Below are 140,208 nucleotides of genomic sequence, written 5' to 3' on the forward strand. Positions count from 1 at the left end.
ACATAGTGGCAAGCACCGAAGAAGCCATCCTGTCCCGCCGCCAACAGAAAGCGGCAGCGCTGCATGGCAGAGGGCTGCGGAAAACCTGCTCGGCCCTCTGCCCCAACCTCATGGAACAGCCGCGTCATAGGTCAGCCCAAGGGGCAGGGCGGTGGCCGGCGGGACGCCTGGGGCCTTGGCTCTAGTTGGCCCAACGCTGGCAGCAGGTTCTGGGGGCGGCCACACGGCAGGTCCCAGCAGGGACACCGCAGGGTCACTGCGTGACTCCACAGAGCCTTAGTGCTCACCCATGGACCGCCACAATCCCACCTGAGCTTTCTTGTCAAGAACAGAGCTGAGAGCAGGGGTTGGCAGGGCCGACAGCACCCCTTGTTGGGAAGTGGAAGTGGGTTCTCAACCTCCTCTGTACCTGGATTCCTCACTGTGTTTACATAAAATAAAACACGTAGGATGATGACAGAAACCAGTTACACTGCAGTGCATTCTGTCCCGCAGTCGCGAGACAGGACAGCACTCAGCATCTCCCAAGAATGCACGGTGAGGCCAGGCCAGCAGGTGGGCTCAGACTGCCCTCTGCCAGCAGCTCCAGCCCCCAAGGAGCCAGTATCCTTTTCTAATGGACTAGATTTATTTATTTAAGGCAATTAACATATTAGTTCTCGGGCCAAAGGATTTGTAAAACATTACACCAAAAGGAGAAAACAGGCAGTGAAAACCAGCCCCTCCTGACACGCCCCAGCCCAGTCCCCTGGGCGTGTGCCCGTCCCCAGGAGGCCCAGGAGGAGCAAGGCTCCATGCTGCGGTCTCCTGTCCTCCCGGGGCTGTGCCCGCAAGGGTGGCCGGGCCCCGGACACTGAAGTCTACAGGGTCCACAGCAGGTCTGGGGCCCGGGGGAGGGGCGCAGCCCTGGGAAGGGCCGAGCCGGCACCATGAATAAGTTAAATAAAGCCCTAAAATCACTAGCAACAGCGTCACTGCGTCCCGCCAGAGGTGGCAGCGACCAAAATGTAGTGCTTGGAGTACAGAGGAGACCCCACTTCTGGTCACCCACCAGGAGGAACGCGAAGCGATGTCAGTTCCTGCTGTAAGGGACCAAGCAGCAGTGCTGCGAGGACGGACTCCTCTAAGGCACTACGGCGAGCGAGTCCCAGCGAGTTTCGGAGTCTTCCAGGGGCTCGGTCTGGGCAGGGCTGTCCGCTCTGTAGCTTCCCCTCCAGGCTGGCCTGGGGGGTCTGGCCGAGTGGGTTCTGGCAGTTGGGCGAGCGCCCAGCCTGAAGGGGTGGCCAGTCTCCCCAGCCTCAGCACTCCAGTGTCCCTGCGGCCAGTGGGCCTGCCGCGGCGGCTCAGCGGCTCATGCAGTTCTGCACATCCACGAAGCCCAGGCGCTGCCTGCGTTTCCTCTGCTCCGTCATCTGGGTTTAAACAGACGCCAGCGGTCGGGTCAGGCCGCCCAGAGCCCACCCTCCCCGCTGTCCCCGGCAGCTGGCCAAGGACCCCCAGGGTGCAGCAGGGCCGTCAGCCCCAAACCCTGGTCCTCAATTAGCGTTTCGCAAACACTGATTTGGTGCAGCTGGGAGAGTGCCCCACCTAAAAGAGGGGCTGCCTGACCGTATTTAGTCACTGCCAGATGGTGCAGAGGACACTGGGCAAGAGCGGGTGTTGAGAAGCGGAAGGAGGCCTAACTTCCCCATCACCCTAACCCATCAGCGCCTGGGCCAGAGTCTAGCAGCTGCAGGGTGGGGGTGAGGGGGCATGCGAGGGAGGCCCCACCTGCACGAGGTCGCGCTCAGCCCTGCCCGTCTGCCCTTCAGGGGCATGGGGGTAGGGGCCGCCTTGTCTCCCCTCCATCCAGCTCTCCAAGGGTCCCCGTCTTCCACCCCAGACCCAAGAGGAAGACCAGCAGGAAGAGGGCAGAGGAAGCAGAAAGGCCCCACCACCCTCCCCGCCTCGGCCACAGCCAGGGCTGCCAGCGGGGGCCAGGACGTAGGGGGCGCACCTGCTCCTTGAGCTCGCTGAGCTGGGCGGTGAGGTGGGACACCAGCTTCATGGTGGCGCTGAGCTTGTCCTGGAGGATGCGGATCTCATTCTGCTCCCCCTCCCCCTCGCTGCTCACCAGGGACATGGCCCGCATCCGGGGGAACCAGTCCAGGTTCTTGTTCTGAAAAACATCCCCCGTGGGGTGAACGCACTCAAGCCCAGCCCAGGAAGGCCTCTAGAAAAGCAGTCATGTGGGGGAAGCCTGCTGCCACACCCACGGCCAAATTACTCCCCAGGGACGTGTCATGGGAAAATCTGAATTGACCCGGGTCCTGCCCGCGGGGCCCGAGTGACCCTGTGCGGGCGGGAAGCATGGCACGGAGACAGGCGGACTTCCTCCAGCCCGTGTCTCCTCCTGCTGTGGCGCTGGGATCACGTTTACTCCTCACACCCTGCGAGGCGGAGGACGGGCCTCTGCACTCAGACCCGTCTCTCCTTCCTTCCTTCCTCCCGCCCCGCCCTGCCAGCGGGCCCCACACCCCAGGAAGGCGCGAGTCAGGCAGATGGCATGTTGAGGGGGCGAGCTCTGCCGGGGGCAGTGGCATCTGACACTCAGGCGAAACCATGCTTCCCAAGACTAAGAGGTGGTGGCGGGGCGGGGGCACCTGTTGCAAGCTGAATTCTCAGACCAACAGACAAACCTGCACTCAAGACCAGTCCAAATAGAGACTCAAAACACATACAGAACCCCCTTCCGAGTTGTTTTCTTTGCTTTTAGAGGCTGCAACCCCAGGTGGCACCAGTGGTAAAGAACCCACCTGCCAACGTAGGAGACATTAAGAGACGTGGGTTTGATCCCTGGGTTGGGAAGATCCCCTGGAGGAGGGCATAGCAACCCACTCCAGTATTCTTGCCTGGAGAATCCCATGGACAGAGGAGCCTGGGGGGCTGCAGTCCATGGGGTCACAAAGACTCGGACACGACTGAGCGACGAGCACGCACACTGCTGTGCAGCAATCTGAAGGAAGACTCCCTTCACCCTCCAGACCTCTGCTTCACTCACTCGCCACTGCACTGGACGGCAGTGATGGCTGATGTCTCCCGAGTCTGACAGCATGAAGCTCATCCAGGCGCCCTCTCGGCCTGCGACCACCCAGGCTTCAGGAAGCCGCCCTCCCTCTCGCCCCCAACAGAAAAGGCCCCTCAGAAAGGGCCATAGAGCAGTCGCCACAAGCAGGGTCGCCTGGCACCGGGCATCCACGGGCCCCAGACACCACCTGCACCCTCTGGAGGCTTTTTCCAGAGGCCCCCCCCCCGCTGCAGCACAGCAGGGTTGGGGGGCTCCGGAGGATCCAGCTCCAGCTGCTACCTGCCCCCTGCTGCCTCTGAACAAGGGTCCATAGCCGTCCCCCCGTGCCCCTCGCCCCCCAGGCCCTCACCTTGATCATCTGGGCCACGTAGCTCTCCGGCCCCGTGTAGTCCGTCTTGTTCTTCACGCGGACCAGCACGATGAAGTACAGATAGTTCCACATGTTGTGCTCGAACTTGATGTGCTCCTCGAACGACACAGTCTTGTTGTCAAACTTGTCCCTCTCCAGACCTGGGGAAGCAGCGGGTGGCAGTGAAGGCGGGCTTCCCGCCTCCGAGAGACACCCCATCCGAGAGCCCCGGCGGGCGGGCAGGGCCTCCTGACGCCGCGAGGGCACTGTTCTCGGGCTGCAAGTACTGATGAGGGCAGGTGACAGCCTGCTCTGAGCTACTGAGGTCGCTTCCATTTAAAGCAGCAGCCCCTGCCCTGCCACAGTGCCGAGGGGACCCTACAGACGCCAGGAGCCCAGGGCCGGGGGTGTGGGAAGGGCTTGACGAGGGGCCAGTTCCCACAGGGGACCCTGCTCCTTCACCCACAGAGGCCGGGAGAGGATGGGTTGGTGGGGGTAGGAAGGCCAGGCTGGTTTCCTCATCTGAGACCCAGAATTTAAAGGAAGGGTTTCGAGGCCCCTCCCTGCTCCCTCGACGACTCCGCACTTGGGCAGGGCTCTGTTCTCCCCAGTTCTGGGATAAGCGAACAGTCACCAAGCTGCCAGCCCGGGGCAGGGCTCCCTGGGGCCACAGGACCGAGGAAGGGCAGACTGAGGCTGCTGACAGCCACGGCCTCCTGGCGGGAGCCCAGCCTCACCGCAGATGAAGCACGTGGTCTTGAGAATCTCTTCCTTCTTCTGCTTCTCGCTGCGCAAGTCGGCAAAGGTGTCAATGATCACCCCAAAGATGAGGTTCAGCACGATGATGATGACGATGAAGAAGAACAGGAGGTCGTAGACCACTCGGGCGGGGAAGAGAGACTCCTGTGGGAGGGAGGCAGGGAGGCTGGGCCCAGCAGCTCCCAGAAGGAGTGAAGGCCCTGAAGACGGTGGAGAGGACCCGCCTCACTAGAGTCAGAATCGCCGCCAGAGCACTTGCGGGGACAGGGACTCAGCGGCTGCAAAGAGGCCCTCGAGGAGGAGTCTGGCGTGGGGGTGGCCAGGCCTCAGCTGTGCCCACCCCTGACCGCTGGGGAGGGGACAAGTGGCTCTCAACTCCTCTGCTGCCCTCAGGACACGTGATCTCATTCATTCTAGGGGACCCCTGGCCAAGGAGCAGCTTCTCACCCTCGTGCCACTGGGGACAGACTCATCCTGGGAACACGTGGCTGCCTGCACATGCTGCGCCAAACCCCGAGGCCTCTTCCCCACCCGGTCGCCCCAGCTGCAGGCCCGCCCACTGTCTGACTCACGGCTTTCCCAGCCTGAGAAAGCCGGGCGCCAAGGCCTTCCCTCAGAGCATCCACTGCGAGCTAGAGGGCTCCCACCGCGAGCTAGAGGGCTGGTCTGGGCTGGTGGGGCCGCGACGCAGCACAGCTACCCCGTAACTGCCCGGGAGCAGGGGGCACGCGGTGGGGTGGGGATGTGAAGGGGGGCGACTCGCTCCCCTGAACATGGGGGAGACTGGGCTGCCCTGCTGGCCGGGACCTGGGGGCGGGGCCGGGGCACTCACGTCTTTGGAGGGCTTGCGGAGGATGTCCCCCACGCCACCGCCGTTGCGCAGCCCGTGGTTCATGACGGTGACGATGCACATGAGCAGGGTGTCACAGGCCCGCTCCGTGCTGTCCGGCTCCTCGTCCTCTACAAGTGGAGCACGTGCTCAGCCCCGGCCAGGAGTCTGCATCCACCCCCACTGCACCCCACTCCTGAGACACACTGCCCTCACCTGCCAGGACCTCAGGCACAGAGACTCCTGAGTCACAGTCCACGTTGTCCCCACTGCACGTGTTCACAAACGTGGCAGCTCCGTGTGGCATCCCCAGGGGGTTGGCTGGAGGGGACAGGGTCACGGTCAGGAGGTCCAAGGACCTGGCCTCATCATGTCCCTAGTTCTGACTCCAGCATCACCTCCTCCAGGAAGCCTGCCCTGATGCTACCAGCTCCCCACTGTCGGGCTACAGTGAAGGGTCTACGTGTACCTGCCCCTGCAGGGTTGCGCTCCAAGGACAGGGGAGAGGCTCTGCACCCCCAGCCCTGGCACACGGGCAGCTCCCACAAGTACCAAGTTTAACCTGAACCACAGGGTCTGCAAACCAGAGTGACTCAAGCCTCTCCCACCCCCCACAGTCTGTCCCAGGGAAGAGGGAGGCAGGCTGGTGTGAATTAAGACTCCACCCAGAACCCAAGAAGAGAAACAGGGGGGCCTGGCGGGATAAGTGCTCCACTTGTACAGGCCTCTCATCCCCACCCCCACCCAGGAGAGGTGCCACAGACCTCTGGAGTGGTTGCCGGGCAGCCGGTCCACCTCAAGGATGAAGTCGTCCTTGAGGAAGAGGAAGCCGACGATGGAGAAGAGGTAGACCAGGATGAGGGCCAGCAGGGCCGTCAGCAGGATGGAGCGGCCGTTGCGGGTCACGCTCTTGATGACGTTGAACAGCGTCTCTTCACGGTAGATGAGGTCAAAGAGCTGCGCAGCAGAAAAGACACGGCTGGACCCACAGGCTGCCTGCTTCCCACTGGGTCCCACGTCTCCCCCAAAGAGGTCTGCGCTTAGGCGGGTGGAACCAGGCCCACGGGCCCATCAGGGGCGACATCTCCGAGGAGCCCCGAGTCCTAAAGCCCCAGAAGGAGGGGCCCCAGGGAAAGCATGAGTGGGGAATGAACACCAAGCGCGGCCGAGGAAGACGGCCAGCTCTGACGGCACGCTCGCTACCTGCAAGGACGCTCTACAGGACTGTCGTCCAGCAGCTCACTTCATCCTCACAGCTATTCTGGAGGACAGGTGCTGTTAATGATCCACGTTACAGAAGGGGAAACTGAGGCATGGGCAGTTAAGAAACCTGCCCACACAGCTAGGAGGGGCCACACTTGGATGCAAACCCCGACGGTCTGGCTCCAGGGTCCAGGCTTGAACCCCCACTGTACAGGGGAGATGGGACCATGAGGAGCCATCAGGTTTTGAAGGCCAGGCTGGGTCCAGCAGATGAGGACACGGGAAATCCTCTCCTCCCAGCCCAGCAGCAAGAGGCCTGGTGCTGGGGAACTGCCAGCAACAGGCAGGAAGCCCCAGCCGCCCGTCCTCCCTGCCCAGCCCCATCCCCACCAGGGCCTCACCAGGATGCTGTAGAAGAGCTCGTGGGCGAAGAGGCCCAAGACACTCGTCAGGATGTAGCCCACATGGTACAGGAACTCCATGTCCATGACCATGGCCTTATAGCCCCGGATGAAGGTGCCACGGTTGCCCACGAAGCTCACCACGAACACAATCTTGTTCGTCAGCTGTGGGCAAGTGCAGGGCATGGGGGTTGGTGCCCTACCTCCCACCCTGAACCCCCCACTCCTGGGGCCAGGCCCAGAGCAGAGGCCAGGTCTTCAGGAGAGTGGGTCTGAGCTGGTCTTGCTCAGCATGGGAGACATGGCATTAATAAAAATGCTCCCTGAAATGCTTTTGGAACTAGAATAGAGGAAGGCCCCTGGGGGACCCCAGCTTCAGGAAGAAGTGAAAAGTGAGTGTTAGTCACTCAGTCATGTCCGACTCTTTGCGACCCCATGGACTTAGACCACCACCAGCTCCTCTGTCCGTGGGATTCTCCAGGCAAGAATACTGGAGCGGGTTGCCATTCCCTTCTCCAGGGGAGTTTCCTGACCCAGGGATCGAACCCAGGTCTCCAGCAGATTCTTCATCGTTTGAGCCACCAGAAAGAAAGATGCAAGAAAAGAACAGGTCAGAGAAGAACACCCTTGGCCTTTATGATAATTAAGTTACAAAAAGGTACCCCCCACTTGCTTGAGGCACTTTATTTCTTATCTGTCAGGAAACTGTCATAACACATAAATCTTTGATGTCCTCAATGTGCCTTCAGGCAGTGCACAACTCTGGGTACCCAGCAGCCCTGAAGCTGGTGCCCCAAAGTGGCTCCTGGCTGGCTGGCTCTGACTGTCTGCTGCCCTGAGTTGTCCAGGAGGATGGAGAAGACAGAGTGGTCCCAACCTCGGGTCTGTAATGATCCCGGCGCAGGGCCCGAGGGATGGGGCAGAGCAGTGGCCAGTGGAAGGCAGCAGGCCCGCTTCAGGTCCAACTACGTGATGAACCCTGAGGGGAGGGGGCTGGGGTCCTCTGGCACTCACGTTGAGGGCACCCAGGATGTTGAGGGTGGGCCCAATGCCCAGGTAGTAGATGGAGCGCAAGATGAGCGCCACGATGAGGGGGCGGATGCTGTAGCGCTTGGTGAACAGGGCCGCGATGGAGAAGCAGATGAGGATCCAGAAGAGCAGCGAGATGAGCGGGGAGCCCAACACGCCTGGGGGCCCGGGAGCAGAGACAAGGCGGCTCACTCACACCCACCCACCCCACAGACCCCAGGAAGCCTCCCCCTTCCCGGGAGCCTTCCCTGTAAGTTGGCCACCCGGCTGCAGGGCTCCGCCCATCACCCCTGCCTCTCGAGGAAGTGTTGCTACCGCCTCCAGCTGCTGCTACCAAACTGCTCTCTGCCTTACATGTGTGTGTGCACGCTGTCTCCAGAGCGCACGGGCCCTGTCTGCCCTGGTGATAAGGTGCAGAACCCAGAGGGCAGAGGCACTGCCCTGGTGATAAGGTGCAGAACCCAGAGCAGAGGGCACTGCTCCCCATGCTGCACCCAGTCCCCTCGGGGCCTGGCTGGCCCCAAGGCCCTGCTCACATCACAGGAGGGGACATGGAAGGCCCAGGGCCCTCCGCCTGCCCTGAGGTGTCCTCACCTGTGGATGCGCCCTCCACATAGGGGTAGAAAAAGGCAATGATGATGTTGATAAAAACTGCCAGGTTGAAGGAGATGCTGCCCCAGAGAGTCATGCGGCGGGAGAACCAGTAGATGAGTGGCATGCCTGGGAGGCGGGGGCAGGTAAGGGGGGGTCCTTGGTTAATATCATCTGCCCACCCCATGCGGGGCCCACCAGCCTCAGGCCACAATTCAGGAGCAAAACATGATTGGGTCCCTCCTTGGGGTGGTGATGGGGCCCTCACCAGCAGGTAAGGGAGGCGTCAGAGGAGTGAGGAAGGCGTCAGGGGCGTGAGGGAGGCGTCAGGGGCGTGAGGAAGCAGTCAGGGGTGTCAGGGGCGTGAGGGAGGCGTCAGGGGCGTGAGGGAGGCGTCAGGGGCGTGAGGAAGCAGTCAGGGGCGTGAGGGAGGCGTCAGGGGCCTGAGGGAGGCATCAGGGGTGTCAGGGGGGCGTCAGGGGCGTGAGGAAGGCGTCAGGGGTGTCAGGGGTGTCAGGGGCGTGAGGGAGGCGTCAGGGGTGTCAGGGGTGTCAGGAGCGTGAGGGAGGCGTCAGGGGCGTGAGGGAGGCGTCAGGAGCGTGAGGGAGGCGTCAGGGGTGTCAGGGGTGTCAGGAGCGTGAGGGAGGCGTCAGGGGCGTGAGGAAGCAGTCAGGGGCGTGAGGGAGGCGTCAGGGGCGTGAGGGAGGCGTCAGGGGTGTCAGGGGGGCGTCAGGGGCACGAGGGGGGCGTCAGGGGCGCGAGGGGGGCGTCAGGGGCGTGAGGAAGCAGTCAGGGGCGTGAGGGAGGCGTCAGGGGCGCGAGGGGGGCGTCAGGGGCGCGAGGGGGGCGTCAGGGGCGTGAGGAAGGAGTCAGGGGCGTGAGGGAGGCGTCAGGGGCGTGAGGGAGGCGTCAGGGGTGTCAGGGGTGTCAGGAGCGTGAGGGAGGCGTCAGGGGCGTGAGGAAGCAGTCAGGGGCGTGAGGGAGGCGTCAGGGGCATGAGGGAGGCATCAGGGGTGTCAGGGGTGTCAGGGGCGTGAGGAAGCAGTCAAGGGCGTGAGGGGGGCGTCAGGGGCGCGAGGGGGGCGTCAGGGGCGCGAGGGGGGCGTCAGGGGCGTGAGGAAGAAGTCAGGGGCGTGAGGGAGGCGTCAGGGGCGTGAGGGAGGCGTCAGGGGCGCGAGGGGGGCGTCAGGGGCATCAGTGAGCAGCTCCAGCCAGTTTATCGTGCCCGCCCGCCCCGCCGCCCGCGGGTCCTCACTGCGGAGCTTGCGCTGCCACTCCATCTCGTTGTGCAGGAAGGAGGACTGGTCGAAGAAGTCGCTCACTTTGCTGCCCTGCTCATCCTGCTCGGTGGTGGTGAAGAGCCGGTGCTTGGTCTCCTCCGTCAGGAACTGGCAGATGCCGGGCACGGGGAACACGATCTGCTCCATGCTGCGGTCCTGCCGCACGATCTGGACGGACGAGGTTCCCGGTCAGCCCTGAGCCTCGGCCCCGCCCCCGCTGAGGGCCCGCCCTCGCTGACGGCCCCGCCCCATCACGCCCCCGGGCCCCACCTCTATCTGGGAGGTGTGGTTCTCATAGTAGGCCAGCGGGTCCTCCTCCTGCTCCTGCACCGGAGCTGAGGACTTGAGCATCTGCGACAGCTGCTTGTTGTTGAGGCTGAGCTGGGGTGGGGGTGCCCGGGTCAGGCCTGACAGACCCCGCCTCCGGGACTGAGCCTGCCTTGAGCTACACCGCAGTGAGTGACCCCCAGCTAGACCTGACCCAGCCCCAAAGGGGAGACAGTCCTGCGGGACAGTCAGGGCCCTTCACAACCCTGCCTAGGTGCATCCTGAGGTCCTCCTCCAGGCTTCCAGACCCGCCCCAGAACCAGGCGGCAGCCTTGTCCCCACTCCACTGTTCCGGTTACATCGGGATCACCAGGGCTGCTCCCACGGGTTCTCAGCCAGCATCTCCACCCCACCCCACCCCACCCCCGCCTCCATCCCAGATTCCAGCCGGGCTCTGAGGTCTCGCTCAGTCCTCAGCCCTGTCCCTAGGTCATAGCCCCGCTCTCAATTCCTAGCCTCACCCCCAGATACTATCCCATCCAATCTGCCGCCTAACCCCGCCCCTAAATATAAGTCCCGCCCCAGCTCAGCATTAGCCACGCCCCCCGCCCACCCCTGTCCTCCGGGCCCCCACCATGGAAGAGATGCCCTCAGCCTCCTCCTCTTGGATGCGCTTCACAGGCTTCAGGAGGTGCTGCAGCTGCTTGTTGTGCCTGGAGAGCTGGGAGGGCAGCAGAGTCATGGGGAGTGGCCGAGGGGTGGGTCCACCTGCCAGGGGTCGTGGGGTGGGGCTGGTACCTGCAGCGCCAGGATGTAGATGTTGTGGCCCACTTCACGGGGGCTCACGTCTGAGTTCTCACGCTCCTCTTCCTGCAGGTAGGCCTTCTTGATGACATCCACCTGGCGGGGCAGAGCCTGCTGAGTGCCCTCTTCTTGGGGCGCAGAGAGGACTGGGCCCTGACTGCCAGCCCAGCACACCCACCTGGGCCACCGCCCCACCTGACTACCAGCCCAGCCTCACCAGCTCCTGGGGCCGTAGGCTGATGAGGATGCGCTCGGCGTTTTCACTGTCGTGCCGGCTCTCCATCAGAGCCAGGAGCAGCTTGGAGGCATTGTCCTGGGGTGGAAGACAAGCCACAGTCTGAGGGCCCCCAACCCCTTCACTGACTGTTCCGTAACAGCCTCTGCCCACAAGTCTCATGGCCTTCTTGTTCCCCACTGACCCCAGGGCTTGCTGAGAAGGGAGCTGTGTGTCCAGGCCGCCTTCCCCCACTCTGTGGCAAGCACACCCACGCCCACACAGCACGCATGGACACGAGGCCCTCGGATAAACCCAGAGCATGCCCGCTTCTAGAGCAAGTGTACACCCAGCATGCTTGCTCATACGTGCACCCGTGTGCACAACAAACATGCATACATCACACACCTGCACGCCACCCATGCTCACACACGATACCCACATGGCACACAGACACAGCAAGCTAACATCACACACACCAGCATGCACACCTACGCACGCTCACAGGGGCTGCCCCGGGCCGCACCTTGAGCTGCAGCACCAGGTCCATACGGTACTTGCATAGGGGGCTGATGTCATTGAGAATCAGCGCGGTGATGATGTCTATGCCATTGGACTCGTGCGTCACGATGCAGGTCTGGCGGGAGGCAGGGGTGGGGATGACACGGGGCCCTGGGCCTCTCAGAACCCGTGGGAGCTCCAGGGGCTTGGGCCTGCCCCCTGCCCAGCCTGCTCCGCCCTCCCCGGGGTCCGCGTTACCACACGCGGCTGCCACGGCTCACCTGGTTCTCGTGGCAGGGCCCCTGACAGTACTCGGTGAGGGTCTCCAGGGTCTGGATGACGAGGCCCACGTTGTCCTCGTTGATGTAGAGCCCCAGCAGCCCCAGGCCGCCTGTGGTGCTGCCGCACATGATGTCCAGGAACTGCAGTGTCTCGCACACCAGGTTGTAGTTTGTCTTATTGTTCTGGCAGCGCAGGAAGTTCTGCAGAGCATGGGGAGGGATGCGCATGGCGCCGCTGCAGCACGGAGCGGGGGCCTGCCCCGGGACCCCAATCACGCGGGCGGGGTGGCGGGGCGGGGTGGCGGGGCGGGGCGGGGCGGCGGGGCGGGGCCTCACCTGCAGGTCCCTGTTGTGGTTCTCACACAGCAGCTGCAGAAAGCGCAGTATGGGCTGCATGATAAGCACGGACGTGCCCATCTCGTTGCTCTGTACGCGTTCACCCACCTCATGCCCCCGGTGCAGGCTGGGGCCCAACGCATAGCGGGATGAGGAGCTGGGCATCGAGAAGGAGGCCACACGGCCTGCAGGGTGAGGCCTGGTGAGGCTGGGGCTTCTGGGAGTGCTCAGACCTTCGCCCTCACCCTCCGTTCCCAAGCTCACAACTCAGCCCACCCACCTTGCCTCCCGCCCCAGTCCGCATCCCCGGGCCCGTCAGTCACCCCTGAGCCTGACCTTTGGAGGTGGGGTCTGCCTGCTCACGGTCCTCACGCGGCTGGCTGCCCAGGTCGCTCATGTTGACGGCCACTGTGGACTTGGTCTCCTGCTGGGCCCGCTTCATACGGTCGTGCAGCACCTTGAAGAAGCGCTCTGACTTCTTGTCGCTCGTCATCAGGTTGTAGAAGGATTTCTGGGGTGAACGCGGAGATGGAGGGGCAGGGCGCCTCAGCATTGGGCCTGGGTGCAGTCCCAGAAGGCTCCCTCCTGTGCTGCAGGGTCAAGGTGGGGGAGACAGACTTCCCGGCACCCTGTGCCTGAGGCCAGGGTGGGGACAGTTGAGACCAGCAGAGGTCGAGGCGGAGGGCTAGCGGCTGCCATGTGGGAGGCCTGCACGAGCTTCCTGCCCACTGACACCTGCTCTGGCTCCCCATCAGTTCCCCACACAGCAGCCAGAGGGGTCACTCTGAAGTCCAAGTCACATCCCTTCTCTGCTCAAAACCCTGCAGTCACCCCATCTCCCCAGAGGCAAGCCCAGGCCCAAGGGGGCCAGGAGGCCACGTGATGACCTGCCACCCCCGACCCCAGCGCCTACCGCCCCTCCCCCACCCCCTCTGGCCACAGGAGCCACTTCCCCTTCACAGCTTCCGACGCCTGCTCTGCCCCCTGCCCCCTGCCCCGCTTCTCCACGTACTCACTTCCAGGTCCTCATGCAAACGTTCCCCTCCCAGGGGCCTTCCCGATGACTCCTCCTAAGACTCCCCTGGCCCAGCACCCCCAAAGCCCCTTCTTGCATTATCGCCGTCCGCATGCTCTCGGTATTACATGGGGACTGCAGGTAGGGACTGCTGTCCCCACTAGGATACAAGAACTAAGGGAACATAGGTTCTGGCTCTTTGGTCCTAGAGCCTAGAACACTGCCAGGCACACAGAAGGCATTCACTCAACATAAACTTATCAGAATGAATGAACAAATAAATGAACAGAGATAAGACCATCAGAGAGAGCTTTTGGAGAAAGCAGGTTTTTAGTTGGATACCAAAGGCTAAGGAGCATGTGGGAGGGCAGGGAAGGAGGCCTGAGCAGAGGCTGCGAGGCAAGAACGGTGGACATAATTGGGGCAGAGATGGTGGGCAACAGGCCCAGGCCGGGATGGAGCAGAGCAGGGGTGTAGGATGGAAAAGGGCCACGTGACACAGAGCAGACACAGGAGGCAGAGCCGCCAAGTAGTTGGACTGGCACTGCCCTCTGGGGCTGGATGCCCGCCCACAGGGCCTCAGCGACTGGCACACCTGAATCTCGGTGTTGCCGCCATCCAGCAGGCGGATGGCCAGGCCGATGCTCTCCTGGAAGATCTTCTCGTTCTTGGTGCTGGTGATGAGGTCACACACCAGCTTGGTGGCCCCCTCCTTGTCCAGCCGGCACTGGGTGGCTGCAATCGCCGACCAGTCTTGGTCCAGGCCTGGAGGCAGGAAAGTCACTTAGGGAGGAGCGTGGAGGGAAGGGAAGGAAAGGCCTGGGGTGAACTGGCTCCCCAGAGGCCTAGCAGGGGGGACACAGGACTGACCGGTGCCCATGGGGTCCGGGAGGTCCCCCCTCGAGCTGGACTTCCGGTTCTGGAGGTAGTTTTGTAGCAGCATCTTGCGCAGCTGGTTGCCCTGCAGGGAAGGGAGCAAGGCCCATGGCAGCCCGTCTCCCCCTTTACCATCCAGCCAGGCGGTCCTGGCCCTGAGCCCCCCGTGGCCAGGCCTGCCTGGCACCCAGCCCTCCAGGCACTCACCCGGTCCCCGTACTTGGTCTTCTTCAGCAGCATCTGCTGCAGCGTCCTTAGCACCTTGACGCACAGCTTCTCCTCCGACTCCATAAGGTCCTTGGTGTGCTGGATCAGCCTGGCCGCATCGGAGGGGGCCGTGCTCGGGGCAGCCCCTTACCACCTGCACGGCCACCGCCCCCAACCCCCCAGGCCTTCCCCACCCTGGGCCGTTGTGCCCCTGCACCCCCGGGCCCTGGATCAGCACTCACTTGGACAGGAAGCCCCCGCTCTCGCAGCGCTGGTAGGCCTCACTGCCCTCTAGGAAGAGCAGCTCGGGCCAGTGCAGGACGTCCACCAGCACGGACAGCTCGGCCTGCACCAGGGGCCTCAGCCGCTCCTCCAGGGCAGTGATGATGTCCTGCGGTGGGCAAGGCGGGGTCACCGCTGGGCGAGCTGCAGGCCACCCAGGCCCAAGAGATGACCAGGACGTCTGTGGGCCCAGCACCAAAGGGGCCCACAGACTGACCGCCCTCATCTGAGGGCTCTGGGCCCGCAGAGCCGCCAGGCACAGAGTGGGACACCTGGCTGCTCGGAGCCCCCAGCACACCCTGGCCTTTCCCCCAGCCCCTCCTCTAGCTCCGTGCGGACCTGGGCAAGCCCCTCGCCCTCTCTGGGCCTCAGTCTTCTGCCACAGGAGGACAGTGACCCACCACGCCCCGTCTGGAAGCCAGTGAGACAATGTAAGGGTGAGAGAGAAACACGAAGGTGCTATCTCGAGCAAGAGGCGTCCCAGCCCCCTTGGTGAGAGCCAGCCCTGGAACGGAGCCCCTGCCCCTGGCGGCCCCCAGGATGGGACAAGCTAGCCAGCTCCCTCCGGGTGGGAATGGACAGTCCAGAAAGGACACCCCGAGCACAGGCCCGTCCAGAAGCAGCCCTGCCACAGCGCCCCGTCCACCTGCAGCTTCTCGATGATGTTCTTGTAGTCCCACTGGTTGGCTGTGGGCATGACACGGGGGAAGGCCCGCGTGGCCGTCTTGTAATTGGAGGCATTCCGCTGGGCGGCAGCCACACAGCTGGCGCCACTGCTGAGCAGTGAGCTGATGTGGGCATCCAAGTCCATGGGCAGCGAGATGGCCCGGCCCTTGGCTGAGGGGAGAGGGGTTGGGGTGCTGGAGGGCTGGCGGGGGCTCAGCCAGAAGGGCCAGGCTCAGGGGGGCAGGGCTGAGGGTGCTGGGGCCCCCACACTGGTCCCCACTTGGACTGAGGTGCCCTCTTCCCTTTTGGGGATAAAAAGAGGGAGTTCTTGCCTCTGTTTCCACCCTGGCTCCACGCGGACCCCTCCCCTCCACTCTACCCACCTCCCTAACAAGCTACAGCCTCCTTCCTGCCTCAGACCATTTGTAAGCCCAAAAAACTGTGCTTGAGGATATCTTCCAGCACTCTCCTCTGGGGAACTGACTCAGAGCAGAAAACAGCTTCTCTGGACTGCCAGATGCCAGTTAGACACCAGGGAGGACTTACTGAGCACCACCTAGGAGCAGCTGATGGACGAACGTGGGGATAAGGTATTTACTGGGAGGGCAGGCATCCCCGGGGCGGAGGCAGGGGAGTGGAGGGGTGGTGGGGGCTGCCCAGCGCCCCGGGACACTCACCCACCATGGCGAGGGTCCGGATGCAGGCCTCTACGGAGCCCTTGTGCTGCTGCTGCAGCCACGGACACTCGAGCAGCCGCATGGTGGACTGCAGCAGCTGTACCACGATCGTCTGGTGCGTCTGCAAGAGGCAACGTGCCTGCTGCTGCAGCCTGGCCCGCCCGCCTCCCTGGGCAGCCCCGCACCCCGGGCCCAGGCTCACCGAGTCTGGGTGTAGGGAGAGGGACAGGACCACCCATAGCTACCATGGGCCTTTGTGCCAGTTGGAAAAAAGCACCCCCTTTCCTCTCAGCAGTGCACAACCTGCCCAACTGTACATGGCACCCCTGTGAGAACTCCCCATGGTCCAGGCCCGGGGCTTATAACTATTGCTGACTCTTTTCTTCCTTTAAAAAAGTTTCCAATAAATTAAATGCTGTGGAAAGGGGAACTATTTACATGGTTCTAAACAAAAAAGTTATGAAAAGGAACACTTCAGGAATTCCCTGGCCGTCCAGTGGTTAGGACTCCTTGCTTTCACTGCTCAAGACCAGGGTTTGATCCCTGATTGGGGAACTAAGATCCCTCAAGTCACATGGCACAGCCAACATAAATAATAAAATAAAAATTAAAAAGGATTACTTCAGGGAGTCTTGCCCCCACCCGTGAACCTCTCACCCCACTCTCTCATTCTCTGCCCCGTAGCTGATAAGAGACAGGGAAAATTGATACATATCACTAAGTCCCAGAGGGGTCCGAGGGACCAAACCCATGTGTCAAACAAGCCCGTCCTGGCTGGGAGAGTGGGACCCAGCGCTTTCTTGCTACTCTAAGACACACTATCCCTGCTCCACTCTCAGCCCCTCTACCTACAGGCAGCACTCTGATTGGTTTCCTGCATGTCCTTCCGGTGTTTATGACTTAGGTGGCAGGCTCCTTCCTCAAGGGGCTCTGGGGTTGTGACCTGGCTCGAGTCTGAGGACTGACTGGGGGCCTATGACTCTCAGACATCCAATCCAACACCTGTTCACAGCCTAGAGCTCTTCTGCAGAGGAGCAAGGCCAACTTGGAAGATTCTTCGCATCCAACTCCCCTGCTTCAGCTCTGCCAGCCACTGTGGTAAGCATCACACCTTGTCTTTGGTGGGTAACGGCCACCCCCTTTGGTGTCCCTGGCCACCCCGAGACCCAGGCGAATCTAGGAATTCCTGATCTGTGGCAGTTCCCACTGTAATTCCCGACCCACAGAAACTGTGAGGTAATGCATGTTTGTGGGTTGGGGGCAATTTGTTACACAGCATTGACAACTAATGCACGGCAAGGGAACGTGAGTATGCACACTCTGGCTCCCCCCGCCCCGAAGCGGCCCGCAGCAGGCGCCCACCTGCAGGGAGGTGCTGTTCTCAGAGAACGGGGAGCTGAAGAAAGCGCTGATGGTGTCCAGCACGACGGTCAGCACGTACTTCTCCAGGGCGGGGTCAGCCAGGCGCCTCTCACGCTTGCTGCAGACCTGGAGTAGAAGAGAGCAATGCCTGGGGACCTCTCCACTCTCGCCCCATGACGGAGGCAGCCGGGCCCCCCTCCAGGCCCAGCTCGGGCCCACGCTCCCACAGGCACACACCCGAGCCATGTCCAGGGTGAAGTTCTCAAAGAGGGTCCAGATGTGGTTGCTGGTGTAGATCTCCTTCATCTCCACCTCCGTGTCCACGTAGCAGTGGTTCACGAAATTCACGTAGGCCATTTTCACCTGCGCAGGCAGGGCTGCGAGGTCAGGGCGCCAGCGGCACCCGGCCCTGGCCCCGGCCAGGCTCTCCCTTCCGTGCTTCTGCCCGACCTCCCCCGGCTCCTCTGCCAGCCTCCCCGCCTCCCAGCCCCGTCCCGCCCCTCCCCGAGCGGGACCGAGGGGCTGCCCCAGCCCGGCCCCCCGACGCTTGCATCCCCACCTCGGTGATGCAGTCCTCGTGTGTCACCACAGACACCACATCCTCCAGGGGCAGCAGGGACGTGCACTTGATCTCGGTGTAGACGTTCTTGCCCTCGGCGCAGGCGGCCAGCAGGTCCACCAGGGAGATGTGGTACATGAGGGGGCTGTGGTCCTCCACGCCGTCGCGGGCAGCCTTCATCATGTCCAGCAGGTGGGCCAGCGAGGCCTTGTCGTTGTAGAACACGACGACGTCGTCGCCTGCGTTGGTCAGCTGTGGGCAAGAAGAGGGCATGTCGGGCCCCTCGGTCCAGCAGGCCCGGGGCCCCAGCCCTCACCTGCCCTCCCCAGGGAAAGACGGGGGCTCTGAGCCTGGCCTGCACCCAACACGCAGGAAAACTCTCCCCTGCCTGAGTGTCTGGGGTTTCCTGGCCCTCGGGGCCCTAGGCTGGTATCTCAGACCCTCTGCTATCAGCTGGGACATCGAACTCCAGACCCAGGAAGGGCCTCCTTCCTCTAAGGAAAGAAATCCCCCTTGGGCTTGTCTCAGAGGCGCCTCCGCCAGGAAGCCTGCTGTAAGCCCGGCTCGTGCTGTCCTCCCCTGTGCTTCCACCGCTGTAATTGAAGCCCTCCAGGAGCTGCGTCCCTGTCGCGCCAGCAATTCTGTTCCTCACAGTTAATATAACAAGAGCAGTCAGGAATGAACCCCGCACGGCACTCCCAGCTCACCAATTAAGTTCCTCATTCTCCCTCTGGCATTTGCTCCTTTCTCTCCCTGCCCCTCCCCAGGCTGCAAGATGCTCCGGGGCAGACAGCATGTCTGTTCCAGATTTAGGCTCAGCCCCTCATTCTTCATTTCTTTACTGAGCACCTACTATGCGCCAGACACCGGGGCCCTGGCCACATGCACGTGGTCGTGTTCTACAACGCCCTGGCAAAGGCTGTGACCCGGCCCCGCTGCGGCGCCTGCCCGCAGAGCTCATCCTGGAGTGGTTTCGCCCAGGGGTGCACGGCGCCTGGCACGCAGCAGGTGCTCCGTGACTTGTAAATCAACATCGAGGAATGACAAGCGAAGGAATGGACGCCTGAGCTCTCTCAGGCCTCTGACCTGAATTCCACCAGGCACCTGAGCTCCCGCGGGCCCAGCTCTGTTAGGCCGCAGCCCGAGTCCTGCTCCCCCAGCCTCAGCGTCTCAGTCCTGTCCCCGTGTGCCCCCAGCACCCCCCTGCGACCCGCCCGCCGCCGGAGCGCCGCGCGCGCCCTCACCTCGGTCATGACCATGTCCTGGCACTTCTTGACGTACTTGCCCTCGGCCTTGATGACGGTGTGCAGGAAGTCCAGGTACTGCACGTGGCGCCCGTGCGTGGCCAGCAGGTGCACGAAGTGCTGCAGCACGGGCTCCCCGACCTCGGAGCAGAGCTGGTAGTTGTTCAGGAAGATGTGCTGCAGAGTCTCCGCCTCCAGCAGCTGCGGGCGGGCGGGCGGGGCGGCCGTCAGAGAGGGGCGTCTGGCGCTCGCCCCCCGCCCGCCGCCTGACCCCGTGCCCTCACCCCCGGCGTGAGGAAGAGGTGCAGGTGCTTGTGCAGCAGGGCCTGGTTGCCGGGGTTGCCCGCGCAGAACTTCTGCAGGAACTGGTGTGTGTAGCGCAGGATCTCCATCATCTTGGCGTCGCCCTGGATGTGGAGAGCAGGGGAGAGGGTGCCCAGGCCAGGCCCAGTGTGGGGGTGGGTCAGGGCTCAGCACTGGGACCCCAAAGTGGCCAGGTTCAAGGTGGGTCAGGAGATGGAGATGTGGGAGGAACTGAGGGTCAGAGCCTGAGATGAGGATGGAGTCGGGGAGCAAGGCTAAGGGGTCAGGTCAGGTGAACACTGAGGGGGTGTCAGAGCCTTAAACCTGGGGGCGGATCAAGATCACCGTGAGTCATAGGAAGGGGTCTATGGTTGAGATGAAGCTATGTTTGGAGTCAGGGGCCAGGGTGGGCTTGGGGACAACCAGGGTAAGGCTAGGGTGAAAACTCAAAGTCGGGGGTCAAGGAAAGGCTGGGGTCAACGTTGGTCAGGGTAATGAAGCTGAGGGTGGGCTTCCCTGGGGACTCAGTGGTAAGGAGTCCACCTGCCCATGTAGGAGACACGGGTTGGATCCCTGATCAGGAAGATAACCACCTGCCAAGGAGCAACCCAGCCCGTGCTACCCAACTGCTGAGCCTGTACCCTGCCACCCGGGAGCCACAAACACTGGCACCCAGCGCTGCAGCTCCTGAAGTCAGAGCGCCCTGCAGCCCGCGCTCCTCAACTAGAGAAGCCGCCGCAACAAGAAGGCCGAGCAGCACTACCAGAGGGCAGCCCCCACTCACGGCAACCAGAGAAAAGCCACGTAGCAGTGAAGACCCAGCACAGCCAAATTAAAAAAAAAAAAGAAATTTTTAATGAAGCTGGAGTATGAGGATTAGCGCAGAGAGCGAAATAGAAGCTAGGGTCAAGGTCATGAACCAGGGCGAGGCGGGAGTCAATTCAAGGTCCAAGTGGATCAAGATGAACGGTGGAAGGTCAAAGGTCAAGAATACTAAGATTGGATTCAAGGGTCTCGGTATGTGGGGCAGGCCAAAATAAAAGGTCAGGGTGAGGCAGGTCAGGTCGGCATCAGGGGTCAGTGTGTGGTTTGGGTTGGGTGTGGGTTCAGGGTGCAGCTGCCCTGGGGAGTCAGAGGTCAGAGGCCGGGCTCACCTTGTCGTAGGGGACCTGCAGCAGGTCCAGCATGACTTTGTGGGCATCCATGTTCTTGAGCAGCCGCTGCTGTTTCTTCCTCATCTGCTCCCCCACGCCACACATCTTGTTCAGCCGCTCCAGGATCTGCGGGGTGGGGGGAGGGTGAACCCAGAGCCCCTGCCCACTTCCTCAGGCTTCCCCAGGGCCAACCGCAGCAGAGCCGCAGCTCCCACGGGGCCAGGAAGAGGGAAGGGGGCCGCAGCCACTGAACCCGATCGACACAAGGCCGCAAGCACGGAAAAGCCGATTCCACTCGCACAAGTCAACAGAACAACTTGACTGTGAAGTGGAATTTCACTGAACTCCTTCAGCTTTAAAATAATTCCCTCTGGACCTTGGCAGGGCTGTGTTTAACACTCGGGGAATGCTGGAGGATTTCCTGCAAGCCAGCTGGAGTTGAGGCAGGGGCGGCGGCATGGGGCCTCCGGGGCCGGGGGCCCACAGACCCACCCCCGGAACACAGCCACTCACGCCCTTGACGATCTGGTAGTTCTCGCTGCTCTTCTCCCCAGGCGGGTGCAGAAAGCCCTCCTCGTCTGTGGGCCGCTGGGGGAACGGGGGAGCGGGGTCAGCCAGGCCCGGCCTCCCAGGGCCCCGCCCTGGGCCCCACACCCCACGCACCTGCTTCTTATCTTTAGCGGGGCCGGCCTCCCCCTCCTCGCCCTTGCTGGTGCCCTTCTTGTCCACCCACAGCTCTGACTTCTCCACCATGGTCCGCAGTCGGTCCAGCTCAGACTTGATCACCTTGTAGTTCTCCACGTCCTGGGCCGAGATCAGCAGCTGCACCTGAAGGTCAACCGCAAGCGTGCCTGGTGAGATGGGCACCCCCAAGTCCACGGCCTCGTAGAGACGCCCAGCACTTGCCCTGTCCAGGCCTCTCCTCTCCACCCCTGCTCCTCTCCACTGAGCCAGATCCGACTTGGTGTTTATGGCTCTGCTCTAAGTCCACCGCCTCCAGGAAGCTTTCCCTGATTGGCCGCAGACTTCCCTGCATCCCTGGTCATGAGCTATCTCATCACCTGGCTTCAGTTACTCAGCGGCTCATGTCACATGCTGCTGTGGCCTGTCACCTGTTCACACAGAACAGAACGGTGCAGAGCAAAGCATACTGACATCACCGAGTGCTGGGACCTGAACCCTGACTCCGTCACCGCCTCACTTGCTCTGGGTCCATGGGTAAGGGAGGAAAGCTCCCCCGGGCCTCAATTTCCCCCATCTGTAAAGCGGGAATGAGAGTCAAAATCCTGCTGTCAGGCTGCTTGGAGAATTCCACGAATACAGACCCAGTGCTCAGCGCCTGGGGCCTAGCACACCTGTTAAACACCAGTGCCCTCTCACTGGGAGCTGTCAAGACTGCGTGACATCACAGAGACAAAGCCAATCCCCTTGGTAAGAGGTGACTTTGTGCCAGGCATGATGTGAAATAGCAAAGGTGCCCATGGTAGAGTTCGCAAACTAGAATGTGCTGTTTGCCTCATAAGACATGACATCAGGCCCGGAGTCAGGCTGAGAGGAAATCAAAGTTGTCAAGACTCAAGGCGGTGTTACCTGCAAGGAGCTCAGCAAGGCCAGACCCCAGGGATGTATCTCAAGCTGCCCCATCCTCGATTCCCCCACCCAGCGCTCAGTGTGTGGCCAGGGCCGGGTGACCCTCTGGCCCCCAGGAAGACTTCTCAGGCCTTCCTCCCCAAGGGCTGGGTGCTCCATCGGGGGAGGGGGGAGCACCTCCCTGAGAGCTGGGTGCTCCATCGGGGGGGAGCACCTCCCCAAAGGCTGGGTGCTCCATCAGGGAAGAGGGGGAGCACCTCCCCGAGGGCTGGGTGCTCCATGGGGGGGGAGCACCTCCCCGAGGGCTGGGTGCTCCATCGGGGGGAGGGGGGCGCACCTGCTTGAAGGTGTGCATGACCTCCTGGCGCTGGCTGAAGTGCTTGAAGAGCAGCTGCAGGGCCCCTGAGACCAGCGGGGCGTAGTCGTGCATGGTGAGGTGGATGAGCACGCGCAGCAGCATGCGCCCGCCCTCGTCGTCCACCTCCAGCATGCTGCTGGTCTTCCTGCGGGGAGGGGAGGGTGTGACGGTCAGGGGATATGCAGGCTCCCCGCCACCTGCCAGACAGCCAGGGCACCGTGTCCCCCTGCTGACTTTGCAAACAGCCACCACCATGAGCACCTCCGGGATCGCCGTGTCCCCTGAGAGCCACACGATGCCCTGCGGGGATGCAGCTAAGCCCAGGACTCTCACAGGAGACCCACAAACCCCCCCCAAATGATTCACGGAAAGAGGCTCAGGCCACAAACAGAGGTGAGGGGAAAGCTGATCTTTCTTTTCACCAACCTCCCACCAAAATGTAGTGTTTCCTTCAGTGAGAAAAATGAGCAGTACCTGTGACTCTGTCACCAATATAAAAATCACAGATGCTTTCCTATCACTTCAGAGTTGTTACAGAAATTGCAAAATATTTACATTCATCACGACTTCAAAGGAATGGTACTAATTACACCTCCGGTGCGGACTGTTATTTCACGTGTTAATAAAGAAGCACACATATAACTGTCACTTCAAATTTGTTTTCTCCAATATTTTGATAACTGCATCCCAATGCCACTGATTTCCTTTGTAATAATCCTATGTGCATTGCATTCTGAATTTTAAAATGCTACTCCAGGAACTCCCTGGCAGCCCAGTGGTTAGGACTCTGTGCTTTCACTGCCGAGGGCCTGAGTTCAATCACTGGTGGCAGAACTAAGATCTTGTAAGCTGTGCAGCGTGCCACAAATTTAAAAAAATAAAAACTCCCTGGGAAGGGAGCCAAAGGGTTCACCAGACACCAAGGGTACGGCACAGAAATAGTTAAGAGCCCCCAGCTCCTGGAGTGACGCCCACCCCCTTGAAGAGCAGCCTGGCCTCCCTGCTGTGGACACAGGGAGGCACCTCCGGCTACCTGGCCCAGCTCCTGACAAATAAACAGGCACAACTGCCCTGAGTGCAGGCAGGGGATGGCCAGAATGACACTGGGACCCAAGGAGCCCCAGTATCACTGGGTTTAGGCAAGCAAGGGAAAGTCAGAGCACAAAGCCGGGGAACCTCTACCCCAAGGCCTGGCAAGGGTCTGCAGGAAGATTAACCAAGGAGTGAAGGGTCTCCAGCCTGTATCCTCATCACCCACCCAACCCCACCCACACCGCCCGCTCACCCCCAGCCTCACCCCACTCCAAACATGGCCTCCGCCTGCTCCCCAATGCGGTCCAGGTTCATGTTGGCGGCTGCAGGGAGTAAGAGGGGGCAGATGGAGGCTGGAGGCTGTCCACATGCAGGACAACGGGGAGCACGGGGAGGGGGAGCAGGGTGACGCCAAGACCTCCTGTGCCTCCACACTGGCCGGGCGGCCGCCCGCCGCTCTGCCTGCCTCTCCTGGGGGTGGAGGCGGAACCGCCCAGGGCAGGGACCCGTGGGGCAGCCCACAGACCTGCAGGCGCGAGCGGGATCCTGGCTGGGGGAGCAGGCCTGGCTCAGCCTCTCACTGACGATGGTCGTGGGCAAGCCCCTGCCTCCCGTGGGCCTCAGTTTCCCCATTTAGGAACTGGAGGGGATGACCCCTGCCCTGCTCCCTCTCTGGGACGGGTAAGTGGGACAACGGGGAGGAAAGGCCCTTGCAGCCTGGGAAACGAGGGCAAGGTAGGGGCGCTGGCCAGAGGTGGCCCCAGACCGCAGCCCCTTGTGGTGCATCAAGTTACGCAGCCTCAGCCTGAAGTTGGGGTGAAGGGAGGGGCGGGGGCTCACTGGTGGAGTCGAAGGCAGGGGCCGTGCCATCGGCCCCACTGTCCTGCATGGGAAACACCTCCACAAACTCCTTCTTGAAGACGGACAGCAGGTAGGAGATGCGGTAATCCAGGCGGACGTTGAGGATGAACTGGAGAAGGGGGGAGGATGGGGTGAGGACAGGTCTGAGACCAAGCTCGTGGCAGGAGTGAGGGGCCACCCCGGACGAGCCCTGGTGCTGGGGAGGCCCTGCACGGAAGCATGGGACTCCGTGGGCCATCACAACCAGGGCAGCGAGACCCCTCTCCCCTGGGAAAGCAAGCCGGCACAGGCGCATGGAGGACTGTCTGGAGGGTCCTCAGAAAGCTACAAACAGAGCTGCCATACGGTACAGCAATCGCACTCCTGGGGATGCACCCAGACACAACTGCAGTTCAGAAAGATGCAGGCGCCTCTGTGTTCACAGTGGCACTATTCACAGCAGCCAAGACAAGGAGGCAACCAGAAGGCCGATCAACAGAGGGATGGATAAAGAAGATGTGGGTGGGTGTGTGTGTGAGTGTGTGTGTGTGTGTGTGTGTGATGGAGTACTGAAGTGAAATCGCTCAGTCGTGTCCGACTCTTTGCGACCCCATGGACAGTAGCCTGCACCAGGCTCCTCCATCCATGGGATTTTCTAGGCAAGGGTACTGGAGTGGGTTGCCATTTCCTTCTCCAGAGAATCTTCCTGACCCAGGGATCAAACCCAGGTCTCCCACATTGATAGACAGACGCTTTACCATCTGAGCCACCAGGGGACCGACTCAGCCATAAAAAAGAATGAAACGATGCCGTTTGCAGCAACATGGATGGATGTAGATAGAGATCATCATAATAAATGAAGAAGCTCAAGCAGACAAATACCATATAATACCACTTAACTGTGGAAACTAAAAAACACAAAGGAACCTACCTATGAGACCGAAACAGTCTCACAGACAGAACAGACTTGTGGTTGCCAGGGGGAGGGGAAGTGGGGGAGGGAGGGAGTGGCAGTTTGGGGTTGCACATTATATTATATGTAATATAATACTGTGTTATATAATACATATTACACGTATATTATACATTACATTATATGTAATATAATTACATGTAACATAATATATGATGAGAGATAATAGATGTAGATAATATATTATATACGTATATAATATATGGCAAACTATTATGTGTAGAACGGACGAACAACAAGGGCCTACCGTATTGTATAGGGAACTACATTTACTATCTTGTGATAAGCCATAGTAGAAAAATATATAAAAAGAATGTATATATGTACATATAACGGAATTAAGGAGAAATTAATAACATTATAAATCAACTATACTTCACGAAAACATATAAATAAAGACTCCTCCTCCCAGGGAGGTCCAGGGCGCCTGTCCCCGGCTCCTGCCCCACTGGTGGGGGTGGTACCTCCTCTCAGAACAAGGCAGACACCCCCCATCCCGGCCCACTCAGGCACTCCTTCCCAGGCTGGACGTGGACAGGGATAGGAAGGAAGCTCCCCAGATCCAGAGGACTGCGGTCCTCCCACCCCACTGTCAGACAGACCCTGGGCTTCCCAGGAGCCAAGGAATGTAGGGGAGCAGGGGAGGCCACTGCAGGGTGGGCTGACGACACAAGTTTCAGGCTCCTCCGCTGCCTCTTTCCTCCGTGTCAAGGGGCACAGAGCCTCAGGCCACGCCCAGGACTCAGATCTGATAGCCCCCAGCCCCCGAAACGAGTCAGAGGCCCCCTTTTCTGACTCTCCTAAGCAGACCCTGCCCAGACAGGGTCCCCAGGAAGGGCACATCACCCTTCCCACCCCCTGGTGGCAGCACAGCAAAAGCAAGGGTCCTTCTCCCTCCTCAGAACCCGTCAGCCCCTTCCCCAAGTGCTGCTGGGGACGTCAGACCAAGAAGAAGGCTGACTGCATCCACCCCACCATGAAATGGGCTCTCAAACCTCTAGCTCTGCCTCAAAGTCTGTGTGACTGCAGGAAAGTTCTTTCCCCACTTCCCTTTCCTCGTCTGTATGACAAGGGGACACAGCCCAACCTCAGTGCATACCAGGACCACCGGGAGGGCCTCTCACCACACAGACTGCGGGCCCGGCCTCCGGCATCTCTCATCCATAAATCTCGGGCAGGGCCCAAGAACCTGCATTTCTAAGTCCCCAGGTGAGGCTGATGCTGCCAGCCAGCGGACCACACTTTGAGAATCACTGGGCTAAACGGCTCCGTGTGGAGCCTCCCAGCACGAGATGCTGTACTCTGAGGGGCTCACCTCACCAACCCACCCAGACCTGCTCCCCGCCCCCCGGCCTCTTCCCAACACGCCCCACCACACTCCTGGCCCTGCCACCTGCAGTATTTCCAGGATCTTCAGCTTGGTCTCCATCACCACAATGTCCTCATTCTCCTCAAACTTGCTCCTGTCCAGCGGCTCAGGGGCCCCGGCGCCAGCAGGCAAGCTGGGGCCACCAAAGACAGACTGCTTGCGGTTCAGCACCATGGTGGACATCATGTGCCCCACGCCCTGGATGGACCGCCGCACATTCTTGCCTGTGAGACAGGGAGCAGGAAGGGGGTCACGGAGGGTGCATGACAGGGGCACCTGGTCTACCTCTGTCTCCATCATCTGCAGGGCAAAGCCACCCTAAGGCAGGGGCAGGGGTAACCTAGGAAGACTTCCTCGAGGAGGTGAGCTATCCCAAATCTGCGAAAAGGAGGGAGGGCTGAGCAAAGGTGAATTGTGTGGGGAGATCAGTGAGACTCCTCTGGTGGAAAATCACAAGAGCTCTTACAGAGCACGAGAGATCAAGGGACAATGTGTGGACAGCGCTAAAGGCTGGGCTCAGTCTCCATGCACTTGTTGTTTAGATGAGTTTATGCCCCCCTGACAGCAAGGCTGTGTCTCCTCTCAGATGGCTGTTCCTGGATAACAGGGTGCGTCTCCCCATCTGACCCGGAGCTCCCCAGGCAGGGCCTCATTATCTCCCTCAAGACCATATGTTGGAAGGCAACTCGCCCAGACCCCACAGCGCTTGCTCAGAGGAGGGGTCTCTCTGGGCCAGCCAAGGCTGGAGGAGACAGGGACCGAAGACGCCCCCTGCCAGCAGAGCCAGGAGACAGGATGCCCAGGAAGGTGAATGGGAGAGGACTTCCGTTGCTAAGGGGAGGCCGCTGAGCGCAAGGGAGCGAGGTCTCACCGCCTGGGTCTTCGTAGGCCTGCACGCAGTCGATGATGCCCAGCAGAGTGCGCGTGAGCCGCAGCAGCTCGCTGAAGCTGTAGAAGCCAAAGTAGATGAGGTTGTGCGCCAGGCTGACCACCTGCGGAGAGGGGGCGGGACCGAGGCCAGCATGAGCCCAAAGCAGTGATGGGTGGGACCTCGCAAGGGGCGTGGCCTCCTGGGGGCGGGGCCTGCTCGTGCAAGCAGGGCTCAGCCGGTATAATCGAGGGTCCCTCAGGGCTAGGATGACACGGAGCCAAGGGTTCCAGATCAGCGCCGCCTGACCCCAGAGAGTTACCAAGGAAGACCTGCCTGCAGAGGAGGTTACTGTGGGGAGGACAGGGCAGAAACGCAGGAAGCAGGGGCTAGGGGCTCCTGCCTGCGACCCAGCCCTGCGCTGATGGGGTGCGTGGACCAGGACGAGGCAGCCCTCTCCAGGGAGTCAGGACAGAAGCCTCCCTCCTGGGGAGTCCCAGCGGTCTACACGGTCTCCCCGCCCTGACAGGGACCTGAGGGAAGTTATGTTAAGGATCGCACCGCCCACCCCAGGGGGGACCACGCCAGCATCCCGCCGAGCCCCAGCCCACCTCAAAGGTGAGCTTGTTCTTCTCCTCGTTGGCAAAGGGCACGGCCTCGCTGACCACATTGTTGAGGTAGTCCTCCACGAACTCCATGGTGCTGGCAAACTTGTTCTTCTTGTCATCTCGGGAGGCGTTGAGGTTGGAATCGTAGCTGGAGGAGGTGGAGGTGGCCAGGCATGAGGGTCCCTGGGGTCCGCCCACTCCAGCCGGGCCCTGCCCACCCTCCTCCACCCAGCTCACTCCTTGATGGTGATGGCCATGGGGATCTCGGTCCAGAGGCGGGCGAACTTGACAGGCGTCACCAGCTCCTGGGGGTCGCGGTCCACGTGCACGTGGAGCATCAGGTGGCAGAAGGAGGCACGCAGGTCAAAGGGCAGCATCTCGTCTGCCATGCACAGGAAGATGAGGTCGACGCCCAGCTGCTGGGAGATCTCGTCGATGGCCAGGTACTGCCGGTCCAGGCACATGCGGGCAAAGAGCTTCAGCTGGTACCTGCAGGGCAAGGAGGACGGTGAGGACATGGCAAGTGGGCTCTCAAGGGCTTCTAGCACACACCTGGGCCTGCTGAAGACCGGTGCGTGCTGCGTGCGTGCTACCCAGTTGGCACTAATGGTAAAGAACCCATTTGCCAATGCAAGAATTATAAAGGGCCGAGGGTTCAATCCCTGGGTCAGGAAGACCCCCTGGAGAAGGCCATGGCAACCCACTCCAGTACTCTTGCCTGGAGAATCCCATGGACAGAGGGGCCTCATGGGCTATAGGCTATAGGGTCACAGAGTCAGACACGTCTGAAAGTGACTTAGCATGCATGCACACCTGTCCCCCTAACTTTACAACGTGGGTAATGACAGGCCCTGCCTCTCAGGGTTGTTGTAAGGCTGAACTGAGTGATCGGGTGAAGTGTCCTGACCAGTGCTGGGGACACAGTGAGCATCTGATGAGTGTTACCTAGTGTTCTTATTTTTTAAATATAGATGTTGGGAAAGGGGTGTGGGTCTCTTTCAGGCCACTGTGCCGAGCCTGTCCTCAGGCCAACAAGTGCTCCTCGGGCCGCCCAGTCACGCTGATTTGGCCTCTCGGGTGAAGGAGGAAAAGGAGCACCCGCAGAGGCCGCTGGGGCTCGTCCAGAGCAGGGCCCGACCGAGCCGGCTGGGGGGACCCCGGGCACCTGTAATAGCTGAGCACGTTCTCGTCGTGGGCGTTGCCGGCCCGCGCCTCCTGAGCCAGCTGCCGGACGCTCTTCTCGTGGTGCTCGTTGTTCTTGTCGGTCCACGTGAGCCACACTTCCTCTTCTGAGTACTCGATGCTCAGGTACTCGTGGGACTGCGCCATCTCCTTCACGGGCCGAAGCCTGTGGGCGTGCGGCACCATCGATTGGAGCGGGGCCGGAGCCTTCCCCCTCAAGCACCGCAGCCACACCGGCCTCCCCTCCCAGAGCTGGGCTGAGGGCCGGCCAGCTCCCAGGCGGCCTCCCCTGTGGGAACGACCTCCAGCTCAGGACCCCAGACAGACCACGAGCTTCGGGAAGGCCGGGGCCTTGGCTCCCTCTCCTCTGTGGCCCCACCCTCCCCCACACCGTGCCAGGCACTGAGCTGGGCACACAGCAGGCTCTGGGTTGTCTGCAGAGAGCAGGGCGCCTGTTCCAGCCTGAAGCCGACCAGCGCCCCAGTTCTAAGGCAGCCGGGGAGCTGGGCAGGGGGAGCCCTGGGAAGACTGAATCATGGGCAGGAGACGGTGCAGCCAGCTCACTCGGTCTGGATGAGAATGTCGCTGTTCTTGGGGTCCAACACACACTTGCAGATGAGCTCCTGGGTGACGGGGATGGCGATGTGATTGGACACACACAGGTCAGACAGGTAGTCCAGGAACCTGGGGTGACAGCAGGGAGGGGCTCAGAGGCGGGGCCCTGGAGGGGCAAAGCCCCGCCCCCTCCACCTCCCCAGCTGGCAGCACCAGCTCCCCGGCACCTGCCGTTTACTGCTCCTCCTCCCTTCCCAGAGCTCAGAGCTGGGGCTGTGGACTCCCCCGGGAGAGGGACAGCCCGCGGGCATCACCCTGGGGCTAACTGCCGAGGGGCAGAGAAAAGGACGCCCAGGGGAGGAGCGATATTCAAAATATTTAACTGCTTCACTGTGGGCACTGACTCGCCTGCTGGAAAAGGTTCTGGGGGCCTCCTGCTGTACCGGAGTCAACATTCTTTCTGTTAAACTGGGCCAAATTTGGGAGGGGACTCAGTGAGGGGCTGGGGGGACCAGGGCCTCAGAGAGGGGGCAGTTTACCAACAAGTGCAAAAGGATTTATTTCAAGATTTAACAGCCAGCGTCAACGGCTCTCTTCCCCAGGCAGTGCTGGGAGCAGGGAGGGGTGGTGGTCTGGGACGGCGAGGGGGCCCACCTGGGCTCCCGGTTCTTCCGCACCAGGCTGACAAAGGTCTCCACCTCTGTTTTGGTGATGTGCTTCTCCAGGAGCTTGCGGTTGTTGTGCAGCAGGGCGGTGATGGTGTCTTCAGCCAGGATGTCATAGCCAATCTGGGACTGCATCATCCCGAACTGCTTGGCGATGTGCTCCTAGGGACAGCCAGGCTAAGGGTCACAGGGAGACCGCTCTGCTCCAGGACGCTGCCTCCCGGGCCCCCAGACCCTAGGAAGCTAAGGGGTCCAGGAGAGGACACCAGCCCCAGGCCGAGGGTGGGTTCATGTACCACAGATATTTAGCTCCCATCCAGCTCCGTGCCAGAGTGAAACCCCCACGACGGAGGGACCCTGTTTGTTAGCAGGCCAGCTACATGATTGGTGGGGCCCGGTGAAAATGAGATAGTAGACTCTTCCCAGAAATAAACCCACACACCTATGGTCAATTAATATTCAACAAAGGAGGCAGAATATACAACAGAAAGTCTCTTCGGCAAGTGTCATTGGGAAAGCTGGGCAGCCGTATGTAAATCAATGACCTCAGAACACACCATCTCACCAAAAATAAGCTTAAAATGGCTTAAAAACTTTAAGATACAACACCATAAAATTCCTAGAAGAGATCACAGGCAAAACATTCTCTGACAAACTGTACCAGTGTTTTCTTAAGTCAGTCTCCAAAGGCAATAAAAATAAAAACAAAAATAAACAAATGGGACCTAATCAAACTTACAAACTTTTGCACAGCAAAGGAAATCATAAGCAAAATGAAAAGACAACCTACAGAATGGGAGAAAATATTTGTAAACGATGTGCCTGACAAGGGCTTAACTTCCAAAATATACAAATAGCTTACACAACTCAACAACAAAAAATGAACCCGATCAAAAAATGGACAGACCTACCTAAACAGACAACTCTCTAAAGAAATACAAATGACCAATAGGCACATGAAAAGGTGCCCAATATCACTAATCATTAGAGAAATGCAAATCAAAACTATTAATACAATGAGGTACCTCCTCACACCAGTCAGAATGGCCATCATTAAAAAGTCTACAAACAACAGATGCTGGAGAGGGTATGGGAGAAAGGGGACTCTGCCACATTGTAAGTGGGAATGTAGTTGGTGCAGCCACTATGGAAAATAGCACAGAAAACTAAAATAGAATTACCATATGATCCAAGAATCCTACTCCTGGGCACATATTCAGACAAAACTATAACTAAAAAAGATACATTCACCCCTGTGTTCACAGCAGCACTATTTACAACAGCCAAGACACGCTGCCGCCACCATCGCCAAGTAGCTTCAGTCGTGTCCGACTCTGTGCGACCCCATAGACAGCAGCCCACCAGGCTCCCCTGTCCCTGGGATTCTCCAGGCAGGAACACTGGAGTGGGTTGCCATTTCCTTCTCCAAACCCAGGGATCAGACCCATGTCTCCTGCACTGGCAGGCAGATTCTTTACCACTGAGCCATCAGGGAAACCCCACCGTGGAATACTACTCAGCCACTAAAAAAAAAAAAGCAAAAAACAAAATAACACCATTTACAGCAACACAAATGCAACTAGAAATTATCATACTAAGCGAAATTAAGAGGAGAAAGACTATCACTTATATGTGGAATCTAAACTATGACACAAATGAGCTCATCCATGAAACAAACAGGCTCACAGAGAACAGGCTGGTGGGTGCCGGGGGAGGGGAGGGGCTGGGGGAGGGAGGGGGGATGCTGGGGTTAGCGGATGTGAGCTTGCATACATAGAATGCATTAACAGTAAGATCCTAATGGACAGCACAGAGAACTCTGTTCAATATCCTATGACAAAGCATAGTGGAAAAGAATAGTTTAAAAAGGAACATAGCTATAACTGAAACACAGATGTATGACACTAATTAAAAACATTATAAATCAACTATACTTCAATGAATTCAACTAGAGGTAATTTTTTTTTTTTAAGAAAAGAAATAGCCAAAAAAAAAAAAAAAGAAATAGCAGGATTCTTATTCAAACATTAAGAATTTCAAGACAGTCATCGTGGAACATTAAACCCAGTGTGAGGTCCCTCAAAGGACAGAGCCAGGCTGTGTGCCTTGAGGACCGGCCTGCAGTCCGATCCCCTTGAGACAGCACCTGGCACAGCAGGGTGCGCCTTGGGGAGCACGGCGGGGTGCGCCTTGGGGAGCACGTACGGGATGAAGGAGAGCGGGAGCACGTGCGGGGTACGCCTTGGGGAGCACGTGCAGGGTGCGCCTTGGGGAGCATGTGCGGGGTGCACCTTGGGGAGCACGGCGGGGTGAAGGAGAGCAGGAGCACGTGCGGGGTGCGCCTTGGGGAGCATGGCAGGGTGTGCCTTGGGGAGCACGTGCGGGGTGAAGGACAGCGGGAGCCAGCCGGCGGGCAGGGGCAGCAGGCGGGGCGGCGCCCACCTGGTTCTTGCGGTAGTCCTCCTGCGAATGGCGCAGCACGCGGTAGCACAGGCGGAACATGTGCTGGTAGGGCGCGTTCTTCTGGTCCGACAGCTCCTCCAGCCGCACCAGGGGGCCCTCGCCCCCCTTATCGCGGAAGGGGGCCTTCAGAATGCCGAAGATCTGGAGAGCACGAAGAGTCAGGAAGACGCCCCACATCTGCCCGCAACCCTCATTACCCTCAGCCTCACTCTGACCCTGCCCGGAGGCCACCCTGACATTAACCCCCAGCTGGTTCTCCGCTGCACATGGCCCCAGCCCACCCCTCACCCGCTCCCCTCTCCTGGCTGGAGTCCTCAGGACACTGGCCTCGGCTGGCCCCTCCCCACCGCGAATCCTAGTCTCAACTCCAGTCCCAGGCCTGGCTCAGCGGGGAGAGGTGAGGGTGGCTGCAGCTCAGGGGTCTGAGGCTAAGAGAAAAGGCAGGCCAAAGCAGAGTGGCCAGAGCTTAAAGGGTCAGATGCAGGCCTGCCCTATCCAAACACAAGTTTAACTCAGGGACTGGGTGTGGGTGAAGAACTGTTATAGAACAGCAAGCAAAGAGCCGGAATCACACGGGATGAGAAATCCTTAGTTGGATCCTGATTCCCCCCATAAAAACGAGTTTTAAGCAGGCATTTTGGGAAAGGCCCAGAACGCTGGTCTGGATGGGGTGTTGTCGCTAGTTTCCTTAGGTGTGGTCAGGAGACTGCTTACAGAGAACGGTGCTTTTTCCCTTAGGAGATGCAGACTGAAGCGTTTAGAGGTGAGGTGCACCCTCCTTTGAGATGCGTGGACACAGGGGCGATGTGGAGATGGAGAGTTATAGAAAGCCAGACTGGCAAAGTGGTAACGAGTGCGTGTTCACTGTACTCTTCTTTCAATACTTGCTCAACATTTGAAATTTTTCATAATAAAAATTTGGGGAAAAAAAATTGTTTAAAGCACAAGTTCTCAATCTGACATCTGCATGAAAATCCAAGCCCTACTGCTTCCAAGCTGTGGACTCGGTCAAGTGACTCCAACCTCTGCACCCTCGAGGGTGAAATGAGGATAATAATTAATGAGACTTCCCCTGGGTCGGGAGGATTAAATGAGGACGGAGCCTGGCACACGGTAACAGTGCAGGAAGTACTTAAGAGGTGATGAGACCAACCACATCTCAGATTTTTAAAAAAATAAAAATAATTTTTAAAAAATGTTTAAAGAAGTGATGAGAAAACAGCAGGGAGACCACAGCTCAGCTGGAGAGGTGAAAAGGCAAGCACACGTCAAAAAGATGAGCCTTCCCTCGTGGCTCGGCGATAAAAAATCCGTCTGCCAATGGAGGAGACATGGGTTCGATCCTGATTTGCCACGGAGCATCTAAGCCCGTGAGCCACAGCTACTGAGCCTGTGCTCTAGACGCCGGGAGCCACGTCGGCGGCAGCTTGTACGCCCTAGAGCCCGTGTTCCGCACCAAGGGAAGCCACCCCAAGGAGAAGCCAGAGACAGCCCAGGCGCAGCAACAAAGACCCAGCACAGCCAAAAATAAAGAGAACACATATATATACTAAAAAAAAAATAGACGTCCTGCTCGCTGGCCACGGGCCCGCCCCGCCCCCGGTGTGCACGGCCACCTGTTTGAGGATGTTCTGCTCTCGCATCAGCTTCTGCCGCTCGCGGTTGGGCTTGGTGACCATGATGTCCAGCACGTTCTGCCCATTGTTGGGGACGTCACTGACGAAAAACACCAGGTCCTCCAGCAGCTGGATAACAAACCTTCACAAAGGGACACCAGGTGAGAGGAGTGTGAAGGGCTGACCCTGGGCACCCCGAGGACCCCCTCACGTGCCCCCGGGGGCAACCAGCCCTTCGCCACAGCCAGCCCGACACCTGCCTTCCACTTCTCTCCCAGCCTCACCCTGAGCTGCTCTCCACCTACACCCCTGCCCCCATCCACCCTGGATTCCAAAGTGCCCTCTAGACAGAGAATCCCAGGATACTCCGACCCGGACAAAAACCAGAAGGGCACACGTGGGGTGTCTGGTGTGAAGGGCTCTCTCTGCATTTCCATCCTGCCTGCCACTTACTAGCTGTGTGACCACGGACAAGTCTCCGAACCTCTCTGCGCCTCAATCCCATCATGAGTGAAACAGGGGTAATGATGACTCCATCACAGAGCCGGTTCTTGGAGTATGTGAGCAGTGAGCCTGGGGCCCAAAGTCAGCCAGGGCCCGGCAGGGACTAGTCCCCGCCTGTCACCCTGTCAGCCTGTCCGGCTTCTGCTTTGACACCTTCGTCCACGAGACGCCGACCCCAGGAGGACAAAGGCTCTCGGGGAGCCCCTGGAACCCTGCCCCTGTGGCCCACCTGCGGTCATTCTGGCTGATGAAGCCCTCATGCAGCTTCTCCACGGCGCTGGCCAGCATGGAGCTGGCGTCGTTGGCAAAGTCCAGGTCTCGGATCTCGGACACGGGAACTGACACGATGGCGAAGGCCTCCTTGTCCTCCTTGGTGGGGCAGGTGCCCAGCTGCAGGGACACAGGTCAGCAGGGCCTCCAGGGACCAACCTGGGCCCCAGCCCGGCCCCCAGTCCTCAGGGCCCACACCATGAGTCGGATGGGCCGCTCCTCCTCGACATCGATGGGCACGTTGGTACTCTGGATCCACGTGTTGGTGCAGAGGTGCCGCAGCCGGACGTAAGAGTTCCTGCGGGCGGGTCAGGGCCGAGCACAGAGAGCGCGTCGCAGCACCTCCCGGCCATCTGCCGGCTCTAACCCCCGCAGCCCTGCATCTTCCTCCTGCCTCCACAGCCAGCGGCCATGGGCCAGGGGCACCTGTCCCCCTCAGGTGAGGAGCCAGAGAGAAACCCCAGGCCCTGCGCTAACTGCTGTGAGTTCCCACGCCCTCACACCTCGCCCACTCTCCCCAGACCCACGCGCTCCGAGAGCCCAGGCGTGCGTGCAAGCTCGGGACCCAGTTTCATTTGGACAAATGAGGTTATTTACACTATTTATCCCGTTCAGTGTCAACATGCCTGCGTCTCACGTCAGAAATAGTCGTGTCTTTCATTGTGAAACACAACTACCTTTCAGAAATGAAAAACAATCTGAACCTCCAAGTACATCTGGCCTCAAGATGCAGATAAGGGATTAGGTAATCCTCCCATGAGCCCTTTGATGGGTAACTCGATAATCCCACTACACAGGTGAGGATGTCGGGGCCAAGTGACCGAGTCAGCTGCCTGAGATCAATGTTAAAGCCTGACTGGCACCCAGGAAGCTTCCTGATGTTCCATCCTAAAATCTCCAGGTTGGAAGACCTTGAAGGTTAGGGAGTCCATCCCCTGCACCCAGTGTGTCCTGAGCCCCAGGCCAACTGGCTGTAAAGAACACTGGAGAGAAGGCGGCACCCAGGGTGCAGGGCCCACGGCCCAGCACATGCCAAGTTTGGCGGTGCCTCGGATCTGGATCTCCAGAGGGATGGGTCATGGAAGGAAGGACAGAGAAGCAGGGAGTACTGGGGGTCCAGATACCAGCCCAGGCAACCCCCTCAACCCCAGGCCCACAGCGCCCACCCACCGGGGCACGAAGGAGTCGGTCTTCTGCAGCGTGGTGGGGTCCAGCTCGAAGAGGGAAGCAATGTCGTTGCCGTGGGGCACAGCCACCAGGCGGTACTTGATCTTCTCCCCAACATTCCGGCGACCTGAGCGGCCATGCACGCCCTGGGGGTGGGCACCCTGACTCAGGCAGGAGCTCTTCCCTCCTCTCGGCCCCCCCAAAACCACTCAGGATCCCACCCGAGAGGCCTTCTCCCTCCAGCCCGCTTCCCAGGGTCTCATGGCCTCCCCTACCCCGGAGCTGCGCACGGTCACCCTTCCCAGGCCCCCAAACCCTCCCCGGTCCTCACCGTGCCTGCTGCCTTGGGATCAGAGGCGTCACCCTTGTAACTGGGGTTCTCCTGCTCAGAGATTCAAGATGGGGAGCTATCCACATGATTCCCGCTCCAAAACGACCCTGGGTTGGGGCAGGCAGCCCCTACCCTCCCAGGGGTGCCCAGCCCGGCCCCAGGACTCATGCCAGCCCTGGAGGACACACCCACAAGATCACTGCCCTCCCCAGACCCACAGTTGGACGGACAGACACACACACACACACACACACACACACACACACACATACACATCCCGATACACAGAAGCCTGTGCGTCATGGACAAAGACAGACGTGGAATGTTAAGCTCCACGAGGGCTTGGAGTCGAGCTCACTGCTGTAGCCCCAGGGCCTAGAACGCTGCTAGCACAGAGCAGGAACATCATCATACCCGTGAGACTTATCATCACCCGAGCATGACTACAAATACCGGTTAAATAGATAAATAAGCACAAATAAACCAGGGTCCACAGACACGTGAGTCTGCGTGCAGGCGTGTGCCAGGCACACATGCTCGTGCTTGCCAGGCTGGGGCTCCCAGGATGCCCTCTGCCTCCCCACCCACCTCAGCAGCCAGGTAGTTGCCGGTGGCCAGGTGCTTGAAGCGGTAGAGGCCGTTCCAGTGGCCAGCTCCTCCACGGCATGGGTCGTGGTGGACCACCTGGGTGGGGCAGGAAGAAATGCGTGGGAGGAACACTGCAGGCCCGGAGGGCTCTGGGAGGGTGGCTCTGCGATCCTCTCTGGCCTATTGGCTGCGGAGGGGCTCAGAGGAGACAGATGCTGCGTTTGCGTGTGGTGGGGGGGTGACCTCCTACCCGGCAGGGGTGGGGAGCCCAGGGCCGGAAGCGGGGCTCTGACCTCCACCTCCCAGAGGGCGTTGGAGCTGGTGGCCGACGTGGCGGACTGGCGCAGTGTGGTGCGAAGGAACACCTGCAGCTTGCCCCTGTACTCGTCGCACGTCAGGAACTTCTCCTGCTCCGCGTGGAACAGCCGCACCACGTCTCCCTGCAGGCGGGCCGTGGGCTCAGGGTGGCCGGGGACACTCTCGGCAGACGAGCCCCCCGTCTCAGACGCCTTCCAGAGCCAGCAGGCACATGGAGCCCCCGCCCACGCCCACAGAGGGCGGCCACGGGCAGGGGAAACCCGGTGTGTTCGAGCGCCCGCCATGGCAGGCACAGGCCCTGACCGGGCAGCCTGGCATCCTTGCCGGAGAGGGCATGGGGCAGAGGGTAGGGGGCCTGGCTTGAACTGTGGAGAGGCGTGGGTGAGGGGACAGAGCGCTGAGAGGATCTGCGCCCACGGCCCCTTCCCAGAAAACAAAGTGAGCTCAGCCAAGACTGGGAGCGGATGGAGCAGGGGTTTCAAGCCCAGAGACAGATAAGAGGCCAGCCGGGGCGGCTGGGGACGGCCCTGCGGGGCGGGGGTGCTGGGAGGGGTGTGGAGCCAGAGAAGAGGGTGCATGGGGCAGGGGCCGGACAGGGAGCAGAGCCGGGTGCCCGGCAGGTGGGCATGGGGGCAGGGGGGCCGGAAGTGGGCGGGGCGGCAGGGGAAGGGGTGTTCCCAGCTCTTACCCCTTTCAGCACCTCCTCCAGGTGGTCTCGGAACTGCATGAACAGGTTGATCTTCCAGCTGGTGTTGCAGTTCACAGAGTTGACCTGGGGAAGCATGCAGAGACCCATGAGGCTGGGCAGGCCCCCAGCCCCCCGGAGTAGGCGGGGCTTAAGGCCCAGAGCGGGTGGGGGGAGACCAGCCCAGCGCCCACTAATGAGCATAGGGAGGGGGTGTCTGCCCCCAACCAGGGCCCCCAGGCCCCAGCCCAGCTGCCCTGGGGCGGCTGCCCTGTGGGCTGGAGAATGTGGGCAGACGCTGGGAGACAGGAAGGGGGTCAAGGAGGCCCACCCAGGCCCTCCAGCGGTAGACAGGACCAGAGGGAGCAACCCTGTGGGGAGGGAACGTGTAGACACTCCCCCACTGCAGGGTCAGCCCAGCGAGACTACCAACTAGGGTCCCCGGACTCTAATCTACAGAAATTAATAAGACGCCAGACAACCAGTTCAGACAAGGCTTTAGCAGGATTCATGCTGCAGCCCTAGGGAGCAAAAACAAGTCCCAGGTGCTCTGCTAGCTCGTCTTATAAAGGGTTAGAGTGGGGGTGGATCCATGGGCTGGGCCAGAGGCGTGGCTTAGGCGGCCTGCCGCCCCTCACTGGTGCCCTGTGCAGCAATCACGCCCAGTACCTGGCTTTTGCTCCCAGTATCTCAGAAATAGCAGTTGGTTTTGGGCCTTTTTGCATCCTACTGTTCCTAACTGCCCCCACTGTGAATGCATGCTGTTAAGCTTAATCTCATAGTTTCTTTGGATTTTGTTGCTCAAGAGACGTTTGGCCCTCCTCCTGCACCTACCTCAGCCCACCTCTCTCTCCCCCTCCCCGCTCACCTCCTTGCAGCCGGCGTTGTCGCTGAGCTCGTAATTGCTGGCGTGCAGAGGCTGCCCGGCGTTGACGGGATTCAGGATCACCTTGTCCCCCACAACCACCTACGGGGACCAACAGAGCAGGGTGAGGGTGCGGAGGGCGGGGCCCCCAGGCTTCTCTCTGGTTACTCTGCCCCCTGAGAAACGGGCCTGGGCTCGTGCAGCCCCCCTGCCAAGGACCCTGCAGAATGCCCCCCGGAGCTGCGGCCTGTGCCCTCCAGCAGGTCCCTCCCCCTAGGCCATCCTCACGTTGTCCCCGTTGCTCCGCAGCTTCCAGAAGGGCTGGATGAAGAGCCAGGAGCCCTCGTTGCCCGTGGCGTCCAGCGTCACCCTCATGGCGTTCTTCTCCAGCAGGGCCGGCAGCCGCTTGTTGACGGTCAGGTACTTGTTACTCTTCATGTGCAGGAGCTGGGGGGCAGGGCGGGAGTGAGGTCACCCCAGGAGGCCGGCCCATCAGAGCAGGGGACGCACAGGACACAAACACGACCACACACACACACCACACCCAGTCTGGCACCCAGGTGATCACACAAAAAAGCGCTGCTCTAGACAGCATATTCATATTAGCTCCTGTAACCCTGTAACAGCTGGAGAAAAGTATTTACTATTGCTGGCCTGATCGTCAGATGGGGAAAAGAGAGGTCCAGGGAAGGGAAGCAACTCGCCCAGGCCACAGAAGCACGACGTGAGCCTGGCCCCCAGGGCTCCAGGCCCTGCGCTGTGTCCCCCGTGCTGAACACACACACACCCGTGGACACGGCTCACAAGCACCGTGCACACGCAGAGGCGGGCGGGCAGTCGTCCCACGGGCCGGCCAGGTGGTGCCCCTCAGCCCACACCCGCCCGCGCCGCACCTGGATGACGCTGCCGTACTTCACGACATCCCCGTGCACCTTCTTGTTCTCCGTGTCGTTCTGCTTCTGCTCCATCTGGGCCGCGTGCTGCACAGACACACACCGCGGTGGAGGGCGGGCCCAGGACCTGGAGGGGCACGACCCCCCCTCACCCACAGGCCCTGCCACTGCACCCAGAGTGACCCCCTTCCCGCCCACCCTGGGCCATCTGCCCTGTTCCTCCCACTGCTATGGGAGAATGAGGCTCAGAGTGCAGAGGGGCTGCCTGGGAACCCAGCAGGCAGCCCGGGGCCCTAGGTCCCTCCTCTCTGCCCCCTTCCCACCACCTCACTCTGGTGGGGGCCAGCCAACAGACCCCTGAGCCCCCGACAGCCCCAACACCCCCAGCAGAGGTGGGGTGGGCCTCCTCCCCCGTCACACCAGAGTCCTGGGGCCCCGACTCAGAGCCCCTGGCCCAGCCCCGCGGGTGTGCTGGGCACCACGTCCTCCTCCTCCCACTCCTCTGCGACTCTCCCTCCCCAGCACCACGTGTGCTCCCAGCCCACTGCCTCCAGGGAGACTTCCCTGGCGGGGAAGGATCCAACTCTGAAGGATCCAGCTCCGGTCCTCCAGGATTTGGTCTGCCTCCCATTAAGGACGCCTTTGTAGGCTCTTCTGTCCCATTAGCCTGGAAGCTGCCTGAGGATACGCTGTGCCTCCTCCATCAGATTGTGGGGCCGGGGGCTGGGGGGTCCTGCTGGTGTTGGGGGGCGCTCTCTCCTCCATCAGACCAGCTGTCCTTAAAGCAGCAGTCCCTCTGCCCCTCCATCTCCTCAGTCCCGTTATCCGGGCCTCAGGCCTGGAGCTGCTGGGAGGGTGGCTGAGGGGGCGCCGTGCCAGGCACCACAAACTGACTTTGCACAAACCTCAGCGCCTGGCTGTGTGAGCACATGTGGTGCTGAGGATCTGCACACGCGTGAATGCCCCACCCCCGGCCAGACCCACAGCCCAGCCTGGGCCTGTAGCGGCAGCAGGGAAGAAGCTCACGACAGCCCCCAGCGGGGGTGAAGATGGTCTCCGGTAAAACAGAGCTCAGCAGCCCACACCCAGGCCCCTCTTTCCAGCACGGCTCACAGCTGTGGGGCGGGCCCTCTCTTTCCCCATTTCACACCCACCTCCTGGGGAAGGGGATACTGGAGGCAAGGCCGGCCTTGTGGTGGGAGTGGGTGGGGCCCCAGGCCCCAGCAGCATGCTACAACCTTGCTGACCCCAGTTAAGCCTCCCACTCGCTTCCACTGGACTGGGGGCCCTGAGCTCGGTCGGGAGAGAACTACCCAGGATGTGAACCGAGAGGCCTGAGGGCCACCACCGGGCCCTCACACAATGCAACAATGTCTGCCAGAGAACCAGGGATAAGCCCCATGCCAACTCGTAGGATGGCCCCAACGGCCTAGTCCCCACGAAGGGCCCCAGGCTCCAACTCTACAGAATGAGGGGAGAGGCTAAGACTAGTTCTCAAATCAGGTTCACTGAAACCACTTCTCTAGAAACCCCTGTAACTCCAGGTACAGTTGCCCGGGTTTCTCACTGCACTACGATGTGCCGCTGAAGGCCTAGCTAAGACCCGCTGAAGGCAGTCCACAGCTCACTGCACCACGGGTCCTGGGACAGGGCTGCACCGGCCTGGAGGAGGAAACGCCTGCCTCTAATGGCACAGAGCGGCGAATGAGTGGGCCTCTGGCCGGGCTCAGACCCCCCAGCTCCTTCACAGCGACACACACCAGTCTCTGGCTGAATGGGTCAAACCTCAGGACTCGGCCACTGGGCCCTGTCAGCTCTGATGAGCAGCAGCCCTGTGCGTATGCCCGGGTTCGAGAGACACACGGGCAAGTGGGCACCCGCATGCCCAGACCTGTAACTTCTGCAGCAGCACTACGTCAGCGATCTTCTCCTTGTCCTGCTTGGTCTGCTTGGCCTTCCAGTACTGCTTCTGGGCCGAGTAGCGGTTCATGGGACACACCTTGAAGAGGCAGTCTGGGAGTAGGGGAGCAGAAGGAGGGAGATGGGTTCACACGGGGCTCTGGGAAGACCCCAGCCCGCAGCCCTGCCCGCAGACCCCGCCTCTGCTCTGCCCCTCACCACTGCCCCTGGCCCCACCAGGGTGAAGAGGCAGTGTCGGAAGACCCCCGGAGAACTTGAAGCATCCTGGATTGTGCTGAGTAGGATGGAGGGGCCGAGAAGCAGGTCTGAGAACAGGCCCTCACCTGGGGGTGGATGCGTGCCCTCTTCTCCACGGGAAATTTATCAGAAGCCCTTAGGACCCCTCCTGTACCCGGTCTGGGTCCAGGTTTTGTACTCTGGCAGCCGACAGTTCACAGCAGCAGCCCTCTCTGGCCCACCACTATCTTGCCCCCAGTTCCCTGGGAAGCTATCAATACATCCCCCACCCCAGAGAGGTGGCCTCCATCCCACAGCAGGAGGAGGAGACTGTCTGTTGGTCCCTATGGGATCAACCTGAGGCCTCTCTTCCCCTGAAACCACCTCCTTGCTTGGCTCGTCCCTGCCCTGTAGGAGCAAGACTCCCGGCTGGGACCCCTTCTTCATAATTCTCCCTTTTAGGCTCTGATTCTAGCAAATTCAACCTAAGACAGAGCCAATTAAAATTCCAGAAATAGGTTCTTTATTAGCTGGTTTTTACTTTGGAAATAGATACAACATCAATGATTTTCATAAGCCCAAACTCCAGAAAGAATGTTCAGATTTTTCTACCTATGGAAAGGAGGCGTGAGTTGGAAAACCCTGAAGTGTGGTGGGAAGAGACAGAAGGATTTGGGGTGTGGTGAAACGCTGGCATGGGGACAGGGCCTGTCTGACAATCCCACAGGCCGTGCTGGGAGGCAGTGAGCTCTCCGTCACAGGAGGGAAGCCCAGGAAAGCACAGGACTGAGCTCACGGCCCCTAAGACCCCTCTCAGGCTGCGGTGCTATGCCTCCCTGATCGGCAGCAATATGGGAGGAAGACGGATGCGCTGGGAACCCAGACAGGGCCTCCGGGGAGGCAGATCACAGAGATGGGGCACCCCCCCACCGTCAGGCCCCTCCCTCTAGCCTCTAAGGGAAGGCTATGTCCCCACTCTGGTCAAAGCTAGTCCTACAGCCCCTGGAAACTAAAAACAAAACTGGGGTTTCTGCCTAGCCCACAAGCAGGCAGAGGCCCCTGGTCATCAGGAAGGGGAACCAAGTGAGGCAAAGTTCCGAGAACACAGAACTTCCTTGAACGCAGGGGGAAAAGACAGCTGCACAAGCAGACGGAGCCACCGAGAGCTGCCCCAGCTCGCCCACCCTGGCACCACCAGCACGAGAGGGCGTCACTTCGGAAACACTCAGTTCTTTGCCCAGAGTACGTCTTTACAGGGTTCTGCCCAACCTTCAAGATGCTGGGGGGTCACCCCCTCCACGAAGTCCTCCTGCTTCTCCAGGCTAAATAAGAGTTTTCAGGGCTCCTGGTCCCCCGGTCACCACATTATAGTTCCCAGTAGGAGTTGGGGGACCGCGGTGTTTTAGAAATGGGAGGGGGTGATCTTTGTTGTCCCAACCAGTGAGGTCACAGCTAGCCTGTAGTGGGCAGGACAGGGATGCTAGGCACCGGTGCCCTAACACAAAGGGGTCCCACCTGCTCACAGGGGGGCGCTGCGGGCGCACTCTGGGCCCAGCGTGGTGCGCAGAAACAGTCGTTTCTGCATTCTTTTAGCAAACTCTGACTTTCCCAGGAGTGCAACTGCGATACAAACAGGGATCTGCATTGTCCTTTGTGTTGTTCAAACCTCACAGGGAGGTTTGTGCTGTTTCAGAGAAGGTATCACATGGCTGCACCCACCAGCTACATTTGTGGCCGCAGTACTCGTGATTCAGAGGCCAGCTCTGACTGCCGCCTCGAATCTTCTAGTTGTGCCCAAGACTTCCTTCTAAAATCCGTGTGTTACTTGCTTATCACTGTTGTCCTTCTTTTTCTCTTGTCATGCTTGGGGCATTACACTGTCCCTGTTCCCTACCCGCAAACCCTGCACCCACAACGCTGCCCCCCCCAGGCTCCAGGCTCACTCAGATCCTAGCCCTAGACCCCCCATTTTATATTACATAAATATGCATATGAATCGGCTGTATTGTTTTTTAATTCCACTTTATAATATTAAACGGAGGCTCTGAGTCTGGCTGGCTGGTCAGCTTAGATAGGAGGGGGCAGTCCAGGCCCTGAGTGAGCCTGGAGCTGGGGAGGACAGCAAGCCCACGACCCTGGTGATGGGGTGCAACCCGCCCCTCCCCATCCAGCTGACGCCCGCCACACCCAAAGCAGAGAGGAGAAAAGGAGGGGAGATGGACGCTGCCCCGGGTGCCCGCAAGCAGAGTTCTCACTCTTCTGACCTGACTCACCGAGGAGAGAGATTGCGGGGTCACCGTTTCATGAAACAAACGAGGACTCCCTCTCCCTGGTGGTGATGAGCAGACTCTAGGCCTGCAGGGCAGAGAACCCTGGTTATAGTCCATTCTGGACCCACCTCACCAGAAAACAATGAAAGCAACCAGATTTCTCAAACACGTATTATTTTACGACTTCTTAAAGAACTGAGAAGGGCTTCCCTGGTGGCTCAGTGGTAAAGAAGCTGCCTGCCAACGCAGGAGACATAAGAGACGCACGTTCGATCCCTGGGTGGAGTGATCCCTGGAGGAGGGCGTGGCAACCCACTCCAGTAGCCTTGCCCAGAGAACCCCATGGACAGAGCAGCCTGGCAGGCTACGGTCTGCAGGGTCACAAAGAGTCGGACATGACCGAAGCAGCTTAGCACACACCAAGAACTGAGTGAGGGGTCACCCGGCCAGAACAGAAGATCGAAAGGGGAACCAAGGAGGTATGTAAACACCCAAGCGACTTTACTGGGCATTTGTTGAGTCCAGAGAACACAAACTCTTATCTGGACGGCTTTGCCAGGTGACAAGGCAGACATTCAAGCCCAGGCCCAGGGAAGGAGGGAAGTATAACAGGAGACCCTCCCTTTAAAAGCCGGAACTTCAAAGGGCTACACCCCCAGCATGGCTTGACCCCAGAGAACAGCTCCTTCCCAGAACTAGGGCCCCACGGAGTCCCTTGGATGGTGCCAGGAACCCCAAACTCAAGCCCGGCTTCAGGCTCGTGTCTTGGACAGGCAGTGTCCCCAGGAATCTGGGGACAGGACAGCCACACCCTCTCTGGAGGAAGATACCATCATCCTAGTCCACAACCCCTCAGACCAGATGTTCAAATGCAATGACCCATATACAGTCAAAGATCCCCAGGAATTCCTGGGAGCCAGACGCCACAAGAGAAGACAAACCCACAAAGCAAGACACTAGAAACAGACACGAAGACAAAGAGACTGCAGACAGAGCCACCATCTGTAAAGCTCTGCTTAAATCAGTAAAGGAAAGCTTGAGGGTCTCTGTAGAGACACAGGAAACTATAAAACGTGACCAACCTAGGCAGCATATTAAAAAGCAGAGACGTTAAAAAAAAATAAAAAGCAGAGACGTTACTTTGTCAACAAAGGTCCGTCTAGTCAAGGCTATGGTTTTTCCAGTGGTCATGTATGGATGTGAGAGTTGGACTATAAAGAAGGCTGAGTGCCGAAGAATTAATGCTTTTGAACTGTGGTGTTGGAGAAGACTCTTGAGAATCCCTTGGACTGCAAGGAGATCCAACCAATCCATCCTAAAGGAGATCAGTCCTAGGTGTTCATTGGAAGGACTGATGGTAAAGCTGAAACTTCAATACTTTGGCCACCTGATGCAAAGAGCTGACTCACTTGAAAAGAGCCTGATGCTGGGAAAGATTGAGGGCAGGAGGAGAAGGGGACAACAAAGGATAAGATGGTTGGATGGCATCACCAACTCAATGGGCATGGGTTTGGGTGACCTCCGGGAGTTGGTGATAGACAGGGAGGCCTGGCGTGCTGCGGTTCATGGGGTCGCAAAGAGTCGGACACGACTGAGTCGGACACGACTGAGTGACTGAACTGAACTGAACTGATAAAATGTAACACAGCAGAAAAAGAACCAAATAGAATTTCTAGAAATAAAAAAGCTTCACATTTAAAACTCACTGGATGTAGCAAGAGATGCATCCTAATGCTATTCTATCCCATTCTTTGAAGGATGGTTGACCCCATGACAGGGACTTAACAGCCCACAAGGGGTCAGAACCTGGATCTGAAGAACACACGCTACCCTGGAGCATCCCAGCAGAGACCTGACTCCCGAAGTGACCCCTCCCTGCTCCCTATTCCTCTTTATCTTTCTTGGAAACTTGCTACTAGAACTTGTCAAATTTGTCTTTTTCTCTTACACAGATCCTCCCTTAGAGCCTTGCCCACAATACATACCATATAATGCTTGTTGATCCCCACTCCTGAGCATATTTAGGAGAAAACTTTAATTCAAAAAGATATATGCACCCCAACATTCACAGCAGCATTACTGACAACAGCCAAGACACACAAAATCAGCCTAAAGTCCACCTACACGTGAATGGCTAAAGAAGGTGTGGTATATAGCCACAATGGAATATTACTCAGCAATGTAAAAGAATGCCGTTTACAGCCACATGGATGACTTAGAGATTATCATATTAAGTTAGAAAGAGAAATACAAATACCATATGATATCACATATTCTGAATCCAAAAAAGTGATATAAATGAACTTATTTATAAAACAGGAAGAGATCCACAGATACAGAAAACAAACGTACAGTTACCAAAAGGGGTTAGTGAAGATAGTGAGGGCTGGGGTGGAGGAGAGACAAGCTAGGAGACTGGGATTAACATACACACACTACTTACACAAAAACAGGCAAATAACAAGGCTCTACTGTAAAAGCACAGGGACCTATATTCAATAGCTTGGAAAAGAATCTGAAAAAGAATATATATACATACACATAGCGTATAGTGTTAGTCGCTCAGTCGTGTCCAGCTCTGCGACCCCATGGACTTTAGCCCATCAAGCTCCTCTGTCCATGGAATTCTCCAGGCAAGAAAACGAGTGGGTTGCCTTGCCCTTCTCCAGGGGATCTTCCCCACACAGGGTCAAACCCAGGTCTTCCGCATTGCAGGCAGATTCTTTGCAGTCTGAGCCACCAGGGAAACCCATACATACACATACAGATCTATGTATATGTATATATAACTGAATCACTTTGCTATACATCTGAAACTGTCACAACATTGTAAACTAACTATACATCAGTTTTTTAAATGGTTTAAAAAACAGGAGAAAAGCAAGTAAAAAAAAATGCTTATTGAATGAATACATGATTTGAGCCCAGGAAAACGTCTGTGGGAGACTTCCCTCGTGGTCCAGTGGTTAAGAATCTGACTGCCAACGCAGGGGACACGGGTTCGATTCCTGGTCCGGGAAGATTCCACATGCCACAGGGCAACGAAGCCCGTGCACCACACCTACTGAGCCCTAGAGCCGCAGGTAATAAAGCCACGTGCCCGAGAGCCTGTGGTCTGCAGCTAGAGAGTGGCCCCCAGTGACCACAACTGGAGAAAGCCCGCACACAGCCACGAAGACCCTGCACAGCAAAAGGCAAATGAATCTATAAATTAGTGCTTGAGGTTCACCCCTGCACACATCTCCCTGCTGTCACTCTGCTTCGCTCTTTGCCCAGAGGTGGCCCTGCCCAAACCTAGGAGGGGCCAGACCCTTCCTTTTCACCGGACTGCGGGGCAGAGGGAGGAGAGGACAGCACAGGACCCACACAGGAGCAGCAGCATCAAAGGCCAGAGAGAAGTCGGGCTGCAGGGGGCTTCCCTACAGCAAGGACTGTGTGCTTGGGCATGGGCCAGGGGTGCCAGGCACAGGGCTGGCGAGGCCGCAGACATGAGGATATTCATTCATCGAATAAAATCAACTGACATTCCCAGGAACTGACGGCTGTTGTTTAGTCACTCGGTCGTGTCCGACCTGTTGCAACCCCGTGAGCTGTAGCACACCGGACTTCACTGTCCTCTGTCCCCCAGAGCTGGCTCAAACTCATGTCCACTGAGTCAGTGATGCCATCCAACCAGCTGTCGTCCCCGTCTCCTGACTATGGCATGAAATACTCCAAAAACCACTGCGGAGAATCATCCAGGGGAGTTGGGAGATTTTAAAAAAACACAAACTCTCAGGTCCCCCATAGACCTGGGCAGTGGGTGAAGCCTAGAGAAATGCATTTTTAAACCCACACCCCACCCGCACCCCCAATCCCAAGTGGTTCTTCTGCTCAACCAAGGTTGAAAAGCACTAGCAGGGGACTCGAGGCGAGAACAGAGCACAGGGCATAAAGTGACGCAGCCACAGTTGTGCATAAGCTCTGTATAAAATCGTGTAAACACCTGTTTCTAATCTTTACCATTTAGACTCATCTTACAGAACACTGAAGGCTCCACTGTGGTTACAGAAGAGAATGCAAAGCTTATTCAGCCTTAACGATGTGAAACTTAAAGGGTGCGTGGCTGGTAGAAGGTGTATACCAGGCGGAGCACTGTAGGAGATGACGGGACGAGATACAAAGGTGTGACCGCGATACTCAGGTTTATAAAGGCGACAGTGGAGAACCTACACCAGCCACAGGATGCTGCTGGGGTGGGGGAGGGGAGAAAGTGGAGGGGTGAGCTCTCCTGAATAAGCACAACATCTGGTGACCTGGGGGAGCAAGCAGAGAAATGATGCAAAGGGTGAATGGGTTTGCCTTCTCTGGTTCCACTGCTGGGGGAGGCACTGAACGGGACCACCCCAGCAGGGAGCAAATGTGCAGTCTGGATCAGAACCCACAGACGTCCCTTCCCTCGGACTCAGCAATTTCGCCACTGGTCCTTCATTAAATCACCACCACCACCACCTTCATTCCTACAGCCCAGTCACATTTGTACAAAGCGACGAGAGGACTTCCCTGGTGGTCCAGAGGTTAGGAATCCGCCTGCCAACACAGGGGACATGGGTTTGACCCCTGGTCTGGGAAGATTCCACATGCTGTGGGGCAACAGAGCCTGTGTGCCACAACCACCGAAGCCTGCGCTCCCCAGAGCCTCTGCTCCCCAACAAGAGAAGCCACCAGGACGAGAGTCCCCGTGTCGCCACTGGAGAAAAGTCCATGCGCAGCAACAAGATCCAGCGCAGCCAAAAATAAATAAATAAACAAACCTCAGTTTTTAAAAACGTGATGAGAGACAAGGGTCTTGCAGCAACACTGTTGAGAATGATAAAGACTGGAAACAGGCATGTGCCCATCGAAGCGGACTGGTTAAATAAATTACAATGGAGCCGCATGAGGGACAGCTGTAGAGCTGTGGCAGGGGAGGGTCAGAACCTGGGTAAACCTTGGAGCAATCAGGCTAAGTGAGACGTGCCAATCCCCAAAGAACAAATACTGTATGATTCTGCTCATGTGAAGTACTTAGACTAATCAGATTCATAGAGACAGGAAGTCAGATGGTGGGGTGGGGGGAATGGGGTGTGAATGGGGAGTTATTATTTAATGGATATAGAGCTTCATTTTACCAAAGGAAAAGCAGTTCTGTGGATGGACGGTGGTGACGGCTGATGAGAGAGTGCTTAACGCCACTAACCTGTACACCGATACACTTTTTTTTTTTTGGCCAGGCGGTGCAGCTTGCAGGATCTTAGTTTCCTGACCAGATATCGAACAGGGGCCCTCAGCAATAAAAGCACAGAGTCCTAACCCCTGAACTACCACAGAATTCCCACGACCTGTACACTTTGTCAACAAAGGTCCATATAGTCAAAGCTATGCTCTTTTCAATAGTCACGTACAAATGTGAGTTGGACCATAAAGAAGGCTGAGTGCCAAAGAACTGATGCTTTCAAACTGTGGTGCTGGAGAAGACTTGTAAAAGTCTCTTGGACTGCTAGGAGATCAAACCAGTCAATCCTAAAGGAAATCAACCCTGAATATTCATTGGAAGGACTGATGCTGAAGCTAATGCTCCAATGACTTGGCCACCTGATGTGAAGAACCGACTCACTGGAAAAGACCCTGATGCTAGGAAAGACTGAAGGCAGGAGGAGAAGGGGATGACAGAGGTTGAAATGGTTTGATGGCATCACCAACTAAATGGGCATGAGACTGAGCAAACTCCGGGAGACAGTCAAAGACAGGGAAGTCTGGTGTGCTGCAGTCCATGGGGTCACAGAATCAGACACAACTTAGTGATTGAACGGTATAATACACAATACACTTAGAAATGAATAAGATGGTAAAGTCTGTGTAGCCACTCACCACAATTAAAAAATAAACATTTCTGAAATGCTTAAAAGTAGATCATCTGTAGGAACAGTTTTCACAGTTGTTCAGGAATACGGATACAAATGAGTTTTTAAAAGAAAAAAAAAGGGGGGGGAAAGAGAGTTCAAGATCTCTATGTACTAATAAAGAAAGGTCTCCAGTAGGATCTATCCACAGCAAGACCCACAGAGTAAAAAGAGCAAAGATATAGAACAGAGTCTTTAGAATACCACCCCAGGGACTTGGGTGGTCCAGTGTTTGACTGCAAGGGACCTGGCTTTGACCCCTGATCCCTGGCTGAGGAACTAGGATACAACTGCCTTGTGGGTATGGCCCCAGAAACCAATGCTTCCTCGGTGTGAAAAAGGAGGGGAGTCTAAATATACGTTTGCATTTGCAAGAAGAGCCAGGGAGGATGCATAAGAAGCTGAAGACAGTGGCTACCTAGAGGAACAGTGGAGATGGGAGAGGGCGTGAGAGCCAGTTCCTGATGGATGCTGCAGTGTTCTGACGTGTACCTGGATGAGTAAATTACCTAGTTGGACTCTCCAGCAGGGCAGTCCCTGGAAATGGGGACAGGAGAGGGTGGGGTGGGGGTGCCCGTGCCCTCATCTGGATCCTGGAGTCTGAATTGGTTTCCCTTTCATAGAAAGGAAAAAAAGAAAAGATGAAGAATAAAATGGTAAGTACCCCCATAAACATATGAAAAGATGTTCTGTCTCACTAGCAGTCAGAGGAATGCAAATTAAAACCACAGTGAGATGCCATCTCACACCCAGCAGGCTGGAAGACATTTAAGCGGGACAAAACCAGGATGGGGCTGCAGCAAGGGCACCCACAATGTGTCAGGGGTGAGTGGGGGTGAGCCTGCACAACCCCCAAGGAAGGCAGCAGGGGCCATTCCTAGACAGACAGAAGAGCTGCCACCCACTGGGGTCAACCGCCCTCGGAACACACCCGAGAAACCCTTGCACGCGAGCTCAGGGAGACACGTGTGCACCAGCTGCCCACTGCAGCACTGCTGGCAACTGTCAAAAACTGCAAACGAAGTGAAGGTTCATCACAGCAGAACCGAATAGAGGACTCCCGTTGGCTCACCCAGCGGAGTATTACGCAGCAATTAAACAGATGAACTAGAGCCACAGGGATCGATACAGATACACAAACAGTGCAGCAGGAGAAAGCTGCAGAGAGGCCTGTACAGAAGGCTACCTTTACTGTATGGGGTCGGAAAAATGGAAAAGAATACCCTATATAACTCGTACAAATGTCTCTATATATTAGTGGCAAAAGCATAGAAGCAGGCCCCTGGATGAGGTACCCCATTTTCTGAGAGTGTCTGCCTCTGGGGAGAGGGAAGGGAGAGAAATCAGGGAAGACACAGGGGGCTTCAGCATAAGATGCTGTTTCTAAGAATGCAGAGGATCTGAAATAACCAGGGCAGAAGGATTTGAGAGAGCTCAGTCTTGGGTACACGGCTGTGTGTTATTTTTCTCTTTGCAGGCTCTTTTTAGTAGTTGAAACGGATCTTAATAACAATACAAGTTAACAATGAACCGGGCTCGGAGGATGGGCAGGGAGAGCAGAGGCCTGAGGCTGGGGGCGGAGGGCACCCAGCGAGAAGCACAGGGAAGTCCCCTCATCTAGCCCCGCCCCAGCACCTGCCCCTCCTGGATGAGGTAGGTGACCCCTACCCTCTTCATGGGGTTGCCTAGCAGGGATGTGAGCCCGGAGCTTCCCAGGGAGACGGGAGGTGGGTCCCCCTGCACCGGGCCTCCAGCGCTAGCGTGGAGGAGAGGGCTGTGGGACGGACCCTGCGGGATGGATCCTCCCTCCCTCCTCGCGGGAGCCATAACCCGAGGCTCTAACCCGAGGCCCCCGCAGCGAACCGGAGGCCAGGAAGGCCGGCCTGGCGCATGGTGCCCAACACACTGGGGCGCCCACAGCCTGGGCCTCCCAGGGCCCTGACAGCTCCGGAAAGAATTCCCTGAGCATGTCGGGGCTTGGGACGGCCCTGGGAGGTACCGGAGCTGAGACCACAAGCAGGGAGCTAACCAGAGGCCGATGGAGGCTGGGTGGGGGCTTCACGGGCTTGGCCGCCCTTCCTGGGAACCTCCAGGGTCGGCAGGGGAAGGGGGAACCCGCCTCGTGGGGAGAGAGGGCAAGACACAGCTCCCAGACAGGGCAAGGCCCCCCAGGCGGCCTCAGGACACAGCCAGCCTCCCTGAGAGCTCTGGGCAAGTTCTAGATGCCTGCCGCGGCCCCCACACCCTGTGGGAGGGGGTCTCCCTCCAGGGCTGTTTGAGGAAGAAACACCGAACAGTGAGAGACCAGGCTCCAGGGTTGGGGGGACCCTGGTCTCGAAGATGGAAAGGTCTGCAGCCATGTCTCTCACCCCAGGTTCTCACACTCCGGCGAACACCCACCAGCCAGGGCGTTGCACGGACTCCTGTTCCAGAGGGTGGGCTTCTTCTCAGGTCCACACAGGGCCCCACGGGGTCCAGAGGGGCCTCGGCCCACCTCACCCCAACACCCAGGCCAAGGGCAGCAGGGGCAGGAAGGAGGCTGGAAGCTGAGCCCCCGGGCGTCTCCGGGGATCACGCGGCAGCCCCCGAGGCTGGTGGGGGCCCCTGCTCACGGACTTTGGGACAATAAGGAGGAAGAGAAAGGAGGGGGCGGGAGGAGGGCAAGAAGTCAAAGGAGCACTTGTTCTGCTAAGTAGAGGTTTTGTTGTCAAAAACTGGCCCCAAATTCTGTCTCTGGGGACTCCAGGGCAAGCCTTGGTCCACCAACCCCCACTGTCCGTCACCAGCTCCCACCTCGCCGCACAGCTGACTCCACACATGGCCACCCCGCCACCTTCTCTTTTCCTGTCGGCCCCAGTCACCCCCCACCCCACAGAGCCCAGCCTCGGGACCCTCACCACGCCCCCCAGTCCTAAGTTCTTCCTAAGAACTCACGCGAAGCCCTCAGCCAGAGCAGAAAAGTGCAAGCTCTCCTCTTTCTGGCTCCAGGAAAGTGCCGGGTGTGCCCCCGCCCTCTCCCTAACTGCCCCCCCACCCCACTTCAGGACCAGGGCAGTCTGAGCTGCGTCTCCAAGCAGCTGGCCTGCACGAGCACCCTGAGACATCCACCTTCATCTACAGCATGGCTGATAAAGATGAGGAACACTGGCGGTGCTGGTGGGAACCAGGGAGGGGACCAGGGTCAGGGAAAATGTGAGGGAATGTGGCCAGACAGGGCTGGACAAAGGGGACACGTGGCCCGACCTAAGAGCCCACTAAGGCATGCGATGGAAGCAGAACAGCAGATGTGGGTCCCCTGTGGCCTGGGGGGACCCCCTCTGTCTCCTCCGTACTCCGATGGATGGGCAAGGCCCCCCGGCAGACAGCCCAGGAGGCCGCAGAGCCCTCTTGAATCCTGCTCCCTCCGTCAACCGCATCCCTCTCGGGACAATCCCAGCTGACCTCTCCCCAAGGAGCAGCCACATGGGCAGACAGGCGGCACCGCCGGGCGTGTCCCGGCCCGCTCCCACCCTGGCCACCACACCCCGTCTGCCTGCCTCAGCCTCACAGGGAGTCACCACGATGACAGCTTCCCCTGCTGGGCGCAGGAGCGGCAGAGTTTCAGCCCCAGGCCTGCGAGGCGGGCGGAGGAGCCCGCGGACGGCTGGGCACACAGAGCGGGGAGACGGATGCCCAGAGTCACACGGCAGAGCCAGAGCCCGCACCACAAGCCCCCTCGGGCAGGAGTCACCCACGCCGCCTGGGGCCAAGGACACGGTCACGACCGGGGCTGGGAGGAGGGACTCAGGCAGCGGGGGCTCCAGTCCCTGCACCAGGCGGCATAGAGCAGGGCGAGCAGGTCCTCAGGAAACACCCAGTCATGCAGACAGCCTTGCGGGGAGGTGGCAGGGAGGTCAGGGGAGGACAGGCCCCCCCGGCCAGAAGTGGGTGCACCCCTGAGAAGTAGCGCGTGCCCCCACAGAAGTGAAGACAGAGGCACCCTGACAAGAAGGCGTCCTTCGGCCGACGGGGGTTCCACAGACCACACGAGGGCTGCGGGCGCCCGGCCTGGTCCACCCGCTGGGCCCGGGCTGTGTCTGCGCCCAGGACTCGGCGGGGGGCGCAAGGACTCACCTCGGAACTTCTTAGGGGGGTTGTCCAGGTCGCCGGCCGCGGGCTCCACCACACAGCGGTCATCCACCAACCTGCGGGACGAGGCAGCGAGTCAGCACAAAAAAGACGCCCGCCTGCCCAGGCGGCCCAGGGCACCAGCAAGGCCTCCAAAGAGACCGCGCGAGGGACGGAATGGAAGGCTGGGTTAGCAGATGTAAACTTTTATACATGGAATGGTAAGCAACAGGGTCTTACTGAGCAGCGCAGAGAACTACATTCTGGAATGGAAAAGACTGTGACACAGAACGCGGGCCTGTAAAGCTGAATCGCCTTGCTGTACAGCAGCAACTAACACAACACGGACTCAACTACACTTAAGCAAAAGCAAGAAACCTCTCCCCATCACCGACAATCCCATGCCAGCAAGCCAGCCCCTTTCCGGGCGCCACTGTCACAAGGTGAGGTCCCCCGGGTAGGGGTGGGGGAGCCCCACAAAAAGCACAGAGGCACACGCAGTCCGCCACCGCCCTCCCCCCCGCTGGAGCTGCAGCTGCGGCCTGGGGGTCTACGGCCGGTCTAGGCGGCCACACACGGCCCTGAGACCCCACCCAGACCTGATGGAGGAGGGAGAGAGAAGGGCACCGAGAGACAGAGACTCGGAGAGATACAGAGAGACAGAAAAGACAGTCAGAAAGACAGACAGGGGAAGAAGCAGAGGCCGAGAGACTAGAAGCAACCTGCGAGAAACGCTGATGAGACTAGGGGGCAGCCTCTGGGTCTTGAAGACAAGACAAGGAACCTTGCACCTCCCCAGCCTCATCAGGCCCATTCCACACCCTCCGCTGTGGTCCCTGGGCCTGAAATTCCTCCCCTCCATTCTGGCTGGGGTTAATCCTGAGTCTCTGGAGGACACCCAGCCACCCATCCATCCATTCCCACATTTAACATTCTTCAACGCCACACAAGCCTCCAACACAATGATGGTGACGATGACGACCCACCATCTCAGAGGCCAGCTCTGTCTCAGCACTTCACAACCTCTGCCTCTTAATTCTCACCAACTCCCCGCAGGGGGCTAGTCATGAGCACTATTTTATAGAGGAAACTGGGTTTGAACATTAATTTGTCTCAAGGCACAGAGCTAATTTCAAAGCCTCCTTCTGCTCCTCCCCTCCTTGGATTGGCCGACAAGGCCTTTTGTGATCTGACCTCCACCCACTCCTTAGCCAGCCTCACAACTTCCCTGCCCCAGCTGTTGAGAGGTCTCAAGGTCCCTGGAACTCTCATCTCCAAGAGTGGTCCCAGAAGCCGCCCCACCGCTCCCCTCCAAGCCCCTCCATTCTTTCATTCTTTTATCCTCAGTCCCTCCTACCCGGTGAAGCCTTCCTTGGCCAGTGCCCTCCCGCCCTCCGCGTCCCCCTACCCACCCAGCCCTGTGTTCCCACAGCACCTGGTCCTGGCCTCTCCCGCGGCCATGTCTCCTCTGGGGCTCCCTGCAGTGTCTAGACCATGAGTTCCCTGAGGACAGGAACCTGGGGTTTCCCCTTTGGAATCACCAGTCCACAGTAACAATAATGACAGCGAGCAGAATTTTGCTTCTAATGCTTTCATATATTATTTAATTTTCTAAGTCTCCCCTGTGTTTGCAGGAGTTATTCCATTTTGCAGGAGGTATGGAGAGGGCAAATGATCCGGCCGAGGACACATAGCCTGCAAGCAGCAGAGCTGGGCTTTGAAGGCAACGGTGCAGCCTCAGGAAGGGGAGAGAAGGGCCTGCTGTGAGGACCCACTCAGACGGCTCCCCATCCCCAGCCTCCAGCGCCGTCCTCTCTCCTCCACCGGCACTCAGGCCCTTGGTCATCTTGGCCACACGCACGGGTTCAAAGCACCGCTTGTAAGTTCACTGATAACTTCCACCTCCACCTCCTCTGTCCCTCTCCCCCCAAACTCCAGGTTCGTAATCTAACCACCCACTCCGCATCTCCACTTGGATGTCCACAGGAATCACAAACTCAGCATGTTCCCAACGCGGAGCTCCTGTTCTTCTTGAAGCCCTCTCTCCATCCAGCTAATCCCTCCGTGCAATTGCCTGGTCCTCTCGCTCACCTCTCACAGCTAACCTGTGAGGAAACGCTGTGGGCTGTATCATTAAAATATGCATGGGATCTGAATCTAAACTATGACAAAAATGAACCTATCTATGCAACAGAAACAGACTCACAGACATAGAGAACAGACACAGACATGAGACTTGCGGTTGCTGCAGGGGCGGGGCGGGGGGGACGTCAGGGAGGGATGGGGAGACTGGAGTTTGGGAGAAGCAGGTAAAAACTATTATATTCAGGAAGGGACAAATGGCAAGGTCCTCCTGTAGAGCACAGGGAACGACATTCAATATCATTGATGAAATCATAGTGGAAAATAATATATATGTATAAATGAGTCACTTTGCTGTACAGCAGAAGTCAACAACATTGTAAATCAACTCTAATAAAAATTTTTTAAAATATGTACAGAATCTGACTTTTCATCACGCCAACACCACTTGGTCCAGGCTCCCAGCGGCTCTCACCTGGATATCACTGTCTCCCCATTGGTCTCCTAACACCCCTCTCACCTCTACAGCCTGTCCTCCACATAACAGCAAAGGGATTCCTTGAAAAGGTCAGTCAAATCAGGGCAGTGCTCTGCTGGGAAACTCCAAAACCACCCATCTCAGAGGGTAAGGCAAGAACTCACAAGACCCCTTCACCTCTCACACCTCATCTCTTCCCCACCCCCCTCGCCCGCCCCTGGCCCACTCTGCTTCAGCCCACCGTCTTCCTCCAGGTTCCTCAAACCTTCCAAGAGACTTGACCCCGGCTCTTCCCTCTGCCTGGCACTCTCTACCCTAGACACCTTCCTAGCTCCACCCCTCCCTCCTCTCCTTCAGATCTCGGCTCAAATGACCCATTCCTGTGGCCAGGCTCCCTCCCTACCCTTTTAAAAACTGTGGACTGCTCTTTCTCACACTTCTCATCCCCCTGCCCGCCTCACTGTTCTCCATATCACCACTCTTCCTGCTACAGAGTCTATCTGGGGTCCTATTCCTCCCTGACCTGAGATGGAAGGTTCATGAGGACAGGGATGTCTGTATTGCTTCTTCCTGTATCCCCAGCACCTGGACCACCTGTCTGGCGTGGAGTGGCACACTTGAAATACACACTGAGTGAATTAATCATTTTACTAGCTACTGAGGGAAGCACACGAGAAGCAAAAGATAAGGTCTCCGCCTCAGGGAGTTCAAAACCTCACTGGGAAGACAAGTCCCAGACTCAGAAGAGTTCATGATCTAAGGAATACGCATAGGTGCCAACTGATGGTACCAGCTGTGGATTTCGTCCAAGAAAGGGAGAGGTCAGAGCTTGGCCAATCAGAGAAGGTGTGAGAGAAGAAGCAAGAGCTGTGCAGAACCTTGAATAATTCATAGAATTTCCTGTAAGACATTAGTGAATCAGATTAGCTGGCTGTCTCTTGGCAAAGCACTGAGAGGAGGGGTTGCAGGATGGGTAAGTTTGGGGAGGGGAGGGGAGGAAGTCGGGGCAGGGCTGGGACCTGCACTGCTGGGGGTACTGGACAGCCAAAGGGCATTATGGAAGTCAGGGCAACGGAGAGAGGCTTGAGCACCCCCACGGCCTCCATCTTGACCAGTGCATAAGGCCCTGTAGAGGCCATCTCCCCAGACTCACAGTCTGAGGAAAATCCATCCTCACCTCACAAACCCTCCATCCCTCCCCTGGGAACTCTTTCTCTGGGTCACATGTGCAGAAAAAAGGACATGCAAGTGTGGATGCCTGGCGTGCTTTTCCTAATCCCCCTGGCACAAGTGTGCCTGGCCATCATCTGGATGTCCTTCTGTCCCCGCCCACTCTGCCATAGCTTCTGAAGCCCTGCGGTCTCCAACTGAGTCCCTCCCCAGTGCCCAGTGGTTTACAGAGCAGAGCACATTTGGGGAGTGCAAGCTGAAGCCTCCTAGAGAAGGGGAGGGGTTGGTCAGGAGTGGAGCTTGGCCTCCAGCAGGAGAACTGCAAGCAAGGTCAGAAAGGAAAACATCCCAGATCGGCAGCCAAGAGGGGACAGGAACGGTCTGTATGGGCGACCAGAACAGAGAAGCAAGCCATGTGGACCATGAAATAAAAAAGGCAGGGGGCTCCTGGAAGGCATCAGGAACACCGACTCAGGAAGATGGGACTTTCAGGACTTCCTCCGGGATCCAACATCCCACTCCTTCCCTCCTCCAAGTGCGGGTCCTGGATGAGCAAAATCAGCACTGCCTGGGAACATTCCACACCCTTCCCCGGCAGCCTCTGAGGGATGGCACCCCGCCCTCCCCATCATTTCATTTCCCATCTGGAGGGCAGCCCTCCACCAAGCCCGTAAGCAAAGAGGGCAGCCAGCGGCAGGGTGTTTAGGAGGTCCCAAACTGCTCCGCAGCGCGCCGGCAGAAGTCTCCCCTCCGTCCCTCAGAAGCTCCCCCTCAGGACTGAGGCATCCCAAGAAGGTGCTATCCGGCGGGCGGGGAAGGGAGGGGCGTCCCGTGAAGCCATTTACAGATAAACGGGAAAGCCCTAATCGGACGAGCTGCGGAGAGGGAGACCCGAGGCCAGAGGGAGGCACGAGGGCCGGGACTCCGACGGCTAAGTTTCGACGGACCGGGAGCCTCAGAGGGCGCGGCCGGGACTTCCGAGCCTCTGGGTAGAGCGAGAGGCGGAGAGGTGGTCGCCGAGCCCCGCGCCGAGGACCCCTGAAGCCCCGCCCCCGGTTCGCCGAGGCCCCGCCCCCCCCAAAGCCCCGCCCCCCCCCAAAGCCCCGCCCCGATCCGCCGAGGACCCCCTGAAGCCCCACCCCGGTCCATCGAGGGCCCCCGAAGCCCCGCCCCGGCCCGCGAGGCCCCGCCCCGGCCAGCCCCGGCCCCGCCCCCGACCCCGCCGCGGAACGAAACTCGCCTCCCCGCGTGCGGCCGTCGCCCCAGCCGCGTCGCGGAGGGAATGCGAGCGTGGCCTCGCCCCGGCCTGCCTCCCACTGCAAGCCGCCGCCAGGACGCTGGGCCCGGGCCAGGCTCGCCCGGGGGCGGCAGGAGGCGGGCGCGAAGAGGTGGGGACGAGCCGCCAGCGCCCGCGCTTTCCTCCCCTGCCCGGGACGGCCCCGGGGGAGCCCTTCCCACAGGTGGCACCCACATCCAGGCCGTACCCGCCTCATTCTCCCTCAAGGTGGGGGCATCTGTGTGGATTGTACTAGCCTGGTCACAGGTGTCCGGCTTCCGGCTCGCCGTAACCAGAGCCGGGCTCTCCTGGGAGAAGCTGCCCCTAGCTTCCCCGTCCCCACCCCGCCTGAGCGCCTCCATCCCCGTCCAAGGGCTGGGGAATGGCCTACTGCCGCCCGCGCTCAGCCAGCCTTGTTATCTCTGTCCCCCGCTGCGTCCTGCCACATTCAAGGCCGGCCGCAAACTCCGCTCCTCCAAGTTCCCTGTCTGTCCCCACCAACTAAAGGTAGGAGGGTGCCTCAGCCAAGATCACCTTAGAAGAACCGACGCTCCACTGTGCAGAACACATTTACTTTATAAATCGTTTTTACACCCAGTACCTCATCCCATTCTTACCAGTCCAGTGAGGGTCACAGAGTTAAAGGAACCACCTCGTCCACGCAGCTGGTAGCTGATGGCACTTGTACCATCTAGGGCTCCATAGGTCCCACAAAACTTTACTGCGAAGGGATGATGTGCTGGGTGCGGTCCCCAACCTCTGGAAGCTCCTGTCCACCATGCTGAGTCCTGTGAGTACAGGAGCTGCGTCCTACACTATCACCAACTGAGGACAGTGGGAGACATAAGATGGGTCTGAGCCTGCACCGTGCAGGGCCCAGGAGGGATCAGCAGGGTGGGAAAGGGGAGGAGGTGAGAGGAGAGGGAGGGTCCGGCAGCAAGCCGGTGGGCAGGCCTGCCCTGGACCCTCTGAACAGGAATTAGTGGACAGCTCTGCTCTAGAAGGATGTGGAGGGCACTGCCCTGAAAATGCTCCAGGGCCTGCACCCCAAGACCTTGGGAAGGAAGAGAGAAAGGCAGATGCATCCAGGGGCCTAGCTGGCCCCATTCTGCCCGGGGTGGACTTTGAGATCCAGTGGAAGGCATGGAAAAGGTAGTGGGCCGGGTCAGTGCTGCCAGGAAAGATTAGATAAGCAGGAGGAAGAAGGGAGCTAGAAGTGGTGCAAGTGACTATCAGAGGAGCAGCTGAGGAAAGAGGCCTGCAGACCGGAGAGACCCCCAAGGGTCCCTAGACAGCCCCTCCCTGATCTAGCCTGGGAAAGAGGTGCAGGGGGAGACCAAGGAGCTCAGGCTGCACGGTTAAAGGAACAGCCAGTTCCAGACCCCAGATCTCCTGACTCCCAGCCAGGGCTGGCCACCACCCCACAGATCTAGGCCAGACCCACGGAAGGCCACTCCCAAAGCAGGCACTGTCAAAACACTGGGATCGACTGGTGGTGGATGGAGGCCTTGGATTCCCCCTCCCCAAATACTGGTGCGGGTGGGGAGGAATGCTGGGCAAGTAACCCGTTCACTGGCTGGGATCCCTGGCTCATCAGAGAAAAGCAGTCCAGTTCTGCATCCTTGCAGAAAAACACCCATAAACCTGACCTCTACACGTCTTTCTTTACCAAGGATCCACCCTGAGCCACCAAAGGGACCAGAGTATATGGACTTTAAAATAAGCATGGCTCATCCTTTCAGAGAGCTTATGTCTAGAAAGGACAGCAAGCCACATACTCAGGCTCTTGGGGAATCCCAAGAGTCTCCCCAGCAAGGAACAGAGGCAGCAAATGTGATTAAACCTGACCAGACCGAAATAAAGACCCTTGGCCAGGGCACAAGCTTTCAGAGCACTGTCTCTGCCCACAGGCCTGGGTTTCTGGCTCTCAGGGCTGGGTGGGCTCTGGCCAGTCCTGGGGTCTCTATTAGGCCAAGGAGAAGAGGGACGGGGAGCAGGAGAGACAAGAGAGCTGAGAAGAGGCACAGAAGACAGGCAACCCTGGGCCACCCAGCCCACCCCCAGGCTTCTCTCCTGCGCTCCATCCAGGGCGTGGGTTCTGGGCCCGTCCAACCTAACCTGCCTAATAACTGAGGCTGGAGGGGCCTCTGCAGGGCAGCCCCGAGGCCTAGGCCGCCCAGCTTCAGACCCTGCGGGGCAACCCTGATGACTCCACAAAGGGAGAGACTGTCTACAGCCTCCCCATCAGGGTGAGGAACAAAGAAATGGGGGCAGGCGCTGCTTCAGATTAAAGGAGACTCAGGAGGCATTGTGAATCAAATTAACACAGGGACCTTGATCAGATCCTAATTTAAAGACACCAGTGGTCGAGGCCAGACTGAGAACAATGGAGTGTATTGGACTATGGATCCGGCATTGGATGTTATTCGGAAATTACTAACTGGTGTGAGGACAGGACTGCGGTTACACAGGAACACAGCCTGTTTCTTAGGAATGTAAAATGAAGGATGTAGAGGCGAAAACATGCTTGCATGTGATTTACCATGAAATACTTCAACAAAAAACTAAGCACAGTAAATATGGCAAAATGTAAACAATGACTAGGTCTAGTGGTGGATATATGTGTTCTAAATAATTCTCTCCTTTTTTTTTTTTGCAGCATTGTGAGACATGCAGGACCTTAGTTCCCCAACCAGGCATCGAACCTGTGCCCCCTACACTGGAATGTGGCGTCTTAATCACTGGACCACTAGGGAAGTCCCTTTCCCTGCTTTTATAAATTTTATATATGCCTCCAGTTGGTGGTAAGGGGTCAAAGGGACAGCACAGACCAGAGCTGTAAATACTTGGGAAAGTCCACCCATTGCCAGCAGCAGCAACATCTCTGAAACACAGACCGAATTCTCCCTCTCACGACCTGTCACCCCTGTCACCCTATTTCTAGACTCAGATCCTGGAAAGCTGGTTCTCCTGCAGGCTGGAGGAAGGCGGTGATGGCTGGCTGGCTGGCTGAGTGATGGGAGAGGGATTTGTGAACCAAATATGTACAGGTGTCTGCCTCAAACACCTGCAGCTGCCCCTGGGCTAAGATTTATGTTCACCGTCTCTTCTGGCTCTGCCCACCTGCCAGCCAAACAAATATGAACCTTTACACGCACTGTGATCATTTCACTCCCCCACTCAGTTCCCAGCCAGGAGTCCCCACAGTCTTATCTCCCCAAGGGCAATGTGTCCCCCTCTCCAAGCCCCCGTCCCACCACACCCCAGGTCCACTGTGTTGTCAATACCCAGCCTCATTTCTGCCCTGGTGTGAAAAATCTTGCAGCCTCTTCTCCAGTAGCCGTGGCAGACTCCTGCTGGGTCACCCCCCACCTCCCCAGGGGTCCGCCATGCAGAAGGCTGCAGGTACAAATGCTGGGGCTCGGAGCTGGGAGCTGAGGCCCGTGATGAACTTACTGGAGATCTGGGCCCTGCTCTCCTCCCCTCCCCCAACAGGCCTCCCTCCCTCCTCTCTCACAGCCCCCACTTGCAGGGAGGAGCCCCCCAGCTCCACATGGGGTGAAGTGTGGTGAGCAGGCCTGGGGGTGGACTGCAGGAGATATCTGCTCAGGAGTAATCGAAACACAGTCGCCTCCCCTCAAAGGAAGGGCAGAAAGCTGCCGTGACCCCACCCTGAAATCCAGCATATCACCCCACCCCCAGCCCAAGCCTCTGCCCCACCCACCCACAGCCTCACGGGGCCAAGAGGGGGAGGGGAGGGGACGTGGGTCAGGAATGTAGGGCAGGGCAGAGCAGGAGTAGCTGGCTACAGCAGGATTCTTTTAGGGCCCAGGAGGAGCAGGCAGCTGGGTCCCTGGAGCCCCACGGGCGGGAACTTGGAGCTGATTCTGTCCTTGGGCCACCCCCACACTGACTTGTCTCCGCTGCAGCCCTCCCCATCACGGCCACCACGCCCAACCTGGCCCAGCCTGGAGGGCAGAGACTGGTCCTACTCCCCACACCCCTAGTGCAATCCTCTCAGACTCATGATGTGAAGTGAGCATCCCTGGGGCACTGGGTCCCAGCTTCCTCCTCCTCCTCCTCCATCACCACCTCCACCACCAGAGTTAGAGAGAGCCAGCAAGGGAAAAGATGTGCCTGGGCATTCCCTGGTGGTCCAGAGGAAAGGACTCCACACTCTCCCTGCTGAGGGCCTGAGGTTCAATCCCTGGTCAGGGAACGAAGATCCCACAAGCCACTCAGAACAGGAAAAAAAAAAAAAAAGGTGTGTCTTCCCTTTGATCCTGGACTTCCACTTCGGGGAACCTGTCCCAAGAGGATAACTGGACAAGTTGGTGTTCTGGCATGTACGGACTAGGATGTTCAGTGTAGATTGTGTAGAACAGCAAGAAATGTACAGACAAGCCAAATGCCCAAGACTAGAGTTGCTTAAATAAGTGAGGTACATCATACCGCGGAGCCCTCTGTGACCACAACACTCATAGGCCGGCATGCATGGGAAAAACACAGCTTAGTGTATTCTCCCCAAAAAGCCAGCATGCAAAGCCAGATGTGCAGTTTGACCATTTTGTACATGTTTATTTGTGGGTGCATAAAAGACTAGAAAGTCCGTACAAAGGCTGTCAAGATAATCACAGTGGTATTACAGATAACTTTTTATTTCAGTTTTTCAAGTTTTCTCCATGGAGCATATTTTAATCAAGTTTTCTCCATGGAGCATTTTTTAATCAGGAAAAAAACAGTATGGGAATCCCCTGGTGGTCCAGTGGTTAGGACTTGGCACTTTCACTGCGGGGGCCTGGGGTTCTATCCCTGGTGGGGGAAACAAGATCCTGAAAGCCATGGAGCACAGCAAAAACAAAAAAGTTTTAATTACGAAAGGAAAAAATATATATGTATTTTCCAAAGAACAATGAGTTGTATGGATTGATCTAGAGAAGGCTGAGACCCTACCTTAGCGCACAGGACAGGGCTAAGTCCAACGTCTCATTTCAGTGAAATCACAATTAAAGGAAAGCCAAGGGCAGTTCGGACACCTGCCCATGGAATTCAGTCTGCACGGGAAGGCCAGCGCCCCCTCCTGGAATTACCCGTGTCTGAGACTTAAGACTCAATGGGCCCTTAGGGACCATTTCTCCCAGCTCTCCACTGTACAGACTAGAATAGGCTGGACTCTGTCTTGGTTACCACTGACTCCCCAATGACTAGAACAGTGTCTGGCACATAGTAGGTGCCCATTCAATGTTTGCTGAATGACTTAGTGAGGTCTGATGAAAACTAAGAGATGGGCTTTCTGGACCAAGGAGCAGGCCTCAGACCCCACCCCTACAAGTGTTAATACAGTTGGTCTGACATGGGATGCTGGAACTGGATTTTTTTTTAAAGACACACAGGGATTCTCAGATGCAACAGAGCACCACAGAGGACAAAGGTGATAGAAACACACTCTGAGAGGCAGGGCCTTGCCAAAATCACCCCTCCAGTTAGAGACAAAGTAGGTCCTAACCCTGAGACCTGGGGCTTCCTCCACATTGACCTCCGCCTTCCCTGGGACTTCCAAGGCCCACCCTCCTGGAAAAGCCGATCACACCCCCTGTGATCACTGAGCCCTGAGTGACACACGTCCAGAGGCCCTGACTCCAAGTGGTGCTCCAAGGCCCAGCCATAGGCAGTCAGAGGCAATCTGACCCATCCTGGGCGCTCAACTGCACAACCTAGTCCACCCACACTTCCCAGCTTACCGAAAGGGTCTGGGGGCCCTTCCTCTGGGCACTCAAAGTAGACCTTCAGGGAACTGCACGTGAGACCAAAGGGGCCCATCCCGCACTCAGGGCCAGTTCCCCACAGCCACTGCCAGAAGCCACAGTAAATCCTTCACCTGCAGTGGCCTCCCTCCACCTCTGCTGCCTCCCACCCGGGGGCGGGGTCGGGGGGGCACGAGGCAGTGTCTCGGCCATGCACTCCTGCCAAAAACATGCATGGGCCTGCTCTTCCTTCCCGCCCGAGGTCTCAGCCTGCTCCGGGATCCACTCCCCAGAGCCCTCCCATCCTTCCAACCCAGAGTTAATGTACAATCGTCACCAGGAGCTCTAATTACCCAGGCGGCTCTAATTGGCCTCCTCCACTTGGCTCACAGAGCCCGGCTGGAATCTGAAGGCTGCCCCAGACTCCCTCCTCCACCAGTGCCTGCACATCCCACCTCCCAGCTGAGCAGCCTCACTGCTGCCCTTGTCCTCACCAAATTCATTTCCTCCAGCCCTCACTGGGCACCTCTTGGGCACCAAGCATTGGGATCGCCTGGGAGCTCAATCAAATCACCCTCCAGGGTTCGCAGATGTAGGTGAAGGTCAGGTTCAGCCAGGGTGAAGGCAAAGAGGACCAGAGCTGAGGATGGAGGCAGAAAGACTCCAGCAAGGATGGAGCAGAGGGGGACTCACAGAGAGCAATGCTTCTCTTTTAGACACCAAATGTCTAAATTTTAGGCTCAAAATGCAGATTCTGATTCAGTAGGACAGGCTCGGGTGTGAGATTATGTATTTTCTAACAAACTTCTCCGTGATGCTGATGCTGCTGGGCCAAGGACCACACTTCGAGTGGCCATGCTTTGTGGTGTTCAGAAATCATTCTTCCCTTGAGTTTGGCTCTGAGCATGTGCCCACCACAGTGCCAGAGTGGATGAATGGGGTACTTAATCAGTCAGTCCTGGCAGAGTGCCCAGCATTAGAAGGCCCTACAGAGAAACCTCCAACTAATCACCCAAAGTGTCAAACAATACAATTAACATCGGAGAAGAACTTGTACAAAGTAGTTTGAAGCACAAGGGAAAAGGGGTTAATTCTGCCCTGGTTGAGGGGGTGGGTTGGGGTGGGGGGGTGGGGGTGGGGGTGGGGTGGGGGGTGGGGTCGGGGGCTGGATCTCACAAAGGAGGCGCTTTGCTCCAGGTCTGAGAGGGTGGGTCAGATTCACCCAGGTGGAGACTGGCTCAAGGGCGGGGGCAACACAGGAACAAAGGTAAAGAGACAGGACAAGGTTCCAGGAATCTCAATCCAGGTGGTGCATCAGGGGTGTGAAGAGGAGGTTAGAAAAAAAAAAGACAATGAATTTGGGGCCAGCATATGCCGGTGCTAGAATGCCGTCTGGGAGGGCGGGCGTGCAGGTGTCACGGCAAGTTGGGTGCTCTGGGAACCGACTCCTGGAGCAGAAGGGCTCTGGCAGCCACAGGCCCAGCCTCAGAATCAGATTGGCGAGCAGGAGGCCGCTTCCTGGGGCAGAAGGGCTGGGGCGGGAGGGAGCTGTGTTAGGAAGCAATAGAGGGAATCCCTGGCAAGGGGATGAGGCCTGTGTGAATGGCAAGAGACGTTTCCCTTGGACTTCCCTGGTAGTCCAGTGCCTGGGACTCCCCGCTTCCACTGCAGGGGGCGTGGGATGGGTCCCTGGTCAGGAAACTAAGATCCCACCTGCCAGACAGTGTGGCCCCGCCAAAAATTTCCCTTGATTCTGTTAGATGTCACAGGTGCTGAAAAAGCCCTCTTGGGTGCTTAGCCCTAACACTGGGCAACAGAGAAGATGGTCATTTCCCCAAAGCCCTGGGCCTGTCCAGACAGCAGATCTGCCCCTGTGTGCCCGCCACACCCTCTGCTCCTTCCCTTGGTGTTATCAGAGGTGTTGACTCCGTGCCAGCTGGGCAGTCTGGCCAGAGGGGCAGTCCGAGAGTCGTTGCTCTCTGGGGGAGGTCAGCTCACCATGCCCTCACCCAGTCACATCCTCTGGGAAACCGAACAAGAGAAGACAGACTAGCAGGGAGAGGTTGAAGGGCTGGGGAGTCTGCATCTGAACGGGGAGGGGGCTGGGAAGGCCTGGAGGTGTGAGATAAGGTGTGAGGTATGCTAGAATTCCCAATCCTTGTCCCCCTTTGGCTGACTCAGCCCTCCCGCCCTCGAGATCTTTCCCACACGACTAAAGCTAAACTCCCAACAAGACACCAAGGGAGCCAGGTGACTCCCACCTCCTGAGCTCAGGGTCAGCTCGCCCTGGGCTGAGGGTGCCAAGGCTGTCCTCCAAAACCCCCGGGGAGAAGGCACCTTGTAGCCAGTTGGCGTCAAGATGTGTTGGGTCAGCAGAAGAGGGTGGGTTCATCCTAAAGAACCGCTGGGTGTGGCAGATGAGACCATTTAACACAAGTCTGCAGACTGTAAAACGTGACACAGGTAACAGGCCCCACCCTGGGGCTGGAGAAGTGCAGAAGCCACTCTCTCCTCCACCCCAGCGACTCACTCAACTGCCCTTCGGAAGATAAACCCATTTCCTCTCATTCTTTCCCTGCCCTATGCCAGCTCCGGGCCTGGCCCTCTCCTGGGACGAGAACGGATTCCTTGCTCTTCCAGACCCTGTGGGGTGGCGGCCAGAATTAATTAATGTTTGCAAAGTGCTCCAGAGATCCTGGGACCAGGGACCCAGGGGCGCCAGATGAGCTGCGCAGGAAATTGCCAGGGAGAGGCGGGGAGAAGGGGCCGCCTGGCGGGACCTGGGACGCCTGGAAGGAGAGGCCGAGGAAGAGACTCCTAGAGACAGGGAACAGGGCAAGAGAGAGCTCGGAAGAAAAGGTGCGACCCTCCAAAGGTGCGGCAGGTCTGTAACTAGACGGCCCCGGGCTCCTGGCCCTCTCGTTCACCATCACCACCACTACGATTCCGCCGGGCTCGAGAGTCGTCCACGTCCAGGCCTGGATGCCTGTCCCCGACTAACGCCACGGCCACCCACCTGCCCCCCCGCACAGGGACCACCTGCAGAGGAAGTCCCAGGGCCCCCCCCCCCCCGGGGAAGAAAGCAAGCGTGCGAGGGTGGAGGCTTCGCGAAGGGGGCGCCTCCTGCCAACACAGGCGCGGCGCCCGACTCCTACCTAGGCAAATATTTCACTTCCTTTCTCTAAAAGGAGGCGGCGAGCCGCTCCCCGGTTCCTTGAAGCTGGGGGACGACCAGGTCCCCTGACGGCAGGAGGCAGCAGAACGCACACAAACGGCACCGGGGCCCACCGCGCCCCCTCCCTGCCCGCGCCCCCCTCGAATTCGGCTCGCTCACCCCAAAGTACTGATGAAGCCATTGACGGAGCCCTCGGCGTACAGGGAGACGATGTCCCCGATGTGGAGGAAGCTGGACATCTCGCTCATGGCTGCGGCCCTCGGGGGAGCCGGGGCGGTGGAGGCGCCTACGGGCGAGCGGCCAGGCGCGGTGCGGAAAGCGGAGACGACCCGCGAGGCCGAGCGGGGCGCGCCCCCACCTCGGAGCCGGGCGCTCGGCGCGGCCGGGGCGGGCTGGCGGCCCCCGGAGCGGAAGGCGGCGCGGCGCGGCCGCGGAGCCGGAGGTGGCGTCCGGGTGAGGAGGTGCCCGCGTCTCGGCACACCCGCCACCCGCCCGCCCGGCCCGGCCCGCGCCTACCTGCGGCGCAGAGGAGCAGGAAGTCTGGGGCAGCCGCACACACATGCAAATCGCGCCCGGGGGGCGGGGAAGCCACACCCCGCCCCCCAGGCCCGCCCGCCGGCACCCACGTGCGGCGGCCCGCCTCCCGCGCCCCTCGCGCGTCCGGGCCCAGCCTCCCGGACGCCGAGGCGGCCGCCGGCCCCGCGCGATCCCGACGGCTGCCGGGACAGGTCTCCAGCTCCGGAGAGTCCCCGGCCAGCCTCGCGGAGCCGCCATCCCTGGGAGGCCCAGCGGGAGCTCTCCGCCCTCGAGGTTCGCCGAAACGTCTACTCGGCCCTCGAGTCGCTGAGGGCTGGGCGGGCGGCCGCGGAAAGGGGAGCCCGGGCGCCCCAGCGGGCGCTCCCTTGAACCGCGCCCCGGAGGACCTGCCCGGGAGCGCCCTGGCTGCGGCCGCCCTGCGACCACCGCGCCGTCTCTGCTCCCAGCTGAGAGCCGTCTTGCGCGGAGAGGCGCGCTCATTCCTTCGCAGAGCACATCGGGATTCATTTTTCTTAACGTAAAAAGCCTTTTCATTGCACAAAAGAAAGTGCTAGGGCTTGGAGGGGAAATGAAGCAATGGGGTGGGTTTTGTTTTCTTCTCGCCGCATTCCTGTGTACAAAGAGATCCAACTTCCGAATCAGTTCAGCCGCTCCCTCTCCAGGAGTTGGCTCCGAAACTCCTGGCTTCTTCTTTCTTTTCTTTTTAAGGGGGAAAGGAGGGGGGCAGGAGTGAAAACTACCTTCGCTGGTTAGTTGCGCACCCAAGCGCCAACGAGGACCAGACCAGGGCCAGCACCCCCTGGGAGTGACCCGCTACGGTGTAGCCGCTGTGCAAAATTTTGCTCATGAAGCCCTCCCCTCAAACGCCCGTCCCCAGCTCGCCTGCCTTCTGTTCTGTCCCCGGGCTCTGCGGTGTTTGCTTCCTAGTCCCTTTTATTTTAGCTTCTGGGATAGAGTGCCCAGTGCCACCCATTCGATCACGTTTACTCCTTTCCGACACCCCCACCCTGACTTCCTGGGAAGGGGGAGGCTTATCCCTGGGAGATAGAGAGGAGGGGGCTGAGGACTGAAGCTGGGGTTGGGGGGTGGAGAGAAAGACGCCGGAGGGATGAACTACGTCGAGCCAAGAGACAGCTGCTAACCCAGGGGGAGAGAGTGAGGAGCCCCTGGGCCTGTGGCTTTTTCACAGAGACCCCTAGAATGTGGGAGAGGAGGACGCCTCCAGGATTGCTGAGTTCAGTGTTTCCCAATCTTTTCACCAAGACCCCACAATAGCAAATCAATTTTACCTCAGACCTGTCGGCACCTTCATCTGTATATAAGTGAAACAATAGTTTCACAAAACAATGCTTACCCTTATGACCTGTGATTGCACTCTGATATTTTCTGTTCTATTTGTTTTGTTTCATTTTGTTTTTTAATACTGATTGTGAACCACTAAATTGCTCTGTTAAATGTACCAAATGAGTTGCAAATTGCAGTTGGAAAGACCTCACCCTGGCCACTCTGCCAAAAAGAGATGAGCAAATCCTGGAGAAGCAGAAACAAATCTCTAGGTCACACAGCCCCGTACATGGCAACTAGAACCAGCAGCCCAGCCCTTGACCCCCAGCTCCTGACAGCCCGCTCAGTACTCTCTCCAGGGCCTCGTGCTACACTGGAGCCTCAGCTGTCTGTCGCCGGAGCCCAGCTGGGAAGGGCCAGCCCCTGAAACAGCTTCACTTGCTCCCAGAAGTCAGGACTCTGCTGCATTTCCTGCAGACAGAGAGGAAACATATGCATTTGTTCCACCAGCATTTATCAAGGGCCCACTATGTGCCGGGCCAGTTGCCTAGGTCCCCTGCACCAGACAGTGATGATGAAAAGGAGTGCGCTGGGAACACTTCCTCCAGCGGCTTCAATCTGGACGTGTGCCTTCCTTGCCCCAGCCACATCCAAGGGTCCATGTCCTTCCTCTCCTAAGATTCAAACGGAGGGTTCCATAACGGCCAAGGTCTGACAGCCCGGAAGTGGAGGTCAGGCCTATCTTGCCCAAAGCACCTGCCACTGGTTCCCCCTTCACCCCCAGATCAGGAGTGCTCTGAGCCTCTGTCCCTCCACCAATCAGGAGCACTAAGAGGTGGGGAGAGCAACCACCATCTGGCTGGGAAGCCCTGGGAGCGATGCCCCGGGAGCCTCCTGCCACACACACACTGCCTCTGGGTGCTCCTCCGGACCACGGCACCCATCCCGTGTTCCCAGAGGAGACACCCCTGGGCTCCAGACCCCCTGTCACCTGCCTCTTAGAAATCATCTCCACTGGAAGCGCTTTTATGCATCTGGGTTCTAAAGTAGAGTTTGTTTAAAGAAAGGTTCAGTTGGTTAAAAAACAATGAAATCTAAGAAACTGATGATACAGCTGCAGTGAGTTCACGCCCCCCTTGTGTTTCCTCATCACCCACATGATCAAATCTACAGGACTCAGCTCAGCATATCAGACTCTGTCTCCCCATCCAGCCCTTGGCAGGCACAAAGACTGCTGCTCCAGAATGGTGCTGTGAACTGCGCAGACTGACTTTCATGGGCCTGGGATTGAGGCCCAGTTCTGCCACTTTACCAGAGGCTGGTCTCCCAGCCTCTATTTCCATACGTTAAAGGGGGAGGATACCTTCCAACACGCGGGGGCAGCAGCGGGATAAAGCCGTCAGTACGGCACCACCCCCCACCCCACACCCTCCCACCCCCCAACCCCCAGTTAAGAAGGACTGAGTGCGTTCAACCTCATTTCCCCAGGACCACATCCACTCCCACTCCACCACTTCCCGCTTGCTATTCCCATGGTCCGAAGGAACTCTCCTTCCTTGATGCTCAGAGCAGCAATCTTTTAAGTCTTATTATGAAGTATTTTCAGAAATAAGATTACACTTAAAATAATTGATCGAAAAGAGAGTTAGTGCCCTATACCTGTCTTCCAACTTTGTCAAATCTTCATATTTTGCAAAATTTAGTTCCAACATATATTTTTTTAAACTAAACAATTCAGCTAAAAAATGAAAAAAAAAAAAAATTCAGTTGAGGTTCCTTACATGGGTGCGTGCGTGCTGAGTTGCTTCAGTTCTGTCCGGCTCTTTGCAACCCTGTGGACTGTAGTCAGGCTCCTCTGTCCCTACATACACCTCCCCCCTCCACCCCAGGCCAGGCCGTGCCTCAGCTCTCCCTTCCCCCTCCAGAGAGAACCCTGATTTGGGAGTGTTGTTTCCTGCAGTTTTCACACTTGAAAAGGTACAGATGCACCCACAGACAGTGTGCGCTCTCTCTCCGCAGGGCTTTACACTTTGAATAAATAGTGTCACCCCGCGTGTATCCTCTGGCACGTGGAGCAGAGTGACAGCCCACTTCCTGCCCACATCGCGGTTTGTCTGTTGGTCGATGGCCACGAGAGCCGTGTCTCCGTCTGGGCTGCTACAGCCGTGTTGCAGTGGACATTCCTGTCTCCTTGTGCAAATGCTTGAGTGTCTCTAGGGCAGTATGGGTCACACTATGGGCTCAGACATACTCGTGAGTCCTGAAATCAGCTGAAAGGGTAGAGATCAGCACTTTCTAGAACTCAGAATTGATTAGGAAATAACCGGCATCACATGTCTTCAGGGTCACCATTACAGTGACAGTCCTGTGTCGTGAGTGGCATGCGGATTCTGGATCTCAGCGTGGGTCTCCTGAGGATACCTGTTCAAAAGTGACCTAAAAACTGTACTCTGGAGTGAGAACTCAGATGAACTTGCTGGATCTCAGGGAAGGTGCAGTTCGACCTCCTAGGAGTTGATGAATTACACTCCAAAGTGTCCTTTCTAAGTCACCTTCTCATGGGTCACTAGAAGTATGTCTGCTGAGCCATGGCCCCACCAACACTTGCTGTTGTCAGGCTTCTTAGCCTGAAATTTCTTTGTTTCCCCACTCTCGGAGACCAGATTGGGGCCATCTTGAATTGTAATCCTCTCTCTCCTTTTTGGCCTTCCCCCTTAGACCATGAGTTCCTAGATAGACGAGGCTGTGTCTGAGTTAATTTGTGTCCCCTCCAGGCCTGGGATGTAGCAAGTGTTCACAAAATCTACTCAGATTTGAACTCTCAAAGACTAGGAGGATGGGGAGAGTATAAAAATTATTGCAGGCGGGCTTCTCCGGTGGCTCAGTGGTAAAGAATCTGCCTGCCGCTGCAGGAGACACGGATTTGATCCCTGGTCCAGGAAGACCCTACGTGTCATGGAGCAATGAAGCCCGTGTGCCACAATTATTGAGCCTGGGCTCTAGAGCCCTGGAACTGCAACTCCTGAGCCCATGCATCGCAGCGATTAAAGCCCGCACACCGTAGAAGCTGTGCAACAGCTGCCACCACAGTGAGAAGCCCAAGCACCGCAAGGAAGAGGAGCCCCTGCTCTCCGCAGCCAGAGAAAGCCTGCTCACAGCAAGGAAGACCCAGGGCAGCCAGAATAAATAAAAACTTTTACATAAATAAATAAATAAATAAATAATCCTGAGAAATAACAGGAGACTGTGGGAGCCCTGGCTCAAGGTATCAGACCCCCAGGTCCCCAGGCAGGAGGTGGGAGCTTCCAGGGATGCTGTAAGTGGTTGGAAAGGAGAACTGATGGGCCTGACCCCTCCTGAGAGGCTTCAGTGGGATGACCTGAAGCTGGGACAAAGATCAAGCCCAGGAAGGAGGCTGCCTCCATCCTCTGGGCAACTGGTTTGCTTGGTTCAGGCCCTAACCTCCATGGCTGGGTTCCTCCAGCACCACCTCCCAAGGGATCCTCTTCTAGAAGAAAAACAGAGAGGACGGGACACTCGGGTCAGAAAGCCCAAACTCAGGATTTGCAGGGAGCCAGTGACTGTAGGCGCCTCCTGGAGGGGAAACTGAGGCACTGAGCCTAGATTGAGGGAGGTGGGGAATTCCTTGTTAGCATATTTTTTTTACCTTTTGAATTTTGGACCATGTGGATGCTTAACCTATAACCAAAACTAAAGATGCTCAAATTCTTACCCCTTTAGTTGCAAGCTCCAAGTCCCCTCAGAAAGACCTCCAGGAACCCACCTCCATCCTCCATCCAATCCAGACCTGAGGAGTCCAGGGAAGACAGGGGGTGGTGCTCAGACCCTCCCCCGGACTCAGAAGGAACTCCGGGCATGTGCTGAGGGAAGGGGCCACTAGGTCCGACTCCTAGGCCCTGTCACCAGCGTGCTCCCCGCCTCCCTGCCATGACACCTGCCTTTCTAGGCTTCTCCCCAGCTCTGCCATGTGACTCTGCAGAGAGTCCAGACCTCTGAGTCTCGGGTTCCTTCTTGTAGCCAGAGTTCACACCACCTTCCCAGACTTCACCCCTGGTGTTGACTGTTCTTGCAGCTTTCACTGGTCCTCCCTGACGGGGCCTGCGAGGTGCAGGACGGCCACCCCCATGCTGGCAGTGCCATCTCAGGGTTTGGGGCTGATAAGAGGCCGTCTGCAGGGCTTCCTCGGCCCTCGCCCCTGATGTAGCAGCCGGGCCGGGAGGGGAGGCAGAGTTGGGCCAGAAGGGCTGACTCAGTGCAGCAGCCACCCTGCCGGGTCAGCCGGGCACCCCACCCACCGCCTGCCGGGGTTCCCAGAGAATTCCTTCCCCATGCCATAAGCTGCCCTGGGCGGGCACCCCAGCCCTCAGCAACCACTCAGCCACAGCCAGGGCTGCCTGCCCGGCCAGACTTCGCGCACACACACACACACACACACTCACACGCTCAACCTCCCAGGGCGCCTGGAAGGAGACAGAACTTGTTCTGTTGGTCACCCTCCACCCCCACCTCCCAGCCTTCAGTATTATATCTATTCATTTCAGACATGCGCTGACCACTGACCACAGCAAGGAGAGGAAATGGACAGAGGAATGCAGCCAGCTAACCCGAATGCGCGGTCCCCGCCTGGGGAAGAAGGAGATCAAAGAGCCTGTGGCTGCCCGTCCCCCGGTCCCACAAGAGAGAGTCATCCCCTCCTTCCGCTCAACTGCCTCTTGAGAGCCAAGCCCCTGGTTCTGAAGTCCTGACTCCCGGGGCCTGATCTTTCCTCCTCCTCTGCCCTCAGGGGTCGCGAGCAGATAAGGCGACCCCTCCCTGGACAGACTGTGAAAAGCAGAAGTCCTGAAGCAAAGTCCTGGCCCCAGGCAGTGCTCTGCAGAGACGCTGGCCCACCTCTCTGGACTTCAGTGTCTCTGTGTGTGGAGTAAGAATAGAGAGCTGTGTTCGTGAGATCCTGGCAGGAAACTGGCCCCACGTCCCCAGTGGGTGATTAAAGAGAGGTTAGTGAGTGGACGGACTTGCAGAGAGCGATGTGGACAGGGTTCAGGGCCCAGCCAGAGGTGGTGCAGCTCCCGGGAGCTAGTGACCGGGGAGAGTCCAGGCCTGGAAAGCAGCCAATGGATCAATCATTGACCCTCTCCCCCTTCCCGTGCTCTGGTCTCTTTCCAGTGCCTCCCGCTGGCTCCGAGGACAAGGGAGCCTGGGTAACTCAAGCCACAGAGGCCAGCCTCTCAGTACATGGAGCAAGCATGGAACAGTGGACCGTGGATCCAGAGAGCCTGGGTAACTCAAGCCACAGAGGCCAGCCTCTCAGTACACGGAGCAAGCATGGAACAGTGGACCGTGGATCCAGAGCGGGGTGATGAATGGAAAGTATCTGTTGACAACATAAGTAACTACTTTGTGAAACATTTAGCTCAAGCAGCAAATATCTCTATAATTTCCCTTGTTGGCATAGTCCTCAGGGTTCTCAATAAAGAGAAATACCAATAAATCTAAAGAAATGACAACCTAATAGTGGAATTTCGTTTAATAGGATGACCAAAGAAGGGACTTTTTCTTTAAAAATGTATTTATTTTTAATCGGTGGTTTCTGCCATACATCAGGGCTTCCCAGGAGGCACTGGTGGTGAAGAACACGCCTGCCAACGCAGGAGATGTAATAGATGCGGGTTCGATCCCTGGGTCAGGAAGATCCCCTGGAGGAGGGCATGGCAACCCAGTCCAGTATTCCTGCGTGGAGAATCCCACGGACAGAGGGGTCTGGTGGGCCACAGTCCACGGGTCACACAGTCAGACACGTCTGAAGCGACTGAGCACGCACACACGCCATATCGACATGAATTTTTAGGAGGAGAGACGTTTATGAGACAGAAGATTTTATCCACAAAGCAGACATCCATGTCCCCTCCCCAGTAGAATAATCAGCTGTTGAGTAGCCACTGGCCAGAAGGAGGAAGTAATGGGTGCAGGGCTGGGCTGCTCTCGCCCCCTACCCATTCTGAGCCAGAACTGGGGGGTGGTGGAGGCACCCGGGGAGGCTGATTACAGCTCCCCATTACCCTCTGAGGTTACCCTGTCTTGGTGCCCGGGTCAGGACCTTGGCAGGAGCCCCGGAGAAGAGGAAGGCCTCTGGCCGTTCTGCATCTTTCCAGGCTCGGGGAAGGGGGGCCCTGCTCTGTGAGGGGAAACTGTCCAGGCCCCTACGCTCCACTTGCCAGCAAGGGAAGCAGGTCTGGAGAGGTGAGCTTACGTCAACACTGTGAACCTGTTGAGAAAGGAGCTTAAAACCCTCCCGGGACCAGCCCCAGACAGGAGGGTGACAGCGGGGTGATGTCAAGTCCACCTGGGCTGGGCCCTGCCTCCAGCTGCGCCCCACACCCACCTCGGCAGGACGGAGGCCTGGGGGCCGGGGATCCACGGCTCCAAATGGCCAAAGGCTGAGGGCTGAACCTGGCAGACAGGACCCCCTCCTGCACCGGGCTTGCCACCCTTTGTCTCTGGAGCATTCAGAAGAGGTCACACAGCGAGGGGGGTGCCATGCCCTCTGGAGGGGGCGGGGAGAGGTCATGGTCGAGGCACTCCGCTCTAGGGGGAGAGGGAGAGAAAGGCTTGCTGTTTGCCCAGGAAGGCAACAGACACTGGGGCCCTTGTCCTGGGGCAGCGGGGGAGCTGCTGGCCAGATGGAGAGCAGCCGGGGGCTGGGGCGGGGGAGAGGAGGGATTCCAGGCCCAGCCATCAGCCTCCTCCTCCCAGGCCCCACCCAGCTCCCAGGCCTGCCCGAGACCCGAGGAAGGGCAGCCCCCACTCCCACCCAGATACAGGACCTCCAAAGGCAGTCCTGGGGCTGAGGCCTCAACACTGCAGAAACCCCCCGCGTTTGGGCCATTGACGCTGGGCAGGCTTCTCCCTGGAGAGGCTCTCCTGGTCTGTGCCCAGGCACACTCAGTCGTGTCCGACTCTTTTCGACCCCACGGACTGTAGCCCCCCAGGCTCCTCTGTGCATGGGATTCTCCAGGCAAGAATACTGGAGGGGGTTGAAACGCCCTCCTCCAGGGGATCTCCCTGACCCAGGGATCAAACCTGCGTCTCCTGCATTGGCAGCCAGTCTCCTGGTTGGCAGTGAATAAACCCAGCCTCGGGCCTTCGGAGCAGCTTTCCGGTGAGGAGGGTTGAGTCCGGGACCCGACAAACACTGATGAAATCTGTGCTGCGTGCAGGGCCCTGCACAGGGCAGGACAGTGAGAGCCCCCTGAGGGCCTGAGAAGGCTGGTCACCAGGCACCTGGCTCCCGCCCAGCCCCTGACCCCCAGCAGACAAAGGGCTGGGCCTGGCAGAGCCAAGCCCAGCAGCTCCCTCTCGGCCTGGCACTGCTGTTGTTCTACACCCTCTTTGTAAACGTAGCCACTCCCAGGAGTGTCCCCAGCACCTCAGCCAGCCCTCAGCCCTCGTCCAGGGTTGGCTTGGGGCGCAGAGAGGAAGGCCCCCCAAGGCCAGGCTCTTGGAGCAGGAGGAGCAGGGGCGGCAGTGGGGGGTGCGCGGGGCAGAAAGAGAAACGAAAACCACCACCCACCGCTGACCCCTCGTGTCCACCTCTAGGTGGCGCTCTGGGTGCACTAGAGCACTTGGCTTGCGCGTGCATGTTAGCCGCTCGGTGGATTCCGACTCTGCGACCCCACGAACTGTAGACCTTCAGGCTTCTCTGTCCATGGGGTTCTCCAAGCAAGAAGACTGGAGTGGGTTGCCATTCCCTTCTTAGCCTGCCATCCTCCTTTTATAGGTGAGGAGTCTGCGGCTCACCGTAGCTAAGGAGACAATTAGCTGATGGACGAGGAGGGGAAACTCCGCTACTGAACAGGTCGTTAAAGGTTGCACAGCCACTAAGGTGTCTCCGTTTTTCAGATGAAGAAAGTTCAGGGAGGTGAAGAGATCCACCGAAAGTCACACAGCTAGCAAGTGCCAGAAGTGGGGCTTGCACTCAGGCCGGCCTGGCCCCGGAGCCCATGGCTCCGTTTTCAGGCTGCAGAGGGCCCCAGAGAGGGAGCCTGGAAGGATTCTGTTCTCGAAGATTCCTGGCAGAGGGCGGCTCCTCTGCCCTCGTAGACCTTGCCCCAAACCCCTCCTCAGTGGTAGCCGGGGGACCCTTGCAGTTGGGACAGGGACTCCACCAAGGCCTGTGCCTCCAGCCTCCACCTCAGGCTGCCACCTAGTTCTTTCCTCCGACTCCACCTTGGAGGGGCCTGGCCTGGCTCCCTCCATCCTGGGCCAGCCAGGCCTCTGCACCAGGGCCAGGTTGCCTCTGGGCACCACCGTCCACGGGCCACACACAGGCTGCACCTGCCCTGATTCCAGCAGATTCCAGCTCCAACCACCATGATTCATTAGCTTCCTCTTGTCCCAGCAGACAAAATGCACAGCAGGAGGGAAAGAGGTCAGACAGCAGGGAGGACTTCCAGGTTGTAAGGAATGAGAGATTCGAGAATTGGGAGCCAGAGGAGGTGGGGTCCTTTAAAAAAGGAATATGCTAGGCTGCCTGAGTGAGAATCCAAATTCAGGGGTTCCGGACTAATCCGCTTCCTCTGGCTCCTCCAGCTTCCTCCCCTCTGGGCCCGAGTGCTGGAGTGGGAGCTGGAAGCTTGCCTCCAGAACCTGTTCAGACCTGCAGCCAGGCCCGTACCTGCAGCAAACGCTGGTCCCGTTCAGCAGCAGAAAGAATGATCACTCGCTGAACACGTACTACGGTCCCTCTCTGTCTCTGTCAGCTCATGCCAACTTGAGATGCCCCTAAGAAAGCTACGGTCCTCATGTCCATTTGACAGCAAGGAAACCGAGGCTCCAGGCCTTTTCCGGGATTCCCCATCTTCCCAAGATCTGTTTGTCCTTCAAGGTTAAGTTTAAACGCCCCACTTCTTGCCCAGGACCTCTGCCCTCTGCGGGGCTGCCCACAGGGACCACTGCTAATCAGAGCCCCGGCTCTCCCAGGCCATCCTGCCATTTCCTAGCTCTTGACCTGGAACAAATGACTTCCCTAAATCTGTTTGCTTACCTGCCAAGGGAAATGATGAAGCACCAAACAACAGAGGATGGTGGTGAGCATTCAGTGAGGTAACAGACATAGGACCCTGCAACCAGTCCCTGGCGCAGAGGGCGCTTAACAGAGGCAGGCTGTCATTGCTGATTTTATTTCATATGCTCTCTTATTGGTTCCTCATTGTCTTAACTCTGCAAGTTCAGCGAGGCCTCGCCTGGACATCTCAGCCTTGGTTTGGGTTCCCCAGACACAGAGATTCAAGGGCACACACATACATGGGGGTGACCAGAGTGAACCCCAATAGAGGACAGGAGAGGCGAGGCAGGGAGGGACAGAGGCAGGCACGGCGGCGATGCCGACCAGCTCCCACTGTGGAGCCCAGCCCCGCTGGGGAGCTCGGGGAGCCGGGTCAGGCTCTGATGTGCCCTTCTCACCCCCGCTGGCCTCAAGCCCCAGCCACGCGCCAGGCCCGTTTCCTGCTGCTCTGAGCCCTGCTGACGGACCATCCTGGGCTCCTGCCTTGTTCAGCTAACAGACGGGGACAGGAGGCCAGGCCTTGGAAGTAAGGGTGCCAGAGGCTGAGGGCTGAGCCTGGTTGAGAGCCAGCTGGGCACAGAGCTAGGCATCGAGAACACTCTGTATGTGAACGTGCTCAGTCTCTCAGTAGTGTCCGACTCTTTGTGACCCCATGGACTGTAGCCCACAGATTCCATGGGGGCTCTGAAGCCCCCTCGGTCCATGGGGATTCTCCAGGCAAGAATACTGGAGTGGGTTGCCATGCCCTCCTTTGGGGGATCTTCCCAATCCAGGGATCAAACCCATGTCTCCCTCATTGCAGGCGGATTCTTTACCGTCTGAGCCACGAGGGAAGCCCTTGTCCTGGTCAAACAGGAGGGACCCAGTGGAGGTGCCGCTTGGAGGCTCACAATCAGAGCTTGGCAGGTCACTGCCATCAGGCACGGGAAGCGCTCCCGGGGCAGGGGGGCGAAGGGTGGGCAGCCTGACCCAGCTCCCCCTGCATCTCAGACCCCAGGCCGCCATCTCTGAGGGCTCTAAGCCCAGTCCAGGCGGGTTCAGCCTAAGAGACAAACTGGGGAGAGGACTCAGGGGAGAATCGAGAAATATTTGGGGACAATGTTCTAATGACTGCTACCTAACAAATTCTCCAAAACTTGGTCGTGTGACACAATGGCCATTTCATTTTGCTCAAAGTTCTGTGAGTCAGGGATTCAGGAAGTGCCTGGATTCCCGAAGGTGGGTCTTGCTGGGGGTCTGCCCTGTGATTGTCGTCAGATGCCAGCTGGGGCTGGAGTCATCGCAAGGCTCCTGGGCTGGTGGTGCACGACGGATGCTCCTGGCACGGCCAGCAGGGGGTGCCCCTGAGCTACAGATGGGACCCCGTCCACGTGGCTCCTGACTTCTTACAGGGGGGCTGCTTGATCCAGAGGGAAGAGGTGGAACCTGCGTGGTCTTCTCTAACTCAGCGTCAGCAGTCACAGAGCATCACTCCCACGGTACCTGATGAGGGAGGCAGTCACGGCCCTTCCAGAACCAAGGGGAGAAGGACACAGTTCTCCTCTCCCTGGGAAGAGAGCCAAAGGGGCCATGTTTTAGACTGAGCTCAGGTGACGTCTCAGAACAGGTCCCTCTCCCCGTGCTCCCTGGGATCTCACAGATCACAGGCCCGGGGGACACCAGGAGACCTCGAGGCAGCATCCCTCCCACAGATTCAAAGACTGGGGCTCTGAGATTGTAGAGCCTGGGCCCCTGCCTCAGCTCCATCCAGCCCGTCTGTGACGGTGAAGGGCAAGGAGCCCTTGGGCTCTGAGCCCCAGGATGGGGAGGGGTGTGTGTGGGTGGTGGAGCGCGTGCCCGGGGGTGTTTGAGTGCGAGTGTGTGTGCCCGCAAGGACACGTGCACGAGGCTGGAGCGGGGAGGGTTACTCCCCTCCCTGGAAGAAACTGCTCCATCCCTCCCTGAGGACCCGGGCTCTGGGAAGTCAAGGCAGCACCACGGGGAGGACAGGGCTTCAGGGGGAGGGCTGAGAGTCAGATCCTGGGGTCTTGGGGTTCAGGGCTCTCAAGAGGAGGGTGACAATCATCAGAAACCATGGACAGCTTCCTGGAGGCACAATCAACCACGGAAACACCTGCAGAGACAGGGGGAGGGGGCGTGGGGGGCCAGGGAAGCCAGGTAAACACATCATTTCCAGCTCCTCCCTGAGCCAAGAAGTAAAATGCCCCCCAGCGCCCCGCCTGCCCCACAGTCCCCAGGGCAAAGTGCCCCAGGCAGGCCAGCACCCCAGGTGTGACAGCCTGTCACCAGCCTCTGCCCTCCCTCGCCCATGCCCACCAGGGCCCCTGCTCACAGGTGTGCACCCGACAGGCTCTCAAGAGACTTCCGCTGAAGGAACGGGGCGCAGGTGCGTGCTGGGGCTGGCTGTGGGCAGGGGTCCCCCCGCCCACTGCCCTCGCTCCTCTGCTGGGCCTCTGGGCAGGGTGGCTGCTGCAGCAGCCAGTGCCCACTCCAGGGGCCCACCCAGACCTCAGGCACTTCCTGAGCAGCAGGACGTATCCTGGCCTGAGTGCCCCTGGAAGGAGGCAGCTTATCAAAGGGGAAAGGACACTTCGTTCAGGCCTGGTCACTCGCCCAGACTGGGGGTGGCGTGTTCGGGGCCTGGCGGGTAGGGCAGCACACTGCCAGCGGGAGGGTCCCAGCCAGCGGGCTGGGGCGGGAGGTCTAGGGAGGGCGGATGTGCCGGCTCCACCCTCCAGGCGGTGCCAGGACCTTGGCCCTTCCAGAAATGCGTTTGGGCGCCCCCTTCCCCTTCACAGTCCTGCCTTCTCTCCATTCCCGTCCTACCTCTCTGAGTTCTGCAGGGGCTTGGCATGCACTCCATTCATTCATTTAAGCAATGTGTAAGGGTACCTGGAAGGCTCTAGACCCTGGGGACAGAGCAGCAAACGAAACAGGCCACAGTGCCTGCCCTCGTGAAGCTCAGGTTCCAGCTGAGAGGCCATAAGCACGTAAACAAACTAAATCTATGTGTCAGATGATGGACGTGCTCTGAAGAAAAATGAAGCAGGGGAGGGGCACAGAGAGGGAGTGGGCTGGAGGACAGAGATGTTTTTTTCTTTACACGGGGTGATTAAGAAGGCGAGAGATGACAGCAAAGGAAAGACGTCAAGTAGGTAAAGAAGTGAGTCATGTAAGCCGGGGAACACAGCGGGAACAGCAAGCGCAAAGGCCCTGAGGCGGGAGTGGGCTGAGCGAGCGCAGGAAACAGCAGGGGCCGGCCTGGCCTGAGCACAAGAGACAGCAGGAGGGCGGACGGGTGAGGCTGGAGACAGAGGTCCCAGGCGGCAAGCGGCCGTGGGAGGACTTGGCTCTCACTTGGGCGATGGAGATGCAGTGTAGGGCTTTCAACAGAGGAATTATTTATTATTAATATTTAACTGTTTAGCTGTCTTTTTAACTCTTTATTTTTTTAAAGTCTTTTTTAAGCATTTATGTTTTAAAATAACAGTAGCTCAGGAATTCACCGGAAGTCCAGCGGTTAGGACTCAGCGCTTTTCACTGCTGGGGCCCAGGTTCAATCTCTGACCTGATCCGGGAAATAAGACTCTGCAAGCCGCAGTGTGGCTAACAAGGAAAAAGCAACAGTAACTCATGTTACCTAGTGCTTAATACGTATCAGCCACCCTTCGAAACAGTGGACATGTATTAGCCCATTTACTCTTCCCAATAATCTTCATTAAAGATGAGCACACACTGACACTAGGGAGGTCTCCACCACGAGTTGCTGGCAGCGCCCCACCCCATGCTGTCACAAACGGGGCGGGGGGGGGGGGGGATGTCGAATGTCCCTGGGCAGGCGGAATGGCCCCGGGTGAGAAGCGGTGCCTGAGGGTCTCCCGGCCGCCCACCTGCCTCTGTCCCAGCTCGGCCCCGCACCCCTCCACACCCCGCACCCCTCCACACCCGCACCCCTCCACACCCCGCATCCCTCCCTACAAGTGTGACAGCCCCTACCTGCCCCTGTCTCCTCCACCGCACGCCTCATCCTAGACGCCACAGCAGAGCCGCTCCCCGCTCTATAGCCCTCGACGGCTCCCACCGCCCTGAGGATGCATGGCGAGCTGCTGAGGCTGGCACCGTGGCCCTGTGTAACCCGCCCCTGCAGCTGCAGCTCTGTCCTCGAGGCCCTCGTGCCGCTGCCCTCCCTCCCTCGCCCAGTCTGGTAACTTGCGCTGAACCTGCTCTGTGCCAGCCACCGTGCTGGGCACGCAGACCTGGGGACAAAGCCCCCGGGGGGCCTGCCTTCACGATGTGTCTGTCCAGGGGAGGGGGGAGCAGGGAAACGCAGGGATCCCATTAGTTCCGTAGCCAGGGAGCTGTGAGGGCCCTAGAAGAGGAGGTGCCAGAGTCGAGCTGTATAGGATGGGCAGGGCTGTGAGAAGGAGCGGGGATGATCTGGGGCTGTGAGGGGCTCGGGACGAGTGGCTGTGATCCGGGCCCAGCCAAGGCACGAGATCGCACGTGTACAGAGAGACGGGCGGCAGGCAGGCAGCCAAGGTCTGAGTTCACACACCGGGGGACTGAACAGGGAGACCCGGGAGAGGGGAGACCAGGGCGGTTCTGTCTGGGTCAGAGAGGCAGACAGCGGGGCCCCGGTGCTGGCTGGACACTCCCCGCATCCCCGGCGGGTCCCCCTGGCAGGCATGCCCTCTCCCCTTACTTCACCTGTCAATTCCCTCCTGCTCCTGCAAGCCCAAGTCACAGTCGGTGCCTCCTCCTCCTTGAGGCCTTCTAGGTTCCTCCCCGATGGAATCACTAGCTCCTTCCTCTGCTTTCCAAACCTGTGTTATAGCAACACCTTGCTCTGATTTTCATTACAGGGTTGCCCTGACCCCACGTGCCCACTGTGGAGTTCACGAGTACAGGGAGGCAGTCGTTTCTGCTTGGTCCCTGGACAGGTTAAATCGAACTGCCTTCAGCAGAGGCAGCCCCAGCCCTCCGCCACCCGGGGATCCGGGGGTTGGGTCGTGAGGGGGACATGGAAATACCCACCGTTGGGCATCTGGCCCAGGAGCGCACCTTCGCGGGCGGGGGCACCCTCGGATGGAGGGGCCGTCGAGGCCAGGACGCATTGGCGGGCCCTGAGCGCGCACAGGCCCTGCTGAGGCGCCGTCGCCCACGGTGGCCGGCAGGCCCTCCTCCGACTGCACACCCTGAAGCTGACTCTGCCCACCCAGAGGCGGCGGCGGGGGTGCGGCTGAGAGATTGCGCGCGGAGAGGGCCCGGCTGACCGCCGAGGACCGGCGGCGCCCCCTGGTGGTGGAGCCCCTCCGGTACTCCTCACGGCCCATTTCAACGCCGCCCCGCTGCCCCCCCTCACAGCAGCCGCCGGCGAGGAACTCACCCCCCACCCCAGCAACCGCCTGCGCGGCATCCCCCCGCCTCACCCCCGCTCGCCCCCACGGTCTCGTCCCTATGCAGCCGCCAAGGGGGCCGTTTAAAATGTTAACCACTGGGCACTCGCTCTGATAAGCTTAAACCCCTCAAGAGACTTCCCTGGCGGAAGTGGCTAAGACTCCCAATTCAGGGGGCGGGGGTTCGATCCCTGGTCAGAGAATTAGATGCTGCAAACTTCAGTTAAAGACCCTGCCTGCTGCAGCTAAGACCTGCCACAGACAGATAAAGACAAACTTTTAAGATAAATAAAAATAAACTCTCAACACCCGGATCAACAAAGGATGTGATCTCCTTCCTTTCTGATCTCACTCCCGCTCTGGCCACGCAGGTCTGCTTCCGGTTCCTCACACGCCCCAGGCCTGCTCCTGCCTCAGGGCGTCTGCCCCTGCTGCTCCCGGCCGGGGCATTCCCTGACGTCCCTGCCCTCCCTTCCTGGTGGCCCCTGGGTCCATAGGACCTCCTGAGAGAGTCCTCCCTGTCCCACCCTCTGAGACAGCCGCGCAGCAGCTTCCTCACAGCACCTGCCATGCCCGGATCCAGTGTCTGTTCAGTTTATCCTGCTAGCAATCCTAATCGCTCAAAAAATGGAGGTTCAGAGTGTCTTGTTCAAGGCTCCCACCCTCCCCCCCACGTGACCTCAGAATGGATCCAGGGGCTGTTTCTCACCTCTGTCCCCCCTAGATATACAGTAAGAGAGAGAGAAACAGAGGCCCATGTGCAGCTACCAGCAGTGAGAGGTGGCAGAAGATGAGGGGTGAAGGATCCGGACGTCGGCACTGGGCAGCGGCCTGCAAGTTCTGACGCTCAGCTCGACGTGGACCTGACTAGGGCACTGCCAGCCTGGCTGGTCCCTTTGTGCATATGAGAAAGAGGCAGCTCTCGGGGTTTCAGAGCCCCTCACCTCGAGCCAAGCCCCTGGTACAGGACCCAACCTGCAAGTGGTGGGCAGCTGCCCTCCCCTCGCTGTCTGCACACCAGGGACGGCAGGCTGGGTCTTAATCCCCGGACCAGGGATCAAACCTGTGCCCCCTGCAGTGGAAGCGCGGTGTACTAAACACTGGACTTCCACATAAGTCCTGGGAAGACAGCTTTCAGTGCCTCCCAGGCCTCGGGTCAGACCCACAGATGCATCGGCAGCATTCCCCAAAAGCCTTTCAGACACACCTGCCTGGACCCTAGCCCCTTGCAGGGTGGACCTGTGCCTGGCCCCCTGCACGTGCACCCCAGGCCTTCCCCCACAGCAGGTCCCTGGGGCTTGTCACCCCTGCCTTCCCCGCTCATGAGCGTCAAGCCAGGCCCATCCACAGAAGCTGGCCAAGGACCATCTAGGGCCGGGGAGAGGCCTTCAAGCCTGCGCTGACTCAGACCCCGTTTCTGCTCCCAGCCTCACTGACCTTCCTCCCTGGGGTTCACAGGAACCCAGGGAGCTGGGTGGACCACACGGTGCCAGGACCCTCACTTGACAGAGTGGGAAACAGAGGAGCAGGGAGCAGGGGTCCAAGGCTGAGATGCTCCCCAAGAACTTAGCGCCACTTGGCTCAGGCGAGCAGCCAAGAAGCCTGAGCTGCCCGCAGGGCCCAGCCTACCCTGACCCACCATGGTGCCCGCCTGTGCCCAGGGGCCACTGCTGCTGCCCAAAGACACTGGGGGAAGGGGCAGGGGGTGGTCTGGACTCCTCTGCACCTCGGGGTCCCCCTCCAGCCTGGGCATGGCTGGCACCAGGTTTGGGGGCCTCCCAGGAAGGGGGAAGGCAGAGAAGCACCCTCTTCGTGGGGTCCGTGAGGAGGGCTGCGTCCATGCGGGAGACACCAAGCAGCCCACAGGCCGCCCTCCAAGGCCCCACGCTTCCCACCGGCCAACACCCTGGAGGAAGGAATCAGGGCCCAGGTGAGTCATCCGATCACAAGGCCACCTCCCAGCTGACTCAGGGGGACAGTCCACATGGCCCCTCCCGCCGGCCCCAGCTCAGGGCCTGAGTCAAGGATTCCAGGGGGTGGGCAGCCTGCCTGGGAAGCCCCGGCCCACTTGTGAATCACTAGCCATCTTGTCTCTAAGCCCCCCTCTGAGCCCCAGCTGGGGGTGGGAGGCAGGGCGCTCACCTTCGCTGCTGGGCGAGGCAGGGCAGGAGGTCGGGTTGCTGGCCGCCCCTCACTGGCCCCCCCTGCACTCCCACCTGACAGCTGCTGTTAGCAATCACAATAATTACTCAAGCAGCAGCCGTGTTCTGACACTGATCTTTAGCTCTGTACAGGCCTTGGGCTGGATCCAGTGGGAGCCCCGTGGAGAAGGCCAGACGTGTGTCTGTAAATAGCAGTGTTGTTGATAAGCGTTGGGGCGGTGTGAGCTCTCACGTGAACGCTGGGGGCTGAGAGCCCGGACCCCAACGGGAGTCTATGAACCAGCATCCCACAGGCAACCAGCCTGCCCTCCTGGCAAACAGCACCTTCTGGTGTCCAAACTGCACCTAGCCCTCCCCCACACTGGATGCCCACGAAGCCAGGGATGAAGGTGTGCGTCCCACGAGTAACTCAACCCCACTTTCGCTTCTGGAATTCAGTAGAGCTGGAGGAATGTCTTCTTCTAGATATCTGGACCTCCCTGCACCCAGGGTCCCCAGAGGTACCCAGCACTCCGCTTGGCAGAGTGGGCCCCGACCAGGGCAGCAGCGTGGGGCCTGGCCCCGCACCCCTGTGGCACAGCTCCACTTACCCAGGGGCCCCTCTCCCGCCCCCAGCCCGTCCCCACGGTCTGCTTCCCTGGCTTTGTCCTGGGCCAGCTGGGCAGGGACTTCCTGCTGGAGAATTCCCGGATCCTCCCAGGAGGCCCCACACTGGGCCTGGGAACTCAAGAGGAAGGGAGGTCAGGGCCTGCAGGCCTTGTGGCCCCAGGTCCTTCCCCACCGCGGTCAGGTGCACCAGACTCGCTGTCTTCCAGCTCAGATGGGGCCCGGGGCTCTGCAGCTGGGGTGGCCTGGGCCTCTGGGGCCCGACGAGAACAAGACCAGACCCCGGGTACCGCGGTACGCTGGGCTTGTTCCCGGTGCAGGACGAGGGGCGGGCTCTGCAGACAGACAGCCAAGGAGCCCAATGCCAAACTGAGTTTTATTAGTAATGTGACAGGCCTGACTTTGACGAGTGGGAGCAGTCTGCCAGGCAGGCCCACCCTGCAGATGTGCAGACACAGGTTATCTTGAGACTCCTTGGCCCCAGGGGCTCCTGGAGGTGCCCTGAGAAGCGGGGCTCCATCCCTCTGCGCCTGCAGGGACCCCGGGCGGCACTGGCTTCACTCTGGAGGCCAGTTTCCCATCTCGTCCATCTCCTCCAGAAGCAGGTGCTGGGGGTCGCAAGTGGGTGAATGCAGAGGCCTTGGCATCTCTGAGCTCTCCTCTCCCTGCTCGGCGCCCCCAGAACGTCCCACCTGCGCCTCCAGAGACGAGCACCCCAAGGCCACATTTCTGAAGCCGCCCCCAGGGGCCCAACCTCCCTGCGGCCTGGTGGGGAGCAGCCCCGGGTGGCCCGAACCCTCCCTCACCTCTGTCCTGGACACGACGCCGAGGGGCCTCGGCACCCCTCCCTCCAGCCCAGGGCGCTGCTTCTGCGGCCTCGGCGCCCCTCCCCCAGGGCCCCAGCATTCCCCAAAGGCTGGGGCTCGGCTTCCTTTTCCCCTCAGCCTGGTGTCCCTGAGGGCAGACAAAGAGAGGGGGGTGGTGATGAGGACAGGCCCCTCGACACGCCCCCAGCAGGCTGCCCAGCCCCCAGTGAGGCGCCGGCCCGAGCCACCATCCAGAAACCCCCTGATGGCCCGCGGTGTGCTCAGGCCACCGTAGGACTGCGCCCCCCGGGACAGGGCAGGCCAGCTCAGGGGGCGGCCCTGGAGGGCGCAGGGGAGGAGAGGTCCCTTCAGCAGGAAAAGGCAAAAAAGCAGGAGCCCTACCAGAGCCAGGACTTGTGTGATGTAGGGTGAGGCTCCCCAGAGCACCCAGGGGCACCTGTGGCATGGCCTAAGGCTCAGGACGAGGGGTAGGCAAGGGTTCCTGGTGTTCATGACCCTCGAGGGGTGAGTCATAATCCCTGACACTGGAGTGCCCTTTGCAGTTGACTGCCACACACTCTTCAGTTCATCTCATCTTCCAGTGGCCCCCTTTCCAGGTGAAAACACCAAAGCCCATATTCAAAGTCACAGAGCAAGTCAGGCCGCAGCAGAGACTCCGACTACAGACTTTGCTCCTTCCTTTTGTGAACTGCACAGTCTGCAGGGGGCAGATGTCCACTGAAGGAAAGGGTGAGCTGATGAATGAATGGAAATTAACCCAGAAAGGAAATCGACACATTTTTGTCATCAACAGATCTGTCAGTGTGCACTCCCAGAAGCCTGGACAGGCCTAACCTTTAAGGCCAATGTCAAAGAGGGTGGGCTGGGGGTGGTCCCCATTGTCACCCCTGGCAACTCCTCTTGCCGCCTGTGTGTGTTTGTGGGAGGAGGTGTGGATGTGAATGGGAGACAGACTCCTTCCTCTTGGAGATGAGGAAACTGAGTTCCAGGGAGGGGGAGGGACTTGCCCGGAACCACACACCAAGTGCGCAGCAGTGACGCCTTAGCAACGGGCCCTGGGCTAAGTGAGAACCAGCCAGATGGAGAAGCGTGTGCTTAGGAGGTCGGGGTCCTGCTCTCGGAGAGACCACCATGGAGAAGGACTTGCGCCCTTCCTGCCCAGCAGGGTGCGGGGGTGGCTGGGGCCTGGGCCCGCAGTCTACAGAGAGGGGAGTTCTCCAGCCCCAGACTCCCAGCGCCCGCAGGCGGGGCGGGGTGGTGGGTGGGTGGGTGTACCTGGCCATCCATGACACCCGCCTCCTCCAGGGTGATCTCTGGCTGGGTCAGCAGCTCCCGGCCGTCGTAGCCTCCCATCTTCCAGAGGCGGGACTCCCGCCAAAGACCAGAAGCTTCTTTAGCTCCGCCTCCACAAAACCTGAGAGCCAGAGAGAGAGAAGGGCATGGGACAGGCAGGAGGGGGCAGCTGCAGCCTGCTGGGGATCTGAGGAAGACGAAGTGGCCCCAGCTCTCCAAACCCCTCCCTGCCCTGCGTGGCCCCTGGTCACCCCCAGTCGGGCCCCTAGAGCCCGCCAGACTCCACCTCCCCACCGCCCAGCCTGTCCCAGGACTCTCACTGGGCTCCCTGCTCCCACCCTGAGTGTGAACCTCTTTACCTGCCTCTCGGGGGACAGTGTTCATTCCAGGGGCAGACATCTGCTCCACCCTGCCCCGCCTCTTCCAGCCATCAACTCCAGCGTTCCACTCCGGAGTAACCCAAACCACGGGGGTTCAAGCCCCAGCTCTGCCACTGACCAGTGAGGTGATCGTGGACAAATTACTTAACCCCTCTGGGCCCCAGTGATCTCACAGGGAAGCGGAGACGGTATAACAGGACCGACCCGAGTCAGAATGCAGTATTTCATGAAAAGTGCTTAGGAGAGGGTTTGGCCCGTGGTAAGGAAAATATCAACGGAGACTTTACTGGAGGCTGTCATTCATTACCGTCTGCTCGCCCCGCCAGTGTAGTGAGGCGGCTGCAATGGGAGAGGGGGGTCCCCTGGGCACCGTCACAGCAAGTGCACACCTGACGGGAAAACTGGGGGTGCAGGGGGGCGCCACTGAAGGAGTTAGAATCCTGGGCTGGGAAAGGGTGCTGCTCGAGGAGCCACGGTCCCGGTCGTAAGCCGCCTCCCAGGCGCACACCCAGCTCCTTCTGCGGACCGGCGCCCGCGGGTCAGCCGGCCTGGGCGATCATTTTAGGTCCTGTGGTTCCCCCTGGTGGTCTTAACTGGTGTCGCATCCGAGAGCGGCTCCATCAAAGCGGGGCTGGGGGCGGGGTGGGGGGGTACGGGCGGCACACCCACCTACTGTGTCCGTTGACCTGCAGGCCTTATGCAGCGGGGACTGGAGGGTGACGATGCCCGGGACGCAGAGCTTGAGGGCGCTGTCTTCCTCCGCTGCCGCCTCCTCTTCCTCGCCTGGCTCTTCTCGGGGCAGGCCTTCCTTGAGAGGGAACTGAGGCTGGACAGCCACCCCGCAGGTGAGGGGGCAGCTGAGCCCGGCCCCCGAGCAGAAAGCAGGAGCGGGTGAGCCGGGCGCGCTCTCCCGGGCCCCGCCTCGCCTCCGTCCGCCTCCGGCCGGGGCCCCACGGACCTTGGCCATGGCCCCTTTCTGGAGCCGCTTGTACAAGCCGAGGAGGCAGTTCCAGGGAGCTGCCCCCACCTTGGAGGAGGCCAGTCTTGGGTCACCTGTGGAGGGCAGTGGTCACTGGGAGCCCACAGCAAAAGGTGGAGAGATCGTCTCACTTAATCCTTGCTAATGCCCTCTGACAGAGATGCTATCATGCTCCCATTCTACAGATGATGAAACTGAGATGCACAAAGGCTGAGTAACTTGCCGCCCTCACACCGCCTGCCCCGAGTGGAGCTGGGATCCAGCTCCGCTCAGACTGCCCTTCGTCCCCTGCCCTCCCACCCACCCCGGGCCCGATGCCCTGGCCGTCCCCTGGGGCCTGTGGCCACGGCACTCACCATCGAGCAGACATTCCTCTTCCCTGGTGAAGGCCTCGGGGCTGAACTCCAGTGGCCCCACGGCCCTCCGCGCACATCCTGGCTCCACCACCGAGGCCTGGGCAAAGTGGCCCCTGACCCCAGAGCACAGTCAGATGGGGGCGGCAGGTGGGGCCCGAGAGGTGGTGAAGGTCCCAAACCCCTGCCGAGGCTCTGCTCAGCTCCTCCACCCCCCTGCTCACCATTACTCCCTGCTCTGCCCTCTGGGGTCTGCATCACAGAGGGGGATGATCCCCTCAAAAGTAGGGTGAGGGGTGTGAGGAGGGGAGGGGCCCAGCAAGGAGCTGGGAAGTGATGGGAGGCCCAGCTCACCCCATATGCACCCTTCCTAGTCCCTGGTCTGTGCCCTTGGCCTTTTGGTGCCCCTATGCACTACCCCTCACTTGAGGAGGAGCCCTGTCTCTGCCTCCCTCTGCCTCTCTAGGTTCCTCTCCACCCTTGATGTGAACGACCATGCCCACCCAGTCCTCTGCCCACCCAAGGAGTCCATTCCTGATAGTGAAAGTCGCTCAGTTGTGTCCGACTCTTTACAACCCCATGGACTTTACAGTCTATGGAATTCTCCAGGCCAGAATACCGGAGTGGGTAGCCGTTCCCTTCTCCAGGGGATCTTCCCAACACAGGGATCTAACCCAGGTCTCCCACACTGCAGGTGGATTCTTTACCGGCTGAGCCACCAGGGAAGCCCAAGAATACTGGAGTGGGTAACCTATCCCTTCTCCAGCGGATCTTTCCGGACCCAGGAATCAGACTGGGGTCTCCTGCCTTGCAGGTGGGTTCTTTAGCAGCTGAGCTACCAGGGAAGCCTCTGATCCCTCCCCAGTTCAGGTCCTCAAAGCTCAGGCCCACGTCCCCCTCCGTCCTGACACCCTGGCTTCCCCCAGCTCCTCCATCCTCGGCCCAGCCCCTCACCTTTCTGAGGTCCCTGTATTCCCTGAGGCCTCCCCTGTGGCCGCCTCTTCCCTCTCCTCCAGCTCAGACAAGTGGCCCAGCACCTCCTGGCTTCCTCTGGGCAGGACTGGCTTCACCTCTACGCCCTGAGCCATGACCTTCAGGACCTCCACGGGGGGGCAGGTCTGGGCCCCCGGGTCCCCCATCTCCAGCCCCGAGGGGCTGGGCCGCGGCAGGCCCCCAGGGCGGGCGAAGGGCAGCGTGGCGGGAGGCCTGGACTCCCTCCTCCCAGCTTGTCCCTGACGGTCGGTCATCAAGGGGACAGCGTCCTGCCCCCTCAGGGGCCACGACCAGCCCCTCCGCAAGGCCTTGTCTGAGCTCTTCGGGCTGCACTTGCTTCCTACCAAGCTCCAGAAAAAGCAGAACATGGAGGAGCGGCCCAAAATTCGGGGTCGAGGGCTTGAAGCAGGGGCCTCCATCCTGAGAGGGTCCCTGACTCAGAGGGAGGGGCCGCAGCAGCCACCGCAGGACCAACTGCTTAAGAACAGAAGGAGGATTGAAAACCTCCAGTTGGAAACTTCCAGGAGTTCTAGAAGGCAGAAGAGGGGAGAGGGGATTCGCTGGGCGCAGAGAGGGCAGGGGTTTGACAAGGCCTAGGGAGCCAGCTGGGGTGGGAGGGCTTGAGGGTTTGGGGAGGCCCCAGGAGACAGTGGGGGGGCAGGCAGAGGAGTCCAGAGGAACCCCAGCTCTGAGGATGGGGTGGTGGCCCAGGGCTCTCTCCTCCCTGCCTGTCCTTCCCCTGCAGCCGTTGCTGTCCTTGGGAAGCAACTCATTCCCCGGCGGCTGCCCTCCCCCTTCCCTCCCTTCTCAGCGTCCAGCTGGCACGGGCCCACTGTGCCCCCCTTTCTGCGTACCTGCCCGGCAGATTCAGGGGGACGTCACATTTCCTCTATGGAAACAACCAAGGTAGGTGCCTGGTGTGCACGCTGAATCTCAATTTAGTATTATTCCTGGAGACCTGATTATAAACCCATCTCAGTGACCTTGGGAGAGGTTCCTTAAACCAGCTGAGTCTCAGTTTGATCCCCTGAAAGATGGGTGTGGCCCACTGCACCAACTTCCCAGGGTTGTTCCAAAGTGCGCTTATTTTTTTAAATATTTTTAATTTATCTGCACTGTGTCTGAGTTGCAGCAAGTGAACTCTTAGTCGCTACGTGTGGGCTCTAGTTCCCTGACCAGGGATCGAACCCAGACCTCCCTGTGTTGGGAGGACAGAGTCTTAGCCACTGGACCACCAAGGAAGTCCATCCAAAGGGCTTTTAAAGTCCCTGGCACAGAGTGGGGCTCAAGGAACTGCCCCACCCTGGCTGTTTTGCTGGCACTGATGGAAGGGAGCAGGGGACAGATCAAGAATTAGGGCTGGGAACCAGGGTGGGGGAAAAGCCGTGGGGGAGGAGGAGGGAAGCCACTTTCTCTTGCAGAGCCCAGACCCGCCTCAGGCCACGGGCTGCGGCTTCGCATCCGGCGGCCACCGAGCGACTTCCTCTAGAGGGAGCTGATGGGAGCCGGGAGCCGCCGGCGCCTCTATGATCGCCGCAGCCCCGTGGGTCCCCCAGGGCCGCGCTGGGACCGGCAGAGGCTGCACTCCAGACATCAGGGATCCACTGACTCCCCTTCCTGGAAGCCAGGCGTGGGGACGCAACCCTGGGAGCAGCCCCTGACCCCTCAGGATCTCTGGCCTCCACCCCGCTGGGCCATCCCAGGCCTGGGCCAGGGTCTGGGGAGGTAAGCCGGGAGAGTCTTGCCCATGCCCCCCTCCCTGGGCAGCCCCAGGCCCAGGGTGAGGCAGGGAGCCCCTGGGGAGCCCGCTGGGGAGGGGGACGCCACTGCGAAGCTTGCCTGGGCGGCTCCACCAACCCTCGATGGTGGGCCGATCCAGCCGGGGCTCCCTCAGGCTCCCCCTGAGGCGGCGTCCCCTCTTGCCCTGGCCCTGGCTGCCCGAGAATCGCGTGCCAAAGAGCCAGGTTCTTTAGCAGTCTGGGGGATGGGAGTGGAGGTCAGAGTCAAGGTCAAGGGCAGCAGGAGACCGTTCACAGTGCTTCCTGCTGCCCCAGGAGTCCTAAGACCAGGTCAGGATCTGCCCCCTCCCCCCCCAACTCCAGGAGCATCCTGGGCCTGGCAAACCCAAAAGGTGGGCACAGCGGACTCTCCCCACCAGGAAGTCAGGCCACTTGGATGGGGGCAGAGGAAGTCCCAGGTCAGCTCAGGCCTCTGGCTCTGGGGCGGGTTCCAAGGCTCCACCTCATCTCCAGCCGTGAGCCCCAGGGGTAGTGGGAGAGGAGTCGAGGTGCAGTTAGCATCCTTCAGCCCTGATGTCCTGGGGGGCACCGCGTTTGGGTACCAAGGGAAGGAGAAAGGCGCCTTGTTTGGGAAGCAGCTTCTAGGATGCGGGGTGCCAGGCTAAGGTCTGTCTTAAGCAGGCGGGGGACCGCGGGCTGCAGGAGGGGCCAGTCCCTTCTCCTTGTCCCTGCCTCCTCGACAGGGAAGGGGTGGGGCGCACAGGTGGGCCCTCCCCACCCTTCTCCTGAGGCCCTTTGGAAAATGGCCCCAGGCCTGGGAGAGGTGGGGTATACAGGCCCTCCCAGGAAGGAGGCGGAACACAGGCCCTCCGGGCGTGTGTTGGGGCCCAGGCTGGGCCCTCCCGAGGGGGAGGAGAGGGGCTTCCGCGTGGGTGATGGAGGCAGCTTTGGGGTGCGGGGAAATGAAGAGGGTGCAAACTGAAAGTGAAACAGCTTACGTCCAGGAAATACTCGCTCTGCCCAGGGCTCACTGAGCCGCCAGGGGTTGTGGCCAGAACCCAGCAAAGGAAGAAAACGGGGGCCGGAGACAGGAGGGCGAGGGGTGCACGTGGTTTCCTCAGCCGCCTGCTAGGCAGGTGGGGCAAGGGCAGAGACCGCCGCCGGCAACTGGGAAGCAAGCCTGACATGAGCGCTGAGGAGAGCATGGACGGGTGTGGAAATTCAGTCACCCTGACGGCTTGACCAGCCCTGTGGCCTGGGGCGTTCCCTGAGCCTCAGTTTTCCCACCTGTGCAGTGGGCATGATGGTGCCTGCCCTGCCATGCTACCCCCGCGTCCCACACCTCCTCCCGCATGTGTGAGGAGGACACCACAGGCTCTCGGGATGTGTGCGGCTAACAGGCCCGAGTAGGAAAACAGGTGTGCTCTGACTAGCCGGGGGGAAGTGGGGCCTTCGGGGACGGCCTTCACCGGTCACTGGCTGGAAGGTACCGAGTCTGTGGTGGATGTGGACCGGATAGGGTGCAGAGGGCCCCAGCGGCAGCGGAAGGAAACTCCGCCTCTGAAACTCACCTCCCCAGCCCAGGAACGGGGTAAGACGTGACTAGGCAGCCGCTTGGGCACCACTGTGGCCTCCCCACCCCGGGGCCTGCGCTGGTCCCCGGCGGGGGCAGTCTTGGCTGCCTGGCCTTTCTCAGCCCCAGTCTTTCTTGAAGAGCCGCCAGTGAAGTGATAAGTTCCTGGGTCAGTGGGTCTTTCGGGAGGGGGCCCTCCCCGCCTCCATGGGCCGCCAGAGCCCCTGGCCCCATCTCTGCTTTCCCATCTGCCCCCGACAGTCTGAAGCTGCTTTTCTCCCCAGGACCTGAGGAATGGCTTCGGGACAAGGTCCAGGTCCCCCCGGGCAGGGCTGCGATGAGCCTGACCCCTCCTCCACATCGGGTAAGGGTCTGTCTGCCCCCTCACCCACCTCATGACCACCGGGGCCAGCTGGGGGGTTGGCGAGAGCAGACCTGGACAGCCCCAGGGGCCCACCTTAGTTTACCCGCCTTGCGCAAAGGAGAGAGCACCTCCCCACCCAGTGCGGGCAGCCCACTGGCTCAGCAGCTGAGGTGCAGGCAAGACCGAGCCCCAAGAGCAGCGCAGGGAAGGACACGTGGAGGCCAAGGGAGGGGGCGGTGAGCCCGCGGAGGACACCCTGCCCTCCCCGGGCAGCCGGGCGGGATGGGTGAGCAGAAGGGAAGGCATGGGGCGCGGCTGTCTTATCCCAGGCTGGAGAAATAAGGAAGTGAGGTGGCTTATCACCTGATCAGGGCTGCTCAACGGGGAGACAGGCTGTTAGACTCTGGGGAGGAAGGAAGAGAGTGCCCTCATCCAAGGGGACCACCTGGAAGGCTGGCAGCTCTGCCACCCAGCACAGGCTGCTTCCTGGACTTTGGGTTCCGTCTCAGGCCACTCACCATGTCCCAATGTGACTTTCCTGGGCTGCAATTTCAAACTGTGTTTCCCACGTTCCCTAAGCCAAGCCGTACGGCCGGGTGCCTTAGACACGAAAAGCCAGAGAGCCAGACACCCGGGAATCTGTCCTGGCCACGCTGTTCACTCCAGCTGCGTGACCTCGCGCAGGTTACGCAAACACCGTGCCTCAGTTTCCCCATCTGTAAGCAGGGTGGTCGCCTCCACGAGGCTGCTGTGAGAAGACAGCTCTACTCAGAGTCAGCCCTAGGTGTCACCCGAGGGCTAGAGGAGGGACAGGTGTGTCCCCCAGCAGAGGGAACCCTCCTCCCCAGAGCACTTCCTCCCTGACTCCCGGCTTTGGTCCCCAGAGGAGCAGGTAGCCCGGGATACCGAGGAGGTCTTCCGCAGCTACGTCTTTTACCGCCATCAGCAGGAGCAGGAGGCCGAGGGGGCGGCTGCGCCTACTGACCCAGAGATGGTCACCTTGCACCCAGAGCCTACCAGGTGAGCTGCGGCCTCCTAGACGTGCTGTGAGAAGCAGAGACTCACGCAGGGTCACTGTGCTGGTCCTGGCAGCTGAGCAAGCCTGGGGGCTTCTTCCGCTGCTGCCCTTTTGCATTCGGGTCACCGCTCCCATCCCAGAACCGGCACCCTTTTCAGCACAGCCTGCCCCTTGTGGCCGGGCCCAGCCCTCATGTCTGAGCACAGTCAGGACTTCCCAGGAGGGGTGCCTGAGGCCAGGGCATCTCGGGCAGGAGCGCTTTGCTGCCAGCCCGAGCCCCAACTCACTGGCCGCCTCCTGATCCTCCAGCACCATGGGGCAGGTGGGCCGCCAGCTCGCCGTCATCGGGGATGACATCAACCGGCGCTACGACACAGAGTTCCAGGCCATGCTGCAGCACCTGCAGCCGACGGCAGACAACGCCTACGAGTACTTCACCAAGATCGCGTCCAGGTAGCCCCGGCCACCGCCCCTCCATGGCGCTGTCCCCACCGCGCCAGGCCCTCCCCGTGAAACGGGAGACAGCTTCTCTGCTGGTGTTGGGAGATGTGTTTTCTGTCCCTGCCTCTGCTGTTAACTCACGCGTGGCCTTGGGCCCCTGTCTTTCTCTTCCTAAGCCCAGGCTCCTCATCTTTGTACACAAGGGCACAGCCTTCATGAGCCCTGACACCAACATGAACTGGAAGATCAGGACTGTGTGTGGGGCGGGGGGCTCGCAGTGGGGTTGTTCCCAGACGTCCCCAGCACTGCTGGGACACAGCTGTCATTCTGATTTGGAGCCACATTTCACACCAAAGATGATTGTTGGACCTGGCTTCAGCCTACCAGGTCCTGAAAATGACTTCCTGATGCTGAGATCTGGCCTCAAGAGACCAGCAGCCTGGGCCAATCCTAGCTTCGCCATTTACTGGCTTCGTGACACATCCTAGCCTTCAGTTTCCTGGTCCATAAACTAGGGCAAATATGCTTAGGATTGCATGCACTCTTAAAGGTGTTAGCCGTTGTCACCATCTGGATTAAGGGAGTCAGTCTCGAGGTAGATTTGAGGCTGAGGGTGAAGGCAGGAGCAGGAGATGGAATCAGTGCTCAGAGCTGAACACCCTGCCTGTGTCCTTAGAGGCCACTGCCCACTCCTCTGTGATTCCAAGACTGTCCTAACCTCCTCTTCTGTCCTTTTCTCTCTGCCGTCCCGGGCTGCCAGGCCAGCAGCAGCGCCCACAGGTAATCTCCCCGCTGCCTCCACCCGCCTGCTCTGCCCTCCATGCTCTGCCTTTGTACCCCAACAGCAGCGCCCCACTCATCTGCCCTCCAAGCTTTCTCCTTTCACAGGGACGCGGGCTCTTCCCAGATCAAGGCCAGGCTGGGGCAGCCTCTGCCCCACCAGTTCACAGCTAAGCCATTTCTGCTTTCCAGCAGGGAGGGGCTAGGGGTGGGGCAGTCCAAAGGGATGGGAGCGGGAAGGAAGTCAAAGAGCCCCCCAGGGGTCTCCAGCAACGGTGTCTCCCCTGCCTGCAGCCTGTTTGAGAGCGGCATCAACTGGGGCCGCGTGGTGGCTCTGCTGGGCTTCGGCTACCGCCTGGCCCTCCACGTCTACCAGCGTGGCCTGACCGGCTTCCTGGGCCAGGTGACCCGCTTTGTGGCCGACTTCATGCTGCGTCGCTCCATCGCCCGGTGGATCGCGCAGAGGGGTGGCTGGGTGAGTGCCTGAGCATCCGTCAACCCTCCCTGCTGCTGGAGCCGCCCCTCCCAGCCCCACCCCACGCCCCAGGAGCCACCAGCACCCTCCGCCCATGACCCTTCCGTCTCTCCTGGCAGGTGGCAGCCCTGGACTTGGGGAACGCCCCCATCAAGAACGTAGCCATAGTTCTGGCTGTGGTTTTGTTGGGCCAGTTTGTGGTACGAAGATTCTTCAAGTCATGACTCCTGGAGGGGCCCTTTGGGGTCCTGAGACCCCTGTGTGGACTTTGGCCCCGGCTTGTCCCCTCACCTCCTCTCCAGCAGGGGTGTCCCTCTGCCCCCCATTAAGAGCACAGAAGCTTTAGTAAGTGGGCACTCCAGCTTTGGAGGGCCCCTGCCCAGGGGCATCCATCAGACTGTTGGGTACTCTAACATTGCATGGTGCTAACGGGCCCCCTCTCAGAGGGGGGCGGTGGCCTCTCCCTTAGCTCTCTGGGACCCCCTCAGCCCTGTCTGCTCGGTGCTGGGGAGACTGATAACTTGGGGAAGCAAGAGGCTGGAAACCACTTCTCCCAAGTCGCCGTTAACGATTTTAGCTTTTTATAATACCCTTAGGAGGGCACTCCTCCTTCCCACCACTCTGCCCAAAGCCAGGACGTCTGGGATGTGGGGGTTAGTAGCTCTACCCTTCCCCAGAATTCAGCAGTTCTGGGAGGTTGAGCTTGAAAGCTGGGCCTGGAGCCCAGTCCTGGCCCTTCCTAAGCACCACATTCCCTGGGAACAGGACTGGGGTGGTGGGGCAGGGGACAAGGTGCTGCTCGGCTCCCGCCCAGTCCCTGCTACCCTCTTCCCCACCCCCGGCCGGCCCATACTGACTTTGCAGGTGGACTCTCAGGGATTCAGGGTGGGGTGGAGTGGGGTGCAGGCCAGAGCTCCTGAGGGCCTCTGTCCCCCCACGTTACCACTTGCTCCCACTCGTCACTACAAGCGCAGCTCGCCACACACCCCCACTCCAGGTAAGGAAGGGAGGGGTCTCGGCTGAGCACACTGCCCCAGCCCCTACCTCACCTGGACTACAGGGTTTAGGACTGCGGCTTGTCATTGTCAGGGAAAGGAGGGGTAGGGAGAGCATCTTGAAGTTTCTGAGTGAGAGAAGGGCTAGAAACACCACTAGGAACCCCAGGGCTGGGGCCCTCCCTTCTGGCCTGGGCACAGTGTAATCCGGGGGTATGCACAGGGGAACTGAGAATACTTGAACCCCACCCCCAACCTCTACCCTCCGCACCCCACACCTGCCTGAGCCCCTCCTGATGGTGGGGTCAAGTGCCTTGTCTATCTTGCACAGCTGAGGGATTCAGAGGTCAGGGGAAAGTTCTTGATTAAACCAAATGCAGGGAGGGGATGCAGAGGGAGCTGCCTGGCCACCTCCCACCCTCTGAGTGTGTCTGAAAATAAACTGCAACCCCTACTCAGACTTGATCCCTTTTGTCTTCTCCACTACCCCCTCTTCATCAGGCTGACTGGGGGAACCTGGGCATGAGTGACTTTCACCTGGTTTTTACTGACGGGTCTCCTCTGGAACCCCCAAAACCCTGTGGAGGGCTGGGTGTGTTTCTCCAGCCCTCTAGAAGGCCTTGGCCCCTTCCCACTCGCTACCCCCTTCTCCAGGAACTTTCCTCATTTCTTGGGGTTCCAGGCGAGTTTCCCATTCCCACAAGAAGTCAGGGGTCCCCAAACTACTAGGCTCTGGCTGCAGAGCTGGTGGAGCAGCTGCCCTTGCCTGGGGACCCCCACAGGCCTCGTCTGAACTCTCCCTTCCGGGGACCACCACCCACGCTTGGCTCCACCTGGGACGCAGCATCGCGGCTCCCTCTTCGGCCTGTCCCCCACAGCTCGCACACACACAAGACTTTTCATTCTAGGAGTTCTCTGCTGCATGGGAGTCCCTATGGGGAGGCAGCCAGGGGTGATAAAAATAACAAGCACGGAGGCGTTTAAATGTTCCCAAACCGAGGAAGTCTTTCCAGTCCCGGGCACCCTGGTCTGTTTTCTGACACCTTTCCAAAAGTGGTCACAAGCAAGTTCTAAAGGACTCGGGCTTCTCTTTCACTTCCCCGACGGCATCTTGCCAATCCCCTGGGCCCTCCGACTTGGTCTTCAAAGAGTCCACGTTCTGCCCGCAGTCGTTGAGAGGGGACCCTTGCGAGCTGTGGTGGCTGAAGTGTGGTGGCGACAAGGCCCCTTGCAATTTCCTGCAGGAAAAGCTCGTAGACAGTTTTTATGGAACACACTCTGCGGAGCTTTATCCCGAGAATTTATCATACGTGCCCAACAATCAGCAGGTATAGCTATGGGCGAGGAGGGTTGTTAAACTCCCATTTTACAAATAAGGAAACTGAGGTACCTGCCCAGAGTCACCGGGTAGAAAGGGCGGGGAGCTGGCACTGGCCATCAGGACACTGCCTCGAGGTTTCACGTGGAGCCCGGAGGGGTAAGGGCCGGGGCCGTTGGTCTCGAGCACAGGTCAGCCACGGGGCGAGGTGGGGAGGCAGGGATAGCCTTATCTGCCGCGCAGGCGGGAACCATGCGATCGCTCTGAGAACTCCGGGAGGCGTGCGGACTGCCGGGATCAAAGATGGCCGCGGTCGCCTCAGGCGCGCAAGCGTGCCCTCTAGTGGGCGGCGCCTCGGAGCGCACCGCCCACCCAATCCCGGCGGAAAGTTGGAATAAAGGTGGGCGGTGGCGGCTGCTGCGTGGTCTCCAGACTCTCCTGAAAGGCCTGGAGCGCAGCCCGGAAAGGTCATTTGGCCTGTGTCTAGGCTTCCACGGCACCCCGTATTCTTTCAAGATGAAAATGCCAAAAAAGAAATATAAATAACATTCTTAGGGGTGCTCTGGGGGTACAGGGAGCAGATGGGCTTTGTAGGTATTAAGGGAAGTTAAATGCTTCTCAAGATTTGTGGTTCTTCTGAAACTGTTGCTTCGTCTCCTCCGGAGAGGTCTAGACTCCTTGGTCTGTGGTACCAATGAGATGAGGCAGTGGAGCCTGCCCACGGAAGGAAAAACTGTCACCTGCTCAGTTGTGCAGGGTCAGTATAAATTCCTGCCCCGCCTTGCACCAGCGCCACCCCGCCCCCATCCTGAGCTTACCTTCATGAGTTTGCTAATTTACCTTCACCAATGGCCGATTCATGTCAATGTATGGCAAAACCACTACAATATTGTGATTAGCCTCCAATTAAATAAATTTATTTTTTTAAAAATAAAGAAGGTTTATTTTAGGTCACTGGCTGTCCATCCAAATGAGAAAATCCTTCCTTTGCCCAAATCACTTGGTACGTTGTTTGAACAACTTTTTATGGCCTAACCATCTGTGTGTGTGTGTGCGGGCGTGCACCTAGTTGCTCAGTCGAGTTGGACTCTTTGCAACCCCATGGACTGCAGCCCACCAGGCTCCTCTGTCCATGGAATTCTCCAGGCGAGAATACTGGAGTGGGTTGCCATGCCCTCCCCCAGGGGATCTTCCCAATCCAGGAATAGATGTAGTCATGTATGGATGTGAGAGTTAGACTGTGAAGAAAGCTGAGCACCGAAGAATTTGATGCTTTTGAACTGTGGTGTTGGAGAAGACTCTTGAGAGCCCCTTGGAGTGCAAGGAGATCCAACCAATCCATCTTAAAGGAGATCAGTCCTGGGTGTTCACTGGAAGGACTGATGCTGAAGCCGAAACTCCAATACTTTGGCCACCTCATGCGAAGAGTTGACTCATTGGAAAAGACCCTGATGATAGGAAGAATTGGGGGCAGGAGGAGAAGGGGACAACAGAGGATGAGATGGCTGGATGGGATCACTGACTCGATGGACATGAGTTTGGGTAAACTCCAGGAGTTGGTGAGGACAGGAAGGGCTGGTGTGCTGCGTTTCATGGGGTCGCAAAGAGTTGGACACGACTGAGTGACTGAACTGACTGAACTGAGGTCTCCTGCACTGCAGGAGGATTCTTTACCCTCTGAGCCACCAGTGAAGCCCAACCATCTGAATGGCATTAAAATTAATTCATTAGTTAATTAAAATAAATAAAACAACCATATCCTGCTCCAGTTGTGCACACCAAGGATGTAGAGGCCCAGATCAAAGACACTTGTAAATCTGATTTAGTTCAATCTAAGAAGAACAGATTGTGTGTGTGTGTGTGTGTGTGAGAGAGAGAGAGAGAATGGCATTATGCGAGATTGCCGGAGGTTTTTAAATGTCCAGGACCAAAAAATCAGCAAAACCCAGGTTATGGGATGTGATCACCAATTGCCAAACACATTAGAAAGGTGAACACTGGACTACTGGGGTATAAACATGGGGGAAGATGAGGGGTTCAGTCCACCAGGTGTTAGGAACAAAAAGAAGCAGTCTGGGCTGTAGAGCCCCCAACCAGAGGCAGATCCCTGGCAAAGTGTATAAATGAATCAAAAGAAGAGCAGCCTCACAAGACCAAGATTAAGTGATGGGCAGAAATTGGACTTTTCTGAAAAAGTCAGTAGCTGAAGAGATGAAAGCCACAGAATCCCCTTCCACCAGGAGGGTGGGATTTGGCAACAGATGAAGCAGGCACCAGTGGATGCCTATGAGTATGTGAGTGTGCTCCTGTGCTTGGGGGCGGGGTAACACGGGAGTGGGCATCCATGTTGAAATCAGCATGGAAATGAACATACCACTCAGCTCCACTCAACCAACTCTTCCTTCGCAGTCTTGGAGTCATTCCTGGTGCCCAGTGCCTGAGGTTTTCTGCAGTCTGGCTAAGAAGACAGTTCTTCAAATGTTTCTGCTCCATCACAGCACTTTTGTAATGACTGGCTGCATGGAAGCTGGGCTCACCAGCCTTCTCATATTTTGACTTGACTCCTCTTTGACCTGACCTCTGACCCTATGGAGAGCAATTTCTCCAAATCATTTCTAGCAGACCGTTGGGCTTCCTCAAGAGTGAGAACATTTTCGTGTTTAATCCCCAGGAGGACCCCACCAGCTGAATCTGGCATGGCCAGCATCTCCGAACTGTGGATGTTGTGAATCCAGGCACAGGCAGCACTGGGCTGGGCTCTGGGAGGTGGGTTCCCATGTCTACTGAAAAAGAAGATTTCCAGGAACCTAAGTAACACAGCTAGTAGGCTGTGTGCGAGAAGGGCTGAGTGCAGGCTAAATCCAAATCCAATCCTGGTGAGGTGGGGGAGTCTGCTGGTTGTGATGTGTAGTGTAACGGACAAGATTATTTTCACATGACCTTGGCTGGCCTGAACAATGGAACTGGCTTGAATTAACCCCGTCCTTCCTTCTGCCAGTGACAGGAGCCACACCCAAGCTCAGCTGACCACTGGACTGGGGGCTAATCAGAGTATTCTGTGCTCCCCTCCTTGGCTGGTTAGGGACATGGTAATATTCACAGGCCAGAGGTATCCAGTTACCGGCATCCTCAGACAATTCCTGTAATGGGCTGGCTCCCTGAATCTAGATTGCGTGTGGTGCCAAGCAGCCTGGTGTTCCTTCATCGACAAGGATGCTTTCCCATGCCAGCTCCGTACAAAGGCAGACTGATGGCATGAAGCCCTTTGGCTGGAGTGCACACTATTAAGCAGGACCAGCTACCACCAGCCTGGCTCACCTCCTCTTGATGAGGTGAGGGTCAGGGGGCGTGGCTGCTTTTCTTTTTGACCTTGTTTTCTCTTTCCCCGGCAAAGCTGTGTGTCCTACAGTTTAACTCAAATCTGGCACTTGTCTGCCTGGAGAAAGCATCACATCCCACAAGTTAAGGGCTGAGCCCCTGAAGACTACTCTGACCCCCAGCTCAAAGGCCAGTTGCAAGTTCAGATGCTTCTGACAGACCAGCTATAGATCAGAAGCTCCAACAACCCCTTTCTCTGGTTTGATCCATTTGCTAGAACGGTTCAGTGAAGAGCTTGCTTACTAGATTAGTTTAGGGACTTCTGTGGTGGTCCTGTGGCTAAGACACCAGGCTCCCAAAGCAGGCGGCCCAGGTTCAATCCCTGGTCAGGGAACTAGATTCCGCTATGCCACAACTAAGGATTCGTACGTCTCACCTAAAGATCCCGTATGCAGTAACTAAGACCTGGGGCAGTCCAATAAATGATGCTTTTTTAAAAAAGAATTCATTTTTTAAAAATGGATTCCTAGTTTATTACAAAGGATATTAAAAGATACAAATGGGGACTTTCCTGGTGGTCTAGTGGCTAAGATGCCACACTCCTAATGCAGGGTGTCTGGCTTCAATCCCTGGTCAGGGAACTGGATCCCACACGCAGCAACTAAACATTAACATGCCGCAACTAAGGTAGAAGATCCCGCCTCCGGCAAAGAAGTCCTGGCTCAGCCAAGTAAGTAAATATTTAAAAATAAAAGATTCAAGTGAACAAGCAGATGAAGAGATACTTGGGGCCAGGTCTAGAAAAGTCCAGGGCACAAGAGCTTCTGTCCCCGTGGAGTTTGGGGTGTGCCACCCTCCTGGCAGGTGGTCACCAACCAGGAAGCTTTCCCAAACCTCACGGCTCAGAAATTCTTATGGAAGCTTCATTACACGACTACTTGACTAATTTAACCTACAACCCCTCTCCCCTTCTCCAGAGTGGGAGGATAGGGTTGAAAGTTCCAACTTTCCAATCAAGGTTGGTTCCCCTGGCAACCTGCCCCCATCTGTAGGGGCTTCCCAAAAGTCACCTGATTAACATAAACTCAGATGTGGCTGAAAGGGCCTTGTTATGAATAACAAAATGCAACTTTAAAAAAATGCACCTTAGTATATCGCTCTTATACTACTTAGGAAATGTCAAGGGTTTTAGGTGTTCAGTGCCAGGAATAAGGACAAAAACCAAAGATGTATTTCTTATTATAAATCCCAATATCAGAAAGCCAATTTCCACCCTGTGTGATGCTATGGGATTTTTCTCGGCCTCGGTGCCTATCAGGGGGAGACCCAGAAGGATTTTGTCCATGGGAGATGCCTATTCCCTGCGCCCATGGCTGCCCTGAGTCAGCACCATGCCTGGAGCATCTCTGCTCCTCACTGCCCCATCTCTGCCTTCCCAGTCCCACTGCCACGGCCCGGGGTGTATCCTCCACGTTCCAGCTTTAGCTAGTGGCCCTTCCTTGGGTTCTACCCCGCTCAATCCCACCACCGCACTTCACAAAACACTGTCTTCACCATGTCGAATCCCCACTTCAAATCCACTTGATCCGCTCTGCTCGTCACACAGGCCTCCTCTTTTGCCAGTCCCTGGTGGAGGCACTGGGAAGTCAGTGTCTCTCTATCCCCAGGAGCTTCCACGCAAAGGAGGAGGTGCCAAGCAGTGATGATGACTCAAGTGAGAAGTGCCAGGGCAGGGCCGTGGGGTCCCGGAGGAGGTGCTTCAAGCCAGGTCTGGGGGCGAGCCAAGGAGGCTTCTCAGAGGAGGGAACAGACAGGCGTCTGAGACCTTCCCTGTCCTCTGACTCCTACCTGATGGTCCCAGTGCTGCGGGCTTCAAAGCCCCTCCCACTTCCTCCCTGTGCCCCAATCCACATTTCACAGGATCTGCTCCCCACCCACCTCCTCTCTTTGTTTCAACATGCTTCTTCACACTCTGACATCTGAAGGGCAGCAGAATGTGCCACTTCAAAATATGACACTTTGGTATTTTGAGCGGTCGTCATTTGAAAAACAGCAAGTGCAGGGAAAGGGTTTCTCTGAATCCCCCCCTTCCGTCTAAAGACAGATCCTCCTTTAGATGAATTGTCATAGATTCCCTTCCCAGGAGTTTCATCAACCAGAGAAGACTTATTTCTCTTCAAAAAGGAGGCTCGAAGTCCACGTTGTATCAGACAAACTTTGTCACAAACTGTCATATCTCCCATCTCTTCTCGTAAGGGCCCATTTATCTTCCTTAAAAGTCATTTACTCTCCCCTGAGAGGCTTATATAAGCCCTCCCTATTAAGATGCCATTTAGGGACTTCCCTGGTGATCCAGTGGCCAAGACTCTGAGCCACAGTGCAGGGGGCCCAGGTTTGATCCCTGCTCAGAGAACTAAAGCCTGCATGCCACAACCAAGATCGAAATTCCAGCATGCTGAAGCTAAGACCTGACACAGCCAGAGAAATAAATTATTTTTAAAAAAATTTAATAAACTTATGAGATGGTATTTAATCCTGAATTGTAAGCTAAATCAGGAAGTTACTCATTTTTCCTTGGGTATCCCTCAGGTGTATAGGGGGTATATATAGATCTCCAGTTCTTCGGATCTTATGGTTAATGTTTTCACCATTAGGTTTTTAACCACTAGTTAGGAAATGCATTTAAGTTTTGGGACCTGGGTATAAGTCTTCAGTCTGCTTCTTACATAGCTTTTGGGCCAGTCCCTCTAAATGTAAAACAAAATAAGAATTCATGCTTTCTTTCACTCACTCAACAAACATTTACTGAGTACCAGGAAGGCTCTATAAACCAGAATGGAATGGAATTTAGCTTGAGTATTTGTATTTGTCTTGTCATGTATAAGATTTAAGGGTAGAAACTTTTGAGTTGAAGCTACTGAATTTCATCAATATTGCTAATCAAAAAATAGGACGTCATGTAATCTTCAAAAATACTCTATTATTAATAATAAAATCTGAGTTTTTATTATGTCTGATACATTGCTGTTGTTGTTCAGTTGCTAAGTCATGTTCAACTCTCTGTAACCCCACGGACTGCAGCATGCCAGGCTTCTCTGTCCTCTACTGTCTCCCGGAGTTTGCTCAAATTCATGTTCACTGAGTTGGTGATGCTATCTAAACATCTTATCCTCTGACCCACTTCTCCTTTTGCCTTCAGTCTTTCCCAGCCTCAGGGGCTTTTCCAATGAGTTCAGATCTTCACAGCAGGTGGCCAAACTATTAAAGTTTCAGCTTCAGCATCAGCCCTTTCAGTGAATATTCAGGGTTGATTTCCTTTAGGATTGACTGGTTGGATCTCCTTGCAGTCCAAGGGACTCTCAAGTATTCTCCAGCACCACAGTTCAAAAGCATCAATTCTTTGGCGTTCAGCCTTCTTTATGGTCCAACTCTCACACCCGTACACGACTACTAGAAAAACCATAGCTTTGTATATAGATCCTTGTCAGCAAAATGATGTCTCTGCTTTTTAATACACTGTCTAGGTTTGCCATAGACAAACCTAGGTTTGCTTCTTCCAAGGAGCAAATGTCTTTTAATATCATGTCTGCAGTCACTGTTCACAGTGATTTTGGAGCCCAAGAAAATATAATCTGTCACTGCGTCCACTTTTTCCCTTTCTATTTGCCATGAAGTGATGGGGCCAAAATACATATTATATGTACATGTACATACTACATGCTTTATGTAGTTTATCTTGTTTAATTTTCACAACTTTATGAAATATGCCCATTTAGCAGATAGAGAAATTGAGGTTTAGGATAACTATGTAACTCTCCCAGAGTCTGAGTGAAAAAAACAAGTGTAAATAAAACCCAAATCTGTTTTGTAATTGTCAGCTACAAACTAGCCCTTGCCAAGGGTATTTGCCAGCGACTGAACAAGGGCACTGATCGTCTGCCTCTGCAGCGACTGAACCCTGTGCTGCTGCGGCTGCTGACTTTCAACACACCCTGAAGGGAGTTCAGCGTGGAGAGTGAGGCACGTTGTGCTCCAGAGAAATTGGTGAAACAAGACTTCAGATAGTTATATATTCTCAGGAACTGATTTCCCCTTGCAGCTCCTCATTTGGGCTTCCCTCATAGCTCAGTTGGTAAAGAATCTGCCTGCAATGCAGGAGACCAGGGTTTGATCCCTGGGCTGGGAAGAACTCCTGAAGAAGGAAATGGCAACCCACTCCAGTGTTCTTCCCTAGAGAATCCCATAGACAGAGGAGCCGGGCAGGCCACAGTCAACGGGCTTGCAAGAGTCCAAGAGTCAGACACGACTTAGGGACTAACCCACCACCATATTCTCAGGCCCTGATGTCATGACTGTTAGGCAGGCTGGTCGGCTCAATGAGGTGCATAACAGCGCCGGGGACCTGAGTCATGTTTCCTGTTTTCTTGAAGAACATTCCTTAACCAAATAAGGAAAAATTTCTATACGCGATAGCATAAGGAAGGCGTTGCATGAGCTCATTCTGCCTGTCCAATCAGGTATCACCAAGTACGCTGTAACTGAGACAAAGAGCTGACTGTATATAAACCGCCATACTGCTTCGTTCGGGGCTCTCGTCTGATTCCGCTGCGTCGGATGAGGCTTGAGCCCTAGCGCGCTAGAAATAAAAAATTCCCTTCCTGCCTTTGCATTACTGAGGTGGACTTGTTCGCTCTCTTGGTCGGTTCGGAGATACGGGCTCGGTGCATAACAATGACCATCTTACATCTCCTCATATCTGGAGAAGCACTAAATCCCTTCATGACGACATCAGCTCCCCGTGATTAGCAGATAACTTTTTGTATTAATAAAATAAGTGCTTGATTGTATTGGACTCTCCCTTAACCAAAATCATATATATTGCCTTTCCATCACTACCTCTTTGGAGCAGTTTCTCAGAGCTATCTGGGGTGCTGTCGGCTGCAGTCCTCATTTTGAACCAAATAAAACTTAACTTGTAACTCTCACGTTGTGCACTTTTTTAGTTAACATATTAGAACCTAAGATTTCTCTGAGGTCTATGATCTTTACCATTATGTTATTCTGCTTTCTTTTTATTATAACTGGGAAATATAGTTATTAGGGATAATAGAAGAAAAAACTAAAAATCACCACAATTCACTTTTCTTAACATTTGCCTAGTCCTTTCCCAATCTTTAAAAAATGTACATCCATAACCAAAAACCATGTATCAGTTAGTTATTGCTATGTAACAAAACTATCCCAAAGCTTAGCAACTTAAAACAAAAATCATCTATTATTTCTGTGGGAAATATTGATTATTTTCCACAGATTATGGTGGAAGTGGACAATTCTGTTGACTGGGCCAGGCTTAGCTGCTCATGGTTGGGTACATCTGCGCCTTCGTCATCAACCGGCAGGCCTGCTGCCGTCTGGCTTGTCTAAGATAATCTCAGCTGGGCCGACTTAGTTTCCTTCATGTCTCATTCATGTCCCTCTGGCAGCTTAAGCTTGGCATGACCTCACGTTCACATGTTCTTATGGTGGTCACAGAGGACCGAAAGAAGTAGCAGAATCACACTTTTTCTAGCCTTTACTTTGGTCAAGTCAGCTAACACTACAATGGCCACAGCAGGTCACATGGCTAAATTCTAATTCTTCAAGAGGTTGGGGAGGGACTTTCCTGGTGGTCCACTGGCTAAGGCTCCATACTCACCATGCAGGGGGTATGGGTTCGATCCCTGATCAGGGAACTAGATCTTGCATGCTGCAACTACGGGTCTCACATGCCACAGCAAAGACCAAAGATGCTGAGTGCAACAACTAAGGCCTGTCAAATAAATAAACATTTTCATTATTTTATATATTTTTTTATTAGTTTTTTATTTTTTTAATTTAAAAATCTTTAATTCTTACATGCGTTTTATATATTTTATTTTATATATTTTTATAAATATACAATATATATTTTATATAAAATACATATCTTAAATAAAGGTGCAGTCAAATAGATAAATAAATATTTTTCAAAAAAGAGTGTGGGGAAATTGACTCTGCTTCTGTTACGCAAACGCGAGAGTTAATTCTTAGGGTGATAAGGAGTCCTGGGCTCTCCAGAATGGGGTTCGGAGGAGAAAAGGACAAACTTTCTTTTCTGCATTGCTTTGTCTTAGCCACTTAAGACATTATTTTCTTGAAGCCCAGAGCTGATGATTACACAACAAAATTCATTTTTCTCAAGGGTATGCTTTTCCTTAAGTTCTGTGCTAATGATTATACAATAACAATGTATCTTGTTTGAGGCCATGTTTCTCCTTCTTAACAAGAACCTTCTGACTAATCTTGTTATCTTAAGACCTATGTTGTGGGAGTGGGTCTGGTCAAAGTATATAAGGCCTTGATAAGGGGGCCACTCTCCGTCCCTCTTCTGACGTCTATGTCAGAAGCTTTCTCGGTCCTTTTTCACTTTGAGGCATCCATCCTGACATTAAGCCCAAGGTCCAGGATCTTGCGAGCTGCATCAGGTCTGAATGCAGTTCTTGAATGGAATGCCTATGATCTAAAAAGGCAAGTTATTTAGCTCATACACACCCAAAATACCATGGTGAGTCTGGACCAGAATAATCACAAGAGACACTCCTCTGAAGAAGAATAAGGAAGAATAGTTGGCATACAGAAGTCACTGGTCCAGAACACAGCTGAAACTGTGGCAGGGAAGGGCCATTTCTGACTCCAGGGTGGATCTGTTTCTTTAACTTTAACCTTTTTTTTTTTTTTCCTTTGGTGCTTTTGTTATTACAATCATATATAATGGACTGCCTCAGGGAATCCTGCCCCTCTGCCAGACTGTTAAACTAAAAGTGCCTTTGTTCAGCTCACAGGCAGATCTGACAGGTGCCCACCTGTGATGGCTACAAGAATGAAGAGATTAACACATCCCCTCCTTGAAGTTAAACATTCCAAGAGATCAGTTCAGTCCGACTCTTCGCAACCCCATGGAGTGCAGCACTCCTTGTCCATCACCAAGTCCCAGAGCTTGCTCAAACTCATGTCCATTGAGTCAGTGATGCCATCCAACCATCTCATCCTCTGTCATCCCCTTCTCCTGCCTCCAATCTTTCCTAGCATCAGGGTCTTTTCAAATGAGTTAGCTCTTTGAATCAGGTGGCCAGATTATTGGAGCTTCAGCTTCAGCATCAGTCCTTCCAATGAATATTCAGGACTGATTTCCTTTACGATGGACTGGTTTGATCTTGCAGTCCAAGGGGCTCTCAAGAGTCTTCTCCAACACCACAGTTCAAAAGCATCAATTCTTCGGTGCTCAGCCTTCTTTACAGTCCAACTCTCACATCCATACTGGAAAAACCATAGCTTTGACTAGATGGACCTTTGTTGACAAAGTAATGTTTCTGCTTCTTAATATGCTGTCTAGGTTTGTCATAGCTTTTCTTCCAAGGAGCAAGTGTCTTTTAATTTCATGGCTGCAATCACCATCTGCAGTGATTTTGGAGCCCAGAAAAATAAAGTCTGTCACTATTTCCATTGTTTCCCCATCTATTTGCCATGAAGTGATGAGACTGGATGCCATGATCTTTGTTTTTGGAATGTTGAGCTTTAAGTCAGCTTTTTCACTCTCCTCTTTCATCAAAAGGCTCTTCAGTTCTTCGCTTTCTGCCCTAAGGGTGGTGTCATCTGCATATCTGAGGTTATTGATATTTCTCCTGGCAGTCTTGAGTTCAGCTTGTGCTTCATCCAGCCTGGAATTTCACATAATGTACTATATATAAGTTAAATAAGCAGGGTGACCATATACAGACATATACTCCTTTCCTGATTTGGAACCAGTCTGTTTGGTTCTAACTGTTGCTTCTTGACTTGCACACAGATATCTCAGGAGGCAGGTAAGGTGGTCTGGTATTCTCATCTCTTTAAGAATTTTCTACAGTTTGTTGTGATCCACACAGGATTCCAGGAGATACTTGCAAGATAATGGCCTTTTAACTTTACTTCCTCAACTCCTTCCCCTCTCTGTTCTATAAAAGAAACTGGCATCCAGACCTCGACAAGATGATTATTTTGAAACATTAGCCTGCCATCTTTACGTCAGCTGACTTTTTGAATAAAGTCATTTTCTGTCCTAAACACCGCATCTCTCAGATTCATTGGCCTGTTGTGCAGTGAGCAGAGTAAGCTAGGCAAATCTAGCCAGGTCCCCCTTCTCTGGGGATGGGGAATATTCCTTGATGGGACCTGGTTTTTCTCCTTCGGAGTGGCTCCCCAATCTGTTGCAGGAAGGGAACTACTTCCAGGGCCTAAGAGTGGGCTCTTGTCTAACAATCAAAAGTCATGCGAGAAAAGCAAACGACTTTATTGCGAAGGGGTGCCCTGGGAGATAGCAGCAGGGCGAGGGAACCCAGGAGAACTGCTCTGCCACGTGGCTCACAGTCTTGGGTTTTATGGCAATGGGGTTGGCCTCGTAACAGGAGAGAAAAGGGCAGAGCACAACTTTTGAAAGAATGGCATAGCCCAAGGACACAATATAAACCGATTCGAATCAGGTGAGTCCAAGCTGCCAGAGAAGTCTTTGAACCTCAACCGGCAAGCTGATGATACGCCACGACAGCTCCAAAAGTGAAAGTGAAAGTCGTACCCAACTCTTTGTGGTCCATGGACTATACCATGGAATTCTCTAGGCCAGAATACTGGAGTGGGTAGCCATTCCCTTCTCCAGGGGATCTTCCTAGCCCAGGGATCAAACCCAAGTCTCCTGCCTTGCAGGTGGATTCTTTGCCATCTGAGCCACCAGGCAAGCCCAAGAATAGTGGAGTTGGTAGCCTGACCCTTCTCCAGTGGATCTGCCCGACCCAGGAATCAAACCAGGGTCTCCTGCATTGCAGGTGGATTCTTTACCAGCTGAGCTACCAGGGAAGCTCTATGACAGTTCCAAGGTGCTGTCAAAAGACCAGGGAGTGGGTGGAAATCTCTACCCCTTCCCCCAAACAATTGGAATATTCCTCCCACTTATTAGCAGATGAAATTAACTAGCCCATAAAAACTAGCCTTGCCACATTTTGTGGCTTCACTCGCCCTCTGCGATGGCCCACACTGTCTGCGGAGTGTGCTTCCCTCTGAATCCGAATAAACCCACTTCTTACCTATCACTTTGTCTCTCGCTGAATTCTTTCTGTGATGAGACGTCAAGAACCTGAGCTTCACTAGGGCCTGAAACCACGGGCTTTGGCTGGGTTTGAGTCCCAGCACAAGGGTTCAAGTCCCAGTCTGAGGTAGGCGGTTTCAGTTTCTGGGTTGTCTATGGCCAATGACTCCAACTCAGTGTCCTTCCTGGTGGCACGCATCACTCATCCAGGATGGAGTCCAGTGAGAATGATTCTGGGAATTTGGTAAAACGTGTGGACTGGAGTCTCCTCTCTCCTTCTGCCCTTTCTTGAGTGCTCCTGTTCTTGACAGCACTGGGCTTTCCTTCCACCACCAGACATATCCACAACAGAGCATCATTTCCACTTTGGCCCAGTTGCTTCGTTCTTTCTGGAGCCATTAATAATTGCTCTACACTCTTCCCCGGAAGCATACTGGACACCTTCCAACCTGGGGGGCTCATCTTCTGGTGTTATATCTTTTTGCCTTTTTGTACTGTCCAGAGGGTTCTCTAAGCAAGAATACTGGAGTGGGTTGCCATTTCCTCCTTCAGGGGCCACGTTTTGTCAGAACTCTTCACTGTGACTCATCTTGGGTGGCCCTGCATGTCATGGTTCATAGCTTCATTGAGTTATGCAAGCCCCATTGCTACGACAAGACTGTGATCCATAAAGGGGAAATTGGACGTTGTCAAGCAGGAGATGGCAAGAGTGAACATCAGCTTCTTAAGAATCAGTGAGCTAAAATGGATGAGAATGGGCGAATTTAATTCAGACAACCAATATATCTACTCCTGTGGGCAAGAATCCCTTAGAAAAAATGGAGTAGACCTCATAGTCAACAAGAGTTCAAAACACAGTCCTTGGATGAAGTCTCAAAAATGACCGAATGATCTGAGTTCATTTCCAAGGCAAACCATTCAACAGCACAGTAATCCAAATCTGTACCCCAACCACTGATGCCCAAGAAACTGCAGTTGATTGGTTCTGTGAAGACCTACAATGCCCTCTAGAACTAACACCAAAAAAGATGTCCTTTTCATCATAGAGGGTTGAAATGCAAAAGTAAGAAGTCAAGGGATACCTGGAATAACAGGCAATTTTGGCCTTGGAGTACAAAATGAAGCAGGGCAACGACCAACAGAGTTTTGCCAAGAGAACACACTGGTCATATCAAACATCTTTTTCAACAACAAAAGAGATGACTCTACACATGGACATCACCAGACGGTCAAGACCAAGATCAGACTGATTATGTTCTTTGAGTCAAAGATGGAGAAGCTCCATACAGTCAGCAGAAACAAGACCTGGAGTTGACTGTGGCTCAGATCATGAGCTCCTTATTGCAAAATTCAGGCTTCAATTGAAGAAAGTAGGGAAAACAATTAGGCCATTCAGGGATGACCTCAATCAAATCCCTATGATTATACAATGGAGGTGACCAATAGATTCAAGGGATTAGATCTGGTAGACAGAGTGCCTGGAGAACGATGGATGGAGGTTCATGATACTGTACAGGAGGCAGTACCTAAACTGTCCCAAATAAAAAGAAACCTAAGAAGGCAAAGTGGTTGTCTGAGGAGGCTTTACAAATAGCTGAGGAAAGAAGGGATGTGAAAGGCAAGGGAGAAAGGCAAAGATATACCCAGCTGAATGCAGAGTTCCAGAGAATAGCCAAGAGAGATAAGAAGGCCTTCCTAAAGGAACAATGCAAAAAAATTAGAGGGAAATAATCGAATGGGAAAGACTAGAGATCTCGTCAAGAAAATTAGAGATAGGAAGGAAATATTTCATGCAAGGATGGGCACAATAAAGGACAGAATTGGTAAGGACCTAAAAGAAGAAGAGGTTAAGAAGAGGTGGCCAGAATACACAAAACTATTCAAAAAGGTCTTAATGAACTGGACAACCATGACTGTGTGGTCACTCACCTAGAGCCAGACCAAACAAAGTTAGCAGAGGTGATGGAATTCCAGCTGAGCTACTTTTTTCCTTTTTTTCCTTCTATTTTGGGCTGAGCTGTTTAAAATCTTAAAAGGTGATGCTGTTGAAGTGCCCCACTCCATATGTCAGCAGATTTGGAAAACTCAGCAGTGGCCACAGACTGGAAAAAGTCAGTTTTTGTTCCAATCCCAAAGAAGGGTAATACCAAAGAATATTCAAACTACACTGTAATTGTGCTCATTTCACATGCTAGCAAAGTTATGTTCAAAACCCTTCAAGCTAGGCTTCAGCAGTACATGAACTGAGAACTTCCTGATGTACAAGCTGGGTTTCAAAGAGGCAGAGAAAACAGAGATCAAATTGCTAACACTCGTTGGATCATGGAGAAAGCAAGGAAGTTCCAGAAAAACATGTACTTCTGCTTCATTGACTACGCTAAAGCCTTTGACTGTGTGGATCACAACAAACTGTGGAAAATTCCTAAAGAGATGGGAGTGCCAGACCACCTTATCTGTCTCCTAAGAAATCTGTACATGGGTCAAGAGGCAACAGTTAGAACTGGACATGGAACACCCTACTGGTTCCAAATTGGGGGAAAGAAGTACGTCAAAGCTGTATATTGTCAGCCTGCTTGTTTAACTTATATGCAGAGTACATCATGTAAAATGCTGGGCTGGATGAATCACAAGCTGGAATCAAGATTGCTGGGAGAAATATTAACAACTTCAGATATGCAGATGACACCACCCTTATGGCAGAAAGTGAAGAGGAACTAAAGAGCCTCTTGATGAAGGTGAAAGAAGAAAATAGAAAAAAATGGCTTGAAACTCAGTATGAAAAACTAAGATTATAGCATCCAGTCCCACCACTTTTCAGCAAATAAAAGGGGAAAAAGTAGAAGCAGTGACAGATTTTATTTTCTTGAGTTTCAGAATCACTGCTTACAGTGACTGCCATGAAATTAAAAAAACACTTGCTCCTTGAAAGGAAAGCTATGACAAACCTAGACAGTGTATTAAAAACCAGGGGCTTCACTTTGCTGTCAGGGGTCTGTATAGTCAAAGCTATGGTTTGGATGTGAAAGTTGGACCATAAAGAAGGCTGAGCGCCAAAGAATTGATTCTTTCTAACTATGGTGCTGGAGAGGACTCTTGAGAGTCCCTTGGACTGCAAGGAGATCAAACTAGTCCATCCTAAAGGAAATCAGTCCTGAATATTCATTGGAAGGACTGATGCTGAAGCTGAAGCTCTACTATTCTGGCCACCTGATTCGAAGAGCTGACTCACTGGAAAAGCCCCTGATGCTGGGAAAGACTGAAGGCAAAAGGAGAAGGGGACAACAGAGGATGAGACGGTTGGATGGCATCACCGACTCAATGGACCTGAGTCTGAGCAAGCTCCAGGAGATAGAAGAGGACAGAGGAGCTTGGGGTAGACATGACTTAGAGACTGAACAACAGCAAAACTTAATCTTAGGCTTGTGATTTGAAGCTGAAAGTTATTAGATAATTTGATTGCATTTGTCGACGGCACTGAAATTAGGCTTGTGATTTGAAGCTGAAAGTTATTAGATAATTTGATTGCATTTGTCAACGGCACTGAAATCTTGACGATAACTTGACTTCCACATGTAGACTCTTGAATTAATACGTTTGGGGGAATTATTACATGATTAAGAAGATTTTTTTTCTTGCTTGACTTGTAAATCTGTCCTATGAGGCATTTGAAGTGCTTGAAAAAAAGCAAGTATATTAAATTTGTAAATGTAGTTTAAATGTTTAAGAGAAGCTAATTAAGTAACTTTGTAAATGGCATGATTAATGTTCAAGCAAATCTAATATGTCAAATCCACTGACTAATTGAACATTAATCAAGGAACAAGCTCTTGCTCTAATTTTTACATAAAAATTATAACATTTCTAAATAGAACATCAAAGTTAGGTAAGTTAAACTTAAGAAAATTTGTTTGTGAATTTACAACTCTAATTAATTGAAAATTAATTTAAACAGAACCAACTACAGTCTTTTCTGCTCTCAGATGTGTCCCTAGGATACCCGCCTCCTTGGCACTTGACTACCTCCGTCTCTCAGCGTTGCCCTTCGCCTGATCTGTGACAGCCCTTATTACTGGGAACGCTTTCACTGGGCCCTGTCCTTTATGGTTATGTAACTTTTATCACAATGCACATTTGTGCATTTCGAGAGCAGGACTAACGTGAGGAGTTTGGCAAGTACCTGACTTTGAATAAACTCTAAAAAAATGTGACATCTCCCCCTCACCTTCATCATCTCTCTATCCGGAAGCATCCACAAGCCTCAAAAAATACTCACTGAGGACTTCCCTGGGGGTCCAGTGGTTAAGAATCCACCTGCCAGTGCAGGGGACATAGGTTCCATCCCCGGCCCAGGAAGATCTCACATGCCACATGGCAACTAAGCCCGTGTGCCCCAACTACTGAGCCTGTGTCCTAGGGCCCAGGAGCTGCCACTACTGAAGCCGGGCACCTAGAGCCCATACTCTCCAACAAGAGAAGCCACTGCAAAAATAAGCCCACAAATTGCAACTAGAGAGTAGGCCCTGCTTAGCACAACTAGAGAAAGACTATGCTCAGCAACAAAGGCCCAGCACTGCCAAAAATAAATGAATGAATAAATAAACAATTTTAAAATTTAGTTAAAAAAAAAGAAATATTCATTTAATATCTTTTATCTTGACGCAGCATCTTCTAAGAGTTTGGCTTACAGAAAAACCTTATGAGAAAAAGCACTTTATCGTCAAAAATGTTCATCTGTGACAGAATTTCAAAGAGTTAAATATTAGAACTGTCTATTTCAACACTAGGGAATTGCTGAGCATTTTTAGTTATTCCTTTATATAATGCTGCTGCTAAGTCGCTTCAGTCGTGTCCGACTATGCGACCCTGTGGACAGCAGCCCACCAGGCTCCTCTGTCCACAGGACTCTCCAGGCAAGAGCACTGGAGTGGGGTGCCATTGCCTTCTCCCCTTTATGTATTACCTTGTTTCAAAAGGGCGCACAGCGGCCTAAACCAAAGAAAAAGGTAAAATATGCTTCAGGGCCTTCCTGGTGGCTCAGTGGTAAAGAATCCACCTGCCAATGCAGGAGACGGGATCCTTGGTCGGGGATGCCATGTGGTGACTAAGCCTGTAGGCCACAACTGTTGAGCCTGCGCTCTAGAGCTTGGGAGCCGAAACTACTGAGCCCACATGCATCAGCTAGTGAAGGCCACACACCTAGACCCTCTGCTCCACGCCAAGAGAAGCCACTGCTATAAGCGTGCACACTGCAAGGAAGAGTAGCCCAGGCTCGCTGCAACCAGAGAAAGTCTGTGGGGAGCAATGAAGGCCCAGCACAGCCAAAAGTAAGTAAATAAATAATTTTTAAAAAACCCCACTTAAAACAAACAAGAAGTATAAGGCAAAAGGATAAAAAATAAAATCCGCAAAGTGGGAGAGGGGCTAAGACTACCACTCAGTTCAATTCAGTCACTCAGTCGTGTCCGACTCTTTGCAACCCCATGAATCGCAGCAGGCCAGGCCTCCCTGTCCATCACCAACTCCCAGAGTTCACTCAGACTCACGTCCATCGAGTCTGTGATGCCATCCAGCCATCTCATCCTCGGTCGTCCCCTTATCCTCCTGCCCCCAATCCCTCCCAGCATTAGAGTCTTTTCCAATAAGTCAACTCTTCTCATGAGGTGGCCAAAGTACTGGAGTTTCAGCTTTAGCAATACAAAAAAATACACATGCTAAAGTCGTATATCCTTGATCCAGAAGATTTGCTTTAAGCTTTATAGCAGCCAACACAACTCAAATTCAAAACTCAAAGGATCCACATGTTCAAAACTAACATATTGCTTTAGAAAAGTTAAACTCTTCTGGAAAGCTAGATAATAAGAAGGTCCACCTTTGAGTAGAGAGAGGCCAAGTAAGAACTGGCACCATCCTCAAGAGCTTTATGGAGAAAACAAACTACTGAGCTTGAGCACCAAGCAAAAGACAGGTAAACAAACTCAGTGCCAGCACTCTAAAGAAGGCTGGCACTCCCAGATCAGTCCAGGCGATCTGACACAGAATGAGTGAATAAAGGATGTTTAGCTCAGCTCAGCTCAGTTCTCAGTCGTGTCCGACTCCTTGTGACCCCATGAGCCGCAGCACGCGAGGCCTCCCTGTCCATCACCAACTCTCGGAGTTCACCCAAACCCATGTCCATCGAGTCGGTGATGTCATCCAACCCTCTCATCCTCTGTCATCCCCTTCTCCTCCTGCCCCCAATCCCTCCCAGCATCAGGGTCTTTTCCAATGAGTCAGCTCTTTGCATGAGGTGGCCAAAGTACTGGAGTTTCAGCTTTAGCATCATTCCTTCCAAAGAACACCCAGGGCTGATCTCCTTCAGAATGGACTGGTTGGATCTCCTTGCAGTCCAAGGGATTCTCAAGAGTCTTCTCCAACACCACAGTTCAAAAGCATCAGTTCTTCGGCACTCAGCTTTCTTTATAGTCCAACTCTCACATCCATACGTGACCACAGGAAAAACCATAGCCTTGACTAGATGGACCTTTGTTGGCAAAGTAATGTCTCTGCTTTTCAATATGCTGTCTATGTTGGTCATAGCTTTCCTTCCAAGGAGTAAGCATCTTTTAATTTCATGGCTGCAATCACCATCTGCAGTGATTTTGGAGCCCAGAAAAATAAAGTCTGACACTGTTTCCACTGTGTCCCCATCTATTTCCCATGAAGTGATGGGACCAGATGTCATGATCTTCGTTTTCTGAATGTTGAGCTTTAAAGCCAACTTTTTCACTCTCTTCTTTCACTTTCATCAAGAGGCTCTTTAGTTCTTCTTCACTTTCTGCCATAAGGGTGGTGTCATCTGCATATCTGAGGTTATTGATATTTCTCCCAGCAATCTTGATTCCAGCTTGTGCTTCTTCCGGCCCAGCATTTCTCATGATGTACTCTGCATATAAGTTTAATAAGCAGGGTGACAATATACAGCCTTGACGTACTCCTTTTCCTATTTGGAACCAGTCTGTTGGTCCATGTCCAGTTCTAACGGTTGCTTCCTGACCTGCATACAGATTTCTCAAGAGGCAGGTCAGGTCGTCTGGTATTCCCATCTCTTTCAGAATTTTCCACAGTTTACTGTGATCCACACAGTCAAAAGCTTTGGCATAGTCAATAAAACAGAAATAGATGTTTTTCTCGAACTCTCTTGCTTTTCAATCCAGCAGATGCTGGCAATTTGATCTCTGGTTCCTTTGCCTTTTCTAAAACCAGCTTGAACATCTGGATCACAGTTCATGTATTGCTGAAGCCTGGCTTGGAGAATTTAAGCATTACTTTACTAGCGTGTGAGATGAGTGCAATTGTGCGGTAGTTTGAGCATTCTTTGGCATTGCCTTTCTTTGGAATTGGAAGGAAAACTGATCGTTTCCAGTCCTGTGGCCACTGCTGAGTTTTCCAAATTTGTTGGCATATTGAGTGCAGCACTTTCACAGCGTCATCTTTCAGGATTTGAAGTAGCTCAACTGGAATTCCATCACCTCCACTAGCTTTGTTCGTAGTGATGCTCTCTAAGGCCCACTTGACTTCACATTCCAGGATGTCTGGCTCTAGGTGAGTGATTACACCATCGTGATTATCTGGGTCGTGAAGATCTTTTTCGTACGGTTCTTCTGTGTACAAACGATGATGATCCAGTAAATGGGCAATTGTTACTTGGGTCACAGAATGGGGTGTGGAGAAGGAGTGCTCCAGTGAAAGAATTAAGTGGGAAAACGAGATGACAAAAACACAAAAACATCAAACTATGTGTAGAATATCATCAGAGTAAAATTCACTAAGATAACATATGTTATTTCTGTATGTTAGGGATATCATTGCTGTTTTTTTAGGTGTCCAGTGGGAATTACACTGGGTAAAAGTATTATTTATGAATTTTTAGGTGTCCAGTGGGAATGACACTGGGTAAAAGTATTTTGAAAGATGACTTACTTAAAATGTGACTAGGCCAAGCCTTGCAGCAGCGTCTGGGCAGCACATTTCAGGTTGAGGCCTGGACCGCGGTACTCACGCATCCCACACCACCCATAGATTCTCAGGGTCTTCCGCGCACCCCAGGGAGGACCGGAAGTCGGCTGGGGGCGGAGCCCAAGGTGGTCGGCTGGTAACACCACGTTTGACAGCTGGCAGGCATTGATAGAATCCGTGCAGAGGACATGCTGGCTGCGTTCTACCCTCCTGTACCCACCTTGACCTCGCCTCCCAATGCTGCCTCTGTCCCAGGTGACAGTGGGTGTGGGTCCTGAGCCCCCAGGCTTGGGGTCACCGGGGTTCTGCCCCTTCGGTGGCCCCTGTCCATCTCCCACTTCTCAAGTTTCCAACCCTGCTGATCCTTGGCGAAGCAGGTGAAGGGATGACCCTGGGCCATACTGGACAAACCTCCAGTTCCAGGAGACTGACCTTGGATGGTGTAGCCATGGGCTTCAGATACAAAGAGTGGAAGCATCTGGACTCCCCTCAAGAGGCCCTCTACATAGACTTGAAGCCCAAGAATTTTGGAATTGTTATCACACTGAGTAAGGACTTTCCTCTGACCCACAGTTGGTCTAACTGGAAGGCTTAACTGCTTTTTTTCTAATGGATCTTCCTTCTGCCTTCCCCTTCTCCTGTGCTATGAAATGTTTCAGGGACTGGAAAGCTTCCAGAATGTGTCCAAGTAGACCTCTGAGCTTAAGTTTCTAATTTTTTTTTTCGGTCTGCATTTGTTTTTTCTGTCTGTATTTCTTTTCTGCTTTATTTCTTTTTATGTCAGGCAAAAGGCTTGGAATTTGCTGGTGTCCCTTACTGACTTCCCTGGTGGCTCAGACAGTAGAGAATGTACATGCAATGCAGGAGACCGGGGTTCGATCCCTGAGTCAGGAAGATCCTCTGGAGATGGGAATGGCTACCCGCTCACTGCAGAATGTCACAACTGAGTGGCTTTGACTTTCACTTATTGGTATAAGGGCTTCCCTGGTAGCTCAGTGGGAAAGAATCTGCCTGCCATTGAGAGAGAGGAGGGTTTGATCACTGGGGCTCGAAGATCCCCTAGAGCAGGAAATGGCAACCGGCTTCACAACTGAGCACGCACACACACTTACTCTGGTGAGAATGTTGCTGGCTGAAGCCGTACATTTCTTGATCCCCCAGGAAAGACAGAAACCACTGAGGGGCTCCTTGGCCCTGAGGCAAGATATTTCTACTCCTCAACTCATGTCTTCAGATTCTTATCTGTTAAAAGTGTGCAGTTTTTGAGCATTCTCAGTTACTGCCTTTCTTATACCTGCAGTTCTTTATAAACAGGACCACAGGCCTGGGACCAACTGGTAGGTTTTTAGGGTGGCTGTCCACTGCAGTTGTCTTTCATGTCATCCCAAGCACACAAAGAGCTTCCCAGGTGACTCACTGGGTAAAGAATCCACCTGCAATGCAGGAGATGCGGGTTGGATCCCTGGGTCGGGAAGATCCCCTGAAGGAGGGCATGGCAATCCATTCCAGTATTCTTGCCTGGAGAATCCCATGGACAGAGGAGCCTGGTGGGCTACAGTCCTTAGAGTTAAAAAAGAGTTGGACACAACTGAGCTACTGAACGCACGTGCACACAGTCATACAAAAAAGATGTGCTCACCAGGACCACACTGGTTTCCTGGTCTCAGTATATTCTGACTCCCCAGAGAAAGCATATTTCTCCAAATTCCCAAAATAGAATAGATGTATGCTGGAAACTCCTTGGCTGTCCACTGTTTAGGACTCTGTGCTTCCATTCCAGGGGGCACAGTTTTGATCACTGGTCAGGGAACTAACCAGTGTGGCATAGCCGAAAAAAGGAAAACAAAATGAGTCCTTAGTGCCTTTTGTTACTGTAATCATGTAACAGAATGATTTAATTAGACTAGATTGAGGGGGGGACATTAAGAAGGAAGACTCCTTTGCGAGTCCCTCTTACTGTGAGTTCCCACGCCAAGAGTTGGAGAAAGTAGTTAAGGATGGAGTGATAAGAGATTCCCAGGATAGCATCTTAAAAAAGGAAAACTGGGAACTTCCCTGGTTGTCCAGTGGCTAAGACTCTGAGCTCCCAATGCAAGGGGCCTGGGTCCGATCTCTAATCAGGGAACTGGATCCCACATGCCACAACTAAGACCCAGGGCAGCCAAGTAAATAAATAAATGAAAACCAGAAATTCCGTAGACCTTTGAACATGGGTTTGATTCATTTATAAGCCAGCTCTTTCCTTAAATACCTCTTGCAGTACTACTTGATCCGTGGTTGCTTGAATACACAGATGCGGAACCATGGGTAGTGTGGCCTCACTCTACAGTTATAGGGGATTTCTGACTCTCAGAGGATTGGTGCCCCCAACGCCATGTTCAAGGGTCAACCATATAGACCAGACTTTATCCACCCGTTGTCTGTATTTCCATAGTGACCAGCAGAAAATTTTTATCTAAGAAGATTTTTTAGGTGAGAGTGGACGGCAGAAAAGCCAAAACCTGCAAAGTCTTCAGCTTGTTCTGCGGAGAAAGGACAGAAGGAAGGAAGTGAGTATCTAGAGCCTGCAGGAAGGAGCCAGCGGCAGGGACAAAGAGGAGGACAGTCTTCTTAATTGGGGCCCTGGGATCAGGGGGCTCCCCAGCAGAGTTGCCCTGATACCCTGATTTCTTGACATACTGACCATTTTCCTTGCTCACAAATAGGGTTTGAAGTTTATAAACCTGAAGTGTTAAGCCATTTGGCAAAAGGGGAGGCCTTGTGTGTCTGGGCTGGACAAAGAACCTGAACCTGATGGGTGAGTGCAGGAAGGTCCTGGGGCCGCTGATCTGCCCTGCCTTCAACTTGAGCTGATTATAGTAAGTAATTCCAAAGCAACATGAGTTCCGTTGTTAAGGATATAGGCTCATTCTAAGAACATAGGATCCTCCTGGTTGATTTTACGATTGCCAGTGATGATCCAGCCTTTCTCTCTCAGGTCTCACTCTGGTTCACGGTTCCTATGAAGGAGGACTCAAGGCAGGGTCTCTTAACGCCTTCATCAGGGCCCAATGGACTCAGGATTCCTAAGTGAGCAGAGTGTAGCATGTAGTTTTTGCGTGCTCTATTTCGAAGTTGCATCGTCAGTTTCCTTTGGAAATGGAAGCAGAGTTGAGAATGGCTCTTGGATCGAGAATCCCTACATTCTCAGAACCTCCATGTTCAAATAAGCTGCTGCTTCTGAATCCACTGGTCTCTGTTCTGACCCTGGACTGAGAATAGGTGTCTGCCTGATGGTGACGGGACCTCTAACAGTCTTCCTCACCTCCGTCCTCTTGGTGAAGCTGAGGCAGAAGATAGGTGGACCCCAGGCTGGGCAGCCACAGTTTGTGAACAGATACTCCAAAATAGCAGGAGCGAGAGAAGAGCTCAGTCCTGCCCAGTTAAGAGGTGAAAGGCCACATAGTCCTCATTCTTGACATCAAGGAGGCCTTCCTGACTACACATGCGCAGAAAGGCTCCTTGACGGTCGAAAAGGGAGAGAGCGGCACCTTGAGTAAGTGATGTCAGCCTACTCCCAGGCCTCTGCGCTGGAGTCCGCCTGGGCTGAGATGTGTGTGCACACACGGAAGGTCCCTGAGATATACTAAATATGGACTTAGAACCAGGCAAAGCAAGATGATTGCCCAAAAGAAACCTGGAAGCAATGCCCCACAGAAGCGAGTCAAACACCCAGGAGGGCATGTCTCTTTCTCTCTTGGCCGACCTATGTGTCTGTCTACCTGTACTTCCCACCTCTGTGAGATTCCTTTCCACACATTTGATGGGTCATGGCCTTGTCACTGACCACTGGTCCCTGTGGCCCCGTGATCAGGATCTGTCCCTCTCACTGCCGCAGCCTGACGTCGATCTCTGAACGGGAACCGAAATCCTGTTTCCAGGGGAAGGGGAAGAGGACTGGAAAGTTCTCTCAACAGGAAAGGCTGTTTTGGCCTTTGAAGATGGAGACCTTCCCTGGCTTCATGGAGGACCAAGAGCCCTTGCCTGTTTAAGGCACTCCTGGTTGCTGAGGAGTTGGCCCTGGCTGTAGTGCAGGACAGATGTGCTCCTGTGCAGGAGAGACAACTTGGGTTCACCCTCCCCACAGGTTTCCTAAAGGTGAAAGGATAACTCTAACCACCAGACATTTAACAGCTGTAGCTTTATTGCTGATAAGGTTAACCTAAACATTAGACTTACACTGATTAGACTTTGGGGACTTCCCTGGTGGCCCAGTGGCTAAGACTCCCACCCCCAGTGCAGGGGGCCTGGGTTCGATCCCTGGTCAGGGAACTAGATTCCACAAGCCCCCAACTAAGAGTTTGCACGCTGCAGCTAAAGACTCCACGTGCCACAGCTGGAAGATCAAAGATCCTGTGTGCAGCAACTAAGACCTGGAGCAGCCAAATAAATAAATAAAAATAAATGTTTTTAAAAAGTGATTAGACTTTTGTCTAACAACTAAATCTAATAAAGTTATTGTTTTTATTAATTTTTGTCTCCACAGTCTTATGAGTAGAGGAGGTTGCCAACACTGACCCTTTCCTGGCTTAAGAATGAAAATCACACCTTCCAGAAAACCTTGTGTATCTGTTTAACTAGTGCCCCCAGGACTACAAATTATCAAGTAACCAATCAGAATCAGAAACTTTAAAAGTTAAAGATCACTTTCCCAGGATATATTAATAGTAACAATCTCTGAAGTCCAGGGGTCTTGAAAAACTACTTAACAATAACCTTGGCAAGAGCAGCTTTACAATACTGAATAGTATTTGCTTTTCAGCAGCTATAGGAGAACAGAGAGACTTTTTTTTCCCCTTGCTGAGACTTTTTCACCAGCAAAGTCAGACTTGGAATTCTGGTAGTTCTGGTAGTTAGGACAGGAGGACGGAAAAGAAAGGCAAATCTGAGAAGCTCAAACTTCACCACCAAGAAAGGAAAAGGGCTGAATAGGATAATTATCAACCGGAACGTGGGGATGTAATGGAATCCTGTTTTCCATCTGTCAAATGTGGAGGATTCTTGTTAGGTAGAACACACATCCAACTGAAGTCCCAGCTGATCCCAGCCATTCACAAACTCTTCAGGTCTGCACTCATCACCTCTTCTCTCACTGCTGTACCAGTGGGTTTTGAGCCAGTGGCTGACCCGTAAGCCCTGGGTCTAGTGAGGAAAGGGGAGCAGAGGCTGGCTCATGGGGCGGCCCTTGGCCTGCTGAGTCCATGTGGAGCTTCTGCTCAGATCCTCTCCTGCCCTCCCCCAGGCTGGTATGGGGTCAGGAATCTCAGGAGGGACCAAGGGACTGGGAGCCAGAGATCAGCTCGTCTCTGTCGCCTTTCCCTTCTGTCCAGGATGTCCAGAGAGCGAGGTCCCAAACTTGTGTGCAGTCGGACCTTGAAATAGGTCTTCTGAGTTATTTACTTAAGACCCAGTGTTTTGAAGAGAACTCTTTCTGCCACCTAAGTAGACAGTTTTGGTAAAGAATATGCCTGCCAATGCAGGGGACCCAGGTTCGATTCCTGGTCCAGGAGGATCTCACATACCACAGGGCTAAGCCCAGCTGCCAAAACCACTGAAACCTCTGTGCCCTAAAGCCCATGCTCCACAAGAGAAACCACTGCGATGAGAAACCTGAGCACTACAACCAAGAGTAGATCCAGCTCATTGCAGCTAGAGAAAGCCTGCGAGCAGCGGCAGTGACCCAGCGCCGCCAGTAAATGAATTAATTTACAGAAATGAAGAGCAAAAGGAGTTGAATTATAACATACCATTGTAAATCAACTATACATCAGTCAATCAGTCAATAAGTAGACTGAATTGAGGTACTTCTGGGCAGTCCCCCGTCCCCAGGGAGCCATAACCCCTCACCAATTTGTCCGATTCCAGCTGCTTCACTCACATTCACCTTTAAAGCCTAAAGAACTGCGAATTTGCCAACTCAGCTCTAAGCTTCCTTTTCTGTCTGTTACCTGTTGTTCACAGGAGGGAGAAGCCTGCTGGTCTCTCGGCCTGGTTTGACAAGTGGGGTCCCCCCAGGTGAGACAGACTGGCGTATCCGCGAAACTATGCTATTTTCATTTCAGCTCTACCCACTAATCATTGCTGAGCAGCACCCACCTGCCCCGGGCTGCTCTAAGTGAAGCATTTACCTGTCTGGATAACCTTAAGGGGGAGGTGCTTTTATCCCTATTTTACAGTTAAAGTAATTGGCACGGAGAGGTTGATTATCTTGCCTAAAGGTCATCCAAACGATAATTTTTAAAAACTTCATTGCTTCTTTTCCGATTGTAGAAGTAATTCTTGTTCATGACAGAAAATGTGGAAAATATACAAAAAGAAAGACATAAATTTATAAAATTACAAAATAACACGAATCATCTCTAACTGCACCCTGAGACATAACCCCATGTTAGTAAGGTTCTACCAGGTTTTTTCTTCCCTGAGTATATATATTTTTAAACATAGCTGGGATCATTTGGTACATCTGTTTTATAACCTGATTTTCTAAACATCCTCATTTGTGAACATTTTCCCATGGCAGTATCTACTCTTTTACGTCATGTTTTTTAATGCCTGCATTGCCTTATATATGTGCACTATAATGAATTTTGTTCTTAACTGATTCCCTATTGTTGGACATTTATGTAACTTCCAAGCTGTTATAGTTCACCAACTTGCAGATTTACAATGAGAGATATATCTGGCAAGCAAACAAGACTATTTCTGCAAGTTGGTCACACATCTTTTCCCTCTAAGAAAGTATGTGGAAAATCAAACTATATCACTGAATTCAGAAAGGGGGCTTTGGCCTTAATAAGCAGGGTCAGCAAGCCAGGTGGTAGCCTGTTAAAACCTGTTTGGATAAGACTGTCTACACTGCAGCCTTCCAAGCTACATCAAAGACCATGGATGTCAGGGTCTCCTCATCCATACCTTTACTGACTAGTACACAGGGGTTTGTCTTCCTTCTACATAGTAGATCGTTTCCAGGTGAAGAGCTGGCATTTCCCCTAGGATTCTGTATTTCTAACAAAGTATCACATTTCAAAGGCTTTGAAGAGCTTTCTGCAAGTGGTATCCGGTGACTCCTGCTTTCTTCTCATGGCCAGAACCATACCCTGGAACCAGCTCTGACACGGGAGAGACTGGGAGATGTGGTCTTTTTAGTTTAAAAATTTATTTACTTAGTTTTTGGCTGTGCTGGGTCTTTGTTGCTATGAGCAGGCGCTACTCTCCAGTTGCGGCGTGTAGGCTTCTCACTGCGTGTAGGCTTCTCACTGCGGTGGCTCTGTGGAGCTCGGGCTCCAGCGCACGAAGATTTCAGTAGCTGTGGTGCATGAGCAAACCCGGGTCCGCTGCGTTGGCAGGTGGATTCCTAACCACCGGACCGCCGGGAAAGTCCCAGATGTGGTCTTTTTAGGTGAGCACTTGCTCACCCTGAATGCAATGTGTTTCTGTTAGTGTGAAAGGAGAGAGTGGTATTAGTAGGTGACTCAGATCACATTGGAAACTTAAAAAAAATTGTCCCATTAATAGTTGCAGTTCATTTTTGGTAGAAAGTGCAATTTCCACTGCCTTTCCACTATAGAAATATTTTCCCAAGGATGTTTTCCATGAAACCAAAATAACTGTAATATTAAGTGATGGACCTTAGCATTCTCCCTGGCTACAAAGTCTCTTTCCTAGAGTTTCCTATTCTGATTTGTGAAAAAAGTGGCCTTTAGGAGGGGCCAAGATGAGCTAAGAGAGACCAGCTCTTCTGCTTGACTTTGCTTATATGCTTTCCTTTTACATTCAGCCTGTAATGTTATTTTTCTTTTTTAAAACTCACCTGGATGCTTTATTTATTCTATTTTTTTTTACTGCACTTCAGAGCTTGCAGGATTTTAGTTCCCTGACCAGAGATTGAACATGTGCCCCCGACAGTGGAAGTGTGGAGTCCTAGGCACTGGACCACCAGGGAATTTCCTGCGATGCTGTTTTAACTCCAGATACAAAGATCGAATACCTTGTAGATTTATGACTATGTCAATATAAAGAACAAAAAAATATCTCCAAGATCCTGATCCAGCTGCAAGAAATCTTTTTGAGATATTCTTGGTCATCAAGACCTGGTAGATGGGGACCACCGCAGAGGTCCGATGGTTGAGGCTCCACACTTGCAGGGTAAGAGGCACAGGCTCAGTGTCTGGTTGGGAACGAAGATCCCACATGCCAAAAAGAGAGAAAGACCTGGTAAACGAAATAAGAACGGCAAAATGTTTATTGCTGCAGTTAAATTTTCCACGCAAAAGTCTTTCTTAGAAGTCTTTAAAAATTGAAAGATATCCAGAACATATAAAGTATTCCTACAATTCAACAACAAAAAAGCTCCATTAAAAAAAAATGGGTAAAGGACTCCAAAAGAAGATATGCAAATAACTAATAAGCACATGAAAAGGAGCTAACCGTCACTAATCATCAGGGGAATGCAAATCAAAACCACAGTGAGATACCACTTCACACCCATTAGGATGGCTATTAGGAAAAAACAGAAAATAGTGAGTGGTGGCGAGGCTGTGGAGAAATTGGAACCCTGAGCAGCGCCAGTGCAGCTGTTGTGGGAAATGGTAGGGCAGTTCTTCTAAAACAGTAAAGATAGAGCTACCAAATGATCCAGCAATTCTACTTGTTGGTAGATACCCAAAAGAACTGAAAACAGGGGTTCCGGTAAATAATTGCACACCCATGTTCATAGCACCGTCTTCACAATAGCCAAGAGGTGAAAGCAACCCAGGTAGTCAACAGGTGACTGGATAAACAGTGTGATATATATATGCATAAACCGACAAACAAAAAAAGCGGAATGTTATTTGGGCTTAAAAATGAAGGAAATTGTGATACATGCTACAGCATGGAGGAACCTCGAGGACATTGTGCTCTTGAAATAAGACGATCACAAAAGGACAAATCCTGTTTGATTCCACTTGCATGAGGTACCTAGAGGAATCAAATTTTTTGAGACAGAACATAGAATTGTTAGGGGAAGCACACTGGCTGCCACCCAGCCACCCTAGCCAGGCACCCTAGTAACCATTTGCATGAGTTGCTTTACGACAGGAGATCCTGGTAAAGAACATGGAGCAAATAAGCCGCCACCAGCTGGAAGAGTCAGAAAAGTCTAAAGGAGACACCGTATGTCCGACCTCCTCCCTGAATCCTTCTCGCTGGCATCCATCTTGGCTGAACAAGGCATGCACCACCAGGAAGGACGCTGACTCAGAATGATTGGCTAAGGTCAACTTATAAACGAATCCCATCACGATAAAACCCGAATCTGTGAGCCAGCGGCACAGCAGTCCTCCTGGGTCCCCTCACCCCACTGCTCTCCGCCCAGGCGCCCCTTCCCAATAAAGCCTCTTGCTTTGTAGGCTCATGTGTCTCCTCTGACAATTCATTTCCAAGTGTTACATAAGAGCCCAGTTTCAGGCCCTGGAAGGGGTCCCCCTTCCTGCAACAGAATGGTGGTTACCAGGGACTCAGAATGATAGGAACAAATTGGTGATTAAGATTAAATAGTTAATCCCACTGCTGCTGCTGCTGCTGCTGCTAAGTTGCTTCAGTCGTGTCCAACTCTGTGCGACCCCATAGACAGCAGCCCACCAGGCTCCCCTGTCCCTGGGATTCTCCAGGCAAGAACACTGCAGTGGGTTGCCATTTCCTTCTCCAACGCATGAAAGTGAAAAGTGGAAGTGAAGTCGCTCAGTTGTGTCCAACTCCTAGCGACCCCATGGACTGCAGCCTACCAGGCTCCTCCATCCATGGGATTTTCCAGGCAAGAGTACTGGAGTAGGGTGCCACTGCCTTCTCCAAGTTAATCTCACTAGGGAATTGTAAGTAGAAAAAATATGGGAGACCCCTGTAAGTTAATGATTACTTAAGAAATCAGGTTTGCTTAACCACAAAACCATACAGGCTTGCTTAGCAACAAAACTAAGTGACAGAAGCATGAGATATGCACCAAAACAATAAAACATTGGTGGCATGAGGCCCACACGCTGCCCGTGAGCTCAGCCAGTTAGTGATCCTAGGACACGCTCCCTGCATACATTGAAAAAACAATAATGTGTGGATCTAGCTTGACCATGTAGGAACAAGAAAACCTGCCCAGCCTGGAGAAGGAGCTGATGGTGGAAGCATGATGTCTACTCAAGAAAGACAAAGGTCTTCTCCTCCGCTGTACTTTTCCTTTGATTATAAAACTGTAGCCCAGTAAGTTCTACCAGCCGGCTTGTAAGCCTCAGTTCAGCTCAGCTCAGTCGTGTCCGACTCTTTGTGACCCCATGAATCGCAGCACGCCAGGCCTCCCTGTCCATCACCAACTCCCGGTGTTCACTCAGACTCACATCCATCGAGTCAGTGATGCCATCCAGCCATCTCATCCTCTGTCATCCCCTTCTCCTCCTGCCCCCAATCCCTCCCAGCATCAGAGTCTTTTCCAATGAGTCAGCTCTTCGCATGAAGTGGCCAAAGTACTGGAGTTTCAGCTTTAGCATCATTCCTTCCAAAGAACACTCAGGGCTGATCTCCTTCAGAGTGGACTGGTTGGATCTCCTTGCAGTCCAAGGGACTCGCAAGAGTCTTCTCCAACACCACTGTTCAAAAGCATCAATTCTTTGGTGCTCAGCTTTCTTCACAGTCCAACTCTCACATCTATACATGACCACTGGAAAAACCATAGCCTTGACTAGATGGACCTTTGTTGGCAAAGTAATGTCTATGCTTTTCAATATGCTATCTAGGTTGGTCATAACTTTTCTTCCAAGGAGTAAGCGTCTTTTAATTTCACGGCTGCAGTCACCATCTGCAGTGATTTTGGAGCCCAGAAAAATAAAGTCTGACACTATTTCCACTGTGTCCCCATCTATTTCCCATGAAGTGATGGGACCAGATGCCATGATCTTCGTTTTCTGAATGTTGAGCTTTAAGCCAACTTTTTCACTCTCTTCTTTCACTTTCATCAAGAGGCTCTTTAGTTCTTCTTCACTTTCTGCCATAAGGGTGGTGTCATCTGCATATCTGAGGTTATTGATATTTCTCCTGGCAATCTTGATTCCAGCTGGTGCTTCTTCCAGCCCAGCATTTCTCATGATGTACTCTGCATATAAGTTAAATAAGCAGGGTGACAATATACAGCCTTGACGTACTCCTTTTCCTATTTGGAACCAGTCTGTTGTCCCATGTCCAGTTCTAACTGTTGCTTCCTGACCTGCATACAGGTTTCTCAAGAGGCAAGCCTCACCAGTGTCCTATTCTAATAAATCACTTATCTACAAATCTGCCGCTCATTTAATTCTTTTCTGCGCTGAGACATAAAGGACTATAGTATCGGAGCTCTTCAGAGTCCCCCCCCCCTCCAATGACACCCAATCAGTTTCAAGAAGAAAAAGGGACGAGGAATTATTGCTTAATGAATAAGGCATTTCAGTTTGGGAAGATGAAGAAAATTCTATCGAGACTGGATGGTGGTGATGGTTCTATAGCAGTGCAAATGCACCTGATGCCCCTTAACTGTACACTGAAACATCATTAAAATGGTAAATACATTTTGCCACAACTTTTTCAAAAAGAGTGATCACTGGTTGGGTTCAACCATGAGAAAGTCTTCTTTGGGACTTTTCTTTCAACGTGGATGCCGTGGAGCAAAGTCATAGCCAATTACAGCCCTCACATGATATGAGTGAGAAATCAATATTTGCTGCCATTTAAAAAGTAAATATATTTCATGTTATATTTTTAAACACCTTCAAAAATATTTATTATTTATTTGGCTGCACCGAGTCATTTGTTATAGTACATGGGATCTAGTTTCCTGACCAGGGACGGTACCCTGGGCCCTCTGTGTTGGGAGCTCGGAGTCTTAGCCACTGGACCACCAAGGAAATCCTGATGTTTTTATTTTACTATAATAAAAACATCTGAAACAAAACTTTTTTTTTAATGAATGTAATACAGGTTCTTTTTTTTTTTTTTGCCAAGCGATGTGGCTTGTGGAATCTTAGTTCCTCAACCAGATATTGAAACTGAGCCTTCAGCAGTGAAAATGCCAAGTTCTACCTACTGGACCACCAGAGAATATCCATGAAAATAGTACAGGTTCTTTGTGTTTTTTTTAAAAAAATGTTGAAAGGAAATACTTCTCTCAATCCTTTCCAGGAGTTTAGAATAAATTCGTCCAGATTTTATATATGAATATATATTTTGTAGAAGGACCAACCTGAACCTTGTTTTTCCACTTGCAGCAACTTCCTGCATCGTGAAAAGATTTCCAAGTCTTTCTATAGAGATCTACTTTATTCTCTTCATAGTGCTTGATATTTCACTAGGTAGATATGCCATATCTATTTGACCAATGGAGGTTTATCCTTTCTGATACTTTTGTTTACTTGTTTAGCGGCCCGAGTTAGGCTGGTTAGGGCGTATGCGGGTAGATTTTAAAATTCTGAAAGAGTGAAGCCTGCCTGACTTATTCTCCCACTTGAGGGAGGTGGGAGGCGTTGTCACCCTTAAGAGTTTGGTTTCTGAAGTGGGTTTGGGTGCAGGTTCAGAACTGCAGGGCTGTGCACACTTCTCCCCAGCCCCACCCCCATAAACATTCCTGCTTTGTGCGTGTGACCCCTCCCTGGTCATGGGAGTTGGTCGGTGTACAAAGCAGGGGGACTGCTTTTTTTTTTTTCATGCAAACTTTTGCTGCAGCCTCTGCAAGTCGTGACCCCAAATGCCCACCTCCCCTCTGGTCATGGCAGCTCCCCCCCAGCACTTGGGTCTGGGAAGCCTTGTTTCTGTGGTTTCTTTCCCAAAATCTTGCCATGCCACTCAACCAAGGTTTGCATTCCTTCCTGTGCTTAGAATATGTTTGGCTTTTGGGCCCGGTTCCTAGCAGAGAAATCTCTAAGCGTTGGAATTTCCTGACTGATAGGAGTATCTTTTGTTAGCTTGAAGGGAGCCCCTTTTGAGCACACTGGAGTTTATGCTAATAAGGTGACTTAGGGTGGGGCGCCTAGATGGCCTCAGGATGAGGCTAGACCCCAGAAAGACCAAGCGATTAGGTCACACCTCTGAGAAGGGGGTGGTGCTGGATCTTAGGCTTCATTAAAAACTCTTGGACAGTGAGATGTGATGAGCTCTTCGGAGCAGGTGAACAAGAAGGCACCCATGTGCCAGGAGGGTGGCTCGGCTGAGGTCTACATGGGGCAGAAGCGCCTGCGCTCTGCCTATGTATCTTGTCTCTTATCTTTTAACGCCCTTTACTGTTTTTCTGAGTTTCAAGAACTGCTCTAGCAAATTAACCCAACCTCTCCCCTTCCCTCTCTTTCCTCTCCTTAACCCTTCCTATCCTTCCCTGTTTTTCTAGTCCCCCGGTCCTGGACGCAGGAATCTGGTCGAAGGGCCCTCAGCCTGAGTTGAGGATTGGAGACTGATCACCTCCTCTTGGCAGAGAACTCGAATTCTGGTTCTGGTCTGGTCTGATTTCTGGTAGGGCTGAGTTCCAGTCCTCCCTTCTCTGGAGGCCCAGGGAAAAGTCCCATAACACCTGGGCATCTGTAGGTGCAGGAGACGTCTGTAAGGCCACCCCTTTCGCCCCCCCTCTCCCGCCTCCTCCCCCTTCTTTCAACCTGGCTTCCTTTCCTCCCCTGAAATCTTTGATGTTAGTACTTGGATCTGAAGTTGTGTCTCTATAGGAGGTTTTCTGAGAGACTGTATTCTTGTATTTAAGGGTTTCCCTGGTGGTGCAGAGGTTAAAGCATCTGCCTGCAATGTGGGAGACCTGGGTTCGATCCCTGGGTCAGGAAGATCCCCTGGAGAAGGAAATGGCAACTCCAGTATTCTTGCCTGGAGAATCCCATGGACGGAGGAGCTTGGTGGGCTACAGTCCACGGGTAGCAAAGAGTCAGACACGACTGAGTGACTTCACTTTCACTTTCACTTAAGGAGGGGTTCATGGGAAGCTCAGGTTTATAGCTATTCAATCAGGAGCGCCGATGACAGACAGCCTGGACTTGAGACTGGTGTCGGAAGAGGCGAAGGTCTTCTGGGACAGAGCCCTTGACCTCTTGACCTGTCCCAAGTAGAGGAAGTGTCAGAACTGAGATAAACTGTGGGGTGAGAACTGCTTGGCACAGGAACACCCCACTCCACCCAATCCTCCCCTCCCACACACACACACTTGGCGACCAGCAGTGTTGAGAATAGAGAAGGAAAACAGAATTTTTGCCTTGACCTTCCTTTGCTGTGCTGACCGCACAGACCTCACGGTGGCCCTCTCTGTGGGAGAGTCTTCCTAGACGTGAGCCCCGGCTTTTTGTAGCAGAGTTCCTCTTGCTCATCAGACACAAACAAGAGACTCAGTGCCGCCCCCTACTCTGCTGAATCTGGCTGTGTCCCTCAGGCATCTTCCCCTGGTGTGGTAGAAACCACGTGCGTCAGGATCATCTGAGGAAGTGGGGCCGTGGCCATAACCCTCCACGCATGAGGACAGGCACTGACCCCTCTGAGAAGAACCTCCATCAGGACGTGATGGAGACTCCGGGGAATGTGGTCTGACTCAGTTCATCCCTTGCTAACCAAGTCTTTGCTGCCACCCATGTGTCAGTGATGTGGTCTGAAGTGTCCGTTTAGTTGGTTCAGTTTCTGACTCCTTGCAGGTGGCGTGGTCCCTGATGAGGGTGGGCTGTTTCTGCTTCTCCCTCGTGTTCTGCTCGGGCGGGCAGCTCTCCTGTGCTCTGAGTCTGCCCTCACCTCCCTGGCACTCATGTCATCGGCCTTTGTATTGAAGACCCTGCCCCTGGGAGTCTTACTTCTGTTGGTTCCTCCAGCCACATCAGGTTCCCGCTGACAGAAGGGTTAAGGCTGGTCGTGATCCATTATCTCCCCTTTCCTGTTTTCAGTGCTATAAATGGAATTGTTTTTTTTTTTCCCAACCTAAACTGATCATCCTCCTGGGAGAAGGGGAAGCACCCTGGGTGCTACACCTGCAGGCAGCTGAGGATGGAAAGCCTCACTCACAGGTGAGGGGGGAGTCTGCTAGACCCCCACGTTGTGGCAGCTCCTTCCCTTGGGCCATTTACAATGTTGAGGAACCCAGCGTGGAGCACTAATTCAGATGAGTCTCTGTCTCCGCTTGGTCTCTAAGCCAGCACGTGGGAATCTGATGGACACCTCCACAGAAACACCTCGCCATGCGTTCCCCTCCTCTGGGTTAGCTGCCTGCACAGAGGGGACAGTGGCCCGATCCCTGGTCAGTCTGCAGGTGGTGAAGACGCCAAGGACGCCTTTGGCTCCCAGCCAGTCTCCTTTCCTGCTGGGAGTGGACCTGACTTCTGCATATCTGCTAACATCCCTGTTTCTTCCCCATGTGTTTCGTCCTGTCCTCTGTCTCCTCCCTCTTATTCTTCATGTAGTATCACTACACACTGTCTGAGGGTTCTTGGAGGTTTCCGTTTTGGCCCCATTCCCTGTCCTTACTAGTCAGGGTTGTGAAGATGCGTGCTGAAGCTGTCATTATTCTCTTCTGGTTGTACTTGATTATTCTGTTCTTCTCACATTGATTTTTGCTCAGTATCAAGATCAAGTCACGTGTTATTTGTCAGATGGTGAGAGAGGACCAGGAATCAACTTAAGGCAGGGTGTTTCTGAGGACACAAGGCCTGAAGGGGAGGCATTGGGAGGACCCCTAGAAGCAAGGCCCCAGAGGGCTAATTTTGTTGAATCTCATGGATCCCAAGAAACCACAAAAGGTCTTAGAAGAAAGGATTCTGCAAACACAGTGTGTAGTTAGGGATCCACTAGGAAGCCACCACTTGCTGCCTGGCAGAGGAGCTTCACTGGAGAGAGGTTTGTTTGTACCTGTTCCTGCAGCCCAGAGGACTTCCACTGGCAAAGAGTCCTGTAGATGTGAGCGGTGTGAGAAAGCACTGAGAAACAGACATGTGTTCTCACCATCCGAGTGCTCACGCCAGAGAGAAACCCCACACCTGCACCCAGTGTGGGGAATGTTTCCAGGCTAGTGGTGTGATTGTCCTCTGCAGAGTGAAGGCCTGAGAGTGTGAGTAATGTGGCAGAACCGTAGCCCTGGTCCCCAGCCTACACCGTGTGGGGACAAGTCTGAGTGCTGAAGGTGTGGAGGAAGCCACCACTCAAGCTGCCCATCCATGCTTCACAATAGAGAAAGCTCACAGGTGTCACAAGTGTGAAAGAACCTTCTGAGACATGAGGCCCTTTCTTCTCATCAACGAGCACATGGGATTATTGCTTGGTCACTCAGTTGTGTTCGACTCTTTGCGACCCCATGGACTGCAGCTTGCCAGGCTTCCCTGTCCTTCACTATCTCCCAGAGTTTGTTCAAACTTATATCCATTGAGTCAATGATGCCATCCAACCATTTCATCCTCTGTCATCCCCCTCTCCTCCTGTCTTCAATCTTTCCCAGCATCAGAGTCTTTTCTAATGAGTCGGCTCTTCGCATCAGGTGGCCAAAGTATTGGAGCTTCAGCTTCAGCATCAGTTGTTCCGATGAAGACTCAGGGTTAATATCCTTTAGGATTGACTGGTTTGATTTAAGGAACTCTCAAGAGTCTTCTCTAGCACCACAGTTTGAAAGCATCAGTTCTTCATTGCTCAGCCTTCTGGGAAGGAATATATCTGCCAGGAGGGCCTTTCCTCAGGAGGTCACTCTAATTGTTGGTCAAACAGTCCACACAAGAGAGAAGCTGAACAGAACATAAAGAGTGTAGGAGAGATTTCAGAGAGAGATCACATCTCATCACACACCCATGTTCACACCCCAAGTAGGCCATGTGCATATCACAGGTGTGGAAGAGCTGTCATGTATATCATATTAACCTCTGGTCACTGCAGAGTTCACAAGAGAGAGAGGCCCCATGTGTGCAAAAGCTCCCAATGCTTGGTTTTTCTGAGTGTTCATCAGAGAATTTATACTATAAAGAAGCCTTAAGAATGGTGTAGAAAAGCCCTCAGCCAAAACTGGACTCTCGGGGCCCATCAAAGAGTCCACCAGGAGAGAATCCTGGAAGAGCAGACGTGGTCAGACACCTGCCTGATGGATCATCAAAGACTCCACTCTGGGGAGAGGCATCAGCCAAGAGGGAAGAGGGTGCGAAGGTCATCAGTAATCATGGAGACCTTCACTGACAAGGCAGGATTCACGTCTCTCATGAGTTCAAATCCCACGAGGGTGATGAGCAGGGAAGGGGAAGAACGTTGAACCTTCCTCTAGCCAAGAACTGATGTTGGAGACGGCAGGACAGACAGAACAAGGAGTGGGAAGCCTCCACTGTGGCTCACCTGTCCCAGAGCAGACCAGCGAGCTCAGTAAAGGGCCAGCGAGCGAGCACGCTAGGCCTGTGGGCTCTGCCATTGGAGCGTGGAAGCTGCCAGACGGTCAGTACACGGAAGAGTGTGGCTGCATTCCAGGAAAACTACAGAAACAGGCAGCCAGCCAGATGGCCCACAGGTCATACTTTGCCAACCCGTGTTGTAGAGAAAGCCTTTTAGAAGCCTTAATGATCCAAAGGTGGAGTCATGCTTGACTGGTTCCTTCTGCAGAGAAATCCTACAAGAGCCTGATCAGCGGAGCAGAACCTTCCCAGAAGGGGTTCGGGGTCAGCAGGCCACATGTGGACGATCCTACACCTGGGTTCTACCACAGAATCGCTGAAGGGCTGGTGTCCAAGGGCTTGTCAGAGAAGAGCAAGACAGGATATCTAAAAGCGCTTTCAAAGTGAATGTGGTAAACACATAAAAATGGCGATTTATGTGAAAAGACCCACTCTTCAAGGATTTTTCTCTTTTTCCAGCTTTGTTATTTTTTGGATTTTGTTTTTTTGGCTGCAATGTGTACAGTCTTGCAGTCTTAGTTTCCTGACCAGGGACTGAACCTGAGCAATGGTAGTGAAAGCCCAGAACCCTAACCACTAAGCAACAAGGGAACCCCCTCCAAGTAGTTTTTGAGCCCCTACTCTGTGCCAAGCTCCTGCCGAGGTAAGTTCGGAAGAGTCATCCCGCAGATGGTTTTAGAGTCAGGGACTGGGTGCTTTTACCAAGGGCATTAAAAAAAAAAATTTGCACTATTTATTTGGCTGTGCCAGATCTTTGTTGCAGCATGTGGGACCTAACTCCACGACCAAGCATCGAACCCTGGCCTCCTGCATCGGGAGTGCAGAGTCTTAGCCACTGGACCACCTGGGAAGTCTCTCACCGAGGGGATGCACGAAAGCTTAGCTGGGACCTCCAACACTTAGAAGTCAGGATGAGGAAATGAGGGAACCAGCGTGAAAGATTGTGAAAGTGTCCTGTGGAGTCAGGAAGCAGAGTGAAGGGAGTGTCTGAAGGGTGGGATGCTCACCCCCAAGTGCTGCCATCGAGTGGCTCAGGGCAGGACGTGGACTGGGACACCGGGTTTGTCAAAGGGTAGTATATTAGTTCCCTGGGGCCACCGTGACAGATCGCTACCAGCTGGTGTCTTAACGAGAATTTCTCTTCACCATTCTGGAGGCCGGATGTCCAAGACCAAGGGGCCAGCAGGGCCGGGCTCCTGCTGAGGCTCTAGGGGATCTCACTCTGCCTCCTTCAGCACCTGGAGGCTCCAGGTGTCCCTTGGTGTATGGCCGTAGAGCTCCGTTCTCCTCCTCCTCCTTCCATCTATTCTTTCTTTATTTCTGGCTGCACTGGGCCTTCGTTTCTGTGCACCGGCTTTCTCTGGTTGGGGTGAGCAGGGGCTCCTCTTTAGT

General features: G+C 55.5%; 3 protein-coding genes across 5 annotated transcripts; 1 reads left to right on the forward strand and 2 right to left on the reverse strand.

The window, feature by feature from the left end:
• Nucleotides 1-668: 668 nt before the first annotated feature.
• Nucleotides 669-68,603, reverse strand: ITPR3 (inositol 1,4,5-trisphosphate receptor type 3). Its single transcript, XM_052648991.1, has 58 exons — nt 68,515-68,603; nt 54,437-54,507; nt 41,888-42,009; nt 39,997-40,083; nt 39,392-39,550; nt 39,107-39,205; nt 38,242-38,325; nt 37,529-37,675; nt 37,236-37,331; nt 36,648-36,698; nt 36,320-36,462; nt 35,348-35,447; nt 35,109-35,269; nt 34,376-34,517; nt 32,739-32,900; nt 30,286-30,458; nt 29,641-29,760; nt 29,060-29,242; nt 28,132-28,383; nt 27,898-28,042; nt 27,290-27,410; nt 26,443-26,642; nt 24,077-24,206; nt 23,502-23,559; nt 22,184-22,349; nt 20,920-21,084; nt 20,770-20,844; nt 20,257-20,382; nt 19,084-19,206; nt 18,800-19,000; nt 17,556-17,807; nt 17,234-17,359; nt 16,997-17,122; nt 15,635-15,755; nt 14,938-15,128; nt 14,252-14,400; nt 14,010-14,118; nt 13,797-13,887; nt 13,522-13,691; nt 12,248-12,422; nt 11,912-12,096; nt 11,576-11,776; nt 11,320-11,430; nt 10,797-10,892; nt 10,574-10,675; nt 10,410-10,496; nt 9,779-9,889; nt 9,484-9,676; nt 8,232-8,357; nt 7,623-7,795; nt 6,609-6,773; nt 5,769-5,961; nt 5,221-5,325; nt 5,008-5,135; nt 4,154-4,319; nt 3,417-3,577; nt 1,997-2,158; nt 669-1,412 (listed from the first exon to the last, which is right to left on the reverse strand). Exons 1-58 carry the CDS (start codon nt 68,601-68,603, stop codon nt 1,344-1,346), a joined length of 7,995 nt encoding a protein of 2,664 aa, XP_052504951.1. The 3' UTR covers nt 669-1,343.
• Nucleotides 68,604-87,982: 19,379 nt separating this feature from the next.
• LOC128057000 (gametogenetin-binding protein 1-like) lies at nt 87,983-92,669 on the reverse strand. Its single transcript, XM_052649843.1, is given in 7 exon segments — nt 87,983-88,033; nt 89,528-89,628; nt 89,631-89,666; nt 90,595-90,745; nt 90,884-90,978; nt 91,261-91,373; nt 92,212-92,669. Coding segments are annotated over 7 exon segments (1,005 nt in total).
• Nucleotides 92,670-93,780: 1,111 nt separating this feature from the next.
• Nucleotides 93,781-100,086, forward strand: BAK1 (BCL2 antagonist/killer 1). Of its 3 annotated transcripts, none has more exons than XM_052648757.1 (6): nt 93,781-93,975; nt 95,847-95,926; nt 96,873-96,946; nt 97,254-97,397; nt 98,460-98,640; nt 98,760-100,086. In XM_052648757.1, exons 2-6 carry the CDS (start codon nt 95,900-95,902, stop codon nt 98,862-98,864), a joined length of 531 nt encoding a protein of 176 aa, XP_052504717.1. In that variant the 5' UTR covers nt 93,781-93,975; nt 95,847-95,899; the 3' UTR covers nt 98,865-100,086. The 3 variants fall into 3 exon arrangements, with proteins under 3 accessions (XP_052504717.1, XP_052504716.1, XP_052504715.1); XM_052648756.1 differs by having other exon boundaries at nt 93,783-93,975; nt 95,824-95,926; nt 96,811-96,946; XM_052648755.1 differs by having other exon boundaries at nt 93,783-93,975; nt 96,811-96,946.
• Nucleotides 100,087-140,208: the final 40,122 nt, after the last annotated feature.

The sequence above is a fragment of the Budorcas taxicolor genome, chromosome 11, assembly GCF_023091745.1.
Source record: "Budorcas taxicolor isolate Tak-1 chromosome 11, Takin1.1, whole genome shotgun sequence".
NCBI lineage: Eukaryota > Metazoa > Chordata > Mammalia > Artiodactyla > Bovidae > Budorcas > Budorcas taxicolor.

Coding starts and splice junctions, on each gene's coding strand:
- ITPR3 (XM_052648991.1), bottom strand. CDS start 68,603: ATGAGCGAGATGTCCAGCTTCCTCCACATCGGGGACATCGTCTCCCTG. Junction 23,560..24,076: donor CCCTGCCTTCGACTCCACCA/GTGAGCCCCCGC, acceptor TACTCCCTGCAG/CCGCCAACATGAACCTGGAC. Junction 21,085..22,183: donor TCATGCACACCTTCAAGCAG/GTGCGCCCCCCT, acceptor GTTGACCTTCAG/GTGCAGCTGCTGATCTCGGC.
- BAK1 (XM_052648756.1), top strand. CDS start 95,857: ATGGCTTCGGGACAAGGTCCAGGTCCCCCCGGGCAGGGCTGCGATGAG. Junction 96,947..97,253: donor TTGCACCCAGAGCCTACCAG/GTGAGCTGCGGC, acceptor CTGATCCTCCAG/CACCATGGGGCAGGTGGGCC. Junction 97,398..98,459: donor TTCACCAAGATCGCGTCCAG/GTAGCCCCGGCC, acceptor CCCTGCCTGCAG/CCTGTTTGAGAGCGGCATCA.